The sequence below is a fragment of the Epinephelus lanceolatus genome, chromosome 5, assembly GCF_041903045.1.
Source record: "Epinephelus lanceolatus isolate andai-2023 chromosome 5, ASM4190304v1, whole genome shotgun sequence".
Classification (NCBI taxonomy): domain Eukaryota; kingdom Metazoa; phylum Chordata; class Actinopteri; order Perciformes; family Serranidae; genus Epinephelus; species Epinephelus lanceolatus.
Genome location: NC_135738.1, coordinates 8,319,879 through 8,440,910, shown reverse-complemented (window position 1 = coordinate 8,440,910; position 121,032 = coordinate 8,319,879). Strand labels below are relative to the sequence as shown.

The window sequence follows — 121,032 nt, the reverse complement described above, 5'->3', positions numbered from 1 at the left end:
CATAAAATCATTGAAATGTAAAACCATAAATCATAAAATCAAGTAAGCTACAACATTCATCATTCAAAGTTTGAACTAATAGATGTCAACATGAAACCTTCCCAGATTAAAAACATTTAGACAATTATTTCTGTGTGACAAGTTTCTCTGTATGTTTAAATTTGCAAATGAGGCGTTATCTAATTGAACAGTGCTTTTGGACTAAAATAAACCCAAATGTGTATTTTGGATGTTTTCTCTAGTCTGAAAGAAGACGTGCTCTGGAAGCAAAAAAAAAAATCCAAAATCTCAAAATTGACCAGTGCATGACAAAACTGTTCATGCGGTGTCGCACCATAATAATACAAAATATAATCAACTAAGAAATGATGATGTATTATGTGTATCTTTAAGAGGAAGAAGAAGATATACTTTATTAATCCCTGAGGGGAAATTCAATTTTTCCACTCTGTTGTCATGCACACACAGACACAAAATACACACACATGCACAATCAGGACATATACATGCATTAAATGGAGGGATGTCAGAGTGAGGGGGCTGCCTGTGGACAGGTGCCCTGAGCAGTTGGGGGTTTGGTGCCTTATTCAGCTGCTCAGGGGACAAACTGACACTTCTCCACACTCCATGCTCGGATTGTATTGGGACTGGAACCAAGAACCTACTGGCTGTGGACCCAAATCCCTATAGACTGAGCTACTGCCACCCAACACCCTTTAAAGCCCTCACCACAACATAACCATCGTATGTTACAACTACGTTGCACTGGAAGCTTTGTCCACAGTAACTGACTGGTTGTTGGACTGACTTTGGAAAGAATCCTCTCAGCAGATTCATGGAATCTCCTACAAACCAGCCTAAAACTGAAACCCTTATGTTGCTTTAGGATTTTATTTTGTAACCATCTACTATCAGACTGTAACTGTTTTAACTTCATGGATTTATATGACTGTATTTCTACCTCGGTTTGCTGTTGATTGTTTGTTTGATATTTGTTCATGCTCTGCATCTTTGAAAATGAAGATCTTCATCAGTTGATTCCCAGAGTCTTAAATAAAGGTTTAAATGCACGAATGAATGTAAAACCATCCATCCATGGGTGCAGATCCTGGGGGGGGGGTACACCTTGATAGCCTAAATGATTGAAATTGAACAAATGTATACAGTAGTCCTATATACTGGGAGAAAGGGAAGATGATGAGGAGAAATGGGAATCCGTGAGAGGCGAGAGATGAGAACATGAGTGGACATAACATGCCTGAGACCCTGAAACTAGAAGTAGCATTAACTAACAGCGAAGCAGTGAAAAGGAGGGTGATGGCTGGTTCCATGTACTACTGGCTGTTTAAGAGAAATAAACAGTCAGGGTAAGCATATGATTCTCTTTGTAGTACTTTTTGAATGACTTGGTGATGGTGATGAGCCTCTATGAAATGCACGCGTGCAATTAAAAAAAATCACAACTGATTGTGTCCCCCCCAAACTTGTCATCAGATCTGCACACATGCATCCATCCATCCATTTTCTAACCGCTTATCCTCTTGAGGGTCTTGGGGGGGCTGGAGCCTATCCCAGCTGACACTGGGTGAGAGGCAGGGTTCGCCCTGGACAGGTCACCAGACTATCACAGGGCTGACACATAGAGACAGACATTCACACTCACATTCACACCTACAGGCGATTTAGAGTCACCAATTAACCTGCATGTTTTTGGACTGTGGGAGGAAGCTGGAGTACCTGGAGAAAACCCATGCTGACACAGGGAGAACATGCAAACTCCACACTGAAGGGCTCCCGCACCAATGTATCACCACTGAAATATTTTGCTGAGTATAACTTGTCTAAAACTATGATTCTGTGCCTGAGACATGGTACTCTGACAATGGAAGACACAGAGAAAGTGAATGAATCTTTGAATATTAGAAAATTAATTTTTCCAAACTAATCTTAACTAAAACAAACATGTTTCAAAATGCATTAATTCCTTTGAAGCTGAAGCTGATGATGTCGTTATGTTTTCTGGGTTCATTTCTAAAGCATAACAAAAACTGCAAAGACTTTTCTGTTTGTCTGGTGTTGGTGCTCATCTGTTTTTAATCACTTAGTTTCCTGTTTAGAAACACGTCTGTTATTTATTTGTAACTGTCTGACCTCATGTAACTTTGTTTGTCTCTGTGTGTGAAGCACTTTGTTAGTGCAGTTGTTATAACTGAGTGGTGTGAATAAACGTATTTTAGTTGCTTTTCCCCACACAGATAACAACATTAGTTACCAAAGTTGAAAGTGACCCAATGACCAGAACTGAATGGGCAGAACTGAAATAAAATCGTGGGTCAGGATTCACAAAGAAACCGCAGATAGTTGCTCTGTACTGAGAAGGTTTAGACGTCTTGGTGGTCGAGGGGTTAAGACCATGAACCCAGCCATGAACAGATGCTGCATGTCATCTTCCATCTTTATCTCCTCTCATTTCCTGTCATCTCTCGCCTGTTGATCATCAGTAAAAGGCAGAAAAGAATATTTAGATAAAGAAAGTACACTCTGTTCCTGACAGTCACTCCAGTTATTGTCCAGATTCTAATGTGTCGACGTGTTTCTGAGAGTTTCCTCCTTCATCACGAGAGTTTCCTCCTTCATCACAAAGCATGAATGAATCCAGCCCATTACGACAGACTGTTCCCCCATCTGTCTGTCTGTCTGTCTGTCTGTCTCTATGTGTCTGTCTGTGTAGAAATAGAGAAGAGTTCCTCCTGCAGACAGTGTATACAGACAGACAGACAACAGGTGGAAATAGCTGCTGCAGAATCTCACTAACATAAGGAATGTAGTGTACCTGTCTGTGTTCCTGCTCATTTACATAACTTACCAAATAACTTATATGATGTTATTTACTTAAATATGCATGCATGGTGGTGCAGTGGTTAGCATTGTCACCTCACAGCAAGAGGGTTCCTGGTTCGAACCCAGGGTGGAGTTTGCATGCTCTCCCCATGTCAGTGTGGGTTTACTCCAGGTGCTTCAGCTTCCTCCCACAGTCCAAAGACATGCAGGTTAATTGGTGACTCTAAATTGTCCATAGGTGTGAATGTGAATGGTTGTCTGTCTCTGTGTGTCAGCCCAGGGTGTACCCTGCCTCTCGCCCAATGTCAGCTGAGATAGGCTCCACCACCCTGCAACCCCCAACAGGATAAGTGAACACGGAAAATTAATGAATGAAGGAATTTTAACTTTGTTGCACAGAAACAACAGGAGCGTCAGCTGCTGTGCTACGACCCGCTCTGTTTTCTTACATTTTGCTTTCTGTATCATATTAGGTGTCATTTGATGGTTTAGCTATTTAGTTTGAACTATTGCTAACAAAGCTAGCATTTGTTGAAAGCCACACTTAAAGGTCCACTATGCAGGATTTAGTGACATCTAGTGGTGAGGTTTCAGATTGCAACCAACTGAAACTTCTCGCCTGGAGAACTACCAACATGTTCTGATCCCAACTTCTTAAACACCGCTGCTTTGTCAGTGGACCTAAACATCAAAATATGATGTGATCGACATTCACAGACAGCATCTCAACTGACATTTGTTACCTGCATTGTGTCTTTTCAAACTACATTTTCGTTTTCACAGAAAACTGAGAGTTTCTGCTCGTTATATGCATTACAGTCTTTTTTAAAATAAATTTACTATGTAGGTAAAACACTTTGCTTTTACATTTATTTCCTTAAATTGAGGCAACAATGCATGTGGTTAGATTAGAAATTAAAATAGATTAGAAAGATTAGATTAGATTAAAGAAACAATGTCACAGTTTGACTTAACGTACGTATGTTAAATGGTAAATGTACTTGTATGGTGCCTTTCTAGTCTTCTTGACCACTCAAAGTGCTTTTACACTACGTCACATTCACCCATTCACACACTGGTGGCCAAGGCTACCATGCAGGGTGCCACCTGCTACTCAGTGACCATTCACATGCTCTCACACAGCCATCGGGGGGCAGTTTGACGTTCGGTATCTTATGGACTCGAGGAGTCAGGATCTTCCGATTGGTGGATGACCCACTCTACCTCTAAGCCACATCCACCCCTACTGTTTCTCACTAATGTAATGTCACGTGACACACATCACTACTGTGGCGTCCTACACATCACTAGCACACAAACAGCAGAGACAAATAGCAGGCTCCTGTGTGAAAGTCAAGAGTTTGTTTGACCCATCCACCTCCCCTCCCATCCTTTTTTCCCACACTTTCTCACTCTTTACACTATGGTAGTTGCTGGCGGCAACAGATATAGCTGCCGCATACTACATATCATACCACCGCAAAAAGCGTGTTGGTCCGTCAAGTGTCTGACGCCTAAGTCCACTGACAAAGCGGCAGTATTTGATGAGTTTGTGGTGTGTATCATACCACCATGAAATGTGCACCTCAAAGCAGCGGTATTTGATGAGCTGTGAGTGAGAACGTGCTGGAACAGTGGTCGATGCAAAAATGCAAAAAGCCCTACCTATAGTGAGTGTTTGGTTTGTCTGTTCTGGGCTACTGTAGAAAAACATGGTGGACTCTGTGGAGGAGGCAAGGCCCCAGAAACAGGACCAGGCTTTTAAGCCAATTTGATATACCATAGAATTTAAAGTAATGGCCCAGGCTATTATTTCCTTAAATCACTAAAACCAACAGGCCTATAATTGCAACAGAATTTGACCCATTTGGTCTGACAGTATTTGGAAAGTCGAGACGAGCCTCACAATTGGATCTATGGGCCCAGCAACGTGGAGGCAGAGTGGAAGACCTGGGTTATTTTATACCTGCCCGGTTATACCTTTTTGGTTTCATGTGCCACTGAGCAGCTGTCATAGAAATGAATGGGGCTCTGCCTCCAACGCTGTATCCAGTTCTCTTTATTTTATTCTATTGTTTGTTTGGTTGGGGTTTTTGCATAGCAGAGTTCAGGCACTGAAATGAAAAGTTTTGAGCAGTTTTAGTCTTGAACAGTGACCCCTGACCCACAGTTACAAAACATAGAATAGAACAAATGTTGCATTGTTTGTAATTTTGTTTTTGCACAACAATGTTCGGATATAGAAATAAAAAAGTTTTTTTTTTTAACCTTCATAACAAACGTGTGCTTATTAAAAATAAACCCATTGTCACCATATGAGGACATCTTTTTTTAAAAACAAAACAAAACAAAAAAAACTGTTCAAAGACAATGCTTAGTTTTTGTTTGTTTGTTTTGTTTTTTAAATACTACTTTTTAGGATCATATTTTTCCCAAATAGCTTGGAGAAATTAAAAATGCATACCACACTAAAGCTCAGGAGGAGGTTAAGTAGTATTTCTCTGGCTCTCTCTTGCTTTCTTTTCTTCTGTTTGTTGTGAGTTTTGGGACTCCCTTGAAACTAAGATGATAAATCTCGAGGGTTTTTTTCTATATATAATAATAAATTTGACTTCTATATTCCACAACTGGTTTATTTATTTGAAGCTATTTATTTGTGAAGTTGACACTCCGGGGCTGCAACTCTTTAGTAACGGTGGATCAGGAGAAAAGGCCGTGCCACCTGTCCTCCTCCCTCTCCTCCTCCTCCACAGAGTGCAACACTCCGGCAGCTCCAGCACCGAGTAGCTGCACATGGAGCCTGATCCCCGGCAGGCTGAGGGCGGACGGCCCGGGTGTGGATCCATGAAGGAGAACCAGAACAGGAACACAACAAACTGCTCCGAGTTACATAGTGTGTGTGTGTGTGTGTGTGTGTGTGTGTGTGTGTGTGTGTGCCGACTTTCTCTCCATAGAGTTTCACTGAGTTTACATCCGGGTTTTTTCCCTAGGCAATGGGAGTCGCAGCACCGCCGTTCCTTAGGCAAAGTGAAATAAATTCGCCGCACCGACACAAAAAGTAGTCCGCTTTCCGAACACATTTTCCCGGCACGTCGCGCCGCTGATCGGCTCGATTTAACGAACTTTAACAGCAACACGTACAAACATCGACCGCTTTGTCGCGGATAAACGAGCATTAGTTGGACGTGTAAGTAGTTTTTGTCCCCCTTCCTCCAGCTCCGCGGCGCAGGGATCCGTGCCGTGCTGAGGCTGAGCTGAATGAGATTGAAGAAGAGTTCTTCTTGTTTTGTAGCTTCAGTTTCTCTGTTTTTTACACAAATTTACTAAAACTAAATATAAAATACGGCAACAAAATAAAGCTCCGCGGGAAGGAGCGAGCCGGACTGTTTATATGCTGTTATTCCATCGTGGATCGGCTTCTTATAGATATATATTTAATTAATCTAGAGGAGGACTGCTGCTGAGTAAGTGCACATTGGGCTTTTTAATTTCATAACTTTAATTTTCTCTGTTGTCAAACTTCACCTGTGTGCTGCCGTTTGTCTTCATCGGGGTGTCGGTGTGTGTCAGCGGGCAGGTGTGTGAGCTGGCCGGTGTCTGTATTCAGCGGGGCTCCTCTGTGTTTCTGTGTATTTAGCTGGTGTGTTTCTTATTCTAGGAGTTGATATTCTGGAGGACAAGGGGCCGATATAACTTAGACCCACCAACGACGCCTGCTGCTCGGTGTCATAAATTTTGAAAGATGGCGTCCCTTTTGGGGGACTGTTCCTGTGCGAATTATCTTTATTTCCTCTCCGTTTTTCTGCCACATCGCCGCCAACCAGACGTTAATATTTATCTTTGATGTAAGTTATCAGCGTGGCTGGTTAGCGTTAGCCCGAGCAGCTAACAGGATGGTTAGCATTAGCCGCTACAGCTAACGTTATCCACTTGTTCTCTGTAACATTACAACACGGAGCAATGTCGGATCTGTGAGGGTCGCTTTGGATGATTTTTACCAACACTGAAACACACTCAGGACCCCGTTAACCGTGCTGCTTTACCGAAGGCAGCCCCCGGTGAATTTATAAGGCATAGATCGAACATCCAGACGGCCATAGTGGGTTAATAAGAAGGTTATAAAACATTTATTTCGCCGCCGAAACAAAAAGAAAAAAACACTTTTCAGTATTTCAACTCCCGCAGCAGAAGCACTTAACGGCTCTCATCTTGAAACCCTCCATTTTATAGCTTCATTTCTTCCCTTTTCGGGGCCCTCTGCAACCCTCTGCATGTGATGCTGATGGAAGTTTATCCAGACAACTTCATGTCCCACCCAGGGAGCAATTACTCCAATTAACCGGCAGCGTTTACATACAGCCGGGACACTGATGTACAGAAACACACCGAGGGGCTTCAGAAGGCTGGTTTTAAAACTGGAGTTTGGTTTAAAGACTCAACAAATCAACTGAGCGAACCATCAGTGACACATGGAGTTAGTCATAGAGGTCATGATATAACCTGCATCTCTCACTGTGCACACAGTACTGCAGTTTTATTGGATTTCTCTTAGTCAGAAAGTACTTTTATATACAAGTCATGTGCTGAGGTGTCATTTTGAGGTACTTGTACTTCACTTTCCATTTTCTGCTGCTTCATACTTTTACATGTTGTACTTTTTACTTCACATTTACTGTTACTTTTCAGCAGTGGTGGAATGTACATTTACTCTGTAGGCTACTGAAGTATGATTTTGAGGTACTTGTACATAACTTGAGTATTTATATTTAATACTATTTTCTAACACCTGTGCTCTTCTACATTTTATTGGGAATTACTTTCTTTCTCTGAGTCAGAAAGTACTTTATCCCCAATCCTGTGCTTAAGTATGATTTTGAGGTACTTGTACATAACTTAAGTACTCATATTTAGTACTTCTTTCTTATACCTCTACCCTACTACAATTAATTTGGAAATACTTGCTTTCTCTTAGTCAGAAAGGACTTTTACCCAAAGCCTGTGCTAAAGTATCATTTTGAGGTACTTACATGTAACTCGAGTATTTCCATTTAGTACTACTTTTTATTGATACCTCATCTAAATTTAATTGAGAAATACTTTATTTCTCTTAGTCAGAAAGTACTTATATCCAAAGCCTGTACTTAGGCATCATTTTGAGGTACTTGTACATAACTTGAATATTTTTATTTAATCCTACTTTCTGATACCTCTACCCCACTATATTCAATTGAGGAAATACTTTCAAATACTTAAACACAAGTCCTGTACTGAAGTATCATTTTGAAGTACTTGTACTTTACCCTTTTCATTTTCTGCTGCTTCATACATGAACATGATGAACATATTGTACTTTATACTAGTGGTACTTTTCAGCAGTGGTGGAATGTACTTTTACTCTGTAGGCTACTTAAGCATGATTTTGAGGTACTTGTACATAACTTGAGTGTTTATATTTAATGCTTTTTTTCCTGTGCTCTACTACATTTTATCGGGAAATACTTTATTTCTTTGAGTCAGTATTTTATCCCCAATCCTGTGCTTAAGCATCATTTTGAGGTACTTGTACATAACTTGAATATTTGTATTTGATACTATTTTCTAACACCTCTACCCTACTACATTTAATTGGGCGATACTCTTTTTCTCTCAGTCAGAAAGAAGTTTTGCTCAAATCCTGTACTTTGTTATCATTTTGAGGTACTTGTACTTCACTTTTTCCATTTTCTGCTGCTTCATACTTCTGTTCCACTACACCTCAGTGTACAAGTCTTGTACTGAAATATCATTTTAAAGTATTTGTACTTCACTCTTTCCATTTTCTGCTGCTACATACTTTGACATGTTATACTTTTTAACCACACATTTATTGTTCCTTTTCAGCAGTGGTGGAATGTACATTTACTCTGTAGGGTACTTCAGTATTATTTTGAGGTACTTGTACATAACTTGAGTATCTTTATTTAATGCTACTCTGTACTGATACCTCTACCCTACTATGTTTAATTTGGAAATACTTTCAAGTACTTTCACACAAGTTCTGTACTGAAGTATTATTTTGAGGTACTTGAACTTTACTATTTCCATTTTCAGCAGTGGTGGAATGTACTCTTACTCTGTAGGCTACTCAAGTATCATTTTGAGGTACTATTTTAATTTAGTACTACTTTTCATTGATTCTTCAACTAAATTTAATTGGGAAATACTTTCTTTATCTTAGTCAGAAAGTACTTTTATACAAGTCCTGTACTGAGGTATCATTTTGAGGTACTTATATGTGACTTGAGTATCTCTATTGAATATTACTCTGTACTGATACCTCTGCCCTACTATATTTAATTGGGAAATACTTTTACCCAAATCCTGTACTTAGGTATCATTGTGAGGTATTTGTACGTAATTGGAGTATTTTACTACGTTCTGATACCTCTACCCGACTATATTTAGTCAGGAAATACTTTTAAGTCCTTTACACAAGTCCTGTACTGAAGTATGATTTTGAGGTACTTGTACTTTTTCCTTTCCATTTTCTGCTGCTTCATACTTCTACTCCACTACACCTCATTGAACATGTTGTACTTTATACTTGACATTTATTGGTACATTTACTCTGTAGGGTACATAAGTTTGATTTTGAGGTACTTGTACGTAACTTGAGTATTTCTATTTAATACTGTTTTCTATCACCTTGCTATTTCATTAGGAAATACTTTTCTTTCTCTTACTCAGAAAGTACTTTTATCCAAATCCTGTGCTTCAGTGTCATTTTGAGGTACTTGTACATAACTTTAGTAGTTCTTATTAATACTATTTTTTAACACCTCTACTCTACTACTTTTCATCGGGAAGTATTTTCATGTACTTTTACACAAGTCCTGTACTGAAGTATCATTTTGAGGCACTTGAACTTTACTATTTCCATTTTCTGCTGCTTCATACTTATACTCCACTTCACATTTATTGGTACTTTTCAGCAGTGGTGAATATACATTTACTCTATGGGTTACTTTAGTATCATTTTGAGGTACTGTCTTGTACATAACTATAGTATAGTAACTATAGTACATAGTATTTCTCTTAAATAGTATATTCTAATACCTCTACCCTACTATATTTAATTTAGTCAGAAAGTACTTTTACCCAAAGTCTGTGCTAAAGTATTATTTTGAAGTACTTATATGTAACTCGAGTATTTCCATTGAATACTACTCTGTACTGATACCTCTACTCTTCTTAATTTAATTGAGAAATACTTTCTTTCGCTTAGTTAGAAAGTACTTATACCCAAAGCCCATGCTTTAGCATAATTTTGAGGTTCTTGTACATGACTCAAATATTTTATTTGATACTATTTTCTGATACTGCCCCCTACTATATTTAATTGGGAAATCCAAATACTTTTACACAAGTTCTGTACTGAAGTACACTTTTGAGTTACTTATCTTGACTCTTTCCACTACTCCACTACGCCTCAGTGAACATGTTGTACTTTATACTACACAATTATTGGTACTTTTCAGCAGTGGTGGAATGTACATTTACTCTGTAGACTACTTAAGTATGATTTTGAGGTACTTGTACTTAATTTGAGTATCTCTATTTAATACTACTCTGTACTGATACCTCTACCCTACTATATTTAATTGGGAAATACTTTCAAGTACTTTCACACAAGTTCTGTACTGAAGTATTATTTTGAGGTACTTGAAATTTACTTTTTCCATTTTCAGCAGTGGTGGAATGTATCTTCTATTTCCTCTACTCGACTACATTTAATTGGGAAGTATGTTCTTTCTCTTAGTCAGAAAGTGCTTTTACCCAAATCCTGAACTTAGTATCATTTTTGATGTACTTATGTGACTTGAGTATTTCCATTATATGCTTGTTTCTTCTGATACTTCTACTTTGCTACATTTCACAGTCAAAGGTTGTACTTTACTGAACTACATGTATTTAACAGCTGGAATTACTAGTTTCTTTTTAGATAGTAATTTTACTAGATGTAAGCCCTGTAATTATTTTGAGGCATTCATACTTTTTACTCTACATTTCTTGTTACTTTTCAGGAGTGATGGATTGTAACTAAGTACATTCTCTAAAGTACTGTACTAAAGTACAGTTTTGAGGTATTTGTGCTGTGTTTCAGTTTTTTTCTGCTACTTTATACTTCTATGCCACTGCACCAATATTGGACTTTAGTGCAGTACTTTTGTGTATTTATTTATCTCTCTCTTTCACTGTTTGTTCTTGTGACATCTCAGAGTGGTTTATACAGTAACAGTGCTGATTTAATCTCACTTCTGTTGTTTCTTTTCTACATTCCACCACTGATTTAGTTATCTGAATGTATTTGTTTGTAAAGTTAACCTACTGAGACAGTTACTCGAGTAGAAACTGTGGAGTTTTTATAGATTTTTAAATTTAAAATCTTAATCTGAAAACAGTGATGGAAGACTTACTCAGACAATTTACTCAGGTAAAAGTAACAATACCACAGTGAGGAAATACTGTGTTACAAGTTAAAGTCATGTATTCAAACTCTTACCTACAGCAAGTAAACATACAAAAGTATTAGAATCAATTTATAATGTATAAGGTACCAAAAGTAAAAGTACTCATGCAGCATAATATAAATATGATATTATTGTATTCTAATTAGTGATGCATCAGTGTGTTTATCACGTAAATGTTTTACCTGGTAAAGGTGGAGCTCATTTTAATAACGTTATAAACTGCTGGGTAGTCTATCTATCTATGAAAATACATTATTATTTATCATGTAATAATATTTTGTATAGATAATCTGAATCTGTAATGTTACTGAAGCTGTCAGATAAATGAAGTGCAGTAAAAAGTATCATCCTTAGGTACTTTTACAGTATTTTAATTTGCTGCTCCCTCATACTTCTGCTTCACTACATCTCAGTGATCATATTTACTTTTTACTCCACATTTATTGTTACTTTTCAGATTTTACATAAACATATAAAAACTTAAAAAAATATACAATTTTCTTTCTCTTTCTCAAATAATCAGTTGTTTCCAGCCTTTTTTGTTCAGTGAGCTCTTAAATTATACTTTTACCACTGTGACTATAAGTACATTTGCTTACGCTACTTTTGTACTCTTACTGCTGATGCTTTAACTACACACAGCTTAGAATACTTGAGTACTTTGACTGCTAATACTTTAACTACATGAGCTGATAATATGTCCGTGCTTAAACAGCTGATGCTTTAACTACATAAGTATGAGAATACTTATGTACTTGTACTGCTAATACTTTAACTACATTAAGCTGATAAACTTCTGTACTGACACTGCAGATTGAGTACTTTCACTGCAGATTTTTTAACTATATAAGGATGAGAATACTTCTGTACTTTTACTACTGATAGTTTAAATACATGATGCTGATAGTATTTGTGTACGTTTACTACTTGTACATTAAATAGACAAAGCTGAGAATACTTGTATGCTTTGACTGCTGATACTATATAACTACACGAAGCTTTAAGTACTTGTGTACTTTTACAGCTTGCACTGTAAATAACAAGTTTAAATACTAAGATCTACTCATGAAAGCATAAAAAAGTAAAAGTACTCACTGTGAAGCATTACTTTGGTAGTGTAAATTCTGAGTACTTCATGTACTGTTTGGTAGTTTAAACTTTAGTAAGGGATCAAGTGTTGTGTACTTATGATACTCTGAAATAATATGTACTGATATTTCCAATAATAATATCAGAGTAAAAAGTCCAACAATTATATTGAAGTGGAGTAAAAATAGAAATACTCAAAGTGCAACTATTTTTAAGTATGACTAAGAAAAAGTACTTGAGTAAATGTTCTTAATTAGTTACTCTACACCTCCAGATACACAGCAAACAGCATACACAGTGGTGGGCAAACAGCGGCCTGCGGGGCAGATTTGGCCCTCCAATAAAGATAGTTGGTCCCCTGATGAAAGCTTCTCTTTCATACATAAAAAATAAATGTACATAATTTTTCATGACGGGCCAAAATGAAACTTGGCTGCTGTTGTGTTTGTGTGCAAACTGCAAAGATAGTTAATGAGGTAAAAGAGGCGTTACTCTGTGATAACACAGAGTGTTTCTGTAGTTCTAAAACACTTCAACACAGTGAGACGTCTTTTCTCTCGCAGATCGCTTCATGTCAGATCAATAAAGTTTGTAGTTTTGAATCGGGACTGTCAGTATTTGGGTCAGGTAGCTCATGAAAAATCTGCTGTGTCAGATTTATTATCTACAGCTGTTATTTGTTTTTTGCCAAATGAGTATTGACACTCAATGCTAAGTTTAAATTTTCCAACCGGCTGACATCACCTTTAAATTAGCAAAATAAAAATTATACACTAGCCCCAAAAAAGCAGCCAGTGATGTACTCAGCCAGTCATTGATAGCCAAAATATTCATCTAATCACCTATCTGTAAATGATACAAGCTGCTGCATCTTGCCCACTAATGACAATAATGACCTCTGCCCTCAGATACACTCCCAAAACTGATTAATAAGTCAATACTTTGCTTAAAATAACTTAAAACACAACTTCAGAGAGGAATCAGACCTGAAGGCGTTGCTGTCAAGTCTCCTGGATTATATTTGTTCTCATAGTTGGATGTGTAAAGTTGAAACACAGATGAACTTAAACATTCAGGTTGTTAGTAAATGTAAAGTGATAGGAGTGATTTTAGATATCTGTTTTGAAATATGAGTGTGACTAATGAGGCTGAGAGAAAACAGAACTCATTTACTTATATTGAGAAATGGATATTTAACCTGTTTACCCACTGATAGGTTCAGATTAAAGATGTCTGTGCTGAAGAACAGAGTGAAAGTATGATTGATATCTGAAAGCAATTTTAGCATCAACAAAGCGTTGTTATATTTTGTTAACAGTGTTTATGAAGTAAGAAATAACTGCAATGCTTTGTATGTAGCGTGTGATTTATTGGTCACATTTATTGGCTCGGAGAAGAGTTGTGCGACAGGTTTTAACTTCGATGGTCTTTATAAAATGACTTAAACTAAATCTGCTGAAAACAAAAAGGCTGAACATGTGTGTTTTAACCGCAGATCCCTGGTGTAAGAGTTTAGCTGTGACCTCCGCACTTCTTGTGCATCCTCTAAAACATGAGACTGAAACGCCTCACCAGGTGTCTTCAGAGTGAAGTGATCTTTGTCCTAAGTCGATGCAGAGAAAAAGGAATCATCACTGAGTCACGCCGTCTCTGGTTGAGTTGATTCAAGCGTAGGATTAGATGAACTTTATTGATCCCACGCAGAAAAATTCAATAAAAGAATTGGTAATGACAGTACAGCAATAATACAGCAGGGTGGGATTTATCTTTAAAGAAATTAAAACTAGTCTGTCTGTTTAAACAGAAACATTGTCGGTTTATAAAAGCGTCTGTGTGAAGTCAGTTTAAACAGAAAAAAATAGTATTTTATTTGAAAAGTAACACAGTGACTTTATAGAGAGAAACAATGTGAATTCTGACATGAATTTATAGAAAAGTCACACATTCATCAGTAGAGAGAACAGCTGGATATGAATAAGGGGTTCATATAATGATTATTTTCATCATTGATTAATCTGCTGAGATTGTTTTGTATGTATAAACAAAGATATTTAGTTTTTCTGTCTTATAAGACAAAGAAAAACATCATATTTTCACATCTGAGAAGCTGAAAGCTGCAACTGTTTTTGTTGGAAAGACAAAAACATATAGACACATAAATTCAAACTTAAACACATCTCTTTCTTCTTGGTATGAAGAAATCATATTTATGCAAAAAAAACAAAAAAAAAACAAACACATTTAAAATAGAGCTTCTATTTTAATTAATCTCTCCACAGATAATTCATCACTCTTTCCAACAAAAACAGTTGCAGCTTTCAGCTTCTCAGATGTGAAAATATGATGTTTTCCTTTGTCTTATAAGACAGAAAAACTAAATATCTTTGTTTATACATACAAAACAATCTCAGCAGATTAATCAATGATGAAAATAATCATTATATGAACCCCTTATTCATATCCAGCTGTTCTCTCTACTGATGAATGTGTGACTTTTCTATAAATTCATGTCAGAATTCACATTGTTCACAATGGGGGAAACCCCATTTAATAAAATCACACATGAAAACAATGTAAAACTAAATTAAAAAACGTATGTCTGAGCTCATAGTTTACATAGAAACATACTTTTGTAAGATAATTTGTACTGTTTTAGTTTATAAGGGATCATAAAATCGAACTTCATACACAGAAAACTTAAGTTAAATAGTTTAAGTGTCAATTGAGAAAGTGTTATTAATGTTAGTACAGAGTCAGACTCAATGTGAAAAAGTTACGATGTTCGAAGTTGACTCAGTTTGTTTTTGGTTTTAATTCACAGGCTGAGTCTGTAACGAGGTGTGTTTGTTGTGTTTTACAGGGCAGCACAGAGGGGTGGAGTCCAGTCCCACAGCCAGGTGGTGAGTCCTGTCACATGATCTATTAAAAATAATAAGTGGATTAACATCAGCCTGTTTTCATTTCATAATGTAGTAATGTTACATTTAAACTGTTTAAGTTTAATAATAATAAAGTGATAATAAACCTGCTTTAAATTAAAAATAATAATGGCACAGGTTGTTTTGTTGAAATGTAATAATAAAGTTACATATCTATTTTTAGAGTGAAGCCAGAGTCAAATATTCTCAGTTTAAAGTTACATTTTATTATTTTTTTAGTACTTTCTACGTATACATGTACTTCGTCCTGTTCCAGTTTAATAAGAAGATTTAAGATACTCTATAATGAAGTTAACATTTTTTTCAGCCCATTTGATTTTACAGGTACATTCACATGTTAGTAAAGACACAAATACATACTTCAGGTATTAATGATAGTTAAATATAATATATATTTTATCTTTATGTACTAAGTACAGATACATGTAACCTAAAGTCAGTATTAATGAAGTAATTGAACAGTAATGGCATATACTTACTCGTAATCCCTATGTAATAACTTACAATAATAATATTATTTTACTGACATAGTTGCATGTGTTTTAATTAAAAAATTAAGTGAAGTTAAACTTAAGCTGCAATAAGTCAGTAATACAGACGTGATTGAACAACAATGAAGCAGCTTAAAACTTTAATATTTAGAATAAAGTAAAGATAAACATTGTGTAATGTAAAGTAATGTAAAAGATCAATGATAAATCAGAATCAGACTTTTTTTTTTATTGCCAAGTTACTCTGTGTTTACAAGGAATTTGACTTAGTGATGATTTTGCACATAACATTTAAACGCAGTGCAAAAACATAAAGGTCTTATATAAAGTGATAAGGTAAATCTGTTCTAATTACTTTAATAGTAATTATTATGAGATAAACAAACATTTTCGTTTTAGCTAAAGTAGTTTGTCCTGTTCAATGTCACTTTTTTGTTATGTTTTTTATAATTTCAACATTTTTTATACAATATTCTGAAATTTAAACTTTGTTTAAACACCAACATAATAATTCAAAAAGTTTAATTAGTGTGTTTTATTAAGGGAGTAAAGTTACTTACAACATGATAGTTTGATAACTGTTTAATTAAATCATAGTCATCTTATACAGTTTAATACTAATGTGGAAAAGTAAATTTTCAGCCAGTGTAGTTTGATAATACAGTGACACTCAATCTGTTATAGCTTTATTATGTTAATAATGTTTGTGCAGACATATTTAATGATAATGGAAAGTTTCTGTGTTTCAGTTAAATTGAGGAAGAAAAATTGAATTTAAATGTCTTTTGTTTTTTGGTCACAGCGGCACTTTAATGCTTCAGTTGGATGGTTTTCCTACTGGAGACAGTGTTAAGGTAAAAAACAGTTTATTAAGTGTTAATTAGGGGTGCATGAGATTGGATTTTTTGCCGGTATCCGATATGCCGATATAGAACAACTCATTAGACAGATAACTGATACCGATATAAATATATTCACTTTTTTCTATTCCTAATTTTAGTAATAATCAGGTCTCTTCTTGACTGGAATTAACATTGTGACATGAAACAGACATGAAATAACATACTTTTCAATGTATGTATTATTCATTCATGGAGCAAATAAAGAAAAAGCATGTTGGCTGATTCCATTACATCATTTCAAAGCTGATATCAGCCGATACCGTTGACGTGCTGATATTATCGTACTTCCCTGATATTAATTCCAATAATTAATCTCTTGTATGAGCTGTAATTATTTTGAGGAGAATCACATATTGTGTTAATTTTAGACCACAAGTTTTACTGATGTACGATGCAGTGATGGTTTGAATAGACTTCCTGTGACCTTGTTTGACCTTGACGGGAAAGTATTGTTGTCAACATCGCACAGGAAGTCCTTGTATGGCTTTTCCTCCCGTTGCTATGACAACAGCCGTGACCCCAACCCTGATGCTGCTGTTTTCTATAGAACTGGATGTTTAGACCGTTTCTCTTTGTCCCTGTGTGTGTTTTTCTGTCTGTCTGTCTGTGTGTGTGTGTGTGTGTGTGTGTGTGTGTGCAGGCTGATCGATCGGCTGGCAGACTGACTGGATCCATGATGGAATTACAGACGTTACAGGAGGCACTGAAGGTGGAGATCCAGATCCATCAGGTACGCTGTGTTGGTGTTTTGGTGTTAGTTAGTTGGGTCAGGTTGAAGAGGCACAAACTCCAGCAACACTTGTATTACAGTATAATAGTAGTATTACTCTACTATATTATAGTATATATATATGATAAAACACATGACAAAGAACATTTAAATAAGATGATTATGAAAGAAAATAATTAAAAAAGTAAAGGAAAGCACATTGACCGGGAGAGTTGCGGTTAAAGTTCTGTGTAAAATAATGTAAAAATATGGAGGTCACAGAATAATCATAATTACCTCAGATGGTCCATGTCATTTTAATAAGCTACTCTATCATGCAGAGAATAATGAAAACAACAATTATTGGAGACAACAGGCTGAAGGGATGTTTCAGATAAGATTTTATTAAATCCAACAGGAAGTAAGTATTTCTGACTGAAGCTGTCCATCATTTAGTCCCTTCCTGTTGAAGAAGATGACTGCAACAGCAACCAACAGTGCACTGAGAACTGTTGTAATTCAACAGACTGGTGACTCCTCTCTGTAAAAAATGATCGGCTGATCTTCCGTCAGTTAAACTTTGATCAGCTTCATGTTGTTAAGCAGGAGGCTGAAGATGTGTATTCAACGTGTCATTTACTTCTTTAAGTTTTTACATTGTTCTGTAGCTTCTCAGCAGTGATCGTCACAAGTTTGGTCGTGTGTTTCAGCGTTAAAATGTTATTTTCCCCAGCACTTCTAAAAACGTATCCGACATGACCTGACAGGTGTCTGCATGATGATGTCACTACATATAACTCCCTCATCTGCCCAATGTGCCTCTCAGTGACTCTTCTCAAGCTTTCTTTAAGGAGCTGCGCGTTGGTGACCAATATTCATCTAATCCCCTCACTGTTCATATATTAGAGTCACACACTAACATACCAGCAGCTCCTGTGTTTTGCTAATGGCTGAGTGCATGTTTCCATTTTAAAACCCGACAAAGAATGCAAATGAACTTTGTCTTTAGTTTATATGTTCCTCTGCTTGGATCATTAACAGGACGGAAACAATAAGAACTTTCTGCTTCTCAGTAAACAAAATCTGATCAGATATCTCTGAGTTATTTTAACCTTTAGTCACTTATAGATGTTTAAAAGTTCAAAGTAAGATTCTGTGAGTATTTGATTTTGATAAAATGCTTCCAAACCAAACCTCTTGTTCCAGAGCAGTAATTAATATATAAATAGGGGTGACACATCCCCCCAGTTTTCAAATATGCTCAAAATGTTGCCCCCAAAATATTGATAAAGAATGTAAAATAAAAATTGCTATGATACAACAGGCAACCACACACCACTGTCCAAAATAATCATAAGCAAATGTAATCATAATCTTCAATAAACTTTACAGATTGCCACTATTATTATCACTACTGCTTCTAGTGTTACGATGTACTGCACTTTTGCATGGGGTTTGTCCAAGTGGTGTTGCTGTACCCCAGAAAAAGCCGTTGTCTTTCTGTTTCATTACTTTTAACTGCATTAAAAGTGGAAAACTAGAAAGTAATATGGGTGTACATAGGCTATGTCACTGTCAGCTGTCAGAGTTTTAGTGAAGTGTGAGTATGTCTCGAAACATTTCTTTGTGGCTCTCAGTCTTACACTGGCTCCCCAAAAAGGCACTTAGCGATCAGAACTTTGAGAGCCTAAACTGATGTAAGATTTTTGTTATGCCTCTGTGCCGTCGATAGCCTTAGCCAGAGGAATTGTGTTTTCGGGTTGTCCATCCGTCTGTGCGTCCCATTCTTGTGAATGAGATATCTCAAGAACGCCCTCAGGGAATTTCTTTAAATTTGGCACAGATGTCCATTTGGACACAAAGGTCACAGTGACCTTAAACTTTGAACAAACCCTGGATAACACAGTGTGAGATGTAGTTGTTTCTTAACTTTCACCTTTGTTTTTAAATCCTTTAAACCTTCATCATATACCTGTAGACCATGTAGCTGCACTCTGAAACATCTGAGCAGTATATGAAAATATAATTCACTACTAGTTTTCTGTTTGCCTCTGCCTTTTAGTACATCAAATTATTCATTTATTATACTGCACTGTTACTTTAACTCTTATATTTTCTTACTGTTTTTTAGCTTGTTTTATTTTCTGTCATCTTGCTCTTTATTTAATTGTATTTAAATGTCCTTTTATAGAGTTTCTTTGTAAAATTTTATGTGAAGCACTTTAAATTCTCCTGCTGCTGAAATGTTCTATATAAATGAACTTGCGTTGCCTTCCAATCAGTGAGAATAACTCAACAAAACAGAAGAAATCTCTAAAAAATAAAAAAAGTGTTCCTGTAAGATCCAACTGATCATACTGAGAAGCAGACTGAGAAAGTAATATTTATATAATACGTCAGGGCTTTAATACTGGAGATTCTGTTCTGATGTAACACCTACATTATTTCTCTTATTTAATTTTCTTGCAACACATTCTGTCATGTATTTATCTAGCTTCAAAAATATTAATTTGCTAGTTTCAATTAATTACCATATGTACACAAGTTGATGTCCATTAGAAGATGTTATTTTAATGTAATATTTTTTTAATTTATTTATTTTATTGGTGTAAAGGCATTACTTAAAACAGAGGTAGTCCCATCAAACAAAAAAATATAAAGGAGTACATATAAAACAGATATAAAAAAAACATAACAACAACAGAAATGAGCTGCCACTATTATTGTTATGACAAAAATGCAACCCAGTTCTTGTGTTGAGTGCAGGCCTCTGGTTGTAGTTCCTTGCTGTGACCAGCAGGTGTTGCTGTGATTTGAATATTTTCTGACTGTCTCCTGTCTTCTTCTGCAGAAACTGGTTGCCCAGATGAAGCAGGACCCTCAGGTAAACCCACCCACCCGCCACATGTTTATGCGACTCATTGACTTTATTCACAGATTAACTGTCTCACAAACACGCCGCAGTGAGTTCTACATCAAAGGGTCGTGTTTGTTATCTCCACAGACTGTTTGATACATGAAGAAGAATCTGCTTTCAAAGTTTTACACGAGTTTTGTTTGGCGGCGACTAACTCGCTCCTGTTTTCAGAACGCAGATCTGAAGAAGCAGCTCCACGAACTTCAAGCCAAGATCACAGCGCTCAGTGAGAAGCAGGTACGTCATATGTATAAATATTTATACACACACACACACACACACACACACACACAGCTGGTTTACAGTGTGTTACTGTTAATGAGGTGCTCAGCAGATTTCTGTTTGCAGGAGGTAAGAAAATAAAATGAGGGAATGGCTGGTTTAAAGGGCACGTTCATATTTTTTTTTTAAGTCAATTTTAAAACAATTCTCACATGCACATCTGCACATTGAAATGGTACATTAAATATTGGTTGCTAGAATTATTCCTTCTGTCCAAACATACCATAAAGACATCACTTCTTAAATCCATTTCAATGTGAGTGATGGAGAAAAAAAAACCCTCTGAAGTTTCAAATCAAGAGGTTAACTGTGGGACTGCCCCCCGAATTATCAGTGATTCAGGCCGATTCCTTTTTAATGTGTTTTGCTGCGTCATGGTATCCAGAGTAACGCAGGACAGCAGCATGACAGGCTGTGAGCTTTAACTGAGTCTGTAAATGACTGAACCGTGAACAGAGAGCAGAGAGACAGGTTTCTGTTCTCTCAGCTCTGCTGCTGAATGTTAGTGAAGTTGACTGAATGACTTCTGAACCAGACGCTGGGACAAACTCCCCCGCTGCTGTCTGGCTGACGGAGCTGTCAGCAGCCAATCAGGAGAGAGGATTTTCATTTCCGATGTTTTACATCACAGCTGATAAACAGAGACAAAATAAAACTAAAACCTGAGACTCATGTTTACCTGTCGTTCATGACAGATGAGTGTAGTGCGGAGCAGCTGCTCTGCAGGTGAGCTGGGTGAAGGAGAGAATAATATATGTCTCGTAATTGTAGGAAAGGTCTGTTAAAGAAGAAAACTTTGGGTAGTAATGTGGTCATTTTTGCATCTCTTTATAGTCTTTTTTTAACGCTGTGGTTGCGTTGCATCTCTTTTTAGTTACGATGTGTCTCTTTTGTGTCTTTTTGTGGTTGATTTGTATTTCTTTGTGGCTGTGTTGCGTCCCTGGGGTTTTGTCTCTCAAATGCATCTTTTTGTGGTCACATTGTGTCTCTTTTTAGTCATAATGTGTCACTTTTGCATCTTTTTGTGGCTGTTTTGCATCTCTTTTGTGTCTTTATGTAGGCATTTTGCATCTCTTTGGTGGTCATGTTGCATCTTTTTGTAGTCATGTTAAGTGCCTTTGTGGTCAGGTTGGATATCTTTGTGCTCATGTTGCATCTCTTTGTAGTCGTGATGTGTCTCTTATGTCTTTTTGTGGTCGTGTCGCATCTCTTTGTAGTTGTGTAGTCTTCCTCTGTAGTCGTGATGCATCTCTTTAACATCTACTTGCAGTCATGTTGCATCCCTCTTCTCGTGTTGCTAACTTCTGCCTATAGAAATGTTTTGTATCTTTGTTATGTTGTGTCTCTTTGTAGTCATGTTGCGTCTTTTTGTAGTCATGTTGTGTCTCTTTGTAGTCATGTTGCCTCTGTTTTGTCTTTTTGTGGTTGTGTTGCATATCTTTGCAGTGATGTTGCGTCTCTTTGTAGATGTGTTGTGTAACTTTGTAGTTGTGATGCATCTCTCTGTAGTCGTGTTTTGAACTTTGTAGTCGCACTGCATGTAGTTATGTTGTGTATCTTTGATGTTGTGTTGCATCTCTTTGTAGTCATGATGCATCTCATTTGTGTCTTTTTGTGGTTGTTTTGTAACTCTTTGTAGGCGTGTTGAAGAAGCACTGAGCTGACCAGTTAGTTTGTGTTTGGTGTCAGACTTTACCTACCAACCACATGAACATCTTTTACCTCTCATCTAAAACCTCTTTTGATTTTTCGCTCTTTGAATCTTTTGCTGTTGTTTTCAGCAGGCTTCCTATTTTTATCCCCTCTCTCTATATTTTGCTGTTTGTTTCAAATGTCCTGCTGTAAAACACTTTGTTGGTGCAGTTTCCACATCAGGGTAGAAGTAGTAGCAGAATAAGAATTAGTGCCTTTTTGAGATGTCCGCTCGCATCACGAAATGTTTTTAAATTAGCCGAGCATACATTACACAGATAACCAGTAAAAATAGAAAGCCTGGTTTGTTTTTGTGCTCAGCGACTGCTTACATAACAATTCAAGGTGTTTTCAGACAGTCGCTGCAACACTGTCTCAACACCAAATGACACACACACACACACTCACGCACACACACACACACACACACACACACACACATACACACACACAGTGCTCCGACTGTCTGAGGATGTTCACATGCTAATGAATGCAAGCAGGAGAGTAATGTTAATGGATGGATGCTTCTATCACCGCGAGGGAGTGAAGAGAAATGAGGAACAGTCACTTTTACTTCTGTCTGCAGCTCTAATGTTTATTTCACTGACATATACAGAATTATATGAACATAAAGTTATAGAGGTTTGCATCAGATTTAGGACTAAACACTTAAAGGACTACAACACCTAACATTTCTCTAAATAAATGTCTCGACACAGCAGCTTAATATCTGAGAGTAAAAAATAATCTGTACTGTAATCAGGTGACATTTGACCGCAAGTCCCAAAATACTCGACCCTTTATACCCTCAAATCTCGTCACTTGTAATGGGCTTCTTTTACTCCTGGAAACAAACATCTCCCAGAACCAAACACTCGCCCCAGATCACAGTCAAACCAGCAAACTGCTGTTCACGTGATTGTGTTAACTAATGTAAAACAAGTCCTCCTGGCTGCACACTAGGTCCATCCTTCAGCGGACTCACCAAACCATCCTCATCCAATTAGTTCTCTGTTTCCTGTGAGGCTGCAGCAGGTTGTAGCTGCACAGATTGTACAGAGGTGAAGCAGGTGAAATACTGTGTGCTGTTTGCAAATGTAAATGAGACCCAGGAGGTTTTGCTCCGAGGACAAGTTTCAACTGGACAAATACCTGCAGACTGTTAAACCAAAACTCTTCCAGCTGAGGAATTAGTCTGCTTGTAAAAACCTGTTTCTCAGTCTGTGTGTGTTTTTACCTCACAACCCCAGAATAACAGCCTCTATTAATCTGTTGCTTTAAATCAAAGAGCAACTGTTTCCAGATTTAAATGTGGACTGTGTAGGTGTACGGGTACACAGGAGTCACAGTTAGATGACTCTCATCAGGATCTGTTAGCTTTCGTGTATTTAGATCAGACAGTAGAACAGACACAGACTGCTGAGGACTGAGGGAACATTTCTGTAAAGTATTCTCATGATAACAATAAGGTACATTTCAAACACTAGACTGTACGAACTCTGAACAAACACCTTCCCAAAAGGCAACAGGTCACAATAGACTATGGTAGGTGGTATAGGTGGTAGGGCGGGACTTCAGCGGGTGGCTCGTTCCGCCCAATGAGAGGCTGATCTATGCAGTGAACTTCCGCCCACTCAGACTATGCTGATGGTGACATTTTCCACTGGTCCGCTGCGCTCTGAGTCTGGTGTCAGTGACACATGCTGCTCTCAGTCGCACATCTGTCTGCTTGCGCTGCAGATCAAAAGTTAAACACCAAAACACCATTATCACCATAATTTGTAAGTCGAAGGTCAGCCCTACATTAAATAGTCTTAAATTTGAATTTGTGAGGTCTTACTTGCGACAAAAAAAATCAAATTGAATTTATCCTTATTTAAAGTTATTTTTGTCACTATTAAAACTGTTTCAACCTACTACTGAACCTAATACTTTTACTGTATACTTGCACTGACCTTGCAGCAAGATGTGGAACAGTGGTTCCCAACTGGTTCAGCCACAGGGTCCAGATTTCTCCTTAGTCATTAGTTGAAGATCCACACAGTTCAGAATCGTACGTGCTTTCGGCCATGTCATTGAGCTACTTTGCTGTCTTTGTCGAGTAGCTGTCCATTAGTCACTCACCCTACAGCAGGAAGCGGCACTTCAAAATAAAAGCTCTGTGCTAGAAATAAACTGTACTCTAAAATAAAGTGTGTTTCTTACAGACTTGACATTTGCTGTCTATTCAGAATGGACCCACGACCCACCAGTTGGGAACCAGTGATGTAGGATACCTAACTCACTCTAATAACCGTATTACTACATAAACCCTCCCTCTGCATGGGACCATTATACTTCCCTACAATACTTGAATAAGAAAGAGATCATTTGTCCAAAAATCACTTTTAAATTTGGTTAAAATTCATCTGAAGATGTTAAAAAGCATTAAATTATGTATCTGATACATGTAGACATGCTGTAGGCCTACACGAACCTTCTCTAACAAACTAACTGTGAGGCGCTGCTGTAGGAAGGTGAAAGCAACAGGTGCATGCAGTAATACAGCAGAAGATCCTTTCAAACACTTAAAGACTGATTGTTTTGCTTTGCGCTGAAAATAAACGTCTTCTCTGAGTTATAAATCAGTCAAACGTGAACACACAGACATGAAACACATACTTTTGGATGAAGTGTGGAAAACTTATATTAAAGGGTTAGTTAACCAAAATCACAAAATATGCATATCCTCTTTTGTTGTGTGGTATCTTGTACTGCAGAGACTTTGGTTTTTGTTAACCCCAGTTGAAATATCTGCCTCCGCCACACTACAATAGAGGTGAATAAAATGCTGCTTGCGGTGCTCACAGCACTGAAAAATAAAATGACATTTGAAACAAAAAATGTTTCTCTCTGGAAACATTTCCTGCTAACTCCTAATAATCCACAGACCTCACCGTGAACGCTTTTCACAGAGTTTAACCTTTTTAAAATGAGTTTCTGGTGCAAACTGGTGCCAGCAGGATTATCACAGAAACAAAGTCCTGCTGATTGTTCTGAACTGTGTCTGAGTCTCGGAGGGTGACTCTCTTTACAAACTTTAACTGTCTGCGCGGCTCGATACCACCAAAGGTTAAACAGAAACTGTGTGTTCTTTTGTGCGATTTGTGTGAACTGATCCTTTAAAGAGTGGTTGATAAGAGCAGTCTAATCCTGTGTGATGAAACGTCCCTCAGCTGCAGATAAAGTTGTGCACATTATTAACTGCAGGTCAAACTGCTCTCTGAAGGGACCCGGGGCTCTTCTCAGTCTGGATTCTCTGCTTTATGACTGTGTGTCGCTGCATTAAGTTGCTGCTTCAGAGTTGAGTGTTGCTAAGCAACAGATGGGCTTTATCTTTTGATTCAGCTTTGTGTGTGTGTGTGTGTGTGTGTGTGTGTGTGCGTGCTGATTGTCTGTGTGACCTTCTTCTTCTGTACTGTACATTACAGTGTGTCCTGTGCTGCTGTTTCTTCTTATATATATCTTATGAAAGCAGTCATAATCTCAGCTCACACAACTGGCTTCAGTTTAAAGTGCCTTTTACCAGCACTCAGCCTCTTTTACTACCGTCCCTGGTCCTGGAATCACCTGCAGGCCAAACCTGAAACTCGTATCTCTTTAAATGATTTTAAACTGAGAATAAAGGAAGTGGTCGTCGTGGCATAAAGCAGCTGCTTCATTTAACAAACAAATTCTAGATTAAATGATGCTGCCTTTTTAATGCACTCTATTATGCATTGCATTTTGACATACCTGTGTTTGCTGTTATGATTTGATGTTGTTGTTGTCCTGTTTGTTTTTATGCTGCTTTCTGATCCTGTCTTGGATAGATCTCACTCGCAAAAGAGGTTTTAATCTCACTGTAATTCTTCTCGTCCAATGAAAATCAAGTTGTTGTTTTTTAAAATATTGCCTTTGTTAGAAGGGATGACATGCAGCAAAGGGCCACAGGCTGAAATCAAACCTGTGGTTGCTATGGCAAGGGCATTGCCGGTGTACATGGGACACCCACTCTACCCACTGAGCTACTGGGTGCCCTAAAATCAAGTTTTTCACCTTGTTAACCTAATCAACACCATGGCTGAACACTTTCACCTTAAAAGTGAAGTGTACCACTGACAGTCAGACTGAGACTCTCAGCATAGTAATCAGTTTCATGACTAGTTCAAATTTACCCGTCAGTGTGGCGGGTAGCCTTATGAGATTTACTCGCCACACGGGAAACCTACCAGCATCTGGCGCTTGGTGGGTGTTCATTTTGGAGTCATTTGGAGTAATTTCTGCAGTCTCAAAAGCATGGATTCAGACAGCCAGGGTTTGTTACGTCACAAACCTAAAGAACCAGTCCAGTCAACTTGTGGGCTGGGGCTTTCTATGTTTGAGTTTCCTCAATAATTGTAAAGGTCTGGCTCGCCACCAGATCAACAGAAACCTCACCAGGCCAAAAAATAATTATATTTTTATAATAATATCAGATATCCATTACAGTGTTTCTAATATTTCCCAGGGCTCAACAATAAGGATTGCCCGATTGCCCGGGGCAAGTAAAACTCATGGTCGGGCATGTAAACTAACAACTCACTTGCCCGATCGGGCAAGTTGCTAAAAATAGTAAAAGTTAATAACTAATTGATAAAATAAATGTATTTTAAAACGTGCTCTTCTGCTCTGATGCAGCGGTCTCTCTGCCTGAAGTCACAGGCACAGCTGTGTAACAATGTCCTGCCCACAGCCCCCATTGATATTATTTTGCGCGACGGACGCTTCATATAATAACATAATAATATACTATTTATGGTGTTATGTCATAGTGTCATTTCTGTCTCTACATGGTCACGCGTTAACAATTCTCCTCTGCTTTCTGTATCGCGCACGGCGGAGTTCCGCCACACACACAGGTGATCACGCTAGAGCGTCTTGGGCCGCATTTTCCTGACCAAACCTGACCCCGAGCCCGGTGCAGTTTGTCAGCTGACAACGTTATTGAAATGGACAGTGTGTTAATAACCAACAGACTGCTGTTACGCACAGACAAACACGCTGCTCGCACAGCAGCTCAGCACGGCACTCATACTGAGCTGGTGTTGCATTCAGGCGTTGTCACGTAAATAACAACTTCCAACACTTAAATAGGTCATAGCACAAAACAGCAGCATGTCAAGTGACTTTTTACTTTATTATATTCAATAAAATTGTATGTTCCTAAATCTTGAGACACCTCATATGTAAGCTAGACAGACATTTCACCTGCTCATACTGTGCACACATGTACTGTATGTACTTAGTCCTAAAGAGCCCTTATGGTAGCCTACCAGTATATACACAGAAACATCCCAGCAGGCTGTGCTTTGCAAGCATACAAAAAAGTTTCACGCATTTGAAAATTATTTTTCATGTGTGTGCTTCACCTCCGCTGCTACAACTCCATCCTAGGGGAAACACTGCTGTGTGCGTTTTGTGCAACAGGTGGATGTGGTAGTCTACTGGTAGAGTAGAGAGAGAGCTAAGTAGCAAAATATATTAAACCCGGTGTTAACACAGCAGAACTGCAGAGAGGGGTGAAAAATAAATAGAGGTGGGCATGGCTCAAGTAGGGCGCAAAATTATAGACGGAGAATGATTGACAAATTTTTCACTTTAAGTCTTGACACTGTCATATTTGTGTAGGAATGAAGCTACAATATATGACATATGTTGTTTTAATTAATAAATACAGTGTAAATAAAGATTACATAACATAAAAATAATTGCAGTCTTTGTTATTTGATAGCCGCTTAAATTAAACATTTTTTATAGGGCAAGTAAAAACTGACTTCGGGCAAGTAGATCTCTGACCAACTTGCCCGACCGGGCAAGTGAAAAAAAAACCTTAGCGTTGAACCCTGTCTCCATTCTGCAGCACCACTGTGAGTCCATGACCAAGGCTGTGTCTGTGGTTAGTTCACATGTCTGTAATAACAGCTGAATAGGCAAGAGTCTGCTTTCTAAACTGTTTAAATAAGTTGAACAGGTGGAGTGAAGATGATGTTGTCTGTATGCTGCTGGTTACAAACAGGCTCTGTCGTGAACGATACACTAACATGAGTAACAGATTCTGTGTTTTTGTGTTTTTAACTGAGACGGGTCACTGATGCTGTTGTGCCCTCATTGTTCTTTTTAAAGTTTGCTGGAAATTATGTAATGTAGTTTCGTTGTGTTTTATCTAGAGTGAGCGCTGCACCGGACTCCATTCACTAAATAGCCTTTAAAGGTTCCAGTGTGTTAGATTTAGGGGGATTTAGTGGCAGCTAGTGGTGAGGACTGCAGATTGCAACCAGCTGAAACTTCTCCTGGTTAGAATTCCTTCAGTGTTCATAGTTCAGGAGGTTTTTAGTGGGGGCCGAATGATCTGTAGAGGTCTCTTCCTCTCCAAATTAAGATACCAGGTGATTTAAACCAGTAAAAACACTGAATAAAGCAGTTTCCTGTTAAAAAAAAAAAACAGTGTTTTTCCGATGCCCTCATCGCAAGGGGCTGCTGAATGTGGTGGCTGATGTGAAACACGAATGTTGTCAATATAAACAGCACGTTCTAAGGTAATGAAAACACAAAGATTCTTATTTTCAGGTGATTATACACTAAAGAAAACATACTTAATATATTATATTCCATATCTATCTATATATCCCTCTAAATCGTACACTGGACCTTTAAATGCTAAATTGCTTGTCAGAAACCAGTCATAAGGTAACTTAGGAGGCCATGTGCACTCTGATGAATTTGACATGCAGTCACCATGCCAGTCATAATTTTGTTTTAATCAAACTCAACTCCTGATGCTCTTCATCACTGTTTTGGAAGAAGGAAATAAAGGGAGTAACAGGTGAAACAGCTTTAAAAGTGACATGTTTTCTTATTGAATAAATGCTGTGCTGTGGATAAAACTTAGGCCGATGTGAAGAGTGGTTCATGTGGAATGTGGACTGGTAATTATTTGGAAAGTTAACTCTAAAGTGTTAAATTAGAGAAGAGAATTTGGTGTGGCAGTAGCTGGTAGATTTTCATAGATCTGCACATGTTAAATAAGATAAAGGTTTAGAGTTACTTCTCAAGCATGAAGGGGTTTTCCTATGTGAGAAAAAAACCCTTCTTACTATGTAATATTGATGAACAGAGACAAGTATTTAGAGGTTCATTCAATTAAGAATCTCTACAGTCTCATAATGAGTTCCAGTAAGAGCCAATCACAAAGGAGTGGTGATTGCAGCAGGGCCAAGTGTTCCAGCTGCAACAATTATTGATTATTATTGACCTTTTCAGAAGAATCCCTGATGAGCATCTCCGACTGTGTGTTTGTAATCAGACGCTTGAGCTGCCTCCTCCTTAACTTTATGTTTGTCTTTTCAAAATGGCTGACGCAGCAGCTCTCATCATGCAAGCCGTCAACATATAGATCTGTCAGTGCTGCAGTGTGTGGGAATGCATTCATGTAGTAGCATCACAGACTGGACTGAGTGCTGCGGCACAAAGAGTTCTGCCTCTAATCTGACCTGCCGCGATCAATGAAAATGCAATTATTCCACTCAGACAAGGACGCGCCGAGCAACTTAGAAAAATGAAGTGTAACGAATCAGTCTGGTGGTATTTTTCTTCTTGTCAACAAGTCTTCATGTTCAGACTCAAACCAACAGAATATATCTGCTAACAGGTGCAGTGTGTGTCTGCAGCCTGATACAGATCTTCTTCCTACTTTGTTGTTAAAAACGCATCAGTGAGCTTCACTGTTGCTGCCTCATTAACTTAAACACACATTGTAGTTTATTCTATACACCGTCCTGCTGACACTAATACTCACTAGAGCACCAAATGTGGATGAATCCGTTGCTGAAAATAGTCACCAGCAAAGTCACTATTTCCTCCTGTTTGTTAGATAAATTACTGATGAAACTACAGATTTGTGTTTTTGGAGATCTTCAGTAGGAACCAGTGGGCTCGGAGCTGAGAGACACAGGAAGTCAGACAGTATTGAGAGATGGTTTAACTGTGAATAAATAGATTTTAATATATCAGCTTATAAAGTTGTTTATTAGTAGAGTTATTCTTTGCTTTTATGCCTCTGCATGGGCGAAAGCTGTGGGGTTGTCTGTTGATCCCATCCTCTTGAACACGATATCTCAAGAACGCGTTGAGGGAGTTTCCTCAAATTTGGCACAAATGTCCACCTGGACTAATTGGATTTTGGTGGTCAAAGGTCAAGGTCACTGTGGCCCTAAAACACATGTTTTTGGCCAAAGAACCTGGCATGCTCCACATGAGTATGCTTATGTGACAACAATATTTTGATACTAACATTAGCTAGGCAGCTCACATAATGCTACATTAATCGAGGACTGACCAACAGTCAATAATGAACTTACTAAGCCGACAATCCAGTGTCTGTTGGCTGATTTGCTCCCAAAAAATTAGCCTTCTGTCTTTGTTGAGACAGGATACAGTAGCCTAGCAAAAGAAGCAGCAGTCACGTCACCAGCGCCTTTCTGAAAACTTTTTCAACTGGAAATGTTTGGAGCAGCTACACAAAAAGAAGGTGCGCTCTGAAAAAAGACACTGGGCACGGCACTTTTTCTCTCGGTGGCCACATGCAGCCACATATGCTAAGTTCTGCCCCAGGATGCAGATTGACCAATCTCAAGCCCCTTTTACACTGCCAGATTTTCGGCGAATGTTTAGAGAGTTTAGACACACAGAACTGAATTTGCGAGTTGATCCGAGGTGCCCAATTTTCCGCTTCGTAGGGTAGTCATATTGGCGGAACCCTTTTAGTTTAAACAGACCGAGGCGGCTTTCCGCAACAAGAGGGGCTGTTGAAGACTTGTGGGAGGAGCTGTTGATGACGCTGTATGTACAACCCACCGGCGGTGGATAAACAGGAAACAGCTGATAGCAGGAATTAGCGAGCAGCTAGTAGCAAGAGGGAAACACAAACCTGAAAAGATGAGCAACTGGGGAGACAAGGAATTGGCCTCGCAAATGAAGAGGCCAATAACCATCAGATGACAGGGACGGTGAAGAACGGGCCGACTTTCGAGAGAATTGCTGAAGGACTGACCAGCCGCGGCTTCCCTCCCACGTCACTGTTTACGTCACACGCTGAGCTACAAGTTTTGTTACTTGCTCACGCCCCCCATTGCCCCGAAAAAGGCGCATTCTGTATAAACAAAAGCAGGTAGGCGGCATTTTGCTGCACTCCCGATTTTGTTTTTATACCGCCAATGCTGAAAAAAGACTGATTGGGCTTTCCTGCAATTTTGCAAATTCCTATTTGAAAAGGGCTTTAGTATAGCATCAGGCCAGCTCGGACCAGGGACAGCTGTGCTCCATTGACTCTAATGCAATCGTTTAAGATTTCGTTCATTTTCAGGCTGGTTTTGTGGATTTGGAGCTAAATGTTGTGCCTGGGGCACGTCGTGTATTAATGATACTCGTTACCTGGAGAGGTTGGAAAAAGATATACGTTTCTTCCCTGTTCCAAAACCAAAATCATACCCTTTAAAGTGTAGGGTTAGCTAGCTAGCTACTGAAGATATAGCCTACTGAATGTATACACATGCTGCTTTTGCTTTTTAATGATTATAACAGTGAAACAAAGACCGACCCTGCTGTACAGGAACCAGTGAAGGGAAACAGGGAAACTTTGCTGATATTCAACCAGCTGTGATACTGTTTGTCCTCTGTTTTGTACTTTTGATCTACTTTTTTTTGCTGTAACTAAAGCAGTTGGAGGTCAAAGGTCAGAGTCAGTGAAGAGATGAAGAGAGCAGTGATCCCAGAAACTATTTTCCAAAGTGGATGAGAGATGACACAAGTTTGAAATTATGACAAAGTGATTCAAAGCAGTTTCTTCTGCAGAAATCTGCTGCTGTAATCAATCAATATTTATTTGTCATTTAACCTCCTCTCCTCTCCTCTCCTCTCCTCTCCTCTCCTCTCCTCTCCTCTCCTCCTCCTCCTCCTCTCCTCTCCTCTCCTCTCCTCTCCTCCTTTACTCCTCCTCCTCCTCCTCTCCTCCTTCAGAAAAAGGTAGTGGAGCAGCTGAGGAAGGAGCTGTTGGTAAAGCAGGAGCCAGAGGCCAAGCTGCAGCTGCACGTCCAAACTCCTCCAGTAGGCGGCGACATCAAGCCGGCCAACCTGCTGCAGAGCCAGCAGATACCTGGAGGACTGCAGCAGGTAGGAACACACACACACACACACACACACACACACAATGTATTCAAGAACTAAAGAAATTAGACAGCTCAATGAATCAAAGCATCGGCGTGACTTTCCATATAAAACAATTTTCACTCTTTGAATGTAATTAAGTAGATTTATATCACGCTGCAGTGAACTTCATTAAATACTTCATAGCTTGTGATTTACATTCAGAGGGAAGGCTTCAGTCCGTTTTATGCAGTGAATTGTTTATGCGATATGAAAAGACTCAAAGAACCTGCAGAAGAGAGAGAAATACAGCAAGAAGAGGCGAGCTAACTTACTTAACGTACTCAGACACAGTACTGTGACTGACAGCGCAAAGGAAGTAAATGTTTTTTAAATCTACTTACCTGGAGCCAGTTGCCCCCGCTGTTTGTAAGTAATAAGTACATTAAAACACAATGTAGCCTCAAATCACAGCACGTTCTACCAATAACACTTGATTCCTGATGTCAGGTGTGTTTTATTATCAGATATTTCCTGCTCATTTAAACGTCAAACGTCACTATTTCCAGAACCGCTCCAGAATTGAGCTTGAGATCATTTTAATGGAGTAAGAGACTGAACACAGCTACCTAAAGGATTTTCCTTCATCACAAATTTGGATATTGATACTTGAGTATTCGGTCCGAACCTGGATATTATATGTAACGTTTCTGGATTAATATGTCTAAAAAATTAATGGTGCAAACAGATTGAATAAATCATCAGTATACATTGCTGAAATTGAGGTGAAAAGAAATAAAATTATTAGTCTTCTGTCTTTTTAGCCACCGTAGCCATATTTATTTATTTATGGCATGCTGGGAAATGTAGGAAATTGCTTCATCACAGAATCACTCTGTGAATATTGTAAAACAGTGGTTCCCAACTGGTCCAGACACAGGGTACAGATTTCTCCTTAGTCATTAATTCAAGGTCCACACAGTTTAATATATTCAGTGTCATACTTGTGTTTGGACATGTCGTCGAGCTAGTTTGCTGTCTCTGTCAAGTAGCTGTCCATTAGTCACTCACTTTACAGCAGGAAAGAGCACGTCAAAATAAAAGCTCTGTGCTGGAAATTCACTGTACTTAAAAATAAAGTGTGTTTTTTACAAACTTGACACATTTGCGAGTCACTTGCGGTCCATTCAGAATGGACTCGCGTCAAACTTTTGGACCACGACCCACCAATTGGGAACCACTGCTGTATAAACCTCAGGACGAGAGAATCAGGGCGTGCTCCTTTGCTTTTTCTCAACAGACCCTGACAGTCACGCCAGTCCTCACCACGAAGACTCTACCTCTGGTGCTGAAAGCTGCCGCCACGCCCGCCCTGCCCGGCTCTGTCCTGCCACAACGCCCGCCCACTGTCGCTATGGTAACCACAGCTATCACCAAACCCGACTCGCAGAACGCCCCCATCAACCTGCAGGTGGCCAGCAAGCTGACCAATCAGAGCTCGGAGCCCGTGCGACTGGTATCCAAGAACGCCATGGTGGTAAGACCCTCAGTTCCATGTTGCTGTCGCTGCCCCCCCTCTGTAATGTGACTTACTATACAGTATGTGTTGTCATGTGTAGAGCTGTGGGTTTTTAAACTGCCTTCAGGGGGTTTAGAGTGTTGAAAAGTTTCCCTGCTCTCAGTGACGGATGTTTCTTTAATCTCATGGCTGGTGATCGAGCAGGCTGTGGTGTGTGTGGTGGCCAAACTGACAGCACCAGTAACACTTCAGTGACCAATCAAACAGTCATGTGGGTCCAGTTTATCTCATGTAGCCACATGCTCACGTGAAACAAAGGAGGACTGGTAGGTTACAGGTTGAAGGGTGGTGTCTTGTAACAACAACGTCCTGTGTATGAAAGTGTGTGGTCACAGCAAAATATATCCACACTTCCTTGTGACAGAGATGAAAGATTGGTGATGACGGACTCTTTGTGAATTGCGTAACAGAGCTGATTAGACTTGTCACAATACCAGAAAAAGTAGTAGTTGATACCAATGTCATTAAAATTCCAAACACAAAGTACCAGTCCGAGATTCATGAGATTTTGTGGGTGAGGGAACATATATTAATATATAGCTTACAGTATGTTAACAGATTGCTCCTCTGTTGCTGTTGTGCAGCTCTTGTACATGTAAGATGTGAGGGTTTGTCTTTGTGGTAGGCTATCTGTCCTGCCCCTCCTCCACTGTGATCAGACGGCTGGGTAAAAAGCGACAGTGTCAAATGCAGGGCTTTACCCAAACTTGAACATTTTTCAGCTTGCAACAACCAGAAAATAAACGCCAAGCATGTCCTGCTCAGCTCAGAATGGACACTCAGCACCTCGTCATGCTGCCATTCACAGCAGAGTGTAAATACACAAAGGAGGAGGATAGCACCTAAAAGCATTCCTAAAAACACTTATTTCCATAGTGGTCCTTAATGGAAACAGCAAACAATACATAAAAACATATTAAAACATATTATATTAGAAACATGCCCACCCCCCTTGCAACTATGGTTCAAATTACCTCCCTCAAAGAGAGAAAAAATGCTTTTCTTTTCTACAAGTTGAGGCAGAGCTGTCATTACTGTAGCACTTGTCATGTCCTCCACAGATTGTTGTTGCTCATTCATGGTGGTAGGCGTTCTTCTTCTGCCTTTGGCATTTAACGGCAGACCACAGTACTTGTATGTTAGGGTTGGGTCAGTATGAGAAAAAAAAAAAAACGGTCCGGTTTTTGTAAAAAAAAACGCATCAAGTCGGTAATATTGGATTTTCGCCACTTGGGGGCGCAATTGACTCATATAAAATATAAAACGACCTTAAGACAACAGAGTGACAGTAACAAGTTGTTTCTTCTATTCCTTACAAATAAATTTTGCAGCTTACTCAATCAGTGCAAACAAGGGTTGCCTTCTTCGTCTGGCTCAAAGCCAAAGTGTTGCTATAGTGACGCATTCTTTGATTTCGTCGAGACTAAATTGTCTGCCATTATCGACTCCCCGTCACTATTAAACAAACTCCAGGCTACAGTAGAGGCCTCGGCGCATGCGCACTCGCATCCTCTAGCTCAGTCCCTGCCCCACCCCCCTCTCTCTCCTGCTCGCTGTGCGCTTGGTGAAGAGGCAGACACAGGTGCTCATAGACTCCGGAGTACTATAAGCAGAGCGGACTCCGTGTAAAAATGTCCGTGAAAAATCCCCGCAATGTGAAAAATACATGCCGAACAGTCTTTTGTGTGACACTGGTGCACGGAGCAGAGTCACAGAGAGTTACACTGACACGTCGTGCTTTGCGCGCACAGGGCTTGCGGACATCCACTTATACCAGGCGGATCTCCGCGGAGTCCGCTCCGCGTACGTTCCGCCCGAGTATGCAGTCCGGTCGGTCTCAAAAAATAAAACCCAGCCCAAGACGGAGTACCGAACTGAAATGGTATTACCGAGAACCGACCCAACCCTATTGTATGTTGCCCTGTAAGGTCTGGAAGAATTGCATCCCAAGTACCAACGTTGATGGATAAAAACAAATATCACCGTGTTTCAGAATTTTGGCGTCTGTACCAAAGTATCGGATCTCATTACATCCCTCGAGCCAATATGAGAGCGTACCCTATTTTGGTACAGTAACACCAGTGTGTCAGAATATTGTCAGTGTAACAGTAGCAGACATGTCAGGGTAACAGCAGCAGACGTGTCCGTGTAACAGCAGCAGATGTGTCAGTGTAACAACAGACGTGTCAGTGTAACAGTAGCAGACGTGTCATTGTAACAGCAGCAGATGTGTCAGTGTAACAACAGAGGTGTCGGTGCAGACGTGTCAGTGTAACAGCAGGCGTGTCAGTGTAACAGTAGCAGGCGTGTCAGCACGTGTCAGTGTTACAGTGGAAGATGTGTCAGTGAAGCAACAGCAGGGGTGTTAGTGTAACAGCAGACGTGTTAGTGTAACAACAGCTGAAGTGTCAGTGTAACAGCAGACGTGTTAGTGTAACAGTAGCAGGCGTGTCAGCACATGTGTCAGTGTTACAGTGGAAGATGTGTCAGTGAAGCAACAGCAGGGGTGTTAGTGTAACAGCAGACGTGTCAGTGTAACAACAGCTGAAGTGTCAGTGTAACAGCAGACATGTCAGTGTAACAGCAGATGTGTCAATGTAATAGCAGCAGATGTGTCAGCAGATGTGTGGGTGTAAGAGCAGATGTGTCAATATAACAGCAGATGTGTCAATGTAACAGCAGATGTGTCTGCTACAACAGCAAATACATCAGTGTAACAGTAGCAGATGTGTCAGTGTAACAGCAGATGTGTCAGTGTAACAGTAGCAGATGTGTCATTGTAACAGCAGCAGACGTGTCATTAACAGCAGCAGACGTGCCAGTGTAACAGCGGCAGACGTGTCCGTGTGACAGCAGACATGTCATTGTAACAGCAGCAGGCGTGCCAGTGTAACAGCAGCTGGCGTGTCAGTGTGACAGCAGACATGTCATTGTAACAGCAGCAGATGTGTTAGTGTAACCAGTGTAACAGCAGCAGACGTGTCAGTATAACAGCAGACGTGTCCGTGTGACAGCAGACATGTCATTGTAACAGCAGCAGACGTGCCAGTGTAAAAACAGCAGACGTGTCAGTGTAACAGCAGCAGACATGTCATTGTAACAGCAGCAGACATGTCATTGTAACAACAGCAGACGTGCCAGTGTAACAGCAGGCATGTCAGTGTAACAGCAACAGACATGTCATTGTAACAACAGCAGACGTCCCAGTGTAACAGCAGCAGACGTGTCAGTCTAACAGCAGGCATGTCAGTGTAACAGGAGATGTATCAGTGTAACAGCAGCAGATGTGCCAGTGTAGCAGGTGTGTCAGTGTAACAGCAGGCGTGTCAGTGTAACAGCGGCAGACGTGTCAGTGTAACAGCAGTAGACGTGTCAGTGTAACAGCAGTAGACGTGTCAGTGTAACAGCAACAGACATGTCATTGTAACAACAGCAGACGTCCCAGTGTAACAACAGCAGACGTCCCAGTCTAACAGCAGGCATGTCAGTGTAACAGCAGCAGACATGTCAGTGTAACAGCAGCAGACGTGCCAGTCTAACAGCAGGCATGTCAGTGTAACAGGAGATGTATCAGTGTAACAGCAGCAGATGTGCCAGTGTAGCAGGTGTGTCAGTGTAACAGCAGGCGTGTCAGTGTAACAGCGGCAGACGTGTCAGTGTAACAGCAGTAGACGTGTCAGTGTAACAGCGGCAGACGTGTCAGTGTAACAGCGGTAGACGTGTCAGTGTAACAGCGGCAGACGTGTCAGTGTAACAGCGGCAGACGTGTCAGTGTAACAGCAGTAGACGTGTCAATGTAACAGCAGCACAGATCCACATCTGCTGTGGTTTTGTCTCAGGTGCAGGCCACCACCACCACCGCCCAGCCAATCAAAGTTCCTCAGTTTGTCCCTCCTCCTAGACTGACGCCTCGACCCACCTTTCAGCCACAGGTGCGTCCCTGTAAGACCCGCCTCCCACCCTAACCCCCTAAGATCAGTGTCTGTGGCCCACCTCCGGTGACTCGCTCACCCTCCAGCAGAGGGCAGCAAAGCAAACACTCATGCCTTGCTCCGTGGCACTAAAACATTGTTTGCTCTGTGCTGCCTCTACTCATCTCTTCTCCTCTCGTTGTGCTTTTTTTAATTTTTCCGACTGACCTGTGAACGGGTTGTTTTGAAGGTTTCCTGCCTGTGAATGTGTGTGTGTGTGTGTGTGTGTGTGTGTGAGTGTGAGTGTGTTTACCTTTTGTGGTGAGAGCTTGTTTTCCTGCAGCTTCTTGGTATTTTGTTTTCCTGGCTGTCGGTGTGTTTTAACCCTTTAAGTGGAAACTTGTTATTGATGTTTATCTGTGCTGAGTAATGCCACTGGGAGCACCTGTAGTAGCTGTGACAATAATTGTAAGCAGCTGATTCATGATAGTGGTAGTGTATTTAATTGGTTTTGATAGATCATAAAGACTGCATAATACACAGGCCAGGTCATAAAGGTCATACATAATAAGGTTTACTATTTGTTAAGAGTTACTTTTCTAGGTTTCAAAGAGAAAACAAGTATACACATTACTTTATTAAACAAACAAAACTCTTCCTTTTCCTCCATGTACAGCTGGACACATGTATTAATATTAAATCAATACTGTGATATGAGACTAGATGTTGTCTGAAATTTTGGATATGTAATTTGCTAAATTTGGTCTTTTCCTGGTTTGAAATGCTTCATTACTTTAGAATGATGTCATTTTTTTTAACTTTACAGACTGTTCTAGCTGTTCACTTAATTGCCTATACCCACTGAGTCATTATATATATTTAGTCTCTTTTTCTCTTGTTCTGCACATGATTATGTCTCTGCATCAGCGATAGCTGTTGCCAGAAGCATTATCATATTTTTTGGTTGTTCATCCGTCCCATTCTCGTGAACGTGATATCTTAAGAACACCTTGAGTAAATTTATGTTAATTTGGCACAAATGCCCACATTGAGTCAAGGAAAAACTGATGAGATTTAGGGGTCATGGGTCAAAGTCATTGTGACGTTGCATCCATCTCATTTTTGTGAAGGTGATATCTCAGGAACACTGAGAGAAATTTGGCACAAACTGCCACTATGAGTCAAGGATCAACTGATTTGGATTTGGTGGTCAAAAGTCAAAGTTCAAGGTCACTGTGACCTCGTCCATTGCAACTCATGAATGCGATATGTGATGAACACCTGGAGGGAATTTCTTCAAATTTGGCGCAAACATCTACCTGGACTCAATGATTAATTTATAAGAACCTTGTGGTCAAAGGTCACTCTGACCTTGCATCCCTCTCATTCTTGTGAATGTGATATCTCAAGAACACTTGAAGATAATTTCTTCAAATTTGGCACAAACAGCCACTTTGAGTCAGAATGAACTGGTGTTGATTTGGTGGTCAAAGGTCACTGTGACCTCACAAAATGTGTTTTGTTCATTCAGGAATTCATATACTAGTTATGACAAAATTTCACACAAATATCTAATTGGATAAAATGATGAAGTAATGATGATGCTAATAATCTTTACATCTCACACCATCACGGGCACGAGGCTCCTGCCCATGAGTAGTTGCACTCTTCCTTCTGAGTGGTGATACAGTTGGTTGGTGTTGTTCAGTTCATTCCAATAGTGAGGTCATTTAACTGGAAACCAGTCTGTTCCAGTTCATAGTTCTGTTCTGGTATGAGAATAATAGCCCGTACTTGTAGTATCAATAACTGTGATTATTAGACAGGAAGCTTTTAAAGCATTGTACAGTGGTGCTACACATTCATTGACCTTCTGCTCATATCATCGCTCTACTACAAAAACAACGTTCTCATGACATTTTAGCATAAAACACACAAAACATGTCAGTTATATACTTTGACATGGATGGATAGAAGCAGTAGTACTAGTAGTAGTATCAGTGATGGTAATAGAATAGTAGTAGCAGCAGACTGTAGTGTTGGTATTAGTATTAGTAGTATAGCAGTCAACCTGAGACAGAGCTCCACAGTGGCGTTACTCAGCGGTGTCTGGTCATTGTGGTGTCATTTTCTGATTGGCTCTCTGTTGTCACCAGGTCAGGCCAAAACCGGCCACACCCACAAACATCCACATCGCCCCGGCCCCTCCCCCACCCATGATGGCGGCCCCACAGCTGCTCCAGAGGCCAGTCATGCTGGCGACCAAGTTGTCATCCTCGCTGCCCTCGGCGGCTCCCATTCACCAGGTCCGCATCGTCAATGGACAGCCCTGCAGCAAGACCGGCACCACCCCGCTGACGGGCATCGTCATCACCACGCCGGTCTCCACTGCACCCACCCGCCTTGCCAGCCCTGCCCAGGCGCCCAGCCTCACCCCTGTCCTCACCCCGACTCCCGCCCAGCCCATCCAGATCAGCAGCCTGACCCCTGAGCCCAAGGTACGAGTACCTGAGCCAAGTCTGCAGGTTAATAAACGTATGCATGTCAGCTTCTGAAAAATATTGATATATTTTTGTTTGTGATGATAGCAAGAGCATCCATGGGGATTTCTGAGTGCTTTTTATAGGATTATTTTTTCAAATGAGAAATCATAGATGGATATTTCTTTTCAACAAAGCCTTTTAAATTTAGCAAAATTAGATTTGCTAAACGTGGTGTATTTTCTGGTGCTTCAGTTACTGTCTTGTCGTCACAAGAAGATAATAAAATCATCTTTGACAGGATTTCAAATCAAATCAAAGTGACATTTTTATATCTGTGTAGTTCAGTGCCTGGTTGTATTAGGCATCTTAATGGAAGATTTTCCTTAAGAATTGATTTAAGGTTTCCTTCAAATTCATCTTCAGTCCTGTCTTTAGAATAATTCCTTCAGTACTTATGTTTTTAGCCTTATGTTGTGTTTTTATCTTTAGTTGTTCCAAAGTTTTATGAGACAGGAACAACCCTACAGATGCACCAACTAATGAGCAGTTGTTGCCAGATTATAGATTTAATCAGCATTGAGTTTATTCGTTGGCCAACAAAATTGCCCAACACAGCACAACTGAGCTTTCCCTGCTGTCCAACAGCTACTAATTACACTTCGCGTCTTCGCTACCCGCTCCTTCCTGTCTGTTTTGGGGATGCTTTGGAGTCCACAGTATGCAGGGTTGTGCACAGAGTTTCAAATGCTCTTAATCATCATCTGAGCAGCATCATGAAGTTTCCATCAGAGCAGAGCAGGAGGTGCACTCCAAGCAGTTTTTCTCCATCGCTGGATTCCCCCGAACTGAGTTGAGTCAGACGGTAGCTACTCAGCATCATCTTGTTCTGTCACTTCAGCAACTGTAAAGTATTCATAACATATTTAAGATGGACTGAGGACATAGGAAATCAGATTGAAATGTTTGTTGCAGCTGTCTTAAATAATTTCCTTAACTAAGGAAAAATAAAACCTTAAGTGAAATCCTCATCAGAAAAACTTGAGATGCTTCATGCAGCCGGCCACAGACAACACGTCGTTGCTGACCTCCATCATCAGTCTGTGATTGAATCTTGTCCTTACAGCTGTCTTCTTCTTCTTCTCCCCTCAGCAGACTGTTAAACCAGGAGGTGGAGCCGAGCAGAAGGTGGTTGTCACCCTCCCCTCCTCCTCCACTCCCCCGTTGTCTCCTCCTCCTCCTCCACGACCTAAGAAAGAGGAGAGTCCAGAGGTCTGTAGCACAGAGTGACGGCTGACACATGACGGCTTCAGTGTTTCTGTTTCTGATGATGTAACTGTTTCTCTCTTCTAGAAACTGGCCTTCATGGTGTCTCTGGGCCTCGTAACACACGACCACTTGGAAGGTGAGTGATTGTTTGGAGGTTCTTCTTTTTCAGTGCTGATGTTGCAACCATGAAGGTTGCTGTATTAACGCTCTGATGTTTTGATTACAGAAATTCAGAGCAAAAGACAGGAGAGGAAGAGGAGAACGACGGCCAACCCGGTGTACAGCGGCGCCGTGTTTGAACCTGAGGTACAGACGTGTTTTAAAACCCAGTTTGTTTAAAATTCACACCATGCTGCGAGCAAGCACCTGGGTATCGGACTGATCAATCGTGATTGACCATCGTCATGCTGATAGAAGGCTGTAAAATTAATTACAATCAAATTTAGAGTAATGTTACTATCTGTGATGTTCCTGTATTTCATTTGGACCATCGGCTCAATGATACTAAGTAGCTTACCTGTAGGCCTTCCACCTCACTCCCTGCCTCTGGGAAGGTACTTCACTGGGAGGCGAGCAAATGGAAGCTTGGACCTTACCCGCTTTAGCAACTAGAATTCATCCAGCACAGACCCCAGCCCCGGGGTCCACAGAAGGTTGGTGGCCAGTGACAGCACTAGGTCTAACCTGTGTAACAGCAGCAACATAAAGTTTACTGATGCAGCAGGGAGTAATCAAACCCCTGGCAATAAGTCTGGCTCTGGCTGAATTCAAGTTGCTACAGTGCGCCAAGGGAAGGTCAGTCACTGCCAGTCCGCCGCTTCTTAATGTATATAACAGAAACACAGCATGTGTAGACTTTCTGTGTGTTGTGGTGGGTGCCAGTCGTTTGTTGACGTTTGCAGACTCCATTTCTAAGCAAACATTAGCTACTGTTAGCGCTGTAGAAGAGGTGAAAGCCCTTTTTACACAGAGCTGCTCCTAAGTCCCTTCTTTATGCCTCCTTTGCATTTTTACACAAAGACAAACGACGGCAGCATCATTGCACCTCAGTGTGTGATTTTAGACAGCATTCTGGCATCACTGAGTCAAAAGAGGAGTGACGGGCTTGCAATTAATTAACGATTATTCATATGTCATTACTACTGTTATATTTCATAACATGTTTTTTGTGTTTCCACTTCTTGTTGCAGAGGAAAAAGAGTGCAGTGAGTTACCTGAACAGCCCTCTGCACCAGGGGACCAGGAAGAGAGGTCCGTATGAAACACTGATCTACTGGTCCCAGACCAGCAACAACTGGTAGAACCAAACTAGAGACTGGGAGAGTAGAAGATACAGTAAGAGAAGCAGGGAAAGATACACGAGAACAGAATCAAGTAGAGACACAGTAGAGCTGTAAAGTGTAAGTAAAGATACAGCACAGTGAGTACAGTAGAAAACAGAGGAGCAGGTGCAGCTGTATCGAGGTCAGCAGAGGGTCAGTACAGTAGAAACAGTAGAACAGAGACTAATATCTGACTCAGTACTAATAACTTGCTCTTAAACAAGTCTTCCCTCCTCCTGCTGCTTCCTGCTTCCTGTTTCCTGTTGCTTCAGTCAGTTTAATGTCTTACAGCTGGATTTATATTTGTTTCACATGAGTCACCTCAGACATCAGCAGATTTGGAGATACGATAAGAAAAGTGATATTTCAGCTCAGGCTGCATCTGTTTCTCCGACAGGTTCTCTGCTCCTCTTCAGTAAACCTGCAGACATACATACTGTCATTGCCGCCCTCACAAAATGAACGACAGAAAAGAAACAGGATCACTCAGAGTATATAGTGTATTATTCAGATACTTTATCGTCACTGAAGGGGCAACACAGTGTATCTCAATATCTTGAATCATAACCCCTGATTCTAGATACATATCAAATTGTAAGTGTGGCAAAATAATGCAGTTTTTGAAAATCTATTTCTCTTTTCTTTTTCATAGTATGAAAACAAGAAAACACCATGTGATTAAAAACGTTTTATGATTCATCACCATCCCTGTAATATCATTGCACATTGCAAACTTAGCAAAAAGGAATTAACATTTGCATTTATCAGTAACAAAAATAAAATTGCCTTTAGGATGGGGTGCCAAGTAGGTCACCTGTTAGAGCAGACACCCCATGTAAAAAGGCTACATCCTTGCCTCAGTGGCCACAGGTTCAATTCCGAATTGCAGCCTTTGCTGCATGTCATCCCCTCTCTGTCCCCCAGTGACGCTGCTACTGTCCTGTCAAACAAAGGCCAAAAAGCCCAAAAAATAATCTTCAGAAATCAATGTCATTTATCAAGACAGAGTCAAATATCAGCTGATTTCAGCCTCTTACATGGATGATCTGCTGTTTCTCTATTTTATATACAGTAATTATAAACTGACTTTATTTGTGTTTCAGAGAAAATGACTTTTTTAGATGTTTTACAGAATAACTATTTATTTAAATAATCAATTAATCAATCAATAATGAAAGTGATGATTGGCTGCAGCCTGAGCTGATCTATACACTAAATTACTTCCTGCTCTGTGGTTGTTTCTGACCTCTGGATGAAGAAGATATAAATCCATTTGAACCTTCACACCTGTTCTCTTCTCTGGGATTTGTTGCAAGGCATCCTGGGAAGTGTAGTCAGTTTACTGTTTAAAGCAGAAGAATCAGAGACAGGTCGAGTCCTAAACTTTGTGTTCAACATCACAGATTCCTGGCATGACTGAAAGTATCTGGGAGGAGTTTTTAATGAGTGATGTTTTAAATCTCTGCTGTTCAGTTCAGATCATTCAGAACACGATCACAGCGACTTGTGTGAACGTTAACTCGACTGTTAACAAGACTAACATGAGTTAGCTTTTATTACTTCACACCTCAAAACACTAAAACTGAATCCATGAAGCTTCCACTTACAGGTGACCCTCTGTTCAACTGAACCTCTAACACTGGATTCACATTTTATCAGGAGAAAAGACTAAAAGTTGATTCACGTGTAACTCACAGTGTCAGATTTTATCACAGCAGCCACCAGAACAAAGTGGAGGTGGTCATCACCAAAGGGCTGCAGCTGCTGAAAACACCGAGGTCTTTGGGGTTTATTTTTTTTAAATGTGGGGGAGTTTTACACAACAAATAAAAACTTTAACATGGTGGGTGTTTTAGAGGCTCATTTCAGTAAGTTTCAACTCAGTATATTTACATTTAAATAGATTCACCCAATAACAGTACATCATAACTGATGAAAGCTCGGACTCAGTTATGATATAGGAATAAAATATAGTAGGTGGTAGACAAAAAACAAACCAATATCCCTCAGCTACTGAGACACTCCAAATGTCTGGCTTAGTGTGTGTGTTAGTAACAGTTATATTAAATTTAATTAAGGATACCTGAAATTTGATTTATTTTTTTTTTGTCTGTTATATTTCAGGTTTATGTAAAAATAAAAATATCAGCTGAGACATTACTTTTATTTTTTTATATTGATAGTTTAAAAAAAGAAAACATGTCAAAATGAATAATAAGTTTCTTTTATTAATTTATTTATTAGAAACTGCTCAAAGATAAGATAAGATATTCTTTAATGGTTCTCAGAGGGAAAATATTGATAAATAGAGAAGTAAAAATTAAATTAAAAAATAAGATTACATAAAATAAGAGATATATACAAGTAAAACAGTAGAGGTAAAATGAATAAATACAAATAAATGAAATAAATAACCCTAAATTACAAAAAATTAATAAGTCATTATTAAATAACAAGTAAATACATAAATTAAATAATAGTAATAAATAGTAATAAATCAATATGAAGTAAATAAAAAAATCAGAACATAAATAAAAATAAGAGTTATGAATAATTACTAAATAAGCAAATAAAAAATAAAGATAAAAGTAATAAATAATAATACATAATTATGAAACAAGTAAATAAAAAATTAGAACATAAATAAGTAAAAGTAATTGTTATATATAATTAGTCAATAAATAAATAAATAAAAATCATAGTAATTAATCGTAATACACAATAAGTGAATAAAAATAGTAAATAAATAAATAAAAATCATAGTTATAAATAAATAATTAATAAACAAGTAAGTAAATAAAAACAATATTCCTAATAAACAATTATTAATAAAGAATTACTTGAAGCATTCAAAACCAACTTTTGATGCCTGACACATTTTGGCTGGTACCCAAAAAACTTTGAGGTTTGTTACACAGCTCTAAAGGGCTCTAATTAAATACCAGTGGCATTATGGGAAATGTAGGATTCAGTACCCATACTAGACACTAAAAGTCAGGATATCTAATTTTTACCAGTGATTTTAGATTCTGTCTCTCGGGAGTCTCCAGACTGAACTTGACCTCAGTGTTTGTAACCAGCTGTCTGCAGCCCTGGTGACATCCCATAATAACATCAGGACCTGAACAGGTGACTGAGGTGTGATAACACCTGACACTGAGCTTCAGTAGGTTGTACTGGTGCTCGGCTTCAGCTCGCACATAGCCAGTCTCCTGCACTAACACTGCTGTCTGTGCTTCTGACTCCTCTTCCTCCTCTTCCTCCCTTACCGCTCCCCTGTCTCATGCTAGCCAACGAAGACTCCCTTTCCAAGGTATGTCATACAGACTGTTTGTTTTTGTTTTCTTCCCCCCTCTCCATCTTTCTTTTTTTTTCTTTGTTTTCCGTCTTTGTCGTCTGTCTCATTTCACCCAGGTCGCCCACCCAAATACAGCAGCGTCCCGGAGCTGGGCAGCCTCACCCCGACCTCCCCCTCCAGCCCCGTCCGTCCCCTCCCCCTGCCCAGCCCCAGCTCTGGGGATGTAAGTAACGATGGGGGAGACGGACAGTTCAGAGGGTTGGAAAGCCCGTCACACACAATCCTTATTGGCCCAGTAGCTCTGTCACTCATTTGCACCCCCAGGCATCCACAAACACTTCATTAGTTTGTTGTCTCCATGTGATAATCATCAGCCATCAGTTGATTTTTTACTTTCAGCCTTACAAAGTGAACAGTGTCCTGTAGACTCCATAATAACTACTACTCAGAGCACATTCTAACTCCCAGACGTCAAGTAACTTTTCTCTGTGGGCTCAGTAACGTAACACACACCATGTCCATTAGATATTAAAACCAGGCCGACTCAGATCATGGTGCCTCCCCCTGCCTCTCCACACATGGTTGGTGGGAAACTGATTGGTCCAATTCTTCCTCACAGGGAGACATCCATGAGGATTTCTGCACTGTGTGCAGACGCAGTGGCCAGTTGCTCATGTGCGACACGTGTTCTCGTGTTTATCACCTGGACTGCCTGGATCCACCCCTGAAAACCATTCCTAAAGGCATGTGGATCTGTCCAAAATGTCAAGATCAGGTAACCGCAGCAGCCGTGACTGATCCTGAGTCAGGGGGAAAGAGAAGGGCCAATCAGGGCCAGCAGCTGTACTTGACTGTAAAATCTGCTTTGTGCCACTCTGTCCTGAACTGTAGGACTGTTCAATCCTTTGTAAGCATAAACATGATGCAGTATGGTTTTTTTGTGCTTCTGTCCCATTCATTGTGTCAGTAAAGATTGGCATCTCACATCCATCCACTCCATTGCTTGTCCCTGTTCAGCCTCACCACAGGGTGGCGGCTAAATGTGTCTCCCCTTGAGTCTTTTCTAAGTCTCGACCTCTTTGACAACTGCGAGCTTCTCTCTGCAGATCCTGAAAAAAGAAGAAGCCATTCCCTGGCCTGGTACTCTGGCTATTGTTCATTCCTACATCGCCTACAAAGAAGGTGACGTTAGATCACTTTCACATCTGCATGTGAGCAACAGTTAACGGTGAGACTAACATTTTATTGGTCTCTGCTGCAGCTAAAGAAGAGGAGAAACAGAAGCTGATGAAATGGAGCTCTGAACTGAAACTGGAGCGAGAGCAGCTGGAGCAGAGAGTCAAACAGCTCAGCAACTCCATAACAGTAAGAAACTCTCTCAGACAGCTCAGCAACACAATCACTAGAGATGGATCATGGTAGAGACGGTTAATAAAATATTCTGGTACTCTAAAGCCCCGTTTCCACCAAACACTTTCAGTATAGCCTTTGGAACCAAAAGTAACCCTTCAGACATGGTACCTAGACCCTAGTGTTTCCACAGCAAACAGTACTCTTAATTGTGGGCGGGGTTGTTGTCACTCATTGCTCCATCCAGTACAGTCACCATCCATTTGAGTGCAACCGAAAAGTTGTGTCACTCTAAGAGCTCCTGAGTGGACCTCATCCCTTTATATCTAGCGCTGCCTGCTTTAACCCTCCAACATCGCAGTTCCAGTTACATTGCGTATCTGTCATACCCCATAGCCCCCATTTTCCCAGGTTTCGGCTTGTCCAAAAAGAATATGGCGGCCAACTCATAACAAAGAACCTCATATTACAGTTGAACAGTAAGCAAAAATATGTTATATGAGGAAGAACAATCTGTAGTTGGACCAACAGTCCCAGAGCCAGAGAGAGGCTGAGCTGTGACATGAGCAGAGAGATCTAAGTGCTGGTTAGATGGAGGGAAGTTTGCCATAGTTCATTTACACATACTACTCACGTTATTATGATACAAAGCTGATTAAAAATCAGCAAAGCATCCTTTTGACTGTGCAGCTTGTCGACACAAACGCTTTAAAAAGTATCTTTCAGGGCATTGTAAAACTAGTTCATAGAGAGATGACAGGAAATGAGGGACAAACAAAAGCGACAAAAGTCACACTTCATGATCCGTGTGTGGACACACTGGTGTCCCAACATAAACACTTCACCTGACGGCCAAATATATTCAGTACTGCATGCAGATTTAATGAAAAGCTATCAAACCCCAACCATTGCCCCTCAAAAAGAAGACTCAGGTGTCTCAGAATTAAACATCTGTGAACTGACAGGACACACTGCTCCATAGTAGAAATATAGACTGATCTAGAATCTAGAGGCACCTGAACTTGAGGTGATAAATTACTCCTTGATAAATTATTTTTGGTTGTTCCTTAAATAAAATAAAATCTGACCATGTTGTTTTTCCTCCCTCAGAAATGCATGGAGACCAAAAACAGCATCCTGGCTCGTCAGAAAGACATGCATCTCTCCCTGGAGAAGGTCAAACACCTGATTCGCCTCATCCAAGCCTTCAATTTCAACCAGGCTCTGGCAGAGACAGAGGTGAAGGAGGCCAGTGCCAGAGTCCAGGACGGTGCTGAAGTTGCAGTCGGCTCTGAAGCAGCACCAGAAGCTAACTCTGTGGAGAAAGCGAAGGCTGGGAGCTCCTCAACCAGCAGCAGCACTGATGGAGACAACAAACCAGAGGAGCACGGAGCCGTAGGGAACAACCAGACAACAGGAGCAGCAGGAGCAGCAGGAACAGCAGGAGCAGCAGCGGGAGACACCGACAGCCAGGCTGTCCTAGAAGACAGCGCAGTCCTGACAGCAGAAAACAGCCCTGGTGTGGGGGCAGCAGGGGGTAAGGCAGGGCCTGGTGATGGGGTAGGGGGAGGGGGTGACACAGGGACTGGCCTTCAGGTGGAGGCTGTGGTGAAGCCTGAGACTGACGCAGCTCCGGTGGTTGACATTCCCGCTCCCTCAGTGGTCGCGCCTGTTGCCACCACCAACGGTACGGCCGAGCCGGCCTGCCCCGACCACAGCCCCGCAGGAGCCTGCACCACCAACGCCACCACCAACTCTGAGAACAAGATGGCTGCCGTCAACCCTCCAGAGACAGCGGTGGAGAAGAAACAAGAGGAGGTCACTGACAGTGACGGCAGCAGCAACAGCAACAACAACAACAGCAAAACCTCAGAACCCTCCCAGCATTCTTTGCCAGCTCTCGTCAGCAGTTTGGACAATAAAAAGTAATGCTACGTCTCTGCGGGAATTCAAACATATATATTAAAAAAAAAAAAAAAAGACTTTTGCTTGCACCGTCCGGTGCCCTGAAGTTGCCAATCTGTATAAATGTTGTTTGTTTGCATTGTATTGTCAGACTGTGTCAATGGTAGATATACAGCCCAAGTCACATGACTCTGGGAAGACGTAGGCTGCTCCACCCACAGAGCTGGGCTACAGGAAGGCTTACGCACCAGTGTCATCATGCCAATTAGTGATAGACGTCAGTGGTGGGAATGCTCAAAGGGAGATTTAATTCATCATCACACCAGTGTGTGCCTGTTATAGTGGCCCCTGTGTTCTCTTGTGGGGGGGGGAGGGGGGTGGGTTCACATGGGCACGGAGAAAACCGAGAACATGGAACCAAACATCTGTCAGGGGTTACTGGTCTACAAAGCAGTGTTGTGATAGAGTATGAGTACTGAAAAGAGAGCCTGTTCATTCCCTCGTCCCAACAAACTTAATGTGAACAACCTTTTACTTCTGCAGTCCCACCACCCCGAACTCCTCTAAACCTCTACCAACAAGTCGTATCCCTAAACCCTCCTTTGCCTGATCTTTAACAGACTTCCCCATCAAATACATCTTCAGTCAAAAAAAACGTTCCTGTCCAGTCCACCAACGATTCAGTTGAACCTTTCTCTTAAATCTAAAAAAGCTTCAGTATGCTTCAAATGAACTGCGTGTCTTATGAACACGTCTGAAGGCAAAAGTGTTCATCTGTTCTGAATGGCCACACTTGAAGGCGAGGTTAAAACTGTGAGGGATGTGTTGAATTCAAGAAAGGGGGTCACAGCTCACAGTTTCAGACAGTCTCTCCTAGAGGACGTCATGGTGTTGCACTTGTTTGTACACACCAAACAAAAAAGAAAAGAAGGTGAAACCATTACCACTTTGACACAGCAGCTCACCTGACCCCTTACTGCATTAAGGATATGAGATGTCGAAAATGTGGAGGAGGCTAATGTCTTTATACAAACTTCCTTAACTTCACCTTAACCTACAAACTATCCACAGTCTACTGAAAACCATGACCTCTCCCAATCAACCAGTAACCTCTCACTAAAACTGAAACCTGTCATTTCCTGTCCGCCAACGATTCCAATGTGACATCCCTCTTAAATCCAAAAGGTTTCAGTTGCTTCAAATGAGCAAGTTTGTACAAAGTGTCGTCCGAATGCCAACACTGGAAGGCGAGTTAAAAAGCTGGTTATTGTTATTGGAAAACCTGGACTTGCCTTCCCAGTCCACCATAATCCAATGTGACATCCCTTTTAAATGCCATCAAACAAACTTCACAGCCCTAACCCATGAACCAATTACTCACCTCTTTCTCTCCAGTCAATCGATGACTTTAAAATTCCCTTAATGAACAATAATCCAAATTCGAGTTCCTATGTATGTCTGGACATGTCTGGGAAGTCTTGTTCACTTGTGATGCTGTTTAATGTGTTTGTCTCAAGCGTACTGATTCCTTTAGACCAACGTACTCTAACCTCCCCATCAACCAACAAGTTAAACCTTCAAGTCTTCAGTCAACAGAAAAACCTTTACCATTTACTGATGGTGACTAAACCCAAACTTACCTTCCTTTAGTCCAGCAACAGTCAAATGTGACCTCCCCTCTAAACACCCAACAGCTCACTATGCTTAGAGTAAATTAGCTGAAATGAAGTGCCCTCTGAATCTTCACACAGGAAGGCGAGGTTGAACACTTGTCAGTGTAGAGATGTGCGAGATGAGAGAAATGGGTATAACGGAGCTCACTGTTGGATGGTCGCACTCGATTGTTCACGGTCTCACCACCAGTTTAGGAAAGTTACAAAATTTTGCGGATGTACTCCTTCGATTGCAGCGTCTGAACGGTCAAACACTGTCAAGTGCTCCATCAAACACTTTGTTTATGCCAGCATCCGTAGCCCCCCGGTCAGTGACTCAGACTGTGTTCAGACAACCAATATATCAATACATCATAAAAGTGTCATACAAACACATTCTGACACCTTTAAACCAACACCCCCCCTATCGCTAAAACCCAAATTTACCTTCTTCATTTGACCGATAGTGATCTTATACCCACAAGGATTCAGTATTCTTCAAACAAATTAGTTTCAACACAGTATAACCAAACAGAACATTACAAAAAGGACTCCTATAACTCTTCACAAACCCATGCGACCACAAGTTGCTCCTACCACCAGGAAGTGAGCAGGGCCAGTTTTGAAGCCTGATTTCGTAGTGGTCAAATAGTGTAATTGCACCGTCACGTGATGCCCTGTGGTCCAAAAAGACATTTTCCCATAGTCTTACATGGCAAAAGAGAAATCAGTGAATTCATTTTTCTGAGTGTCACAGTCCCTGCAAAGTGACTAGTTTCACTATCAAAATTTGATCCATTCGGCCTAATAACATTTGCAAAGTGTACAAGACAAATTAGCTGAGCACTAAACCAGAAGTAGCCGTCTCGTCATCTGTAGTGCGCTTACTCTATGGGCCACACAGTGTGGAAGCACCTCTTTTTTTATACCTGGCAATTACCATTTTGGGGCCCCGCCTCCAACACTGTATCTAGGATTCTTTATTCATCCATGGCTCCTAATCCTACAGGTGCGTTTCCCATAATTCCACCACTGCCAGTGTCATACCGAAATGACAAAATAGGTCGTATATGACCGTTAACTCTCACAGGTAAAAAACATGTGGTTAACACTGTGAAACGGCTGCTGTTGCACTTTTGAAAAAAGATCATGGTTTGGGTTTAAAAAAAAAAGCATGTTTCTTACTAAGGTAACTTGACATAGTTGACTTTTGGCTTCACATAGGACATGAAGAGGGTCAAAGTCTGGTGTTTGTTTGAAAGGTCCATCCACCCCGACCTCCTCCCTATGCAGACTTTGTCACTCTTTCTACTGCCTTATTTGACTTCCACCTTTGCTCACATCATAATTACTATGGCCACTAGAGGTCGCTGCCTAACAATAAAAGTAGATAGAGGCCATGAGAAGCTGCTATGTGGACAGTCTCAAACATTGTTAAGTGCAACCCCCACAGTTTCAGACATCAGGAAAGGTGTGGACAGGCACCATGTTTGAAGCGTACTGACGCTTTTAAACTGACTAACTTGCAAATCAGTCTGTGAACGGTGAACACTGACCTGTAGCCTTCACCTGGTGACTAAAACCCAAACTTCCCCAGTCCCCCAACAATTTGACCTCCTTCTGGAACCTGAACAACCCTCAACCAGAAACTGAAGACTCTTCCCTCTCCCAGTCGAGCAATGACCAAACGTCCCCTATCATCCAACCAACAGTCCCAGTTAACTCCCCCCTCCCCCGTCTCCTCCCTCCCCGCCTGTATCCCTGAGCTCAAGCAGAAAAGACGCAGGTATGGAGGACGAGGTGGAACAGGTGTCGTAGCCTAACAGATGTTTTCAGTGGTGTCGGTCAAGTGTAGTGATTGAGTTTTCATTCGTGAGTCAAGTGTGTCAACTGTGAGCACTAAATGTGAAATTGCAATATTGCAATGTCAACACACACACACATACACACACACAAACACACACAAACTATATCTGGGCTGTGTTTCTTTTTTATAGGAAAAGATATTCAGGTCTTCCTAGTCTTCAGAATAAGTGCTTTCTGTTCCTGAACCTGCTGGACTGGCATTATCAACACACAAAGGAGTGGTGATCTTTGCATTATGTACATTTCTGTTGAATCCTGAACTGCCAAAATGATGTTGTATCCAAATTCAGCAGGGACAAGTCCACTTACTGTATGGAAAGATCAAATCATTGGCGTTGTTGTAAGATACAGATGACGAGACCATTTCAGATATTGGAAGTCCCCAGATTGAGACAGGAGAGCTTATTAAACAATAACATTAGAGGAACTTCTTTTTCCTTGAGGTGGAGGGATTTGTTGTATGAACCTTCAGACGGATCTCAAAGGACAATACCACAAATCCTGAGATTAAAGCACAAGCTTGCTGCATTACAAAGAAGTGCTGAAGAGCTTTTTGTATGTTAATATGGAATTAAACAGAGTATGCATCTCTTTGTTGTGATGTGACTTATCCCCACATTGCCAATATTTTTCTAGGAGGAAACACAAACCTCTGTCTGACATTAAGGCTCAAGTCTAGTTCATATATTGTGGAGGAGGAGGAGGAGGAGTTGTTGGTCTCCTCGTGCATCTCTTTTCTTTCTGGAGCATGTCTGGGCTGAAATGTGATGCTGTTCTTCGTTGGCTTGGTGGCTGTCAGTTGGGGTCTGTCTTTGTCTGGTGAACTGATCATGACTTCTGGCTTCTCGTTGGGTTCGGGGCATTAACAAACTCTGGTCTGTTCATTAATGGTGCCTCTGGTTGTGCTTTTTCTGTTTCTTTCTTTTTGCATTATTGGAAGGTTTTTGCTTAAATTTCAGTCGTCCAAAAACGTATTCACCCCTGAAAGTGTTCAAGGTTCAGCTCTCCAAAGTTTTTTATGTTTAAATACTTTTATTACGTGTCATCTGTTTTTTATTGATGAGGAATTTGTAGCCATGCTAGCAGCATCCATCTATTGGTCCGACAGTCAGGCCACCGCTTTGGTCCAGAATAAAATATCTCAACAAGGATGAATTGTAATGAAATTCAGGTCAGACATTCGTGGTTCCAAGAGGACGACTCCTGACTTTGATGATCCTCCGCACCTTTTACTTAGCGCCACAGTAAAACAGCTATTGGATGGATTTTCCTGACATTTATTACAGATAGCCGTGGTGCCAAGAGGACAAATCAACCTAATCGGCAAAATAAATGTTGTCATTGTATGGTTCTGCAAACCATGGATATGTGGCATATGTACATTGTTACGTAGCGGGAACGTTGAAAGGTTACACTTCTTCATGTTTAAACAGGGCTGTGGTTTACGTGTGATAGAGCTTTGATTGTTTGCCCAAACTCAATTTGGCCGACTCGACTGGCCAGGTTTGGATCTTGGACCGGGTCAGATTCTCACCAATTTACAGGTGTTTTTGTTTGTTTGTTTGTATTTGTGAAACTGGCAGTTCTTGTGTGTAAATGAATGATGGGACAGTGGAGGAATAGAGTGGAGAACTTGGGGACAGTGAGAGCTAGAGAATGACAGAAAGGAGACGAAGAGAAAGAGAGGAGGGCTGCAAGGTGACTTGGTTGGCAGTATTTGCTTCTGCCTCCCCAGCAGTGGGAGAGATGTGATCGACATCTGTGCCTCCGTAGACCGCCATGCGCACTCAAAAAAGGAGACGTGCCAAGGGGCGCGGTTCACTTTGCCAAACCTGTTATGCGTGAGACACAAAGCCGATGACAGACCATTGAAAAAACCTCAGGATGAGAAGAAGTGGGGAGAGGAAGCGGCCCTTTTGCTTGGAATAAACATTTCAATATTATTAATATTTTTTAGTAGAAATTCTGGTTTTTAATCAGGCTCGGGTCCAAAACTGCTGCTGTGGTTCAGGCTCTGGTCAGGGTTGGACAGAAACTGTGCTAGTTCATGTAGGGTGAGGTCTGATATTTCATGCCTGATCAAAGCTTCACTATGTGGTTATGTTTAGGCACCAAAACCAATGCATTATAGGTAGGAAAATACAGTGTTTTGGCTTTAAATGCCTGGAATAAACAGCACTGTCTCCACTGAAAACGCAGCTGGTAACTAACAAACTGTTTTTGCTGTCTGTTGATCTTGAACAGTGGTCTGCAGCTCGGCAGGTGTTAGTTTCAAAATGATGATGTGACGTATGAATTTGACGAATCCATGGCTTGCAGAAACGTACAATGGCAACAGTTTCTTCTGGCAATGCTGGATGAATCCTAATGATTTGACACACAGTTCGGCTCAGATGTTCATGTTCTCCAGAATCCCCTTTACTTTAATAATTTTCATCGATCTCCATCATCAGGTCAAAACTCTAATGTGTCTGACACTTTGGTTTATGACCAGATACTTGCAGAACATCAGCATGTTGTCATTGTGAGCATGTTAGCATGTTGATGTTAGCATGTTGCCGAGCAGAACAGAGCTGCTAGCATGGCTGTAGGATAAAAGTTAGACAAAAAATAATGACTTCTGCAGAGACCAACAGTGTCATCTTCTAACTACAAAGGAAACATGTACATGGTTGTGTGGGTGAATACGTTGTTGGGCGACTCTAAAATAAGCTGTTACAGGTGTCTTTTTTTCATATCACATGGACTCTTGTAACTGAATCAGCATATCTTTATTTACACTTTATTTTGTGACATCAGCTGTACAAACTGCCTTCATTCAGAAGATCCCAGAAAAGAGAAAATCTGTGTGACATTGTTTGGCCACAGTTTTGTCTGATACATGTTGACGTGTCTGATGGAGAGTTCAGCCATTCGAACGTGGAAGAAAAAGACTGGCCAGGGACGCAGTTCTAACACGAAATGACCCCAAATCCCTCATGAATCCCGTTCATTGTGTGTTTTGTTCTCTGTCGGCTCACTCGGGTGGATCTTCTTCTTCTTCTTCTTCTTCTCTCGACGTGTCGTTCACTCGTTCATCTAGTCTCTTCACTTGACGAGGTTTTCTTTGAACGAGCCCGAGCTTGTGTTCCAGACAAACTGGACCTCTCCCTCTGTACAGTAGGTACCTCGAGTGCCTTTCTTCAAACAGCAGATAATATTTGTCTCTCGACTTGCACTGTGACTTGTAGAACCTTACTAACCCTCCAGATGATGCCCCGCCCTATCCCGCCCCGCTGTGCCCTGCCCTGCCCTGCCCCACCCTCCTCCGGTCTGTCCCGTGACCCGCTCCCTTCACCTCAGGCTGCCGGTAGTTGATGCAAGTGGAAACTACATTTCATATTATGCCATTTAGATTGACCAGATAGTGTTTTCTTGTTGTTTCTTATAGGAGTTGCCTTAAATGTGTTTTATTTTCCTTTTTACGTGATTTAACTTTTACATTAAGGAGAAGAAAAAAAAAATCACTGCAGACTCTGGCGAGCTCGTTCGGTCGCTGTGGTCGATAAAACGCTCCAAAGAGAGATTGTTTATTATGACATCTCTGCTCCGTGTGACAGCCAGCTGTTTGTGACGCACTTTTGGTTTGACCAGTATTATTATTATTATTATTATTATTATTATTATTAGAGTGTAACAAAGGGATCTGTCAGCAGCAACACGAATCACGGTCATAAATCCCGTCAGTCCTGACTCATCTCCTCCTGTGACTCGTGCATTGTTCCCTCTGTGCTGTGGTTCCTTCTTCTTGTGTTTTGGAGAGATGATGAGTTTGCTGAATCAGGTCATGTGAGCCGCCACCTGCGTGCATTTGGAGTGAACAAACGTAGACCCAATTAGCAACATCTGTCCACTCGGTCTGGTGGAACGCATGCCTTCTTATGCAAATTTTTATACAGGATTTGTCAAACCTTTTTAATATGCATTTGTTTTTTTAAGTTTTTATGTGAAACTCAAGTCACCTTTTTTCGTTGAACATTCTGGCATCGTGATGCCAAACGTGTGCAGTTTAGGTGTGAAACGGTACGGTGGTCATCCAGAGCGGAGACATTTTCTTCCTGACATTGTGTTTTATGGACGGTTTAGATTTTAATTTGGCTGATGCACAATGCTGACTGTTGGGATCCCAGCAGGGCTGAGAGGGGGATCGAGTCTTAAATCGTGTCCTCTTCTAGAGAAAAGGCCTCGGCTTCGATTTAGTCTAAGGGCTCATTTATGCTTGATGATGGGTACGGATACGGACGAAGCCTTCTGTCCATACTTTGCGTTAATTTTGCCCGTGTTTGTGGACGTTTTCTGAAAACTTTGGACAATTTGGCCAAAACAGAGCTGTATCACCGTAGATTGTGGGGGCAGTGGAGCGTAGTTCAAGCGAGACGTGACTGTACAGCACGTTCTTATTACCAACTCGTCAAATACTACCGCTTTGTCAGTGATTTTTGTGTCAGATACCACCACCAGGTGGTGTCAGCTTGAAATGCAGCCAACAACTATGTAACGTACAGAGCTGGAAAGTCTATAATGTCGGCGGATCAAACCAACCCCTGACTTTCCCCTGGGAACTCGCTGTTTGCTTCCTGTGTGAGTTTTAAGCCAAACCATGATGATTTTAAATGAAGTAAACGTAAAAACTAACTATTTACGAATGTTCTAAGCTGATTTTGAAAAGACTGTATTCATCTGACGAGCAGAGACTGTACATTTCCTGTGAAAATGGAAGTATATTTTGAAAAGACACAATGCATGTTACAAGCATAAATTGTTAGACCGTCCTGGACCACCAACAATAGACGCAGGAGGTTGCCTAGCGCATCATATTTAGACGTGTAAGTCCACTGACAAAGCAGCAGTATATGACGAGTTGGGATGAGAACGCATCGGACTGTAGGTGATGAGGAAGACGATTAAAAAATGTCAGAACGGAATGAATCAGTAGTGTAGTCAAGAGAATTTTCCGTCCACATATCGCGATGTACTTAATGGCCTCAAACACCACCGCCATTAAAAGGTACATCATTACGACCACCTCCACCGTCACCACATTTGTTGTCACTCTGCCCTCTAGAGCCATTCATTGGTTTTAGATATGCTTTCGTAAAGGACGTACGAGGGCAATCGCATGTACAACATTTGAAACGGATGTGTCTGTTTTCGTACGTGAAAGAAGTATAAATGAGCCCTAAAAGTGAATTTATCCAAAGAACACTGCAGACGTGCGTTTCTGTTGGGAAGCTTTTTGTGTTGCATATCATTTGGAAATGAATTTCAGCATCGTGTTTATTCACCGAGCCGTAAAAGGAGCATTTGTCGGCAGCTGAGAGCTCTTCAGTTTGTATTTGGATGAAGTCTTATATGCATTAAAACATGTCCAGTTCCTTGTGTGGCAGATTCTTCTGGAAGCATCCTGTAAAGTAGTTCACTCCGACTCCTGTCTTTTTTTTTGTTTGTTTGATTTTAGTTTTAAAACGATCAAGTCATGATTGTGGCCTTCTAGTATTCTGTCGATACATGACATCAACCCGTCGTTAGCCGTCGCTCAGCCTCCATCCTGTCCGGATCCAACTGTACACCTGAAGCTTCTTACCTCATCCACAGCTAATTCCATCGGGGGTGTGTTGAGTGCAAAAAAATAACAAAATAAAACAAAAAAAAATCAAAGTAAAAAACAAAAGAAGTCTTTTTTATCTTCCATTTGGTGAGATGCATTGTAGCGATATGAATAAAGAAAAAGTTCACCTGGTGTGCTGAATAATGTGTAAATTGGTAATTACACAATCTGAATATTTGTATAATTGTTTGTATTTTTTCATAATGATTTTGGAAAGGAATGTGTTTATTTTTTTGACTTCTGTTCCAGATGTGTCTTCTGTTGGCCTGACATTGTGACTGGTCTGGTGGGATTCTTACCTCTGTATTGAGCCTCTTCTGTGATGAATTCTTTGTATGCAGTGTTTAGGAAATACTGTAGGGAACATGGGGAGGAGTTGATATTAGGAGCATTTGATCAATTTGTATTTATTTATTTTATCATTTTGTTAATAAATTGTGAAAAGCAGGGTGTCTCGTCTGTTTGTTTTTTTTAATTTGTCATAAATTATTTGTCCTGTTGGGGGTCATGGGGGGCTGGAGCCTATCCCAGCTGACATTGGGTGAGAGGCAGGGTTCACCCTGGACAGGTCACCAGACTATCACAGGGCTGACACATAGAGACAGACAACCATTCACACTCACATTCACACCTACGGACAATTTAGAGTCACCAATTAACCTGCATGTCTTTGGACTGTGGGAGGAAGCTGGAGTAACCCATCCTAACTCCACACATAAGGGCTTCCCCACCCCAGGGTTTAAACCCTCCACCTCGGATTTGAACCAGGAACCATCTCGCTGTGAGGTGACAATGCACTGCGCCACTGTTAAACAGTTTTATCAAATTTGGATAAAAGTCACCTGATAATCAGACTGAACTAACATTTAGTTTCAATTTATTATTCACTGTTGGAATGAGACGTGGACGACGGCGAACACCACCGCTCAAAGAAGATCATCACCTTTTGTTAAGGCTGGAGAGAAAAACACCCCACAACCATGATCAGCAACAGGACTTCTCACATCAGCAGCCGACTGGCAACTGAGAGTTGATCTTGGCAAGCAGCTGCAGTTTGCATCCTTCTGTCCGGACATGGTCATTTTTTCTGATCAACCAAACAAGCAATCATGGTGGAACTCACTGTACCCTGGGAGGAACGCATGGACGAAGCCTTAGGGTGCAAGACGACATGTTAAAGGAGAAGTCCGGTATTTTGCACTTTGAGCCCCATCTCTGGGTTGCTTATGATGAAACAGAGTGGCTAAGACCAAAATAGTGGCGATGGCTCCTTTTTCTGAGAATTTGGCTTTCCCCTGCCTGGCTTAACACTGCTGCTTATGGCCATGTGTGAACCTGTCCTAAAACCACCCTAAATGTTTGTTTTCAAAGCCATGAAACTCACCGAGTGGTCAGTGGTGTTCGTTGATGTTCTGACATAAAAATCGTAGCAAACTGTGGTTTCCATCCGTGTTTTCGCTATTCATCTGGATTGTGGAACTACTTTTTCAGCTGCCTCACACCCGTATGTAAACTTCCGCTTGATCGTTTGTTTGACCCTGAAGCATTTTACACTGCAGCCCACTTGATGGCGATAATGCTCCTTTACGTGCGTGTCGCCAACCGGCAGGAAACCATTGCAATGTAATGGCACACAGAGAAGAAGCAGAAGAAGAAGGTTGGTATTGTGTTCAAAGGCATCGTACTGCAAAGGCTGTTTACAAGCGAGTAATCCATTGTGCAGGTGTTTAAACTTATTACAAAATGTTTTCCAGGAGCGCACACAGCACTGTCGAGCCGGCACTTTCGTCGAGCTAAAAGACTACAATGACTACAACCTTGTCATAAACAACCCCCTTTTTGTTTCCGGTGATGGATTACTACCAATGGACAATGAGGCTTCTATAGAAAATCAATGGATTAGACAAAATGTCAAATAAATCACCACGGAAACCACAGTTTGCTACGATTTTTATGTCAGATTATCAACGAACACCACTGACCACTCGGTGAGTTTCATGGCATTGAAAACGAACGTTTAGGGTGGTTTAGGACAGGTTCTTAGCCACTCTATTTCATAATGAACAACTCAGAGATGGGGCTCAAAGTGCAAAATACCAGACTTCTCTTTTAAGACTCCTGTGTAGCCTACAACTGTGTTTTGCCTCCAGCTAATAAAATGACATCATTGTGACGTCGGCCCTAAAAGGGTCTATAATATAAAGTATGAATCAGTAACGATATCAGCGACTCTGGTCCTGTATTACTTGGTATGGGATTGAAACTAAATTTTGTGGCATCACCTACCTACCCAGGTGGTATGGTCCTAGCCAATCACAACACAGTAGGGCGGGGCTAGGCGAAACCTAGTTCAGTGGGTACAGTTTAACGTCCACAACAGCCCACTACACAATAGCTCATCCAAGAACAGAGAAAGAAGGAGAGACCGGAAGTTAGAAACCTTTCAGCCCTCAGCTGTGTAACTTCCGAGTGTCAGCCTGGCTGTCTGGTGAGTGTTTATGCTGCGAAGTAAAAGTCAGAAACTCGGACATCAGTCGAGTCCGAGTTAAACAAACCTGACGTCACAGCAGTATGGCAGCACACTGGGAACCGAGTACAATTTACATTAGTCATTTTACTTTATGTTGTATTTTATGTGTTTGAAACCTAAAGTAACAACACTCCAGCTGCCATTTTTGTTTCCCTTCAGCTGATTTGTGCATGACAAAAGTCCTTGTGAGCATGTTTTATCCATGTCTGTCCACGCAAAACATGCACACAACACCTTGATGCTGTTGACCGATACACTTTTTAAAATTGCTTTTCGGTTATTTGATTAATGTGTACGTCATGTTACTTATTAAGGGTTTAGTTTGGGGCTTTGCGTTCGTAGAGTTCTCTTAATGTTTTAAATTTTCTAACTTTGAAATGTATTCTATATAAGTAAAGTTTATTATTATGAAAATTGATGGCACTATGTGTCACAGTTTTAAACCGCTGACTGTGTCATCTAATATTTTCTTGCAGACCACCTTTTCTGAAGCCAACATGCCCACAAACAGCCAAGTAAAGCGGAAGCGGCTGCGCGAGGCAAAAGTAAAGCGCCGTGCACGCGCAGCTGAGTCGGACGGAGCACGAGTTGCACGCCGAGCTCGGGACCTGGTCAGCAACAGCCGTGCACGAGACGAGGAGACGCGGAAGAAGCGAGCGGAGCGTCTCCAGGCAAGAAGCTAAAGCTTTCTGTAGCAGTGTTGAGTGTGAGGTTGTTTTTATGAGCGGTTACACGACAAACAGAAATACCAGTGTCAGTCAGTCCGTGCTGAAAGGGTTAAATTACCATCTGTTTGATAATGGCAGTCGTAGAGCAGAGTGGCGCAGCGGAAGCGTGCTGGGCCCATAACCCAGAGGTCGATGGATCGAAACCATCCTCTGCTAGTGTTATTTTTTCAGCAGTAGGATAATGGCGGACTGAAAGTAAAACAATCCTGCGTAATTTATTCTAACAATAAACTAAATACGGTGATTTTATTTTACAAAATACATTTTAATACACATTTAATAAGATATAAATTCAGTGTTTTACAGGCTTTCTCGTTATAGCAAAATGGTTTTAATGTACTGTTTGGGTTCAGTTTCACAATCCAGAAATGATGGGCTGTGTTTGTAGTAGCCCATTTATATCTATTATATGCCACCATGATTAGTAATAATGTTGGGAAGTTTAAGTCAATCATAATTGTAAAAGTGACTTATTACTGTTGCTGATATACTGTCAGTTAAACAAATGAAAATAAAAAATAGGCATGTGTGTCATTCAGTGGTGAAAATAAGGCAAAGAAGCCTAAAAACGTAAACTTGAGACCGTAAGTAGTCAAAACTTAGCTAACAACTAACCCGACCAATTAATAAGCCTGCTCTAATTGTTTGTAGCCTACTAATTGTTTGTTCAGAAATGCAGGGAGGATGGAAAAGAGGAAACAGTTGAAAAAACAACAAAATAAACTGTTACTTTTGCATCTACTGATTCTGTAACAACAACAATTGTGTGTCGGGTCATTTGGAGTCCTGTGTACATGTCTTTGTTAAGTTTTGTCAGAGGTGTTTTGGCTGGGTCAATCATGTCTATCACTTTCAGTGATAGTTTTACCAAATTTGCAATTTTCTTTTTAGCTGGACTGTCAGTGTATCACACCTGAGCTTGAAGAAGATACACACCATGGTACATGAAAAAGAAAAAATATATCGACGCGTCAACATAGAGCCTACGCCAGAGCCTGACGTCACCTACCCAGAAATGTTACCGGCAACGCAGACCTCCTGTCTGTTTTTATAAGCTGAAACCATTTCCCTCAGTGGAAATGAAGCTTTTACTTACTTTCATTTCACAGATATTCACAAAAATAACATTTAAAGTTTTGTTTGTGATTTATCCTGACTTTATATGAGCAGAGGAAATCTCCACTCATCGCTAGGCTAATTTATGCAATGTAAAATGCCATAGGCTTGTGCTAATAACGTTACCATGTTATATTTGTTTGGAAAGTATAAGACAGTTGTTTTGTCAGTGACCCTTGTGAGTTGTAATGGAGCTGAATTTTGTAACGTTACCTTTGTTAAATATTGCTGGCGTTGTCTCTGGCTTCATATGCAAAGAGAAAGTCTGCTAGCTGCTAGCCTAATTTTTACATAGGCGTGTGCTAATAACGTTAGCATGTTGTATTTGTGGGGAAAATGTGTACGGATTAACACAAATGCTTTGTCTGTGAATGCTGCGAAGCCGATTTGTGTACTTGTGTTTGAAATTGTCTACATTAAGCTATGTTTTGAAACAACTAAACCAAAGACAGTGGATAAACCATATATATATTATAATACAGTATCTGACTAAACTTTACAGCACTTCACGCTGCCGACTAGTGTTTTAGAGGTGTAACTGCAGTGACACAGACACACCACCACACAAGTATAAAATGCTCACAATGGCGAAGGGTCCAATTACAGCCAGGACCCTCTTGTAGGGTCCGCCACAAAAATATAAATCCCGTTAATGAGAGGAGGAGGTATCCCGAGACTGGACTCGAACTCCCAACGTTGCGGGTGTCCCGTAGTTTTCGAGCATGCGCTGTAACCTCTCATCCCCACAGTGTTTGGGGTCACGTGACCCCGGACCCCACAGTGTTTGGGGTCCGGGGTCACGTGACGTCCGGCCGCAGTGTATTGTGGGAGCTCAGCCACAACTGTTGGCGGTTATTTCGTCGACTGTTTATATTTTTTTAGTAACTGTCTGTGTGTCTGTCGGTCAGGTATCGATGGGGGGAAGAAACTGCTGCGTGATAAACTGCCGCCGCAGATCTCATGACCACCTCGGGAGGAAGATCCCAAACGGACTAACTTTCCACTGCTTCCCCGCCTGGAGGACCCATGAAGGGAAGCAGGTATCCCAGCTAACAAAGCGCAGGAGGGAGGCCTGGGTGGATGCGGTCGGCCGGAGCGACATCACGTTCCACCACATCTCGTCCTCCATTAGAGTCTGCTCCAGACACTTTCACTCAGGTGAGTCTCAGCTAGGTACATGAAGACTACAACACTGCACTGAGTGTCCACTTTATTAGGTACAGCTGTGGGGGAAAGTAATCAAATGCATTTAGGCTATTTAATAAAGAAATTAAAGTTACTACTTTGTACTCCATTTTATTTATCACACAAAACATATGAAGACTTTCTAAGATCTAATGTTTAGTTATAGTTATAAAATAATAATGAACTTTATTTGTATATCACTTTTCAAAACACAGTTACAAAGTGCTTTATGAGACAAATAAAACAGTATACACCATCACGATAAAGACAGCAACAAAAATATCGATCATAGGCTAAGACCAGACCAATACAAAATAAATGAATAACCAATAGAATTGATAAAAGATGGAGAAAATTCAACTAGAAAACAATGTTTTGATGCATTGGATGAGCTGAATGTGCATATTTAGGCAGTACAGGAGGAGGTGCACATTAATAATCCTCCAGGACTGTAACATGCTCATGTTTAACCCAAACAATGTGTCATGTGACTGCAGTTGGTTCACATCCAGGTCAGAACACCTTCTCACCACAAGCGAACCACACCAGAGTTTGTTTGTAACCGGACCGAGACCACCTCTTCAAGAAGGTCTTGATCTGGGCCCCGTTTCCCAGAGCCTTCGTAGCGCCACGTGCATTTGTATCGTAGGTCTCCCTTAAGCTTACAGGCTGTTTCCCAGAGTCTCCTTAGTGAGGATATATCTTCTGAAAGGTATATCTTAAGAAGGGCGGTCTGAATCACTTAGTGATGCGCTCCGTTCATCCTGTCACAGTTTTAGCTTTATTAGGCCAAAATTATGCTTTTTAATTCACATCTAGACTCCTTGCGCAAATTACATTATGGGGGTAAAATTATTATGGCAATACTTTTTATATTACAACGTCATTTATTTACCTTTATATGAAATCAATCAATGCGTGCATCATCGATTAATACACTTTCAGCACCGTGTTGAAGGACAGCTTCAACTTAGGATGTACCTTAGCAGCTCTCCTTACGAGCACCCGCTAAGGGACAGTTAGTACATTGAAACTGGGAAACAGGGCCCTGGTTGTTTTGGTACACACCTGAGTGTGATTGCTGTGTTCACACCTGCCCAAACTACTTTAGGAAGATTTTAGGACCATATCGCCCACCCCTAAGAGGCAGCAGTAGACCAGCAGCTTTCATGTTCAGTGAGGTAAAATATCTGTTTTTGTCAGTGGAGCCAGCTTTGAAGAGAATGTAAATAAGCTTCATTCTCAGTTCAGTTCCCTGTCATAAAGAGCCGTCTGTTTGTGAAGTACTGAAGTGGACCCCATTTACTTCAAGTCAGAATGTAAGAATAAGTAAGAATGTTGAAATGTTTTTTTGTATCTTCTGTTTGCTGTGGAGGCATGCAAGAAGAATGACATAACACAGGCTAAGTAATTGATATACGAATGATCATTTTGGGTGGTGAAGTATTCCTTTAACACCTCCTGTGTTCGCAGGTAAACCAGCTTATGAAATGCTGGTGTCAGATCCAGACTGGGTCCCATCACTGCACCTGGGTCACAACGAAGGAACCTCAAGACGCCCCGAGCGTCTCCTCCAGTCTGTGGAGAAGGACAAAGACCAGAACAAAAAATCCACCAAAACCAAAGACCAAAACCAAAGACGCCGCAAGCGTCCCCTCCAGTCTGTGCAGGAGGACGGAGAGCAGAACCAAAGACGCCCTGCAGAGATGAGTCCTTCACATGAGACAGAATCAGAAGCAGCAGAAGGTGAGACTTCTGTTCCTCTGCAGCTGAGGCTACATCCACACTGATAGGTATTTTTTTAAAAGGAATAACTATTGCTACATTTAAGCCTCGTGTCCAAACCATACTAATGAGCCTTCATTAATATAGGCCTATATTTTATCTACAAGTGCACGTCACACACTGAGCGAGCCGCCTGTTAATGACGCTGTGGGCTAATGGGCATGTAGCTACTTCCATGTTTCAGATGATACGTCATGTTTGTAGTCGACCAATGAAGATGAGTTTACATATCACCTTGGGTTCGTCCTTCACCTTCTCAAAATGATCCCACACTTTGGATTTCCTGCCCAACATGTTATTAACTAGCCCGTGGAATAACCGCAGGTACCAGCCCTGGAAATTAGGGGCCGGACGTCGGATGCCGCGTCTTTAACCGCCTGGAAAACACGAGGCCAGGGATGGGCACTAATCATGTGCCTTCTCTGTGCCAGCTTTCAAGAGCTCTTCCAGGAGTTGATTTTAAGTGTGTCGGCCTATCGTCTGTGGGACACATGTAAAGCTCTGGGTAGCCCTGCACTAACATGATCAACTTTTCCGAATTTATCAGACTGAATATTTACAGAAGAAGGGAAAGATATCTGTCGGCTGTGATTGGTTTGTAACATGACTCGTGTCTGACTGCTGAGCGTGGACACTTCCTGTGTCTGTCCTTTCAAATTAAATTCCCACATGGTCCAGTCATAGGTTTTGATTTATTTTGACAAGGTGCAGCTCCGAATGGAGTTTCACTTTTTTTTTCCCCAGCGACTAAGCAACCAATGAAATCTTGCTGACTAATGACCTTCTTGTCGACTAATGTTTGGTTGACTATTAGGTGGCAGCCCTACTTCAAAGGCAGACTCCATTGACAAAAACAGTAATTTTACCTTACTGAACACAGAGCTGCTGGTCTTCCTCTGCCTTGATCAGTTAGTTTGATTGTTACCATGTGACTTTGGTGTATTAAAGGGTTAGTTCCGATTCACCAAAGTCACATAGTAGCGGGGCTTTTGTCAATGGAGTCTGGCTTTGAAGAGAAAATAGTTTGTTTCTTTTTGTATGTAAATACTCAGGGAAATGACAAATAAAGTGAATCTGAATCTGAATAGATGAGTTTCATTCTCAGTTCAGTTCCCTTTCTGAAAGAGCTGTCTGTTTGTGAAGTACTGAGCATATGACAGGATAAATTAGACTTGGATTATACTGCACGATTTTGTAAACTGATATTTTGATATTGTTTGGCAGTTAAAACTGTGACAAAAACAACATAACACAGGCTAAGTAATTGATATACAAATGATCATTTTGGGTGGTGAAGTATTCCTTTAACACCTCCTGTGTTTGCAGGTAAACCAGCTTATGACATGCTGGCATCAGATCCAGACTGGGTCCCATCACTGCACCTGGGTCACAACGAAGGAACCTCAAGACGCCCCGAGGACAAAGACCAGAACAAAAAATCCACCAAAACCAAAGACCAAAACCAAAGATGCCGCAAGCGTCCCCTCCAGTCTGTGCAGGAGGACGGAGAGCAGAACCAAAGACTCCCTGCAGAGATGAGTCCTTCACATGAGACAGAATCAGCAGCAGCAGGAGGTGAGACTGACTTCTGTTTCTCTGCAGCTGAGGCTACATCCACACTGTTTCCCTTTTAAAGGAATAACTATTACTTCATTAGTGTCCAAAGTGACTTAGTGTCCAGTGAATTTGAATCCCCTAAAACATGCGTCCACTTCCTTATTGTTCCTTATCTTATCAGTGAAGACGTGTCCTCTCCTGATTTGTCACGCTTTGATATGTTGCTGTATTTGCTTTGCAATGACTCCTTATCTACCTTTGTCACGAGATGACTAAAGGTGTAAATAAAAAAAGAACCTATTTCTTGTGCACTGAAGTACGCCTCTCACGGCCCTCTTAATTTCAGTGTTTTCTCCTTGGGCCTCCAAAATCCTTCAAATGAAACAATTCAATTCCATGATGACGTCTTCAGATGTTTTGTTTAGTTCAACACTCAAAGATATTCTGTTTACTGAGATATAAATGTTTGAGAGGTGATTGGACATATTTTAATACTGTTGCTTGAGAAAGACAGAATTCACTTATTGATCATCAGATTAATTAATTCTTTGTTGATCTGATAGTTGATTAATCATTTCAGCTGCAGTCTGTAAACAGGTTACACTCAAGTGTGAGTTCACAGAGAGAAGAAAGGTGATGATGTGAAAGTCAAACACTGCACAAAGCTTTACTGTTTTTACAGTTTAAATGAGTAACAAGCCACACAAACAGAATGTCGTCTCTGCTTCAAAATCTCCAAATATCATCAATCACCGAGTGCTGAAGACAATTACAGCCGTGAGTTCTTTGACCAAGAAGCAGTAGCCCCTTTTACACTGCCAGATTTTCGGCGAATGTTGGGCCGATTTGCTGGCAAGCTGCAAGCGTTTAGAGACACAGAGCCGGATTGGAGAGTTGCCCAGTTTTCCGCAACAGGAGGAGCTGTTGATGACTTGTGGGAGGAGCTGTTGATGATGCCGCACGTGCAAGCCACTGGCGGTGGATAAACAGGAAACAGCTGATAGCAGGAATGAGCAGCTAGTAGCAAGAGGGAAACCCAAACCTGACGGATGGCTGATTAAGCAAATGCATACGAAAAATATGAACCTGGTGTGCAAAGGCCTTAAGATAATTACATCAATTCTGATTAAAAGCCAGATTAAACAGGTCTATAATTTACTTTTCAGAACCTAAGGGTTTTATTGACTGGTTTAAATGCAGGTTGGCTGTTTAGACGTCTTTATTTCTGGGAGTAGACATTAAAATGGATTTTTCTGTACAATCTGTTGTTTCAGGTGAAGAGAGGCCAGCAATCCGTCCCTGGAGAGAAGTTAAATCTCTGCTGCAGTCTGCTCTGCAGCGTCAAACCAACTTCAACAAGCAGCCTGTGAAGAAGACGGACCCCTGCTTCAGAGTACGACTCAAACTAATACTTTCACGAGCACTTTACACACAGAGATTGCGCCATAGGGCCGCCATGATGTCCCTTCTTTATACCCCATTATTACACAGAACCAGACAAAGATGGTGTCTTGTCGATTCCGTGTGTGATTTCAGACAGCACTTTCAGACACTTTCGGCTGCTGTTCTTCTTTGAGTTAACTGCCAACAGCTACTTTTTAAATCTCCTGTGGCAGGTTGCACACAGAACAAGTTGTCAGAACTTCACACCCGCGCCGCCTATGATCCCGTCCTGCTGCTGGCTGTCCCATGTATACTGAGGTTGCTTTGGTGCTGTCACTACCTCCATTCTGGCAAGACAACTCTGTCCCCTTATTCCGCAGTCGTACCCTTTATTACAGGACGGCGAGAAGACGTAACAACATAAAATTCCCACCTTGAAAAGGCTCTGTAAAAAGGGCTACTGACACATTATTTCTCTTTGGCTCAATTTAAAAAATGTCATCTAGACCGTCACAAAAAACAACTAATTCCTGTGGGGTTTTTTTGTTTTTGTTTTTCATTGTCATTAAAGTTTCAGTAGATAAAAGTTGTTTTGATGAACTAACAGGTTCATATCTTGTTTCAGGACTTCTTTAGAGACGCTCTGGAAGCTTCTCTGGAGGCCTCCAGCAGGTCCAGAGCTCTCTCAGCCCGACAGCCCTCCTCTGAGAAGTTCAGCGTGGAGCTGAGCTTTAAACTTCCACCTGTGAAGGAGGCGAAGCGGACCTGTGAGGAGTCCTTCTCCTCCTCCTCCTTCTGTGAGAACTGTGTGAAGCTGCAGAGCAGGATCATGGAGCTGCAGGAGAAGCTGTCACATCTCACAGGAGAACAGGAGGACTCATTTGTCTTCAACAAGGCTCCCGTCCAACTAGAGCAGGAGCTGCAGAGTCCTGAGACAGCCCACACAGAGGAGATATACCCTGAATGTAAGTCTTAAAGGACACCAATTAGTCTTTTCCTTATTTTCTGTCTACATATGATGTTACCGTGTCAGATGTTCATATTAAATGTGTCCAAAGTTTCTAATAATGAGGTAAACCTATGTCAAAGTAATCCCTGTGAATAAAAACCTCAGGCTTCAAACCGTTCTGAATTCTTTGTTTCCAACAACACAAGCTGACGTCATCTCGTGATGGATGTCTTCATATGATCATCAGTTTCAGGCACGATACTGCACGTGTTCACATTACATACACTGCTCCTTGTAGCTACATGCTAACAACATGGAAACATGTAATCTCGGTTAGTGATGTTGTTAAAGGGTAATTTCGATATCTTTCAACATGGACCCTATTTTCCTCTGCCTTTGTGTCTAAGTGGCTAATGGGAATGACTTTTTGAAATTCGTCCAGTATTGAGTGAAAACGCTGCAGCCAATGCAATGTACACACATAGCACACATGCGCACCGTGAATGTACGTCCACTGAAAGTGTTTATTTTTGCCACTGACAGGTTCAGATTGTTATTCTAAGTGTCTGAGAACATCATGGAAACGATTCCCACAGAGATTGAGCTTTTTGTTAGAGAGTAAGATTCTTCTTGTTTAACCAGAAACAGTCCCGAAGTCGCCATTGCTCCCGTCACCAGACTCATTTTGTCATCATAAAACGCACTTCATTCTAAGTCGACAGAAACAAAATATTGACGTAGGACGCATTCACACAGGAGCTATTTGGCCTGCTTTAAATGAACCCTGGTCCGCTTCCATGGATAGTTCGGTTCATTTGGTGTGAATGCTTATTTGAACTCTGGTGCAGACCAAACGAGCAAACCCTGGTCCGCTTGAAAACTGAGGGTCTCCCACAATGGATTTCTGTTTTCAGTCCTGGCCAATCGATGAGCGGGGTTTTCTTCTTCCTCATGCTTTTTTTGTATTCCTGGTCAGTGGTCGTTTGGGGCAATACAGCCCCCAAACGAGCAGCTGTTGTAACTGCGTGACGTTGTCCAGGTGGTTTGGTCCGCTATAAAAAGTGCAGTGTGAGAGTGAACCGAACCAAATGAAGGTGCAAAATTCTTTGGCATTCCCCACCCAATGGAACAGAGTCCCCCCGACTATCCTGGTGTGAATGTGCCCTTAAACTTCCTGGAGAGTTTATTCCAACATCGGAGTGATCAGTACTGACGTGATGTAAGGAAGGTTCAATGACCTTGAGTTATTTGTCTCATCTGCATTTGAAATAGTTTAAACAGGCCTCTAAATGGAAAGTTCGATGTTAATTTGCTTTCCTGCTGAGAGTGAGATAAAAAAAAATCAACCTGGTGTCTGTGTGAAGTGCAGAGCTTTTAAGCGCTGCGTTCACACTAAACAGGTCTTTAAAGGTATAAAAAGTGTGATAACAGCAGTTATTGATGTCAAGTACATGTTAAATGTGTCCGTCTGCCCTCTCAGGGATGGAGCCTCTGTCGTCAATTCCTGAAGGTGAAGATGACCCAGGCATGGGCTCGTCCAAGTGTAAGCGTCGTCGTCGTGTGACTCGACGCTTCCAGAAGGCCTGGCTGAAGATGTTCTGGTTTCTACGCTACTCGTCGACGCTGGATCAGATGTGGTGCCACGTCTGCCGCCTCCACTCGGACAAGTCCATGAAAGGCAAAGGGTTAATCAGAGGTTCCCGGGTGTTCAAGTTCCACAACATCAGGAATCACAGCCTCAGCCAGTACCATAAAGCCAACGTGTCACGCCACATGTTGTATATGTGCAACCTGCAGATGTGACACGTTTCGCTGCTCTCAGAGATCCTCTACAAACTGAAGGTGTTCCACTACACTCTGCTTTAATGGGAACATTTATGTCTGATGACATTTCTCCATAAAGCAGTTCAATAAGCTATTTTCTTAAACTTAATCTTCTCCTCCGTCATGTAAAAATCCACAATCTGTAAATATTAGGGGTGATGAAAATCTATACGGTGTAGTATGGCAGTATTTTGTATGGAAATGCTGTATCAATACACAGATGTCAAGTATCTGTTTTTTTTTTTTTTGTATATAAATCATAAATATTGCAACAACAAATTTAACTTTTGGTAATAAAGAGAGTAATAAAATCCATAGCTTTTTCGTTCCAATAGATGCAACAGTAAAAATTACTGAAGAGATTAAAAACTGTATCTTATAAGATAACAACTGACTGTCACAAAGATTTTCCTTAATATGCAGTTGAAAAAAGGTCATACATCGCAATTTATTTGATCTCAATACTTATATAGCTAAACATTTAAAATCAGATAATACTGTATCATGATGCCATCGTATCAGGGGGCCCTCTGGTGATTCCTTCCCCTACCAAACATTGGTGATTTCTAAAGTTTAACTTCTGGATACAAGATGCCTCCTGCTTCACTGTGAAGTCTGTGTTTCATACTGCGCCCTGATTGGCTCCAGACTAGTTGTGATGTCATAAATCATGCAAATACATAGAGGTGTTGAGGTGCAGCTGATATTTAGTAACTTTTATTTATTTTACTGCAGCATAAACATCTGCTCTGTGAAGCACGTCCTGTGTTCTCATTTGAGAAAATCCCATATTTTGTTTTCATTCATTTCTTTTTTTTCTTTTTTTACTATATAAATTATTAATATGACAAATACAAATTAAACTTTAGCGAGCCTACTAGAATAATCTAATAAATTGCTTTTTCAATCCACTAGATACACTTTGTTGCTGCAGAAAAAGAGGTTGATGACCAGACTAAAAACTTTATCTTATAGGATAAAACCGATGTTGACAAAGTTTTCCTTTGAGGACAAAATTTACAGTTTAAAAAAGGTAATAAATCACAATATTAATGCAATATATTTTATCGTGATACTCAGCATATCGCAATAATATTGTCTTGTGACTAAATGTGAATCCTCTGGTGATTCCCACCCCTAGTTATAAGGGTACCTGCGAGTTTCCCCTTTACAGACACGGTCACTATATCTAGTCGCATGCATGTGGAGCAAAAATGATGCAGTTTTTGTTGCATACGGTATAAATGTGTAATTTTGGCCTTGTGTATTTGGGAATTTCTGCATACGGGGGTCACTTAACAATCTTAGAACTGCAGGGAATTGCATAAATCAGGTATGACTGGAAAGCTGAGATTCTTGTGGATTCAATGAGCCCAGTTTTATTCATGTGTGATGATGTTAGCTCCCATTGTAGCTAGGGGTGTAAATCACCAGCTTCATCACAATATGACATTATATCGATTTATTTGGATGACGATACAATGTTTGCCGATATCACAAAGTCTAACAAGATACGATTTAGATTCAGTTCGATTCAGGAGCCTGCGATTGATATGACGCGATATCATATGCCCATCTAACACAATCATTTACAGTACAGGCCAAAAGTTTGGACACACCTTCTCATTCAATGCGTTTTCTTTATTTTCATGACTATTTACATTGTAGATTCTCACTGAAGGCATCAAAACTATGAATGAACACATGTGGAGTTATGTACTTAACAAAAAAAGGTGAAATAACTGAAAACATGTTTTATATTCTAGTTTCTTCAAAATAGCCACCCTTTGCTCTTATTACTGCTTTGCACACTCTTGGCATTCTCTCCATGAGCTTCAAGAGGTAGTCACCTGAAATGGTTTTCCAACAGTCTTGAAGGAGTTCCCAGAGGTGTTTAGCACTTGTTGGCCCCTTTGCCTTCACTCTGCGGTCCAGCTCACCCCAAACCATCTCGATTGGGTTCAGGTCCGGTGACTGTGGAGGCCAGGTCATCTGCCGCAGCACTCCATCACTCTCCTTCTTGGTCAAATAGCCCTTACACAGCCTGGAGGTGTGTTTGGGGTCATTGTCCTGTTGAAAAATAAATGATCGTCCAACTAAACGCAAACCGGATGGGATGGCATGTCGCTGTAGGATGCTGTGGTAGCCATGCTGGTTCAGTGTGCCTTCAATTTTGAATAAATCCCCAACAGTGTCACCAGCAAAACACCCCCACACCATCACACCTCCTCCTCCATGCTTCACAGTGGGAACCAGGCATGTGGAATCCATCCGTTCACCTTTTCTGCGTCTCACAAAGACACGGCGGTTGGAACCAAAGATCTCAAATTTGGACTCATCAGACCAAAGCACAGATTTCCACTGGTCTAATGTCCATTCCTTGTGTTTCTTGGCCCAAACAAATCTCTTCTGCTTGTTGCCTCTCCTTAGCAGTGGTTTCCTAGCAGCTATTTGACCATGAAGGCCTGATTGGCGCAGTCTCCTCTTAACAGTTGTTCTAGAGATGGGTCTGCTGCTAGAACTCTGTGTGGCATTCATCTGGTCTCTGATCTGAGCTGCTGTTAACTTGCGATTTCTGAGGCTGGTGACTCGGATGAACTTATCCTCAGAAGCAGAGGTGACTCTTGGTCTTCCTTTCCTGGGTCGGTCCTCATGTGTGCCAGTTTCATTGTAGCGCTTGATGGTTTTTGCGACTCCACTTGGGGACACATTTAAAGTTGTTGCAATTTTCCGGACTGACTGACTGACCTTCATTTCTTAAAGTAATGATGGCCACTGGTTTTTCTTTAGTTAGCTGATTGGTTCTTGCCATAATATGAATTTTAACAGTTGTCCAATAGGGCTGTCGGCTGTGTATTAACCTGACTTCTGCACAACACAACTGATGGTCCCAACCCCATTGATAAAGCAAGAAATTCCACTAATTAACCCTGATAAGGCACACCTGTGAAGTGGAAACCATTTCAGGTGACTACCTCTTGAAGCTCATGGAGAGAATGCCAAGAGTGTGCAAAGCAGTAATCAGAGCAAAGGGTGGCTATTTTGAAGAAACTAGAATATAAAACATGTTTTCAGTTATTTCACCTTTTTTTTGTTAAGTACATAACTCCACATGTGTTCATTCATAGTTTTGATGCCTTCAGTGAGAATCTACAATGTAAATAGTCATGAAAATAAAGAAAACGCATTGAATGAAAAGGTGTGTCCAAACTTTTGGCCTGTACTGTATATCAACTCACAAAAACAACTAGAATATGATTTGACCATTTTATTTCTGAGCTCTGTTTGTTTGAGGGGAGGCGCGCTTGCCCAGAAATGGTGACACAGACGTGCTATGTGAATTTCAAAATAAATGTGTATCTTTAAGATGACGATATGGATCGATGTTTTCATTTTGCATCTATATAATCGGAGCGTTAATCAATGAATTGATGTATCGATGTGGATCGATGTATTGTTACACCCCTAATAGTAGCCATTTCTTTGAAACAGACCTCCCTGTATAAAATGACCCATAGTGACCTCTAGGATAATCGAAGCCTCATGAAACTTTACAACCACAAACTAAAGTCCTGGAGCATTCAGAGTATGGATGGTTTTCGTAGCTATATTCACAATAAGAGGGTTTCTCAGCAGGTTCCAGGACAGAGGTGGTCGCCATCCAGTCGCCAAATCTCCAAATATTAAAAGTTGTTTATACCAGATAACGGCATGGATTTTTTTATGGTGTTTCTGACGGTAAATGGTATTTTGGAGGGATTTTGACCATTTTTATCAATTCTTGAGTGATCAATAATGCTTATATTTAGCAACAAAACTGTGAAACCAATGGTATCAACCCAAAAATGGCTGCAACAACTTATGAGACACAATTGATCACAGGAATATCGCTCATATACTTCCATCATACTCTTCTAAGCCCCTATACACTCTAAACATTTTAATAGGTACCTAACAAAAAACATAATGCTAATTACATATTTCTGACTTATATATTTTTTAGCTGCATCTCATATTAATCTTCAGGTTCCCAGCTTTCAGATGATGTATAACACTTCTGGGTGACATGTACTGTTGAACTGCTGTCTCCACATAAAGATCCTCTGTCCCTCCCCCCCAAAAAATGTGGGTCTTAAAGGGTTAATTCATAAATGTAAAATACAGCTATATTTACCTCTAAAAAATAAATAGACAGTAGTAAGGTATCTGAAGTTATATAGAACTGTATTTAGGTGTATTTTAATTTAATTTAATTTACAGAGCTTCTTATTAAGAAATTAATGCGTCAATTTGTAAATTGATACGTTTTTTAAACTCTGGATAATTAAGTAGCCTTCATTGGTTAATAATGTAATAAGTAAATACTGATGATTAATTATTATTCCGTTATATTATCTTGTATTATTCCTTTATAATATGGTACTGTATTGTTATAAACAAGGCTGTGATGAAAGGCAGCGCGTGACTCGCAGCAGCTGCAGCAGGTAAAAGGTGCGCGTGCAGCCGTGCAGGTGAGACCGAGCCACCGTCCCGTCTCACTCCCACTGTTGTTAACTTTAATTTGTGCGCAGTCTTTCTTCCGTTCTTTATGTCATTTCCTGTGATGAAAAATGGTGGTCAAAGCTCGGGGAGGCGACCGAGTCGCTGCAAAAAATTAACGGGAAACTTTGCATCGTCGGGCGGGCAGCCGCGGAGCCAGTGGCCGGGGTTCGGTGCTCGGCGGCCGGGGGAGGGGAGAGCGGAGCTTCACCCGGGACGGAGGGTCCGTGTCCCCGCTGCGTCTCTGCACAAGGTGGGTCTGTGTCGGTAGCCACTGTGGCCAGCGAAAATGGCTTCCGAAAACAGCAGGCAGATTGCCAGTTGTTGTCTGCAGATCAGAGCCGAGCACAGAAACGTGGCGCAGATTAAAACCGAGCCGCTGCTGCTCGTTTGACAGATTAACAGAGATTATCAGAGATGATGTGGAGACACGGAGACAAAGTTAAAGACAAGTTTAGTTTATGAGTGTTTGTGAAGTGTTTGTGTTGAGACTGCAGAGAGCAGGAGGAGGAGGAGGAGGAAGAGGAGGAGGAGGACTGTTCTCATCACAGCCACAGTTTAATAACCCTCTGAATATATAAACACACTGATTTATTAATAATAAAATGTCCGCAGAGAAAAAAGAGCTGCAATGACTGATTATTATCCGTTTATAGTCTTTGTAGGGTCCAAGCCATAATAATAATAATACTAATACTACTACTACTAATAATAATATGTCTATAAACTCCTGATAATGAACTTACATCAGAGTCAGACTGATGCTGAACACGGTAAGCAAAACAAAATACATGCAATATATATATTACACATATTTATGGTCAAATGCACAGCAGTATGTCTAAATCTGGCACATTGTGACTTAAGTGATCAAGTTAATTAATGTGCACTGCTCCTTTCTGAATAAAATAAAATAAACAGAAAAAAATACATAACAAGAGCTGTCATTACCATTAAGGCTTCCTCCAACAATGTAATTTAAGTATGCATCAATGATAATCATGATGATAATAACACGAATAAAATATGAAGTGATATAAATCAGTAGTAGCATGTAGAGTAATGTGCTGTGGCAAAATGTACATACAAAGTGAGACTGAAAATAAATCTGTACAGAGCTGCAACTTCAAAAGAGAGGTAAGACAGGGTGTCTAGTCTTAAAATTAAGTTAATTAAATTAAGTTCTCTTAATATAAGGCCTTAAAAAGTCTTGAATTGTCTTAAACTTTGATTCAATGGGTCTTTTTTTAAACCTTTATTGTAGGATTTTCAATATAAAACAAATGCTCAGTACATCACTGTAACAGCGCAGTCACAATATATCTTCATAGGTAGAAAGAAAAGGCCAAGGACTTCAACAGAATAAATAAACAAAATACATATACACAGAGACAGAGGATATAATGCTACTCAATTAGACTATGTCACTACCCCTGAGATACTCGAGTACATGGCTCCAAATTCTGACAAATATTTGAATCTTATTCTTATTAGCAAACCCTAACCTTTCTAAATACATCCATCAGCTCTCTTATCCTCAGATCATATGTTGGTGCACAATCCGACTTCCACATGAGTAGAATAAGTTTCCACGCCACAACCATAGCAAATGAAACAGCCTGAGTTTCATACCTTGGTTATATCTGTAGACACCCTGTAAAGTGACATGTAGTATAAAGTGACCACCGTTCACACCGGCGGGAATTTCACGCCATTATTCCGCCTTGCCGTAAATTTTTGATTTCTAAAGTTTAACTTCTGGACACAAGATGTTTCCTCAATGTTTAATTCTGCACCCTGATTGGCTCCAAACTAGTTGTGATGTCACAAATTGTCCAACTGATATTAAATAACATTTATTTATTCTACTGCAGCATAAAGCCTAAGTCCTGTACATGACTGTGATGTTTAGAGCCGAAACTGTTAATCAATAAAAAAAAAATAAATAAATAAAAAAAATGTGTCTGGAACTGTTGTGAAAATTGATTCGATCATTTTTATGTTGTTTTTTTTTAACTAATAAAAATGCCAAACCTTTTCTGGATCGCACTTTTACACTATTTTCAGACATTTCGAAGACTAACAGATTCATTGAAAGTAATCAAGAAAGTAATCGGCTAACTCGATGATAAACACAACTACCACTTTATTTATTTATCCTCATTTAAGAAAACAGTATTAACAGCACAAACAACAACAAAGAAGAATACAATGGAGGTGGACGACAGACTCCCCGTGATTAAAATACCTTAAAGACCGTTCACGGTGACAGAACAGACGTGTCATGTAACAGTGGACATAATCAGCAGCTATTTATAGGTTATAGTTTTTTTAAAGTGCACATACACAACAGCATAAAGGCCATAAGTTTATACAGCAAACCTCTCCTCAGTTTAAGAAAGACAACACTAAACTGTCAATAAAAAATAATTCAGCACTAGAAAATGTCAAAAAACACAAAATTATGAACAGAAATGAGAAAGATGTCTTTGGACTGTGGGAGGAAGCTGGAGTACCTGGAAGAAACCCACGCTGACACGGGGAGAACATGCAAACTCTGCACAGAAAGGCTCAAACTAGGAACCCTCTTGCTGTGAGGCGACATTGCTACCCACTGTACCACCTGTACTATAAAAATATTAGAACATTAAACACAGTAATGACTTTAGAAAAACATCAGTATACGTCAAAGGCTACACATCAACATCCTTATTGTGTCATCAGTGTCACACTCAGCAGCCATCTTTATGTTACTGCCTATATAATGTTATAAGGTGTGTGTCCACTGTGATAGAGGAGTTTATATCTTGTGTCTGACATGTTGCAGTAACAAATAATGTTCTGTTCTGTTTTTGTTCTGCAGAGTTGTGACGTGCTGTTTTCCACCAACATGGTTCCACCATGAGCGAGCGGTCGTTGGACCTCTGGTGTGAGTTTGACTTTCTCTTTCAATAACCGATCAATAAACCAGACTGAGAATCTGCAGCCATGTTAGCAGCTCTGTGACGATGTTCTCAGGAACAGCAGACCAAAGTTAGCTCCTTACAGTTACTCAGCTGTGACTGGAAAATCAATATTAAAGGGAGGGGTGATTAAAGGGATAGTTCGGGTTTTTTGAAGTGGGGTTGTATGAGGTACTTATCTATAGTCAGTGTAATACCGACAGTAGATGTCAGTCGGCACGCCTTTGGTTTGGAGAAGCAGACAGGAGTCAGACACAGAAGCTAAGCAATGTGCTGCTGTGGACGGGGGCAGCAACATATTTTAAACACCTAAAAAAAATCAGTATCATTAGATTTATCGATCAGATTTAGTGGCATTTAGCGGTGATGCAAGCTGAAACTTCTCCTGGTTAGAATTTCTTCAGTGTTCATTGTTCAGGAGGTTTTTACCGGGAGCCAAATTATCCACAGAGGTCTCTTCCTCTCCAAAACAAACAGACCAGGTGATTTAAATGAGTAAAAACACGGAATAGACCAAGTCAAGTCAAGTTTATTTCTATGGCACATTAAAAACAACCTCAGTTGACCAAAGTGCTGTACAGGCTATGCATGTAAATACATATAAACAAATATAAATAAAATAAATATAAACATCCCTCTCTGAAACACATGGTAAAAATAAACAATAAAACGTAATAAAATGACCAATAAAACATCATAAAAACAAATCTAGATAAAATAAATAGCACTAAAACCAAGATCTCATGCTTAACTAGTGCTGAAAGCTAGTGAGAAGAATTGGGTTTTCAGCCGGGATTTAAAATGTTCAAGAGTCTGAGCAGCTCTTACATGCAGTGGCAAGCTGTTCCACAGACTGGGGGCTGCCACCGAGAAGGCTCTATCACCTCTACAGTTTCAGTGTTTTTCCAATGCTGCATATCGCGAAGGGCCTTCTATCTGCGTTGGCTGATGGGGAAAACACTAATGTCCCTACATAAAGCCAGTGTTTGGTTTGTCTATTCTGGGCTACTGTAGAAACATGGTGGTGCAACATGGTGATCTCTCTCTCTCTGTAGACAAGGACCTGCTCCTTATGTAGATATAAACACCTCATTCAAAGTAACAAAAATGTTTCTTATTTTCAGGTAATTATAAACTAAAGAAAACATACTTATTATATTATATTCCATTTCTGCCAATATATCCCCCTAAATCCCACACACTGGACCTTAAAGTGTACGCTATATTTAGAATATTTTCACTGCTTTACCTTACCTCCAGCTGCTGGTCTACTGCTGCCTTTATCACTTAGTTTGTTTGTGTTATTGTGTGACTGTAGCATTTTAATGGGTTTGTTTGGAATCACCAAAGTAACACTAACACAAACTAACTGTCTGGTGGAGGCAGCAGTAGACCAGCAGCTCTTGTGTTCAGAGAGCTAAAATTACTGTTTTTGTCAATGGAGTCTGGCTTTGGCAAGAGCATAGATGGGGAACTGAAGCTGGTAACAGTTTCCCTGTCAGAACGGGCTGTCTGATGGAAAGGTAAAGTGGTGAAAATATACTTAATATACCGTACACTTCAACTGATATTGATTTTTTTAGGTGTCTAAAATACATTTTTCTGCAGCCCCCCTCCACAGCAGTACAATGTTTAGCTTTCGTGTTGGACTCCTGCCAGCTTCTTTAAACAGGAGGCGTGCCGACTGACATCTACTGTAGGTAATATACTGACTATGGATGAGTGCCTCATATGACCCCACTTCAAAAAGTCTGAGCTATTGCTTTAAGATCTGGTCTCTGCTGAGTGTTTTTATTCCTTTATGATGTATCCAAAAAACCTTCTACATTCTTTTAGGTTTAGGGTTTAAAATGTGTAAAAAACTGACCTCAGTATATTTTTTAAAGAGCTGTTAGAGGTAAAGACCTGACATGATGTTAATACTTTGATATTTGTCCTCCAGTCTGTGAGGAGTGCCAGGACTATTTCCAGAAGGAGTGTCCGTCCCACGGGCCCCCGCTGTTTGTCCCTGACACACCTGCGGCCCCGGGGTCAGCCAACAGGGCGGCGCTCACCGTCCCGTCAGGCCTGGAGGTCTTCACCGAGGGGAACGAGGTGGATGTCCGCTGCCTGGATCCAAACATCCCTAAGGGGGCGGTGTTCGGCCCGTACGAGGGAGAGCTGGTGTCCAAGGACAAGTCCTCCGGCTTCTTTTCCTGGATAGTAAGTTTAACTGGTCCAAGACCGGTTTAGAACCAGTCTAAACATGCTCCAGTCACAGTTTATAACCAGGTTCAAACCAGTGCAGCTGTAAACTAGTTTTCTGTTTATTGTGACATTCCAGATTGTTGATTTTAACAACACGTATCAATCCATCGATGGCAGCGATGAGACCAAAGCCAACTGGATGAGGTAACACTTTTTATTTTAATATACAATAATTTGACATTATGTAAAACTCTGCATGTGTCTGCACTAAATACTGATATAATAAACTGTGTCAGAGCTGAGATGAGCAGTAGATGGACAGACTGTTGGTTTTTTGTGACCTGCAGGTTCGTGCGGACCTCGTCAGAGGAGATCGAGAGGAACTTGACAGCGTTTCAACGTGGTAAAAACATTTACTTCAGAGTGTGTCGGACGCTGGCAGCAGGAGAGAAGCTGAGGGTCTGGTACAGCGACGACTACATCAAACGACTTCACTGTGTCTCTCAGGAGAGCATCGACCGCAACCTGGACACAGGTGAGACAGACACAGAGAAGCTGAGCTGGACAGGCAGTTTCTAATTTTTCAGCTCTGGGAATCAGCTGTTGTTCCACTGACGGGCAGCAAGCTGTTTCTGATCAACACCTATTTTCCATAAGATCTAAATAAAGCTGTAAATGCAGCATTTGTTGAGAGTGTGAGAGGTGCTTGGTCAGTACAGTGTTGTAGTTTAAGTGTTCAAAAATTTCATTTAATTCATCCTCTGTATGTTTAACAGTAAGCTCTGCTCACTTTGTCATTTTTTTTTTTGTCCAGATTTGTCTCTTTGTGACTGATGCACCTGAGCTGCTGGTTCGATTTGGACTCTGCCTATTTTTTAATTAAATTTTTCCTCAGAATGTCATTATTTGACAAATTTGAATAAAATGAATCACACCTGTATGTGAAGACTATTTAATACATCACAGTTTGAGCTCTGAGCTCTCCAGCAGGTGGTGCTGTTGTCACACTGAGAGCTCTGTTTTGTTAGCTCTGACATTCTCAGGGAAAAATCAACCTTAATCCCGACACTGTGGTGAGTTTTGTTTAATTGAAATAGAGCAACAGCAGGAAGTGCAGTAATGTGTCATTTGAGGACTGACTCCGGATCTGCTCCATAGACTGTTAATAATGGAGCTGTCTGAATTATTAGATGTAGACTGTGGCTATAAGCCTGCCACTGGACAGCTGATTTCAGTATGCCTTTCAGTATGCCAATACCCTATACTGGGATTTGCGTGTCAAGGTTTCCAAATCCCCTTACGCTATGGGAAACAACAACAGCAACCCCCAAGCTGCAACTTGCATGCTGAAAATTGTTTAATTTATTTATTAGGAAAAGTTGAATCACATAGTGACACACGACTGTTTGTTCTGTTCTACGACTTTTTTGTAGCTTTTTCATTTGTGGGGCCATTTTTATGACAGTGCTTGCCTCACCATGTGTAAATGTTCCACCGTAACAAGTTCAGCCCTGACACTGTTTTGCAAGAGCACTGTTGCTGCATCCTGGGCTTAGTGCCACCCAAGACGACTGTGATTGAGTTGAAGAAACAATAACACGCCCCTATAGCAGAAAGATAATCTGTGATTCAAGACCTTCCTATGGCATTGTCACAGCACTGTGGAGATAGGTGTGACTACATGAGACTAATAATGGAGAAAAATACAAAAACTAATTTTCTGACCACAGCTGAAAGCCCAACACTTAAGTCAAACTTATGTTGATTTCAATTTTGAGGCCCTTCAAGCGTCAGGAGACTTATTATCCTTATAGACATTCACTTCAATGTCCAGTTTACGTATGAGTCAACATTTAAATTAAATGACAAATCAGTACCAAATCAGAGAGTTAGTTTGAAAATGTACAATGATGGATCAAGCCATAAAACATTTATCAGAACATGTATTCAAACAACCATCTGTGTTTGGAGAGTTGCTGCCTCAAGCAAAGAGTTCAAGTATCTCGGGGTTTTTCTCGAGTGAGGGTAGAATGGAGCGTGAGATGGATCAACGGTTTGGTGCGGCTTCTGAATGATGCGGGCGCTGTGCCAGACCGTCATGGTGAAGAGGGAGCTGAGCCGGAATGCAAAGCTTTCGATTTACTGGTCCATCTACGTCCCAACCCTCACCTATGGTCATGAGCTCTGGAGTGACTGAAAGAATGAGACTGCAAATACAAGCGGCTGAAATGAGTTTCCTCTGTGGGGTGGCTGGGCTCAGCCTTAGAGATAGGGTGAGGAGCTCAGGCATCTGGAGGGAGCTCGGAGTAGAGCCGCTGCTCCCTCGCATTGAAAGGGGTTAGTTGAGGTGGTTTGGGTATCTGATTAGGAACCTCCTGGGCTCCTTAATGTGCCCGAGGCGAGCATTGGTCCAAAACAGCTAAATGTACTGTTTTTAATGATCCTCAGACGTCTTGCTGACCTCATAATCAAGCTGTTGTGGTTGTTTATTCTCGCAAAACAAAAGTTTATGACGTGTGAGATGCAGCCCATCAGTTTGAAAGTCTTGACTGATTTCCTCAGTCAAGACTCAGTTCTCCGGAGTTGCAGATTTTTATAACTAATAAACCTGTTTTGTTGCAGATACCGAGAAGCCAACAGTCCTGCCCAACATTCAGAAGGACCTTAAATCTTCCTGCCTGCAGTCAGCTCTGCAGGGCAAACCCAGCCCCAGTAAACAACCCAGTGAAGAGTCCGACGGTCAGCCTCCCACCAAGAGGAAGAAGATCGACCTCATCTTCAAAGACGTCCTGGAGGCTTCTCTTGAGGACTCCAGTAAGTCTTCCCTCCAAAGTGAGTGCAAAGCGCCAGTCCTCGGGTCCGGGTTCAACTCGTCTGAAGGCAGCTTTAACGTCCCAAACCTGAAGGTGGAGGAGAAAGAGGAGGAGAACCACAACAGTGAGGAACCCTCCACCTCCTTCTGCCCCAACTGTGTCAAACTGAAGAGGAGGATCCAGGAGCTGGAGGAGGAGCTGTCCCGAGTCAGAGGAGAACGAGGCAACGTGGTTGGTTCATCAATGTCAGAACAGATCCAGGCGCAACACAATCAGGCCCCGCCCCATCCTGAGCAGGGCCCCGTCGAGGATTTTCAAGGTACATTCTGAAAACTTTAGGGGGGATTTTTGTAATTTTATTTTGCTGATTTAATGGCCTGCCTCCTTGAGAATTCAACTTGGTAAATAATTAACCTGTAAAGCACAATTCAAAGTTTGTGTGATTAGAAACTGGCAGTTGGAGTTGGTCCATATTATGGGACATTCTTGTTGCACCGATTTCCAACAAGTCTTTCACAAAACAGGGCAGTGACTTAATGTCCATTAAGACTTCTGGTTACTGTCCAGTTGATTGGCACAGACCCCTAGGAAGTGACACAACACTCTTGCTGCAGTATGTCAGCACATCATCCATGTCATCAAATGTCTTTACGAACTTTCATGGCAATCCATTCTAATTCTTGCTGAGATTTAATCTGGATCATCAGACATTACCATCCACAGAGCCATCCTGCTGGCATGGCTCAAAATGGCTTACACAGTCCTTTACATTGTGCAATGTAACTAAGTAAGACAGAGCACTTTTTAGCAGCCAGCCAATGGTGGCTGCTGCTGGATACCTGGAGCTGTGTGACTGAATGAACCATAGTTATCATGAATTTAATTGAAAACAACCTGGAGGCAAAATATTACTAGTATTTGTTGTTGTTTTCATGAATTTAGACTGTACTACTAGTTACCTGTTAAGTAGTGTACAGTTTATGGACAGTGTTAAGCTAACGTTTGTAACTTTCCCTGTTGTCTTCAGCAAGCTGCGAGACATATCTGAACATACTGTTGCATCAGCAACTTTCTAACATCAAGGGTTTAACGTTAAGCAGCTGTTAGCTAACATTCTTTCTGTTTCTTTCAGACCATGCTAATTTCTTGGGTTGGGCATTTTAAGTAATACCCATATTCTAGTACTCCCATTACAATAGTATAAAGTACTCGACTAGTAAAAAAAAAAAAACCCGTAAGAATAGGCATGTGAATTGGACAACAATCAAAATTAAGTGCAATTCTATGTTTATTTATTGAACAACCAGGCTTCAATTAGCCTGTTAAACCATAAAGTCAAAGTTAAAATGAGAAATATCAGCAAACCTTCAGTTGCTGCAGTTACAGAGGTTAGATGCAGCACTGAATGTCTGTCTTTGGAGTCCACAGCTGCTCTCCTTCCAGTCAGTTCATCATCTGCCCAGTTAACACTTCAGCAGAGGCTCACATCCAATACAGAGCCCTTTAATGGTGCCACAAACTCACACCGACAACAAAACAACTTGACTCTGTCATTAGATTTATTATTAACTGTTAGGTAATGTTAGAGAGACACATTACGTGCAGCTCTACAGTGAAATAAGATTTCACCCATTTTAAATTAAAGAAAAATAGAAAAGTTATGCTCAAATGTGTTATGTTAGGCGATGATTACACTAAATATTGAACAAATACATGCCCATCCCTAGTAACTACGGTCGGTAAAGTCATACACTGAGTATCCACTGACAGCCACCACTAGTTTGTTTTCATCGCCACAGAAGGCCGGCCTCTCCATTCATTTGATTGGACAATGGGGAAAATAAACACCAATGAAGGCAGATGCTTTTCCGCTCTGAGTTGAAGTTTTTTCAATTCATTTCAAAAGCAAGGAGCAAAAAGTTTCACTCTGATTGAGTACAATTACAAAAATCTGCTAAATCATGCTCTGTCTGAATGGGGCCTAAAGCTGGCAGCAGATGTTGAATATATTTTTCTTTGCAGTTATGGAGCCCTTGACGCCCACTCAGGTGGTACTGGATGAAGATGACCAGGACGTGGACTCGGCTGATGAGTCAATTGCTGCAGATCTGGTGATTTCTCCGGAAGACTCACTGAAGCTTTCCTCTGGAGGAGGCCGGCGGATTCGTCGCTTCAAGCAAGAGTGGCTGAAAAAATTCTGGTTCCTTCGCTACTCACCGACCCTCAATGAGATGTGGTGCCATGTCTGCCGCCAATACACCGTCCAGTCATCCCGAACCTCTGCCTTTATTATCGGCTCCAAGCAGTTTAAGATCCACACCATCAAGCTCCACAGTCAGAGCAACCTCCATAAAAAGTGTCTGCAGCTATACAAGTTGCGCATGCATCCAGAGAAGACTGAGGAGATGTGCAAGAACATGATGCTGCTGTTCAATGCAGCGTACCACCTGGCCATGGAGGGACGGCCCTTCTCCGACCTCCGTCCACTGGCAGAGCTTCTGAAGAGGTGTGAGCTCAAAGTGGTGGACCAGTACATGAATGACGGAGACTGTCAGATCCTCCTCCACCACATCGCCCGGGCTTTAAAAGAAGACCTGGCTGAGAAGATGCGTCTGTCACCTTTCCTAAGTGTCATAATGGATGCCCAAAATGATGACCTTTTCTCAGACATGGTGGCAGTCTACGTTCAGTTCATTACCAACGAGGGCTCCCCAAACACAGAGTTCCTGTCCTTGCAGAGACTGAGCATGCCCAGTGTGGACGGATATCTGCAGGCTATGGATCGAGCCTTTGGCGTCCTCGGCCTCAGGTTTCAGGACTTGCTGGTGGTGGGTCTGGGGGTAGATGGCACCAACATCTCTACAGGAATGAGAGGCAACCTGTACATAGCTGTACAAAAGACTTTTCCATGGATTCTCTGCCTTCCAATCATGATCCATCGGCCCCATCTGGAGGTGCTGGATGCCATCAGTGGGAAGGAGCTCCCCTGCTTAGAGGATCTGGAGAACAACCTCAAGCAGCTCCTCAGTTTCTATCGCTACTCCCCTCGCATGATGGCCGAGCTGCGATCCACTGCTCCAACACTGTCTGAGGAGACAGAGTTTCTTGGGGACATCAGAGCCATTCGATGGATCATAGGAGAACCAAATGTCCTTAACGCGCTCATCAAAGATTACCTGGAGGTAGTCGCCCATCTGAAGGAGATCAGCAGCCAGACACACAGAGCTGATGCTGCAGCCATTGCCCTTACCCTCCTCCAGTTCCTCATGGACTATCAGTCCGTAAAGCTCATCTACTTCCTCCTGGATATCATAGCTGTTCTCTCACGATTAGCCTTCAACTTCCAGGGAGACTACCTGCTGGTGTCACAGGTGGAAGCCAAGATAGAAGAAGCCATTCTGGAGATTGGACAGTTGGTGGACTGCCCCGGAGAGTATCTGCAGGAGTTTGAGGAAAACTTCCGTGAAAGTTTTAATGGCGTTGCTCTGAAGAACCTGCGTGTAGCTGAGTCCAAGTTTCAATCCATACGGGAAAAGATCTGCAACAGGAGCCAGGGCATCCTGTCTCAGAGGTTGGATCTGCAGAGTCGCTCGTTCGCCAAAGCCTGCAAGGTCCTGGACCTGTCCACCTGGCCTCAGAACCAGGAGGAGCTACAAGCATACGGGGAGGAAGAAATCCAGGTGATATTAAACCATCTGGAGTCCGTTCCCTCTGCAGGTCAGGAGGGCTCCAGGACCGAGGCCAGGGGCAGCCTGGTGGTGGAATGGAAGGATCTGAAGGCAGACTACTACAGCATGAACGGTTTTAAGGAGGTCATCAGTCACATCTGCAGGTACAAGCAGCGCTTCCCTCTGCTGAATCGGATTGTGCAGGTTGTCAGAGTCCTCCCGAGTTCCACAGCCTGCTGCGATAAAGGCAGAGGTTCTCTTCAGAAGATGTGTAGGAACAATCGTTCCCGGCTGACTCTGGAGCAGATGAACGACCTGCTGACTGTGGCCGTGAACGGACCGCCAATCGCTAACTTCGATGGGAAGCGAGCGCTGGACAGCTGGTTTGAGGAGAAGTCTGGGAGCAGTTACTCTCTGTCAGCTGAGGTGTTGAACAGGATGTCAGCTGGCGACCAGAAGTCTGTCTTACACAACGTCGACGTCAACACGGAGTTCTACTCTGACATCTAACAGGCGGACCCAGTGGTGTAGGGCTGCAACAAAATAACACTACATCACTGAACTAACGATAACGACACCAGCGATTCCAAACCAGGGCTCCTTCTGCAGTTACCAGAGGCTACATGGAAAGATTGTGATGCTCAGCTTATCTGAATAAATCTAAATTATGATTTGAGAACACATATACATTTATATTTAGAAAAAATCAACACACAAATTTGGATGACAGGATTACAAATGTGCATGATTCTGATCTGTAGTATTTTCACAATATCTTACCAACTATGGTAGTCGGACTGCAAAAGACAAGCCACAGCTTTCCACCAATTAGAGTCGATCTATAGGTCGAGTAAAAATGCAAAAAACCTAGTTAGAAAAAGACTGTAGGGGAACGTGTGACATAAAAACGATTTGGAACCACTGAGCTGCATCACTGGGAAAACCTCAGCTGGATGGATAGATTACAAAACCAGCAGACCGGCCAAGGGGCCCAAATGTTCAGGGGGCCTTATGGGCTTCAGCTGCAAAATGAAACACAAAATGACCACAAAGATGCACAGAGACATAAATGCTAAACAACCACAGTGAGATGCAAAATGACTGAAGAGACACAACATAACTACAAAGAGACGGAAATTACCACAAAGAGATATTAAACAACCACAAAGAGATGCAAGATAAACACAGAGACATACACTGCACACACTGACTACGAACAGTGGCAAAACAACCACAAGACGTGAAAGAACCACAAAGAGATGCAAAATGACTGAAGAGACACAAAACAGCTACAAAGAGACACTAAATAACTACACATAGACTTAGAAATGACGTCAAAGAGAAGCAAGCAACCACAAAATGATGCAAAACGACAAGAGACACAAAATGTTTACAAAATGATGCAAGACAATGACGAAGAGATGCAAAACGATTGAAGAGATACAAAACAGCTACAAAGAGACACACATGGACCACAGAACAACCACAAACAGATGCCAAAAAAACACAAAGCGACACAAAACATCCACGGGCAAGCAAAATGACCATAGAGACATGCATCAACTTTAAAGAAACGCAAAACAACTATAATGGCATGCAAAAGAACCACAATTACGTGCAAAATGGCCGAGTTAAGAGTTAAGTTAAGAGACACATACTGACCACAAAAGAACTACAAAGAGATGCAAATCAATCACAGGGATGCAAAACAACCTCGAAGAGACATAAAAAGAAAACACAGAGATACAAAACAGCTACAAATGCTTGCAAAACTACTACAACAAGATGCAAAACAACCTTAAAGTGATGCAAGATGACTACAAATACACGTAAAACCACCACAACAAGATGCGAAACAACCACAAAGATGCAAAAGGACCTCAAAGAGAGACAAGTCAAAACGATCTTAAAGAAACACAAAACAACTACAGAGGCAAAAAAAAAACACATGGAGACAAAAAACTACAAATACATGCAAAACTACCACAAAGAGATGACAAACAATTACAACAAGATGCAAAACAACCTTAAAGGGGTGGAAGGATGACTACAAACAGAGGCAAAACAACCATAAAGAGACTCAAAACAACCTCAATGAAACACAAAACGACTACAGAGGCAAAAAAACAACTATAAATTCATGCAACACTACCACATAGAGATGAAAAACAATCACAAGATGCAAAACACTTGTAAAGAGGCGCAGGATGACTACAAACAGAGGCAAAACAACCACAAGGAGACACAAAACAACTACAAATACATGCAAAACCACCACAAAAACACACCAAACAACCACAGAGACATAAAAGGACCCTTAAAGAGACACAAGACGACTACAAACAAAGGCAAATCAACCACAAAAAAGACGCAAAAAACTACGAATACATGCAGAACAACCACAAGACGTACAAAGAGACACAGCAACCGCAAACGACCACAAGCTACAAACTTGTGTGTAGCTGTGTCGTGGTTGCAGTTGATTGCTGATGCGTGTTAGTTCCCAGAGGCCCACTGTCTCATATCCGTCCATGTTCAGCTGGATGTTGTGCTGAAATCTTTCTCCTCTAACTGACTGACTCCTTTGACTGATGAACATTGTTAAACTGAGGGCTACTGAGTGGCCCTTGTTCTATATATAATAATTAAGCACTTGTTGCCAGAATAAAAGTCAGTTCTACTTTGGGAACAATCTATTAGTGTCAAACTAAATGTCTATTGAGCTGCTCTCTGCTTCAGCTTCTGTGCCAATGGGATATTCAGTCATGTAGTGCCTGACAGAAACGAAACAGCTAGAGTGTAACGATGTATAAAGGCTTTATATTTCTATTAGAAATGCAGACATTGCTGCTTCACACTGTATATATTGTATAAACTGTACATATTGTAAATGCTTTTGAGCCTGTTTTTAAGGAGAGTATTTTTCTCTTGAATCTGATGATTGTGCCATAATGATCGAATGCAAGAACCGAAAGAAAAAGGTGCTATCCTGCTATGCCATACTGCATTCTGCCATATTTGTTTAGATGTTTACTGCTGCAAGTTATATATTTGAAACATATTCTTTTTCACCGATGCATCGGCTTCATGTTTGGGTGTTTCCAGCCAAAGCTCAGGCTTAAAGTAATTCAAGTAAGTTTTAAAAAATGCATGACGATATTTAACTGTTGCTTTTAGCGCACACTTCTGTAGTATTTTATCATGTTATAGGTGCCTGTATTTAGTAAGTGTGCGGATACAGTGAGCTGAGACAGGATGAACTCAGCAGGCAGACGCTCACTTTTGCTTTGTTGTTTTTTGTTTGTTTGTTTTTACAAATGTTATGTAAGGTTAGCTTTGTGTTTTTAAGGTCAAGGAATAGTTTGACATTTTGGGAAATACAATTAATTATTTGGACCATAATTACAAGCAGCCAAATGAGTTTTCATGTCAGCCTTCGACTGAATTTTTCACATCATGGTTTCATGGTCATAAACTTCCTGGAAAAAATATGAAATTAGAAAAACACCTCTAAAGATCTCCAATTAATACAATATATCTCATTAAAGCTCTACACAAATACAAATGTAAAATTAACAGTCTGGGGTTTTACAGGAGTTTCATGCTGTAGTTGTTAGTTTTTAGTCTTTATGCTAAGCTAAGCTAAGCTAAGCTAATCGTCTCTGAGCTCTGGTGCTGTACTTCTTATCTATCTTTCAGCCTAAGAGAAAATTAATCTCCCACAACCCTGCGTCCTTATAGAAAGACATCACATTTTGGGATTGCTGCACTTTATACTTGATTTTGCTTAACTCAGACCTGCTGTCCTCGTTCATGGACACTTTTTTGTGCCATCTAGTTTTAGCAAGACCACAATACACTAATCCATTTACAAGCCGATCGCAACACAGAAGTCGGCAAGATACAAAACGTGATCAAATTTTATGGTTGAAACTTGTTTTTTGTTATTATTATTATTAAGACAAATAACATACACAACACATAGCAACACACAGCATGGCACACATATACATATCTGGGGGTCACGTAGTCATGGCTAAGCCTCCCTCTGGCCGCCAATTTAGACTTGACATTAGCAATGAAATGATTCCCCCAAACAAATAAAAATTAATACAAAAGCTGAGGTCTCAGGAGGTTGAGTGTATTTCCCTAAAATGTCAAACTACTTCTTAATGTTTGCTGTATGATTAGCTCCAAGCTATTTCATTTTACTGACAGATAAAACCTTTGTTTTTATTTTTACGTATAGTGCACGTCTGTATCGTATGCATGCAGTTATTACTGTATAAAGCGGACCTGTGTTTGAGAGCATAATGTTTGTGCGCAGGATGCTGCCCGAGCTGTCGTCAGACTGACGATTTACGAGAAGTGTGTTTTTCTAGGTGATTCATGTGCGGCGCAGGAATAGACTGTTGGTTGGTTTGATCACATTTCATTTCAATCCAAAAACATCTTTGACTTAAGAATGACAATATTTCGTGCTATGCCTTATTCTGTACGTGTTTTAACGGCTGTTCATCTTTATACCGACATTTGGCTGATTGTAATCTGACTCCAGAGCAGAGCGGAGCGGAGTCGACTTTAAGTTGTTGTTGATGTTTGCTGAACTGTGAGATTTTTCACTGCTGGAGTTGGAGATGAATTTTGGTTACACACGATCCAAAAAAGAAAATGAGTGGTTACTTGATTTCTCTGTTCACTGTTTCTTCTGTTTCAAATGCTTTAAAAAATACACTTTAAAAGACATTTGATCTGAAGTTTGTCAGTTGAATTAATCCTGTCGTCAGGTGACGGCTTAATATTGTCAGCTTTTTGGGATGTAAGTAAACAGGAGCTGGACGGCAATGAGACGTTTACACAATCCGAACGGCTTTGTCTCAACTAAAGAGTTTATACTTATTTATATTATATTCAACTTAAAGGTCCAGTGTGGAGGATTTAGGGGGATATATTGGCAGAACTGGAGTAAAATATAATTAGTATGTTTTCTTAAGTTTATAATCACCTGAAAGAATTGTTGTGTTTTTGTTACCTTAGATTGAGCTGTTTATATGAACATAGGGAGCGGGTCCTTGTCTACAGAGATCGTTATGTTGCACCACCATGTTTCTACAGTAGACCGTAATGGACAAGCCAAACACTGGCACAAGAGCTTCAAAAAACACTTTCTTAAATATATTTTTATTGTTGTTGTTTTTTTTAACATATAAGCTAAGGTAAAAGAAAACACTCAAATAAAAAACACATACCCATGTACACTGATGTACAGATACACACATAAACAACGGGGCTCAGAGGTAGAGCAGGTCGTCCACCAATTGGAAGATCAGAGGTTCAACCCCCAGCTCCTCCAGTCTGCATGTCGAAGTATCCTTGAGCAAGATACTGAACCCCAAATTGCTCCCGATGTTGCTTCCATCGGTGTGTATGTGTTAAAAGCACCTCGTATGGTAGCCTCGGCCACCAGTGTATGAATGTCTGCGTGAATGGGTGAATGTGACTCGTAGTGTAAAAAGCGCTTTGAGTGGTCGGATAAATGCAGGTCCATTTACCATTTACCATACATAACCTTTAAAGAAACAGGCAGTTACACAAGATAAAGTCCCAGTCAGGACCTATCCTATTATGATCGGCTGCAACAAGATGTTAAAATAAAGTAATTGTGACTTACTTCACATGGAGTTACCAATAAAGTGGGGGTTTAGATTCTGGCTTTTATATATTCCATAAATGGATTCCAGATTCTCAGAAATTTATCAGAGGAGCCATTTAATGGGAATCTTGGTTTCGAGTCCAGGTCGGTGTATGAGGGTTCTTCCAGTGGAGAAGGATTAACCTCCGTCCTTCGTTATTTTGAGTTTAGATCCTTAAAGATTCTTATTTTCCTCTCCTGCTGTGCCAAAAATAGCTGTCAGAGGATCTGGGCTAATTCTCATTTTAAAAATATCCGACAGCGTTTTGAAGATCGAACTCCAATAAATGGACAAATTAGGACACAGCCAGATGAGTTTGCTAAGGATGCAGGAGAAAGTCTGCACCTGTCACAAGTGGAATCACCATGAAGGAACATTTTACAATTTTACAAGAGTTTGACTATGTTAAACTGCTTGTTTTAACTGGTTTAAATCACCTGGTCCGTTTGTTTTGAAAAGGATGAGACCTCTGCAAATAATTAAGATCACAGTAAAAACCTCCTGAACACTCATGAACACTGAAAGGACTCTAACCAGGTGAAGTTTCAGCTGGTTGCAATCTGCCATCCTCACTGCTAGTTACCACTCAATCCCCCTAAATCTTACACGTCATTCCTTCAAGATAAGATGAGCTGTCGTTGATTCCAGAGGGGAAATTCAGAGTTGCAGCAGCACAAAGACAGAAATAAATACGTATAATAATATGAGGTACACATTCAGGATCAGATGGGGAAATGAGAAAGGTAAGAATAGAAATGATACAAGAGCAATTAAAGACCAAGGTACAAGGTAAGGTATCTTAAAACGTTATTTTTAAAGCATGAAACCCTGAAACAACAGAACTACAAGACTCTCACATGAAGCTGATATTTATTTGTAAATGTATATGTTAGATATATAGATGGTGCCACAAGAAAAATGTTAATATTAATGCACTCTATCATTCTTGTTATTATTCTTTGTCTTAAACAAAAATTTAAACACAACACTTTTAATTTCCACCACCACAGCCTTTCATTGTGACCAGCTGCCCAGGGCTCAGCTGTGTTTAATCAGCATCTTGATATGTCACACCTGTCAGGTGGATGGATTATCTTGGAAAAGGAGAAGAGCTATTTTAACGAATTTGCGACCAAAATTTGAGAGAAATAACTCCTTTGAAAGTATAAAAAAATCTTAATTCTTTAACTTAAACCTGTGAAAAATGGGAGCCAAAAAAAGTGCTGTGTTTAAATTTTTGTCAGGTGTATTTAAGGGATAATTATGTGCTCACTTTTGGAACTACAGCTCCCATAATGCTCTGGGGAACACCCTTTTGACAGTTGGTGAACTTAGAGAGTAGAGTTTAAGTCATACTGAATCTAAAAATATGTGTATCGTGGATTTGGGTTGTTGTGAACAGGAAGTGTAACAAATTCTGTGAGTGAACAGCTGTGGCCCATATTTTCAGCCCCCTTATTGTCAGCCTGTTTACATATAGTCTTCAGTAAAAGTTTGCCGGATAGTTTATTAGCAGTCACACAGAATATGAATATAAGTCTGTCTTGAATTTGGGGTGTGTAAACAGGAACTGTAATAATTTCTGTGAGTTGACAGTTAGCTGTGGCCTACATCTTTAGCCTCGTTATTTTAGCTCATATTTGTTTATATGTAGTAAACTTCAAGACATGGTGATTCTCAGGCAACTTCTGCAGCCTCCTTCTTTCTAGGTAAGTACTACAGTTATAAGGAGCTTCTTTTTTCCCCTACGATATATGGATGATAATGATATCCTGGAAAGAAGAAGTAGTTAAGGTGCGTGGGTCATGGCTCTGTTCAGGAATCTTTTTAACAAACAAGCATATTTACCAAAATGTTTAACTGTTCCTTCAAAAAAATCCAGAGACCACAGAGGAGCCCAGCAGGAGGTGAAAGGAGTCAGGAAACACACTTCAGCTGTGTCAGAGGTTCGACATCAGCAGTGGGAAAGCTGTTATTTAATTGAGATTGTATTCAATTTATGCATCAAAGCATAACCACATTTGTCACTTGAAGTTATTTTGTGTTTTGAAGGAAGTGTTTGTCTCCTGGAGACTGAGCGTGAAAAGATAAAAGTGGCTGCTGCCAAGTTTAAGAGCCGCCTGGGCTCAAGTCTATAGAAGAGGAAGGAAATGTTTTCACCAGACTTAACAGATCAACCAACAAAAACAAAAGAGGGCAGGAAGAGATCTGACACCCCATAATACTCTGAAAATTTTCATGTATTTGGAGCCAAAACTGCTTTTCAGTTGAACTTTCAGAACCGTTCAGCAGTGATCTGCTGCTGCTGCTGCTGCTGCTGCTGCTGCCACAGTCTGTCAGAAAGTGAATGGACGCTGGCCGATGGTGAAACTGTGAACTCTTTGTGTGCTCAGTGTTGACCAATGAAATGACCTTTGTCTGCAGGCGTCTGTTAACTTGTTGTTAACCAGCGTCTGCAGCTGCCTGCAGTCTGACATCACCTGCTGTACTCACACTTCATTCACACTTTACTTGTGTATTCATACACAGATATATACATGTTTTAAACTCCTTCCTTTTCACCAGGGAATTCGTCCACAACACTCACCACAGCTGAACTTGGACCTGATTGGCTCCATAAAGAATTACTGAAATCTGTCCAACCAACCAGAAGGCCTCATTCAGCCGAGGTGAGTTCACTGTCACAGTCAACACATATATTGATCTTATTCTGATGCTACGATCATTACTCTCTGTGCCTACGTGTACACAGTGGTGGAGGAAGTATTCAGATCCTTTGCTCATGTAAAAGTAATGAGTAAAAATACTCGGTTATAAGTAAGGGATGGTTTGGATTTTTTTTAAGTGGGACCCTTTAAATGGACTCAGAGCGGTTACTCAGCATGTGAACACTCCAAGAGAACTCAGACCCCTCTGAAGTGAACCAAACTCAAACCACCTCCTGAGGCCAATGTCCTAGTATATCAGCACAAAATATGTCTGACTCCGCTACAATATGTGGCAGTATGCCTCCTTTCAGCTTGTTAGTATTGGACCTATTACATCACAGACCAAACACTCGACAAATAAGTTAGCTACGGACCAAATCAAATGTCTTGCACGAGAAAGCTGCTCTTGATTGGTCAGAATTTCCATGCAGGAAAAATCCAGGAAGTAAAGCAAACGTTGAAGAAGAGTACACTTGCAAGATAAATGTGACACTTTCTAATGTCACAATGGAGGGACAACTACGCAGGTTGATTTTAGCGCTGCTCATCGTGGACTATATTGCTGTCATTGTTCATTTTAGTCAAACCATACAGTTTGAAAACGAGGCGCAGCTCCAACTAGAAAACAATGTTTTGATGCATTGGATGTGCTGAATGTGCATATTAAGGCAGTACAGGAGGAGGTGCACATTAATAATCCTCCAGGACTGTAACATGCTCATGTTTAACCCAAACAATGTGTCATGTGACTGCAGTTGGTTCAGATCCAGGTCGGAACACCTTCTCACCACAAACGAACCACACCAGAGTTCATTTGTAACCGGACCGAGACCACCTCTTCAAGAAGGTCACAGTCTGGTTGTTTTGGTGCACACCTGAGTGTGATTGCTGTGTTCACACCTGCCCAAACGAACCGCACTTAGGGGGCAAACCAACTCGAGTTCAATTAAACCGAACCAAACAGGGCAGGTGTGAAAGCACCCTTAGTCACTAGTTTGAGGCCCCACAGTTTAATACATTTAGCATCTTGTGTTCCACTCTCGGCAGAAAACGGCACTTCAAAATAAAAGCTCTGTGCAGGAAATTTACTGTACTTAAAAATAAAGTGTGTTTTTACAAACTTGCTATGTTGTGAGTCAGTTGAAGACCATTCAGAATGAACCTGTGACCCACTTTTTGACCGCAACCAACCAGTTGGGAACCACCACTTTTGATATCATATCAACTGTTGCATGTGTAACGGTTTTATGAGGATATCTTAAGTACAGCAGATGAGTAAATGTTGGAGTTGGAATTGGGGGGTTACATTACCACATGATTCCAGAGCGCGGCACCGCTGCTGCTCACCGCTCCCTCAGGGGATGGGCCAAATGTGGAGAACAAATTTCACACACTCAGGTGTGTGACAATCAGTGGGACTTTAACTTTAACTTTGCTTAGTTACCTCTCTCTGAATGTGTTGATGAGCAGGTCCTGCCGTCATCACAGTGGTCTAAAACTCACGAGGGCTCCTTTAAACATTCACTTGAAACCTTTTTTTATAAATACATAGTTTAACATTGTGTTATTTTTACCCAGAGGCAAAACAAAACCATAAAACCTGAGAGATGCAGAAACTTTAACAGATTTTTTATGTCTTTACTTTTGTCCAAATCAACCAAAGTTCTCACTGTGTTGGATTTAAGTTTGTTCAGCTCTAATACAAAATATATAAGAGCAGTAATTAATCAATAAAACCTGCAAAGAAGCTTTGACTCTTTATTTATTGTTTTAAAAATATGTTTATTCATATTTGCAGTGGTTACAGGACATTGCAGACAACAATAGTCCCACTCACCTCCTCCCACATCCTGTAACAATCAGAGAGAAAGTGCTGAAACTTATAATAAGGTGAAAGGAGATAAAAATGTATAAATAACTTTTATTTTAAGTAGTGAAAAACAAAGTCATTACGACTCCAAAAGGCGTCCTGATGGAGAATTAGGGGAAAGGGGACGGAATAAATGATAGTGTCAATATCTGTGGTGTTTATTTATCAGATTTATTCTTCTCTGTTGACTTCAGGGAAAGTGAAGTAGTTTATAAGTGAGAAATGAATGTTTGGACAAAAAGGCATCCATGCAGCTTCAGACAGCAGCTGGACGCAGACACAGTCGCTCCTCTGTGTGCAGCAGCTGACCGTCCCGTCTGTCACACCCTGGGACTGATACATGACACACACACATCAATCCCAACCAAACCCCTGCAGAGAAAAGTCTGCTTTTTTCTGTGTCATCACACTCACAGTCTGAGGCTTTCTGCTGCATGACAATGCTGAGAAAGAGGTGGTAAAACACACCAGCTTCTGCACAACGTGACATTCAACACGATAATTTGATTTAGTTTGAGATGTTTACAGTCGGTCCATCCCAGCGAGCAAGAAAACTTTTTGCATTTTCAAAGAACAAAGTTAAAAAACTACCCACAAAGAATACTGCCAGTGTGTTTTCAGACACAGAAGCAGCAGTTAGGGTTCATTTAAGTCCATTTTTGCTGACTTTCTATGCATTAATGTTTGTCTTTGTTCAGCACAGACTCACAAACTATAAGTCTAACTTCTCATTTTTTTTCAGTTCAATGAAGTATAAAACTGCAAGGTGCCCACACTTACCAATAAAAATACACAAATCTTTATTGATAATGGCTCAAAATATTCTTATAGAGCAGTTAAAGGTTGCACAAATATTGCTTCACTGTTTATACACAGCAGGAAGAGGAAGAAATGGATGCATAATATAGTTTGGTTACATTTAAAGTGATTTCATATTTTATCTTTTTTAATTTAAAAGTCTGTAAATCACTGGAAATAACAATAATTCAAAGTTTTAAAAATTCCTCTTAACAAATGTTGTTTGAAAGCTCCACATCAGCACTTTCAACTGGGTTTCTCATTTTGTCTCTGCATGATTTATAAATAAAGTTATGTTACGATAAATGAAACATAATCATAATCAAACATAATAAGTGGAAGTCTACGTAAAAGACAAAATGTTAAGTGTTATTTAAGAAAAGCCTTTATGAGAAGAAGAGCTGAACCCGATTTAAAGGTTAGGATTGTGGAGATGACGTCAGTGAATGTTTCTGGAGCCTCGAGGCGTCTGGAGCAACAAAAATACTGACATGCCAAACCAACGCCAGAGTCTCCCACATCACAGAGAGGAGGACACACTGTAGTACTCTGAACTTTTACTCTAGTGAAAGTCCTGCATTCAGAGTTTTACTAAGAGGTCAAGTATGTAAGATTTAAGGGGATTTATGTCTCTAATGGTGGGGGGCAGACTGCAACCAGCTGAAACTGCTCCTGGTTAGAATTCCTTCAGTGTTTATTGTTCAGGAGGTTTTTACTCTCCAAAACAAACTGACCAGGAGCCAATTGCACAAAACACTTTAAGTTAAGATTTTCCTCAAGGTCCTGGTTAAGGTTTCCTCAAAATAAAATCAGTTAAACAAAACACCCATACGTTTTCTCCTTAAGCTTTCCTTAAAATGTTCATTTAAGTATTTATGGTTTTCTCCTTGTCTTGGTCTTATACTTAAGGGATCTGTAGACTGCTGCACAAATGATCTTAGCAGCCAAACCAAGGTAAAAAAACAACAACTTAAGGTTCCTCTGACTCTATCTTAACTGCAACATGACCAAGTTTATGGTGATAAATGACAAAACTAACACACCCTGAGAAGCGTCTTTCTGCAACCAGAAGAACCCAGTGGATATGCTTTTGATTTTACACTATAGATGTGACTGAATTAGTTTTCATTGCTTCTTCCCACGGTCGTTTTCTGGTATTTGGGGATCAAATATACTTTGTAGTTTGTGCTTCCTATGATTGTGTTCCTCCAGATCGTATGACCTTTTCCTCTTCTGACCAATATGGTTTCCTTGTCTTTTTTCTTCTGCCATTTTTTCTACCTATAAGCAAACTAGTGTGAGTCCAAGCAAATAAACAATCTCCATGGAAACTTTTAGCGCTGTAAAATCTCTTTCAACTCAGTTAATGCCTTAACAATTTTCCTTAATCAGGAAACGTTGTAAGGGATTCTTTGCAACTCTGTAAGTCCCTCAGCTAAGGAGCAATGAAGCCACAAGTGTCATACTTGAGGAAACAACTTAAGGTGTGCAACTGGTCCCAGGTGATTTAAACCGGTGAAAACACTGAACACAGCAGTTTCATGTTATAACAAAAAAAAAAAAAAAAATCTTTTTCAAAATCTGTGGGGCGTTTTTTGGCTCCTAACTACGGTTGCTAACACAACACTGTAAGTGTCCCTGTCTAGAGCCAGTGTTTAGTTTGTCTGTTCTGGGCTACTGTAGAAACATGGACATGCAACATTGTGATCTCCACAGACAAGGACCTGCTTCCTGTGTAGTTATAAACGCCTCGTTCTAAGGTAATGAAAACACAATGATTCGTATTTTCAGTTGATTAAACACTAAAGAAAACAACTTATCATATTATATTCCATTTCTGCCAACACACTGGACCTTTAAAGTGCCTACAGTAAATGTACTTGTTACAGTAACAAATGTTACTTTCCACCTCTGTTGTTGGGCTGCTACAGGGCATTGCGCTGTGGTCATGTTAAAAACCTCAGAACTCAAAATGAAAGTTTTTTTGTCTTCTCAAAGTGTTGATAAAATAAAGTATCATTATATGTCAGTTGTGTCACAGTGACTTATTAAATACATGTAGCAGCACTAACTTAACATTAGCTGACTACAGACGTGTCAGTAATAACTGACTCAGCAGCTCGTCCGGTGTTAATGTTCGACTTGGTGGAGTTTACATTTGGGAAGAAATTCTTGTACTTTGGCTGAGATGCATGATTGGTCTGGTTGCTATGGTTACAGCACATCATGTAGGTTAGTAAAATAACAAGTGTAATATAATGAATTTTGTTGATGCTGCGCAAAGTATCCCATGAATACCAGACGTGTTAACATGAGGCAACATGCTAACACTTCTGTTTTTACTTAATATGTAATATTACTTAATATAATTATTATTACTCCGGCTTCCTCCCACAGTCCAAAGACATGTAGATTGGGGACTAGGTTAATTGATAACTCTAAATTGTCCATAGGTGTGAATGTGAGCGTGAATGGTTGTTTGAGACACATGGCGACCTGTCCAGGGTGTACCCTGCCTCTCGCCCGATGTCAGCTGGGATAGGCTCCAGCCTCCCCGCGACCCTCAAGAGGATGAAGCGGTTAGAAGATGAATGAATAATTAAAATTGGGTCCTTAGAAAGTAGGACATTATGTCTTCTTCTGCTCAAGCTTCATATTTAGGTTGTAAATCAGTTTTAATTCTGCCTTTTTTAACAAATCAGACAACATCTCTTACTGTAAAATTCAAATTTTAAAAAATGTGGTGAATTTAGGGAGTTTCTATTCACTGACTAATATTTGTGTAGCCTGTATATGTGCAGAGTGTGACAGAAATCTGTAGGGTCAGTGAGGGTCAAAGAGACATGTCAGTCACAGTGGAATAAAGGCTAATAATCACCATGTACATCGCTATACAGCAGAGACATAATGTGACTATAGATGACCCTTAGATAGATGAAAAGCAGTATACATAAACACAGTGTACTGCAGCCATAATAAAGCCTCAGTGAGGCGGTGGCCAAGTGATTGTTGGAGGAGGAGGAGGAGGACGTTTGGCCAGACAGGGAGTCTTTGTGGTACAGTGGACAAAGAGCCGTTCTCAGTTTACTGCCGCCTGTCTCACAGGGTCACAGTGGAACACACGGGACACCAAACCCAGCCGGACTCCGACCCAACGCCTTCTCCTGTCTACTGGTTTTACTCCTCGTCTGTAGGGAGACGACATGAAGCGCTGCCTTGGATTATTCCTGCTGGTTTGTTGTGGGATGCTCAGTATAGGTAAGTGGACCAGGACGCATCATAAACTGCAGACACAAACGTTATATTCCTTAGAATAACTTTACATTTATTAATTTATCTGTTTAACAGTTGTAAGCTGCACAGAAACATTGTATATTATAGTATAGATAAAGATAAATTCAAGACTGCGGTTACAACAAAAGCAGGGGTGGAAGAAGTTCTCAGATCTTGAGTAAATGTAGTAATACTACAGTGTATAAATACTCTGTTACTTGTAAAAGTCCTGTTTTGAAAATCGTACTAAAGTGAAAGTACAAAAGTAGTATGAGGATATATTTAAAGTACCAAAAGTCCCATTCAGAATAATACATATTACTGTATTATAATTGTTGATGCATCAATATGTTGATTACTTTAATGTTGCAGCTGGTAAAGGTGGAGCCCATTTTAATGACCTTATATTGTTGGTAGAGCTGATTATATAAAGACAACCTATATAATTACCAGGAGTATTTGCTATTAAATCTGTCTGACCTTTTTGCCTAAAAGTTCTGGATATTGTCTTTATTTTGACTCTGGATACAAGGACAACAGCTTCAGTTTTCCCTCAGTGATGAGAGAGTTTGTATTGAGCGGCTCGGCACTCAACATAATGGGATGTGAACTAAGAAAGTCATCACATGAGCAGGCAGATTTTAAATCATGAATTTTACATAAATAGGATAATGGCCCCAGGACTAATGGACTAGAAAGCATTGCATTTACCCCGGATGACAACGCACTAATGACTGTTAGTGGATTTAAGCATTTAAATTCATAGGGAGGTAAAGTAAAGTGCTACCCAGACTGCCTTACAGTGGCAGTATTTGGGGCCTTTTTCAAGGGGTAATGTGGGGCCCTATATCCCTAAGCAGTGAAACAAACTGTAAAACAGATAGAAAGTTGTAACAACTTCATTATGTGTCTTTTTAGGTTGTTTTATGCGAGAAAATCACAGCTATAGAGCTCACACAGTACCTAAAATCTTTATGAATACTCAGATAAACTACAGTATTTACTAATGTCTTAAAATTCTCTTCGGTTTGATGGTTATTTGCTGTTATAGAAATCAAATGTTTGACTGAGTTTCTTTCTGTCAGCGTACTATTAAAGGCTCTGTATGTACTTTTAAATGTATTAATGTTTTTTTCTTCCAACTGCCAATCGATGAACAGGTGGTAACGTAACTGAAAAACTAAGGCCTTCCCTTTTTGCTGAATATATTTTCGTTTGCATACAAAAACTATGTGGTGGTCAACAAAAAACGAATTGCAGTGTACAAAACACCTGGTTCATAGACTACAGATGAGGACACAACAATTTCCAGCTTCATTCGACATTTGAAGTTGTTAACCTTGCGAGCTAATGCTTAGCTAATGTTATTTGTTGTTAAAATGGCCTTACATTTCCTAATGAGTGCCTCATGACTTGTTTGGGACTTGAAACTCAAAGTTAAGGACATGGAACTTGTCAATCTTGACTTATTTGGACTTGAGTTGGGACTTGAGTGCAAAAACTTGAGACCTGCTTGTGATTTGCAAAACAATGACTTGGTCCCACCTTTGCTGACTAGCTAATTCTTGTCTCATTTGTGGTCTGATAAACAGTTAATTAATCAAATTCAGTGCCACCTGGTGCCCAAAAATATCCTAAAGGAAACACTGACATGAAATATTTTGTGATACTGTGGTTTTAGCTAGCAAATGCTGTCTAGTGTAAGCTTTCTTGCTAGCTAGCTAACATAGCGAAAAAACTTTCTTGAGCAAATAATGTCAGCTAATTCATTCAGACTCTCAGGGTTGCTTTGACATTTAATTTATTTAAGCTAACGCTATGAAGCAACCAACGCCAGATCCATGCAGTGTAGCTTAATTACAGCCCGCTGGCTAAGCTTTGCTTTCTTGCTCGCTAATGTTATGGCCATGAGTTTGCTAGCTCGCCAAATTACTTCACCAGCTAACATGATCCATGATACTAACTGCATTATGACAAATGCTGATGATTTAACCATCAGTAACTAATGTAGCAGTACAAAGCTTTCTCCCAGCCAAGAGGGATGCAAGGTGGGGGCAGATAACTAGCTAGTTGTAACCTAAGCTAAGGTTAGCCAACTATCAGTGGGGCTACACTGTATGGATCTGTTGTTGGTTGCTACTTAACATTAGCCGATACAGTAATTCACAAGCATCAAGCTAGTTAGTATCATGAAGTCAATGATCCAAATGAAATATATGAACATCAACATGATGTTGGTCTTTTAAGTTCAGTCTTGTGTTTTTACGTTGACACTGGTGAGAGCAAAGATACTGACTGCGATTCTCTAACAGCCAATGGTGTCATTAAAAACAAGGATGATCTGAAAGTTACATTCAGAACCTGTAAGATTGATAGTGAAATCAATATAATAACATTGATTTACGATTTCTCACAAATGTGATTTAAAGGTTGTTTAACCACAAAATCACGTAGAATATTCTAGAGTCAAAACATGAGACAGCAGCTAATGCTAAACTAGCTGTCTTCATGCTAAGCTATCTTTAGCAAGAGTTAAGCTGTTTTTTCTTCTCCAAAATGAATTAAATTAATTGTTACTTTATTCAATAATGCAGAATAACAAACCTAATGACTGAAATGTCTGGTCATGAAGATATGTTTTATTTTCAGGCAATACTGATGAAACTCAGCTTTAGATTAGCAAGTGCTAGCCTAGCCAACAGTTAGCTTTCACTTGATTTGGAACTCTTACTCTAGCTGTCTTGTTCGCTGTCTTTCTATAGCAGTGCAGTGATATACCAGCAGAATGAAGTAATGTCTGTTTTGTAGTTACTGCAAATTTAAAAGGCTGTTTTCATGGAAATTACACATTTTTATGGCATAACATTTTTTTATACAATAAAACAGATCAGGTCAGAAGGTCAGATAAGATGTAGTAACTCAATTTGAACCACGTAGATTCTGTGTTTTGCCTTTAAAGCCTGCCTGAGCTCAACAGGACTGTGCATGAGGACTGAGATGGAAATGAGCATACAGATGAACAATAGAGATGTGGAAGATTCTGCAGGAGTGATTTGATATTTTTCTGTGCATGCTTTTATAGTTTTATTTTCCAGTGTGAAAACCTGTCGGTCGCAACAGATCAAGCTGCTGCTTAATGCTCACTTTCTCTGGAAAATCATGCATCTCACAAGATGCACTTGACTGAATACAATGTGAACACTGCATGTGCTGAATAAAGTAAAACATTTTCTTCTTCAGGTTCTGGACTTCGCTGCTACAAGTGCGCTGATTACACAGGACGCTGTCAGAACGTGCAGGAGTGCACGTATGAAGACTCCTGTATATCTCTGAGTGAGAGAGGTGAGCTGTGAAGTATTTCTACTACTAAACACTGAAGCCACTGTGTGTTGATTTATATGTGACCTCATTGGTGGAAGAAGTATTAAGACCTTTACTCAAGTAAAAGTATTAATACCACATAATATCACTGTTACAAATAAAAGTAGAAATACCACAGTATACAATTAGGCTTACTCTGTTGTAGGTAAAAGGTCTGCTTTAAAAATCAGAAGTATTAGCATCAAAATTTACTTCAATAAGTTTTTCTTTATTATTCTTTATTTCACATTTCCTTGTGAACATAGAGACAATAGTATGAAAGAACATAAGGGAAGATCAGGCAGTAAGGAGCAAAAGAAAGACAGACAATGCCAAGGGTTACAAACAAATTCTGATACAGATAAATAAAAGATATACAATAAAATTATTCCAAAAATAGAACAGAATCTTAAACCTGGAGCACGAATGTAGGGTTTTCATAGCTTTTCTATTCCTGTTGGTATATAAAGCCCTGATGTGGGAGTCTGCTTCCTTTTTAAAGGTACTGAAAAAGTACTTCAATAAGTAAAAATAGTCCTCAGGCAGAATGAGCCCATTTAGAGTGCCATTTACACTCTATTGGATTATTTTTATTGATGCATTTATTTAAACATCAATTTAATATTGTGAAAGTAGAGCTGATTCAACCACTTAATGTTTGGTTTTATAGTTAAATCTATACGGATTCAAAATCATATATCAGATGGTGTACATGTAAAATCTGGTCCTGAAAGTAATAAAAGTTATCAGATAAATGTGGTGAAGTAAAAAGTACAATATTTCCCTCTGAGATGTAGTGGAGTAGAAATATAAAGTACCAAAAAGGGTCAAGTAAAGTACAAATTGTTATTAAGTACAGTACAGTTAATTACTGGGTAAATACTGGAAATTTACCCAGTAACTTTCCACCTATTTGTGATTTTATCATTTTTCATATTATTCTGATTGCAATGATACTAAGACAAACTACTTTTCCATCTCTGGATTTTCAATGATTTCACTAAATTGTAAATTTTGAAACAATCCTCTTCCCAAAGACTGTAGATAGCTAATGATTTCCCTTTCTTAAAAAAACATTTTGAGCCTTGATTTGCTTTTGATCAGGTTCAAAGCTATCTGTGTTTGATTAATGGAGGAAACACAATTTTTATAACAGATTTTTATGTTTCTGTTTTTTCCTGTTTTCTCCTAACCCTCGTTCCTTTTTTATTTCTTTTCTTGTCTCTTAATATTCTCTACTCTTTCTTTTTACTCTGTCTCAGTGTTTCTCAACTTTTATCATGTCAAGGGCCTCTAAATTGATACACATTAGGTCACAGACACCCATTTGATAAAATTTCCCTGCAGGGACCTCCAGAATCCAAAATCTAAAACTACAGCTGAGGAGATAACTGTGGCAGAAGTGAAACCCCAAATCCTGCTGTTTAGTGCAGCTACACCGTGTGACATGGATCTGATAAAGTTGGGTACAACAGTTTTATGTGTGCAGACTGTACGATGACAATAACTACTGAATCCCAAGTTATGATGTACGTCCATTGATGTTAATACCTATGGTTAATACGCAAGAACAAAACGGCGTCAGCGTATGTCATCCATCTACACCACTATAGTGGTAAGAGGAAAATGAAAGCAAACATTAATGGAGCCCTCACTATAGTGGCACTTATGAGTGTTGAAAAAGTCTAAAGAAGAGGAGGAGGAGAATGTGGATGCAGTCGAGGCTGAGGAAAAGAGGCCAATTTTGCAAGGAGAGTTGGAAGTGTATCCATTAGCATCTACTAGCATTTAGGACTGTTGTGCTGATCAGTGAATCATTTCATGCTGCATTTCTATTGGATGGTTAGTAGACGTAGGTCGTAACAGCAGTCACAAAGTGAGATGGTCATCCCAAATTTCTGACACTGTCAGAATTTTATCCCAGGCTGTCTTTGATCACAAGACTATGACAACGGCCATCCTTGAACCTCTGTCACTGTGTGATGTAGGACCACCGTTTTATGAAGGAGTGTATGAATTACTTTATATGAGCAAAATAAAAAAATAAAAACAAAACAAAAAAACATCAACAGACACGCTCAAAAAGGAGAAGGAAGAAGTGTACACTTATATAATCCGACCCCCTTCTCAGTATTCATGTCTTATTTAAAAAGGAAATTGTCAACAACTATCCCAAACTTATTTACAACCATTAACAGATAAATAAACAACAGTCTTAGTTATTAAATATACGTTAAATATACAGTCTCAACCAAGCACAGATAAATAAATAAACCCACTCATCAGCATCCCCCCTCTTTGTCTGCATAACTCCTAAAAATGCTGTATGTCTGTACATCTTTTTGTTTTAGAGCCAGGACCAAAGATATCATCAAGTTTCTTTCATGTTGGTCATCTTTTGTCTGGTACAGCCCAAAATCACAGAGTGTATACCAGGCTTAATATTAGAATGCTCACACTTATGACTCATACTCACATTTGACTGACTTCTGTTGTGAAGTAAAAAGTGAAAATAAACTACTCCCCATTTTTCTGGAGACCTCCTGAAACTCCCTCAAGGAACCCTGTGGGTCCCTGGACCCCTGGTTGAGAACCACTGAGATACCTGATCCTTATGCTCCTGTTACTGAAGGTAGACATGAAACTAAACTCGTCTACCTTCGTCTTTACAATGAGAACACACTTCAGGGCATTTTATTGCTGGTCAACAATTAGACGATTAATTAAATGAATCAACAGAAAAATAATGACAATTATTTTGATAACCGATTGATTATTAATTCTCTGTTTCCAGCTTCTCTACTGGGAGGATTTACCGCTTTTCTGTCTTTTATGTGACAGTAAATTAATATTTTGAGATTTTGTACTTTTAATAATTGCAAAACTTCATGTTGGATTTTAGGGAACTGGTTTACTTTCTTTTTTCTTGACATTTCATACACCAAAAGATCAATCAAGAAAATATTCAGGAGATTAATAATTAATGTTGCAGCTCTAATTTAATGTTTACTTTGACTGAGGGTACTGTCTTAGTGCAAAAATCCTAATTTTACAGTCAATAACTGTGAAATTGTTAATATTTTAACATTTTTATAATCACATAAAAATCTGTGCAAAATGAAGGCAATTATGTCTAATTTAGTCCGTAATTTATTGGTTTATTTCTGTAACTCACATTAATTCTCAAATTTATGTGTACTTGTATTTTTCTCTTGATGTTTGATTTATTACAGTATTTTTTCAGTTGTTGTGTGTTGTGCAGTGTGTATTACTGTGTGTGTTATTGTGTGTGACTCTATCTTCAGGTGGAAAGACCATCCGTCAGTGTATCAGGTACACAGACTGCGACAACTCTCGTCTCTCCCAGATGTTTCCGGCGATCTCCGGCTTCACCTACCGCTGCTGCAGCAGCAACCTGTGTAATTCCGGCAGCACTGTTACCACGGCAACGCCAGCCCTGGCTCTGGGTCTGGCTCTGGCAGGGTCCCTGCTGAGCGTTTGGTGGTGTTGGATCTAAAATAACTGCAGGTTTTAACAGTTCAGTGTTTCAGGATTTAATGACTGAAGTTTTGTAAAGTTAACACAAACTAAATGTGTTGTTGAGTGTTTGTTTCTAGTCTTACAGGTTCTCAGGTCAATGAAGAATGACTTTTTAATTTTGTACTTTTTAACAGTTTAACAATAAATACAAGAAAAAAATTAAAAGTCTTTGCTTTGTGTATTTGTGCTTCAAATCCAGATTCTGATTTCTTCCTGTAACAACTCCTGTCTATTAAATGTCTTAAATCTTTACAAATAAAACCTGAATAACATTTTTATGCCTCCATCCCAGTGATAGCCTTGGCTGGAGGCTTATCCATCTGTCCATATATCCATCTGTCCTTTCTTCTGAATGCGATATCTCACGATTTCCCCACTGAGGAAATTTCTTCAAATCTGGCACAAATGGCCAATTGGACATAGGTCAAAGATCAAGGTCATTGTGACCTACTCGGTCTTATTCTCGTAAACGTGATATCTCAAGAAACGCCTTGAGGGAATTTTTGCAAATTTGGCTCAAAAGACCACGTCAAGGATGAACTAATTAAATTTTAGTGGTCAAAGGTCAAGGTCACCATGACCATGAGTCCTTCTCATTTTCGTGAATGCAAAATCTCAGGAACGCCTAAGGTAATTTTTTTCAAATTTGGCACAAACATCCATTTGAGTCAAGAATGAACTGATTGGAATTTGGTGGTCACAGATCAAAGGTCAAGGTTACTGTGACCTTATCCATTGCATTTCTTCGTGAATGCACTATCTTGATAACACCCTGAGGGAATTTCTTCAGATTAGGTACAAACATCCACTTGAGTTAAAGATGAACTGATTAGAATTTGATAGTCAGAGGTCACTGTGACCTCACAAAACATTTTTTGGCCATAACTTGGGGGTGGGTGGGCATGTGTCAGACTTTTTGATGGGTTCATGAAGGCATACAACCACGAGGCAGGAGTTGTAGTTTAAACAGTCATTCCCATCAAACTAAATATAACATGTTAGACTGATCTTCATTCTTCATTAGTTTGGCAGAATCTTATTCATGAAAGTACATTTTAGTTTATCATAACATGATAAATATTATAAAAAAAAAATATTTCAAATATTAGGGATTACTGGACTCAGACTCTTCTCCTGCTTATTTCAATAGACTGAACATTTTAAATATTACCATAAGACAGCAAACACATCATGAGACGAATACAAAAAATAGATTTATTCAACATGATAAATAACATACACAGAGAGACATTTAATAAATTCAAGTAGTATTTTCCTCATATTTAAACTAAAAAAAACAATATCAGAAGTGTCACAATGAATATCACAAGCTACAGGATTTAAAACCAGTACAGGCCTTAATATGGCTTTAAAACATACTATCTTATACCAGGCTTTACATGACTTGCAATAATAATAATAATGATCTTTATTTATAAAGCACTTTACAAAACAGAGTTACAAACTGCTTTATATGTCAATAAATAAAACAGGCAAGACATGAAAACAACACCTTTTAAAAGACCTGATGAAAACGCTTAAGTATATAAAAGCTGAAGAAATAAAAGACAGTCTAAATTAACTTAAAACTCAAGTAAAATCAGGAAAGGCTCTCTGATAGAAATTTGATTTCCTTGGGCAGATTGTTCAGAGCCTCGGGGCCCTAACAGCAAATGTTCTGTCTCCTTTAGTTTTCAGCAACCTCTGAAACATACAAAAGACCTCTGCCTGAGGACCTCAAAGTACGTCCTGGTGTAGAGGTCAGAGATACAGCTTGGAGAGAGACCATGAAGAGCCTTAAAAGAAATCAGAAAAATCTTGAAATCTATCTAAAACATAACTCTGTAACTCTGTTTTTAAAAGTGCTTTATAAATAAAGATTATTACAGTACATAAAATATATAAACACATGCGTTTTTAATGTGACATATACAATATAATATATATAATATATAAACATTGGGGTGTATGTGATGTGATGTTGCTGTTTTTACTGTTTAGTCCAAACAATGAAATATACAAAGAAAATGGAGGATCAGATCACAGCTTGAAAACATCAAAACAAACAGTAAAATTGCTCCAGGAACAAAAATATTCCATTTTCCATCCTTGGAAAAACATTCTGAGTTGAGTTGAATAGGCAGTGACCTTCTAAAGGGGCATGTGTTGTGTAATTTCCACCTCGTTCTGAATCTCATTGCACCTTGTGAGTGTGCCGAGGGTGTGACATCCAGTTGGTCCTCTCACTGAGAGTTAGCAGTGTGCTGCTGGTGTCTCACTTTACTCAGCAGTAAATGTTGTGGGAACACCTGAAAGGAAAGGTACATTTGGGGACATAAGTCTGGTTTGAATGGGGCTGAAGACACAGAATATAGAGCCCGGTCTCACTCTGAAGTCGTCTAAATCCAGCACTTAGGCAGTGACTTGTGGTGTCAGAAACCAACAAAAAAAAGGCGTCCTTTAATGTTGGCATGATATGCGGCCAGTTGCCGTTATAGTTTAATGGCGCCTGGCGGCATCAGGGGGCTATGTGGTGGGACAAAGACGAAAGTTAAGGTAGGGAAAGTCAGGAGCAGGCGGGAGGGTTGGTGGACGGGCCTAAACCTAACCAAGTTTTTTGTATCCTAAACCTAACCACAAACTTTTGTTGCCTAAACCCAACCACATGTTCTTTTCTCCAAAACCTAACCACGTGTTTTTGTTGCTTAAACTCAACCACGTTTTTGTTGCCTAAACCTAACCATGTGTTTTTGTATCCTAAACCGAACCACGTTTTTGTTGCCTAAACCCAACCACATGTTTTTGTTGCATAAACATAACCACTTGTTTTTGTTGCCTAAACCCAACCATGTGTTCTTTTCTCCAAAACCTAACCACGTGTTTTTGTTGCCTAAACTCAACCACGTTTTTGTTGCCTAAACCTAACCATGTGTTTTTGTTGCCTAAACCCAACCACGTTTTTGTTGCCTAAACCCAACCACATGTTTTTGTTGCCTAAAGCCAATCACGTTTTTGTTGCCTAAACCCAACCACATGTTTTTGTTGCATAAACATAACCACTTGTTTTTGTTGCCTAAACTCAACCACGTTTTGTTGCATAAACATAACCACTTGTTTTTGTTGCCTAAAGCCAACCACGTTTTTGTTGCCTAAACCCAACCACATGTTTTTGTTGCATAAACATAACCACTTGTTTTTGTTGCCTAAACTCAACCACGTTTTTGTTACATAAACATAACCACATTTTTGTTGCCTAAACCCACCATGTGTTTTTGTTGCTGGCACGCTGTCAGTTTACTGGTTCTCAGTCGCTCATCTCTCCCAGTGCGTCCTCTTCTATCTGTCGTCCAATCACCTCCAGCTGCACCTTCTTCTTTTCCCCTCTCTGCTCCACCTCTTTCTCTGGCTTCTCTGATTGGGTGTACCAGGGCTGAGGGGCGGCGGCGCTGTCGCAGGTGCGCCCTCCTCTACGGAAGCCCCCTCTGCCGGCTCGCACCAGCCCCCAGCCCTGTGGGTTGACGGAGTCGGAGCTGCCTTCCTGGACGCCCCTGGTCTGGTCCAGCTCCTTGGCGCTGAGAGACGACATCCTGACGGGGACCGTGTTGCCGAACTTTGAGTAGTCAACGCAGTAGCGTCCGTCCTCTTCTGTGATGATGGAGACGAAGCGCCTCCCCCACAGGATCTCCTCAGGAGTGTAGGAGGTCCGGGCCTGCATGGTGATCCCTGTTGTCTCCACCACACCTAAAAGAAGAGAGACACCCATGATGGTGCGGTCCGAGATTCACATTCTAAGTGTTTTAATTTAAAAAACACAAACACTCAAAATGAGAGCTGATGTTTTTCTTTGACAACACATTAACGTAAAAAAAAGTAAGTCTAATTTAATCTTAACAGGATCCAGGTGATTCCTGACCTTCCAGGATTACAATGATCTCCAGGTCTTCAGAGGCCAGCGACTGGGCGGAGAGCTCGTACAGAGGACTTCCTCTCTCCATGGTGTGGCTGATGATCAGAGGGGAAACCAGGAAGATACCGTTACTCCTCAGAGGGTTCTCCACCTGGATGTCCAGCTGGCACACTGGGATCACCTCGCCTTCTGCCGTCACCGTCCGCCGGATTACCTGGAGGGAAAGGTAGCAGGTAGGTAGCTTTCCTGCTCTGATTGGAGAGTTTCTGATAAAGGCAAATTTAGTTTTTAGTTCTGACAGCATTCAAAGGTTTTAAACAAACAGTTCTACGTTTTGGGAAAATATAATTATGTGCTCTCTGACGGAGAGTTGAATGTTCAGACTGATACTATCCTCATGTCTGTACCCTAAATATGAAGATACAGACAGATACAGGCAAAGAATTAGCTTAGCTTAGCATTCAGACCATAGAGAGGGGGAAACAGCTAGCCTTGTTTTCCTCCACTGTTTTGTGTCTCTGTGATCATTTTGTGACTGTTTTAGGTCTTTTTGTGCCCCTTGCAGTTGTTTTGCATCTTTGTGTAGCCATTTTGTGTCTCTTTTCAGTAATTTTGCATCTTTCTGTAGTCATTTTGTCTCTCTTCATGGTCATTTTGCATCCTTGTGTGGCCATTTTGTGTCCCTTTGCATTTGTCTGCATCTTTGTGGAGCCATTTTGTGTCCCTTCTTAGTCGTTTTGCTTCTTTCTGTAGTCATTTTGTCTCTTCCTGGTTGTTTTGTGTCTTTGTGTAGCCTTTTTATGTCTCTTTTCAGTCATTTTGCATCTTTCTGTAGTCATTTTGTGTCTCTTCGTGGTCATTTTGCATCTTTGTGTAGTCATTTTGTGTCTCTCTTAAGTCATTTTGCATCTTTCTGTTGTCATTTTGTGTCTCTTCGTGGTCATTCTGCACCTTGCATAGTCATTTTGTGTCTCTTCGTGGTCATTTTGCATCTTTGTGTAGTCATTTTGTGTCTCTTCGTGGTCATTTTGCATCTTTCTGTTGTCATTTTGTGTCTCTTTGTGGTCATTTTGCATCTTTCTGTTGTTGTTTTGTGTCTCTTCGTGGTCATTTTGCATCTTTGTGTATTCATTTTGTGTCTCTCTTCAGTCATTTTGCATCTTCGTGTAGTCATTTTGTGTCTCTTTGTAGTCATTCTGCATCTTTCTGTGGTCATTTTGTGTCTGCAGTCATTCTGCATCTTTATGTAGCCAATTTATGTCTCTTTGTAGTCATTTTGCATCTTTGTGTAGCCATTTTGTGACTCTTGTCAGTCATTTTGCATCGTTCTATAGTCATTTTGAGTCTCTTCATGGTCATTTTGCGTATTTGTGTAGTCATTTTGCATGTTTATGTAGCTGTTTTTGTCTCTGGGGTTGTTTTACAGTTTTGTGTTGCCATTTTATGTCTCTTTGCAGTGGTTTTGCATCATTGGGCTGTTTTATGAGACTTTATAGTCATTTTGCATTTTTGTGTTGTGGTTTTTGTTTTTTTAGGTAGTTTGGCATCTTTGTGTAGACATGTTGTGTCTCTTTGTAGTCGTTTTGAGTCTCTTTCTGTAACATTCTCCAGGTGAAGCTTTACAGCATATGGCATTGTATGCTTTAAAGCTCTCTGAGGCAAATTGTGATTTGTGATATTGGACTTTATAAATAAAATTTAATTGAACTGAACTGAACTTTCAAGTGCTGCTCTTGGTTGGAAAACTGCAGCTGTACTTAAAGGGGCAAAAAGCGAAATCATTTCACCGCTAGGTTTGCTGTTGTGCACTGCCTGTAGACCAAAACAAAGTGTGTCATGAGCCACTCCACCCTCTACCTCTGCTCTCCACCCCCCACTCGCCTCGTCTAGCAGTTAGCGATGTCTCGGTCTCTGCTGTGTTTTTGACTAGAGGAACTGGTAGAAGCGCTCCATAACTGTTAAGTTACTCCAGTAGCTGGTAGCAGCCAACTCGGCCAGTGCTAACACCAGGAGCTAACGCTAACGTTCCTCCTCTTCTCCGTGAGAGAGAGCGATGTTTTAGCCTAGTGGGCAGCTGGCTCGCGGGCTGCCCACTAGGCTAAAACATCGCTTCAGGTTAAAGTGGGAAGAAGCAGCGGGTTTGAACATGAACGCGCAGCCGGACCGGCTTGTAAACAATGGGCTGGAGATCAACACAGAGAGAGGGTGTGTGAGGTCATGCTATACTCCAGATGAAATTACACCTCTAGTTCTTCACATAGCAATTTTTTAATTCCTTCAATCTAGAAATGATGAATTTCGCTTATTGCTCCTTTAAGTATTTTATTTTAACACTGGACATTAGGAAAGGCCGCTCTGACACACTGACTCTAAAGAGTGAAGCCCAGCTGAAGTGTGTCTCAAGACTTGGAGTCACCTGCAGCTGTATGGTGGCAGAGATGATCATACTCTTCCTCAGGTCTCCCACTCTGAACATGAAGGTCGGTCGACCGTTTCGAGGAGCAATGACGGCGTTTCTCGAGAAGATGAGCGTCTCTGCTCGGCGGTTGGCCTGCGCTGTCTTCATGAACACGCAGCCGAGCATCACGGCATTAATGATCAACCCCAGAATATTCTGGATGATCAACACAGTGATGGCCAGAGGACACTCCTCCGTCACCATCCTGCCTCCAAAACCGATGGTCACCTACAGCAGACGGGACCTCAGCATTAACATCACCCCAAAAAACAGCACCGGGATCAGTCAGACCAGCAACAGCTCTCACCTGGACCTCAATGGAGAAGAGGAAGGCTGAGGTGAAGGAGTGGATGGCGGTGACGCAGGGAATGGGGCGCGGCTCACCATCGGGATCATGGGGCTCCAGGTCTCCGTGAGCGAAGGCAACAAGCCACCAGATCATAGCGAACAGCATCCAGGAGCAGAGGAAGGCCGAGGTGAAGATGAGGAGGGAGTGCTGCCACTTCAGGTCCACCATGGTGGTGAAAACATCCTGCAGGAAGCGACCCTGAAACACACGAAGAAGAGAAAGTGTCTCATATGTACATTTCTTAACTGGCACAGAGGCATCTTTAAAATTCAAGGATATGTGGGAATCACTCAGAAATGTTCAGACTCGCAGCCCAAATCACATGATCTGTCGTAATCTGGTGTTGAGGGACAGTGTTAAAGGGGGAATATTGGTTTTTGTTTTTTTATTCTGATGAAGATCCGAGTTGATTGAAATGTCTTGCTTAAACTTTTGTGGCATGTTGTGCAGATGCAGGGACGTGGCTGGGTTCAGCGCACACGGCCCACAGTGAGAGCTTGCTGGGCTATAAGCTTGGGCTTTGCACGTTTCCCCTCATTTGTTTCTCCTCATGTTTCTCCTTTTATGTTTTCCCTCATGTGTCTCCTCATGTTTCCTCTGGTATGGCTCTCATGTTTCCCCTCATATGTTTCTCCTCGTATGCCTCTCCGCTTGTGCCTTCTCATGTATGTTTCCCCTCATATGTTTCTACTCTTAATGTTGCCCTTTGTAAGTTACCCCCTTGTATGGTTCTCCTGATATGTTTCCCCTGATCGTACATTTCACATCATATGCTGTCCCTTGTAAGTTTCTCCTCGTACGTCTCCCCTCTCCTCTACCTGCTCCCTGATGTTCTTGTGGGCCACGTTGCAGGATCCAGTCTTGGTGATGAAGCGAGCTCTCTGAGATCTGGAGCGGCTGCGGTTCGGCTGGTTCTGGTCCTCCGCCAGACGGGTCAGCAGGAAACCGTCTGGCAGGAGGCCCTTCCTGGCCAACATGATGCTGCACACACAAAAACACACACACACACACACACACACACATAGAAACACTTAAGTTTATATGTGGTTGAAACCATGTTCAATACAATTGGTTTGTTTATTCTATTAAATAATAATGATGTTAGGATTGTATTTGAGACCTTAAGTCCTTTTTTCCCATCAGTGCAGAAATGAGCGAACAGAGTTATGTATGTTCTGTGTTGTACCACAAGACCACAAATGTAATTGATTGGTTATCCACACATCAGCAGCCCTCTTCATTTCTGATTGAATTAAAGTGTGGTTTTGGTTAGAGCATATTGTTTATGTTCGCCTGTTTGTGAGAAACAACTCCTTCATGGTCAAACAGGTTTCAGACGTGAAATTAAAGCTGTGTTTGAACTGACATAGAATCTGCTTGATCGTAAAGAAGTAAATGACATTATTAACCTAATATTCATCTAATAAACACTCTGTATGTAATTTCTGCTGCTAGGGGTCTCTCAAATAGAGCAATAACAAAAGGCAGACTTTGATGACGTTGTGAAGTAGCGTGGGATCATCGTTAAACAACCACAATTGTCGACAAAAATCTAACGTAACTAAGGCAGAAATCATGTTCACGGATCAGTTATTGTGATAAGGTTTTATTTACATTATGTTTAATCATGTTTATTCACATTCAGCTTTTGTCACATGGCAACATATCTTTATTGGAGGACCTATTTAGCCCATGGGTCACTGTTTGCTTTCAGATGATAGTGAATTATTCATAGACGGATAAGTGCAGGTTAATGTGATCTTCAATACACAATGTAAAGGACTAATAGAAAGAAGAGAGTTTGTATTTTAAGGAAAAATTTCAGCCGATGTCATACACAGTTAAATAAACACATTTCATAGTAGCATGCACATAATACCAACTTAATATTGAAGCACATGTATGTTCTGTGTACACATATAGTCATTATCAATAGGACTACATGGAAAGCTCCAAGAAACTGGTGTCTTGTATCAGAGTCCCAAGTCTGAAGTTTTAGTTAAATCAAGGCTCAAATGTTAAAGACCGATAATATAAGGTAATATTATAGAGAAGTAGTTTCTCATTATTTTATATGGTTTACACCATAAAAGAATTGACTGTAAACAAAATTTTAATGACATTCTTTCTGCTTGAAGAAAAATTTGAGACCATTATTTTTTAGAAATTTTGTGGACCATTTGTCCTCATGGGGGAAAACCACAGATTTAAAGGGTGATTATATGATTTATTTATTATTATTTTTAATGAATGTCAGTCCAGGAGACAGTGGATTGATTTTAGCCATAATAATAATAGGCTATTTTATGGAATTAAGTCACAAAATATTGCCTTTGTGCATGTAATAGTGAGCTAAAGGAATTTAAAATAGTACTGAATTATTAAATTATGCAGACACACATCAAGGAGCTGAAAGGCTGACATATATTTAATTACATTATTATGTCAGTTATAGTGTTATTAGCATCAGCAGCCATTAAGAAAATAAATCAACGTTAAACAGCACAGACAACCAGCAGATTGTTATTTTAATATAGGCCTATATATTATTTACTCAGAATGATCAACAAGGACCTTATTTACTGTCCTGCACACAGCGGGGTGAACATATACGTAAACGCAGGTGATAAACACGGTAAAGTTACCTGGTTTCAAACAGCAGCTTCTCTCGAGCACCAACAAAATCAGATGTGTCTTATTTATCTGATTTATTTACGTCTACGTGAGACACAATACGGACTCCATCACTTCCCCATCAGGTTCTTCAGATAACCTCAACGCAGGACCTGCTGTAAAGTTACCGGAAACAAGGCGGAGCTTCCGGTCATCACCTTCAAAATAAAACACCAGAGCCCTTGAATAGAGGTGCGACAGTGGAGGTCCAAAATGCTTGGCAATTCTGTGCTGTTCCCGGAAGTCATTTGGTGGGCAATTTAATTACCCCATACAGAGGGACAAAACTCTGATTTTTTTGGTAATTAGTTGTCGTTAAATGCATCAATTTACAATATTTACGTAGCACAACATATGTATTTACATAATTAGGTTTTTAAAAAGCAAAATTCGCCAGTATTTGAGTATTAGTATCTGCTCAGTGGCTCTGTAAAATACTAACACTGTTTCTTTAAACGAAAGACAGGTGTCAGGTTTTTTTTTTTTTTTTTTGCAGAAGTCCCTTTAAGCTTGATTAAAGATAGAAAAACTGAAGTGAAAAAAATAATCCTGTATCATAATCTGTATTTTGGTATGTCTTGATTTGCCCTGTCACTCTAAAAAATCCCACTGGTTCAGCTTAAAAGAAAAATAAGGTAAAAAAAAAATTGCATGTATCTTTTTAAGTACTTCCAGCTCTGGCATTATTGAGTAAACTGTAGTCTTTTATAATCTTACAAACTCAGTTAGTTCAGCACAACCAACATGATTTACTTTGACCTAGTAACACTTTATTTAGTAGGACCAACTTAATATTTATCCAAAAGTTTTGCAGATATTTAGTGGTCTAAACCTATTTCTAACCTATTTCTTTTAATTCCATCCCACTCAAATGTCAAATATGCTTTTAATTTTAACCAACTTCTTAAAATAAGTTGTCAACTGACTAAAACACTCAAATCTGAAACAACGTTTTTTTACATGCTGAAAAGTGTCTTTATTTTGAACATTATCCCCAAACCCTATAATTTTTTTTAGAGTATATAGATAGGCTACTAGTTTGATTTATTTCCTGCAGTATAAAGTAAGTAGACTGACTTTATTTGAATATTCGCAATATCTTCTTCTACTCCACTACATGTAAGGTTATTTTACTCCACTGCATTTATCGAACAGCTGCAGTTACTTTAAATTTACAGACAAAACATATGATTAATTGATCAAATGTGATGCATTGTTACAGATTAAAAGCTCTGCACAACCTCTCACGTGTTTTCAGTTGTGGCTGATCAGATTTGCTATAAAGTTACTATAACTAAAGTTATATAAAATAGCTTGGATTCCTGTGAGTTTATCAGTAAGAAAAGTAAAATAAAAAACAACTTTAACACTGTGACAGGAGCCATTGTGCATAACAGGAACTTTTGCATACTTTAAAGGAAATGTCTCTGGTAATACTTGTCTTTTTTAATTAAGTACCTGCTTACATGCAGTTTACCCAACTGTTTGGCTTATGTTTTATTAATGAACACAAAAGAGAAAAAAAATGAAAGAAAGAAAAGTAAAAGGGGTTAAGATTAAAATATACAAAAAAAAAAAAAAAGTATTTTACATCTGATCTTTAGCACATCACACATCACAGCTTCAGTAAATAAAACTTGGCTAATAAGATACCAGAATATGCAATATGAGGCTGCAGCTAATGATTGTTGTCATTATCAAATATTTATCTTCTTAATTAATTGAACTATTTTGTCTAGAAAACCATGTCTGTCAAATTATTTAAAACCAAAAACAATGTCAGAGACAATAACGAAACAGTGAGGACTGTCTGACAATTTTACCATAAAAATAATTTATAAAGTAAACTGATAATCAAAGTAGGTGATGACTAATTGCATTCAGCTGATCAACTAACTATTTCAGCTATAATTCAAAACAAATATATATATATAAAAAAAAATTGACAACCAGAGCCATTATGTGACATCTAAAAATATGATTTCCATACTTCACATCTTTTTTTAAGGGTTACTAGTTTCCAGGGAGTTTTGTCAACTTTAAAAGACGTTGATTTTGAAATATTGGACTCACTTCCGGTGTTACGTAACAACATTGATCCTGACAGCTGCTCGTGCTGCAGGATGCTGAGCAGGTTCACGCTGTAGAGGCTTCCTGCTGCCCATAGAGGGCGACAGAGGTGCGTTCACTTCCTGTAAACACTGAAATAAATCAAGTTAATTATTCAATGAAAAACTCTTACTGTGATATTTATTTAATTCATGGAGGTTTTTTTAGTGAGTGGATTTTTAAAATATTTTTTGCGATGATTACACAGTTACTAAT

At 40.4% G+C, this 121,032-nt stretch overlaps 5 protein-coding genes across 16 annotated transcripts; 4 read left to right on the top strand and 1 right to left on the bottom strand.

Moving 5' to 3' along the window:
- The first annotated feature begins 6,078 nt into the window (after window positions 1-6,078).
- Window positions 6,079-49,855, top strand: phf21ab (PHD finger protein 21Ab). 11 transcript variants are annotated; one of them, XM_033635734.2, is made up of 19 exons: window positions 6,079-6,305; window positions 15,301-15,340; window positions 16,673-16,724; window positions 17,413-17,502; window positions 20,333-20,365; window positions 20,570-20,635; window positions 32,447-32,599; window positions 33,873-34,109; window positions 37,991-38,083; window positions 40,219-40,560; window positions 41,698-41,814; window positions 41,896-41,947; window positions 42,038-42,117; window positions 43,002-43,062; window positions 46,548-46,654; window positions 47,051-47,338; window positions 47,538-47,613; window positions 47,693-47,796; window positions 48,892-49,855. In XM_033635734.2, the coding sequence occupies exons 3-19, from the start codon at window positions 16,683-16,685 to the stop codon at window positions 49,708-49,710; spliced, it is 2,760 nt and encodes a 919-aa protein (XP_033491625.2). In that variant the 5' UTR covers window positions 6,079-6,305; window positions 15,301-15,340; window positions 16,673-16,682; the 3' UTR covers window positions 49,711-49,855. The 11 variants fall into 11 exon arrangements, with proteins under 11 accessions (XP_033491625.2, XP_033491628.2, XP_033491624.2 ...); XM_033635737.2 differs by having other exon boundaries at window positions 41,695-41,814; window positions 47,051-47,206; XM_033635733.2 differs by having other exon boundaries at window positions 41,695-41,814.
- An 11,340-nt stretch (window positions 49,856-61,195) lies between these two features.
- Window positions 61,196-73,666, top strand: LOC117261867 (uncharacterized). The gene is made up of 8 exons (XM_033634422.2): window positions 61,196-61,339; window positions 61,858-62,052; window positions 64,134-64,383; window positions 65,884-66,156; window positions 67,522-67,770; window positions 69,027-69,145; window positions 69,761-70,100; window positions 71,565-73,666. Exons 2-8 carry the CDS (start codon window positions 61,879-61,881, stop codon window positions 71,885-71,887), a joined length of 1,728 nt encoding a protein of 575 aa, XP_033490313.2. The 5' UTR covers window positions 61,196-61,339; window positions 61,858-61,878; the 3' UTR covers window positions 71,888-73,666.
- Window positions 73,667-76,495: 2,829 nt separating this feature from the next.
- On the top strand, window positions 76,496-89,757 carry prdm11 (PR domain containing 11). The gene is made up of 7 exons (XM_033635351.2): window positions 76,496-76,700; window positions 79,311-79,376; window positions 81,353-81,612; window positions 81,734-81,801; window positions 81,945-82,132; window positions 84,220-84,729; window positions 86,433-89,757. The coding sequence occupies exons 2-7, from the start codon at window positions 79,349-79,351 to the stop codon at window positions 88,586-88,588; spliced, it is 3,210 nt and encodes a 1,069-aa protein (XP_033491242.1). The 5' UTR covers window positions 76,496-76,700; window positions 79,311-79,348; the 3' UTR covers window positions 88,589-89,757.
- Window positions 89,758-96,336: 6,579 nt separating this feature from the next.
- On the top strand, window positions 96,337-109,485 carry cd59b (CD59 molecule (CD59 blood group) b). The gene is made up of 4 exons (XM_033635352.2): window positions 96,337-96,440; window positions 102,253-102,405; window positions 105,661-105,762; window positions 109,086-109,485. Exons 2-4 carry the CDS (start codon window positions 102,351-102,353, stop codon window positions 109,295-109,297), a joined length of 369 nt encoding a protein of 122 aa, XP_033491243.1. The 5' UTR covers window positions 96,337-96,440; window positions 102,253-102,350; the 3' UTR covers window positions 109,298-109,485.
- A 1,031-nt stretch (window positions 109,486-110,516) lies between these two features.
- Window positions 110,517-118,830, bottom strand: kcnj11l (potassium inwardly rectifying channel subfamily J member 11, like). Of its 2 annotated transcripts, XM_033634228.2 has the most exons (7): window positions 118,680-118,830; window positions 116,853-117,015; window positions 115,993-116,232; window positions 115,644-115,913; window positions 113,234-113,441; window positions 112,584-113,061; window positions 110,517-111,629 (listed from the first exon to the last, which is right to left on the bottom strand). In XM_033634228.2, exons 2-6 carry the CDS (start codon window positions 117,009-117,011, stop codon window positions 112,625-112,627), a joined length of 1,314 nt encoding a protein of 437 aa, XP_033490119.1. In that variant the 5' UTR covers window positions 117,012-117,015; window positions 118,680-118,830; the 3' UTR covers window positions 110,517-111,629; window positions 112,584-112,624. The 2 variants fall into 2 exon arrangements, with proteins under 2 accessions (XP_033490119.1, XP_033490118.1); XM_033634227.2 differs by having other exon boundaries at window positions 110,517-113,061.
- Between the last annotated feature and the right edge of the window lie 2,202 nt (window positions 118,831-121,032).

What these genes read in the sequence shown, in the direction of transcription:
- phf21ab (XM_033635733.2), top strand. Translation starts at nt 16,683, where the DNA reads ATGCTTCAGTTGGATGGTTTTCCTACTGGAGACAGTGTTAAG. An exon ending in TGGAGATCCAGATCCATCAG is followed by an intron (nt 17,503 to 20,332) that starts GTACGCTGTGTT and finishes CTTCTTCTGCAG; the next exon opens with AAACTGGTTGCCCAGATGAA. An exon ending in AGAAAGAGGAGAGTCCAGAG is followed by an intron (nt 41,815 to 41,895) that starts GTCTGTAGCACA and finishes TCTCTCTTCTAG; the next exon opens with AAACTGGCCTTCATGGTGTC.
- cd59b (XM_033635352.2), top strand. Translation starts at nt 102,351, where the DNA reads ATGAAGCGCTGCCTTGGATTATTCCTGCTGGTTTGTTGTGGGATGCTC. An exon ending in TTGTGGGATGCTCAGTATAG is followed by an intron (nt 102,406 to 105,660) that starts GTAAGTGGACCA and finishes TTTCTTCTTCAG; the next exon opens with GTTCTGGACTTCGCTGCTAC. An exon ending in TATATCTCTGAGTGAGAGAG is followed by an intron (nt 105,763 to 109,085) that starts GTGAGCTGTGAA and finishes CTCTATCTTCAG; the next exon opens with GTGGAAAGACCATCCGTCAG.
- kcnj11l (XM_033634227.2), bottom strand. Translation starts at nt 117,011, where the DNA reads ATGTTGGCCAGGAAGGGCCTCCTGCCAGACGGTTTCCTGCTGACCCGT. An exon ending in TCTTCTCCATTGAGGTCCAG is followed by an intron (nt 115,914 to 115,992) that starts GTGAGAGCTGTT and finishes CGTCTGCTGTAG; the next exon opens with GTGACCATCGGTTTTGGAGG. An exon ending in CTGCCACCATACAGCTGCAG is followed by an intron (nt 113,442 to 115,643) that starts GTGACTCCAAGT and finishes CTTTCCCTCCAG; the next exon opens with GTAATCCGGCGGACGGTGAC.
- LOC117261867 (XM_033634422.2), top strand. Translation starts at nt 61,879, where the DNA reads ATGCCCACAAACAGCCAAGTAAAGCGGAAGCGGCTGCGCGAGGCAAAA. An exon ending in AGCGAGCGGAGCGTCTCCAG is followed by an intron (nt 62,053 to 64,133) that starts GCAAGAAGCTAA and finishes TCTGTCGGTCAG; the next exon opens with GTATCGATGGGGGGAAGAAA. An exon ending in CTCCAGACACTTTCACTCAG is followed by an intron (nt 64,384 to 65,883) that starts GTGAGTCTCAGC and finishes CTGTGTTCGCAG; the next exon opens with GTAAACCAGCTTATGAAATG.
- prdm11 (XM_033635351.2), top strand. Translation starts at nt 79,349, where the DNA reads ATGAGCGAGCGGTCGTTGGACCTCTGGT. An exon ending in ACCAAAGCCAACTGGATGAG is followed by an intron (nt 81,802 to 81,944) that starts GTAACACTTTTT and finishes TGTGACCTGCAG; the next exon opens with GTTCGTGCGGACCTCGTCAG. An exon ending in CCCCGTCGAGGATTTTCAAG is followed by an intron (nt 84,730 to 86,432) that starts GTACATTCTGAA and finishes TTTTCTTTGCAG; the next exon opens with TTATGGAGCCCTTGACGCCC.